The 103,159-nt window shown below is 41.0% G+C and overlaps 3 protein-coding genes across 6 annotated transcripts; 1 reads left to right on the top strand and 2 right to left on the bottom strand.

The window, feature by feature from the left end:
- Positions 1 to 226: 226 nt before the first annotated feature.
- On the bottom strand, positions 227 to 45,964 carry UEVLD (UEV and lactate/malate dehyrogenase domains). 3 transcript variants are annotated; one of them, XM_026512239.4, is made up of 12 exons: positions 45,822 to 45,963; positions 39,274 to 39,358; positions 36,021 to 36,086; positions 30,356 to 30,519; positions 26,730 to 26,865; positions 25,887 to 26,005; positions 21,709 to 21,811; positions 13,202 to 13,372; positions 12,037 to 12,210; positions 6,128 to 6,191; positions 4,217 to 4,340; positions 227 to 2,983 (listed from the first exon to the last, which is right to left on the bottom strand). In XM_026512239.4, the coding sequence occupies exons 1-12, from the start codon at positions 45,867 to 45,869 to the stop codon at positions 2,816 to 2,818; spliced, it is 1,422 nt and encodes a 473-aa protein (XP_026368024.2). In that variant the 5' UTR covers positions 45,870 to 45,963; the 3' UTR covers positions 227 to 2,815. The 3 variants fall into 3 exon arrangements, with proteins under 3 accessions (XP_026368024.2, XP_057173584.1, XP_026368028.2); XM_057317601.1 differs by lacking the exon at positions 39,274 to 39,358 and having other exon boundaries at positions 45,822 to 45,949; XM_026512243.4 differs by lacking the exons at positions 227 to 2,983; positions 4,217 to 4,340; positions 6,128 to 6,191; positions 12,037 to 12,210 and having other exon boundaries at positions 13,213 to 13,346; positions 45,822 to 45,964.
- Positions 45,965 to 45,977: 13 nt separating this feature from the next.
- Positions 45,978 to 59,988, top strand: MISFA (mitochondrial sheath formation associated). The gene is made up of 5 exons (XM_026512244.4): positions 45,978 to 46,189; positions 55,019 to 55,236; positions 55,646 to 55,738; positions 57,461 to 57,498; positions 58,128 to 59,988. Exons 2-3 carry the CDS (start codon positions 55,168 to 55,170, stop codon positions 55,736 to 55,738), a joined length of 162 nt encoding a protein of 53 aa, XP_026368029.1. The 5' UTR covers positions 45,978 to 46,189; positions 55,019 to 55,167; the 3' UTR covers positions 57,461 to 57,498; positions 58,128 to 59,988.
- SPTY2D1 (SPT2 chromatin protein domain containing 1) lies at positions 59,965 to 81,053 on the bottom strand. 2 transcript variants are annotated; one of them, XM_048217769.2, is made up of 6 exons: positions 80,917 to 81,053; positions 70,026 to 70,140; positions 67,672 to 69,267; positions 66,067 to 66,238; positions 64,300 to 64,377; positions 59,965 to 63,183 (listed from the first exon to the last, which is right to left on the bottom strand). In XM_048217769.2, the coding sequence occupies exons 3-6, from the start codon at positions 69,188 to 69,190 to the stop codon at positions 63,090 to 63,092; spliced, it is 1,863 nt and encodes a 620-aa protein (XP_048073726.1). In that variant the 5' UTR covers positions 69,191 to 69,267; positions 70,026 to 70,140; positions 80,917 to 81,053; the 3' UTR covers positions 59,965 to 63,089. The 2 variants fall into 2 exon arrangements, with proteins under 2 accessions (XP_048073726.1, XP_026368022.2); XM_026512237.4 differs by lacking the exon at positions 80,917 to 81,053 and adding an exon at positions 80,404 to 80,735.
- Between the last annotated feature and the right edge of the window lie 22,106 nt (positions 81,054 to 103,159).

The raw sequence follows: 103,159 nt of genomic DNA on the forward strand, positions 1-103,159 counted from the left end.
TTATCAATTGGGAGAGTGCAGGTAATATATTGCTTAAAAAGTTTTCTTGCTAAAAGAAATTTTTAAAAGCTTGAAAACAACAGAAGCCAGTCTTTTAATTTTGCACTTAAGCCACTTAAAATGAAATAAATATCCTGGGTACGGTGTGAATTACATGAAAGAAACTTTCTCCTCAAATCTGAATAAATTTCTTTCCACTCTCAATAAATTAGGCATCTTCTAGTGATTTTTAAAGTCAAAATTTATTTTACTCATTGTTCTTGATACTTAAGGAAAGCTAAAACATAAGTGGGAAAATCAAATATTTATCTCTGCACTACAAAATCAAAGCATTTTAATCGAAGCCCCACTAAAAATCATAACAAGGAGAGACACTGCATGATTTTGGAAAAATGAAAGAGTGAAAGTTAAAAGAAGAACCGTGAATGGCAAATACCACCAAATCATAGTGAGGTAGTGGTGGTACTGCTTCTTAACTTACATATGGAACCTACATGATAATAGTCAACACTTAAGGAAATAACTGAATTATGTCTATATGGTGGGCTTCTGCAGGGCAAGGACTGTTCCTCAACTCTGAATCTCAAATTCTCACACAGTATTTGGAGTAACAGTAGATGCTCAGTAAGTATTTGTTGTATTGCATTCATTAACCTTCATTTATAATTAATATAGTGAACTGGTAATTCATCTATTACACAGTGTCTTGCACTTAGGTTATTATTCAAGAGCATATCAGAAATTAGATAGTAGAAATATCTAATTTCTAATTAGATGACAGATATTAGAGAAGGCTAGTTTAAAAAATACAAGAAAAGGTTCGTTCAGTTTTACTTCCCTATTTCATGCAACAGGACAGTGAGGATGCATTGTTAAGAGTAACACCAAAATAATCTACCCACGTAGTGAACTTACACAGAACTAATGCTTATCCCTTCAAACGTCCAAGCTTTTTAGCCCAGGTAATTCTCATGGGGAATCTTTCCAAATGTATTAAATACTTTCTACTTTCTTAACCATGGGACACAGTATAATTTCACTTTATGATTTAAGCTCATTATAAGCATCCATTATTATACCAAATCAGCATTAGTTTCACTGTTTCTAACTAGGATGTGTCTGCCCTTAAAAACCACCTGGCCTCTATCACTCTGATCAGGTTTGGATTTGCCTGTTATGTGCTTTCAAAGCACCTGGGACTTCTTCGCAGTACTTCCTAGACTTGCAATTGTCCATTTGTTTGTGAGATTGGATTACGATGTCTCCCATACTAGATTGTACGGACCATGAGGGCTGTGCCTAGTCCCAGCTGGCCCACCACTGTATCTGCAGTGCCCAGTATAGTGCCTGGTCTACTGTAGGCTTCCAGTCAGTACCCTGTGAATGAATGAATAAAAAAAAAAACACCTATCTCAGTGCATACTCCTCTTTGCTATTTGCTGAGGGCAAGTCTGGGAAGTCAGGGTATCCATCTTTCAAAAAACTATGTTGGGATAACAAAGTGAGCCCCTACGTGAGAATAGAAGTAATCCTTCCGTAGTGTACAGAACCCCAGCCTTACGGTCTTACGCTCACTATTTTGGCTGCTAGGCTTTTTCTTCTGCTGCTTAGAAAAAGGAAGAGGCTGTGTGGTAAGTGCCCCTGGGCTGTAACACCTGGCACTAAACCTCAATCTTCTCTATAAAATGATAGAACCTACCGCAGTGGATGATTTTCAGGATTCAATAAAATAATAAAGTGCACGTCACCTGCCTGAAACAGAAGTGTCAGTGTTCGCTGTTACTACTAATTGTGTGTCACATCTGTCATAATATGCTGTCTTTCACATACGAAGATACTGTTATTGACCCATAAGGCAGACGTACTCTGAATCATTTCTTCAGGAGTGGTTAAAGGATTTGCTCACAACAGCCAGTCCATCCAAACTCTTCCCCTTAAGACCAACAGTTTTTATGAAAGCCTCATATTTTAGCTTTCAAGTAAATTGCTTGGCTTTTTTTTCATAATCTAGTTCCACTAAAAATATACCTTTCTCTATGGTACTAATAGTAGAGTGGGCTTTTGAGATGTTGGAGATCTATTATATAACCCAAGAAGGGGTTATAAAAAATTTTAGAAAGGACAGTCCCACTGGAAATTTAACTACACTTTTTCTTCAAATATTAAAAAATTTCACTTTCCCTTTTACTACTTGAAAGTGCACGTAAAATTCTTTTTTTATTTTTTTATTTTATTTTATTTTTTTTATTTTTATTTTTTATTTTTTTATTTTTTTATTTTTATTTTTTATTTTTATTTTGGTAGATAATTAACTTGAAGAGGGAAAACAAAATGCTTTCCCATTACTACCAATTACATTTTAAAGAGGAAACAATACCTTAGGCTGGGGAATCTTTTGAAAGTGCACCTAGCACAGTTTCTGTAAATTAATACTGGGCCTTCAGCTTATCGTGTTTATTATAACCGTCAAGGAGTCCTTTTCTTTTAAAAATATATTACTTTCAAAATATTCCCAAAGTGCTGAATGTGCTTTTAGTTGAAGACTCAATAAATTTAAATGATATATTATAGATGGGTGTCTACTTCTGCTGGAGGTTTAAAGAACAGTTTAGACAGCTCAAGAGCAATAAGGAAACTTAGATCTTTTCCCCCTCCTTCTCTAACTTCCTAAGGATTCAAATTACAAAGCTAACCAGAAACCGTCTACCTTAACCAAGCAGTTTGTAAGGGTAAGTAATAAGATACAGAAATTCTCAACCCTATGTATGTTGGCAAAATTACATGACCCTTCCTTTCCAGTAACTGCACTTTAAAATCAAAGTTTTAACTGTTGTTGGAGACCATGGATTGATGATGCACTGCTCTGGAGTTTCTCGGTCACTGTATCTTCCCTCACTGTACTTTGGATGACTTCAGATACGCCACTGGTTCCAATGATGCATGGCAAACTTAAAAACACTTCGCTGTTTATATCATAATATCCCTGAAATGAAAAAAAAAAGGGATTATCATAGAGCTAAATCACTGCAAAAAATTAATATAAATATGGATACTTCCTTGATTTTCTTTTTCTTTTTTTTTTTTAAAGATTTTATTTTATTCGACAGAGATAGAGACAGCCAGCGAGAGAGGGAGCACAAGCAGGGGGAGTGGGAGAGGAAGAAGCAGGCTCATAGTGGAAGAGCCTGATGTGGGGCTCGATCCCAGAACGCCGGGATCACGCCCTGAGCCGAAGGCAGACGCTTAACCGCTGTGCCACCCAGGCGCCCCGTCAGTGATTTTCTAGTTGTTATAAACAGATACGAGTTGAGCTGTTTAAAAAATTGTGTTCATTTAATTTCTAAACAAATGATTGTTTCAGAAAATGTGTGCGAGAGAGGCACACGGTCAGAGACAGCCGCCTGGTGGGGAGGTGAGCCATCCCGCTGCCACATGGGGAGCGGGCTGGGGGCTCAGAGAAGATGGTCAGAGTGCACTCCCTGGGGAGGGGCCCACTCACATACAGTAACTGTTTTACGTTTTCCTTTCCATGTTTTTTTTTTTTAAAGATTTTATTTATTTATTCGACAGAGATAGAGACAGCCAGCGAGAGAGGGAACACAAGCAGGGGGAGTGGGAGAGGAAGAAGCAGGCTCCCAGCGGAGGAGCCTGATGTGGGGCTCGATCCCGTAACGCCGGGATCACGCCCTGAGCCAAAGGCTGACTCTTAACCGCTGTGCCACCCAGGCGCCCCACCTTTCCATGTTTTATTTCCCTCCTGATAGTCCGAAGTTTTCAGGAAAATGTGGTTAAGCATTTGTGCCTCGTCTCAGCTGTGCTTTAGGGACTCTATGCTTGCGACCAAGCGGGAAAGGACAAAGTGAACTGGAGAAGCAGACGGACGACCAGCTAAGACGAGCTGGCGTGTCAGTCTGGGGTGACGTGACTGGCTGAGGTGGTAAACGACAACCAGAAGAACTTTATGGAACACACAAATATTTCTTGAGGCTTCCCAAAAATTACGTGGGGGGGGGGGGAAGGGCAACCTAGAAGAAGTCCAGACTTCCCATAACCAAGCAGGACAGGGTTTAGACCGAACTGTCCCCTCCCGTGTGTTACTCTAAAAACGAGGGTTACTGAAGACACCTGAGGCACAGTCGGAGCAGCACTTTTTCTGGATTCATATGAATAATTTAAAAGTTTAAAAACATGATGACAGTATGAAAACAGCAATTACCTTTGCTAAAATTGATACAGAATGTACTTTCTTTTTATCGTTTACAATACTGTCAACCAGGTCAGCTACTGATAGTCCAACAGACCAGGATCTTTGACCTTTGACCCGTAACAGTTCCATGGCTCTAGGTTACCAAGAAATAAAAAAAAAAATAAATCTCAGAACATTCACAAAGTATGCATATTCTGTTTTACACCGTTTTTTAAAATTCAGAAATAGGTGTTATTTAAAGCAGTTGTTAGGAAAGCCTACGGATAATCTAATGACTAAACTTTTCTTAAAATGTCAGGCAGGTAGTTCACAGAGAAAATACAAATGGCTTAATAACATAAAAAGAAGCTCACCTCTACTAATATTGAAATATGAGTTAAAACAATACACCAGTGTTGCCTATCAAAATTGGCAAATTTAAAAAGACTGATACCTACTTTTGGAGAAGCTACAGAGAAACAGGCATTCCCATATCTGCTGTGGAAAGTGGAATAATCTTTCAGGAGGAAGATTGAGCAACATCTGATCTAGAAATTCCTCCTCGGGGATTTTATTCCACTGCAATACGCTCAAGTATGCAAATATATATGTATGTTTGCCTTGTGTGAGACAGCAAAAATTCTGGAAACAGTACTACATAGCTGTATAGCTCCAGAGAGGAATGGGGTAGACTCATGTACAACATGGAGAAATGTCCAAGATTCATTATTAAGGAAACAAAGTAAGTTGTGAGGTAATATCAACAGTACACATCTATTATTATACAAATAATAAAAATAATGATAATGTTTGTACAGGCATTGGGAAAATGTTTGGACGTGTGGACACTAAGCTGTTAACAGTAGTTGTCTCCGGAGAGTTGGATTACCCCCAGCTTTTCACTTTCTACTTTATAGATCTCTTCAGTATATGAAGTTTTATAACAGCATACATTCTCTTTGTAAATAATAAAAATGATATAAATTAAATAAACATGTTTGAATTTCTTTTATAATTTCTTCCTCATAAATGCAGGATTATGTAGGGAATCAGATTAGAATGGATTATATAACACTCCACTCTTCTCAGTAAGAGAATATTCTTTCCAGTTGTTATAGGCTAACAGGCTAAAGCTGAAGGTTTAAACAGCTAAGTCTCCACCGAACTGCAGAAATGTATGGTATGTGATGGTGAGACAACAGACGACATAAAAATTCATGGTGCCCGGAGAACAAGCTGTAGGGCACGGACCTTGGAAGGTGTCTGACTAAAGGCAAAAGACATAGGACCTACGCATTACACTTTATTTTTGCCTGAACTTATAATATGGCTTATCCATTCATATTAGATTAGTTTGCAAATTTATTTATGTATGACCAATAAATACATGTTATTTTTTTAAGATGTATTTATTTTAGAGAGAGAGAGGGAGAGAGAGTACGAGTTGGGGGAGGGGGAGAGGGAGGGAGAGAATCTCAAGCAGGCTCCCTGCTGAGCACGGAGCCCAGCATGGGGCTCGATCTCAGGGCCCTAAGATCACGACCTGAGCTGGAACCATGAGTTGGACGCTCAACTGAGCCACCCAGGCACCCCTGTATTAATTTTAAGTGATATGGACAAATTCTTTCTACATTAAGAAAATTCTTAATATCCTCGTTGACCCATCGGAGCAGGAAATCCAGGACTACAAATAAGAAACCTGTCCTACCCTTTACATGTCCATTGTGTATCTGATTTAAAGTTTGCAAAGCACTCTGGGTCTTCTTTCAAGTAAGAAATCAAAGACCAGAAAGCACTGATCTCTTGTACTTTGGACCTGTCCATACTAGCTAGTTTTGTGTGCAGAAGCCTGGTAAGGGCATGCTGTGTAAACAGTTGTTCTGGTAGCATGAAAGTACATGACTTTCAACTGGGTAAATGGAAATCGACACTCAGTGTTACCTGTTGGACAACTGCACCTGAGAGTTAGGACTCATTACTTCTTCTTGGCCACCCCATGTGGGCACTAAAAATTAAAGGAAAAATTAATTATTTGTTGCCAACCACTCCCTTAGGATTAAGATGTGATAAATGATCATTTGCAGTCAAGGATATCTGTATTAAACTTTAAACACTTTTCCCCTTTCTAGAAACAGTTTTCCACTGATGGCACTGGGTATGTTGTGCCAACTGCCTGGGAGTTGCAATCCCCCCAAAAACATGATCCCCAGAGCCTACCTGCAGCCTCCTTCCCTGTGCTCTCTCACCACATGAGTTCTACCAGGGCCATTTTACTGTCCAGGGAGAAAGCTTTCTTTTCTCAGCAGCAAGCACTTGGCATTTGCTCCACTGGGAAACAGACGGAGATTACTTTCTTTCACCAGGTGAGGAATAATGTGCTCACCTATTTTGGCTAGATTTCCACAGCTGTTAGAGAGGCAGGGACCTGTTTGCTAAGAGGATTTTTGGTTGCCATTTCGTCTCATTACATCATTTACAAAAACAGTTCAAAAATTCAAAGCTGTGCACATGAACTTGATATTCACACCACATTTAATATAAATAGAAATTGCCAGAAACATTTTGAAACCCTTCTAATGTTCATCCATTTCTCATCTGTGTAAAGACATTGTTTAATACAGATCTGTATTGGGTAGGCAAAACAAAAATATATTTGGATATATAAGACTATTTATGTTTAAGATATAAGTCTTTTTAAAAAAATATTTATTTTAGAGAGAGAAGGAGTGAGTGAGAGTGCAGGGGGGCCGGCACAGAGGGAGAGGGAGAGAGAGAATCTCAAGCAGACTCCCGGCTGAGCATGGAGCCTGACATGGGGCTCCATCTCATGACCCTGAGATCATGACCTGAGCCAAAATCAAGAGTCGGACGCTTAACCAACTGAGCCACCCAGGCGCCCCAAGATAGAAGTCTTCTAAACCGCATTCAAAATTAGGCCATTTAGTGATGGGTCAGCAACAAAGGACACCATATGTATCCAGATATCTCTTCCTCAAACTGATGATAAGCTTGCAGGGGACAGGAACCATGTGTTCTTTTGTGTCCTCTCACACATATTTTTACTATGGTAAAGAATACAGGAGATAATGCAGAACTGATGTCATGCACAATCCAAAATTATTATCAACAAAGAGGAAAGCATTCTTGCAACAGTTAAATTGAAAAACATGAAAAAAATTTAAAAGCTCTTATGTTAAGGGGCATGATCTCAGGGTCATGAGCTTGAGCCCCACGTCTAGCTCCATGCTCAGTGGGAAGTCTGCTGCTCTCCTTTTTCCGCTCCCTCTGCCCCTTCCCCCACTTGCATGCACGCATGCACGCTCTCTCTCTCTTTCAAATAAATAATCTTTAAAAGCTTTTAAGTAGGAAAAAAACAAAAAACAAAACCAAAAATTGTTTTATGAACAATATAAATATATGTGGACAGATTAAGAGATTTTAAAAATGTATTTTACTTGGACAGAATGGTTATATATGAATTTTTTTCTAAAAAATTTCTGCACGTTATTGGTATATTCACAATAGATAGAAAATTGGGGGAAATGACTGCTAAACGAAATACAGCATTTACAGACCTTGGAAGAATGAATAAAAGGGGCAAGGGAGGAATGAGAAGACTCAGAAAGGGGCACAAAAATCTGGAAGTTAATTACGAGTCTGTCTGTGTGTGTCTGTGTGTGTGTGTGTGTGTGTGTGTGTGCGCGTGTGTGTATCCCATTCATTCTTTCCTGAGTCTTGACCTCCAAGTGCCATGAGGAAAGATTAGAGAGAGGGAGAAAGCTGTACTATGTTCAACTTTGCTTGTGACACGGTCAGTAGAATTTTCAATTAAGTTTAGATGGACTTATTTTTTTTTTTGTTCATTTACTGCCTAGCCCTTCAAACTTCCTAAATATATGTCCGGCCTATTTTAGGGAGCCCTTTCAAATACTGCAACTAATCAGTCCTAATCTTCCTGGCTCCACTCCTCAAAAACAGCAATCCTCTGGCCCCCAAAATTTTAATGAACGATGACCATGGGGAAACTCTTTTCCATTGTATACAACACTTACCCGTGTGTAAGACCGATGCCCAAAGCAGATGACCTAATAGTCTGTTCTGGGATCTAACCCTTGGATTTCTAAACCATCATTTGAAGGAGTTATCTGCAGTGTACATATGATGTTAATATCATAGCTGAAAACAGCAGCTCCAAAGCATATGTTCTGCTATCTAATTTGGGGGGGGGGCATAATACAAATGACCTTTGGTCACAACAGGATAGTATCAGCATCATTTCAAAACACATTTACTGAGGCCATTCCAAGGTCAAGGAGCTTGCAGTTTGGTGGGATAAACAGACAGGTAAATATGCAATCATTATGTTTTTTTCTTAGATTTTATTTATTTGTCAGAGAGAGAGAGAGAGGGAGAGCACAAGCAGGGGAGAGGCAGGGGAAGAAGAAGCAGGCTTCCTGCTGAGCAGGGAGCCCAAAGTAGGACTCAATCCGAGGACCCTGGGATCATGATCCGAGCCGAAGGCAGGAACTTAACTGACTGAGCCACCCAGGCATCCCCATAAATATGCAATTCTAACAGTGTGATAATGGTTATGATAGAGGCATGAACTTAATGAACCTGGTGAATTAGAAAAGGCTTCCTGGGAGAGGCGGCACTCAAGCCCAGTCTTGAAGGGTAAGCAGGAGTTAGCCAAGTGAATGAATGTTCAGGGAAAGGAAGAATCAGGTGCAAAAGCAAGGAGGCCTGAGAGTGAATGAATCATTCAGAAACTGCAAGCTGGCAGGATAGCGGAAGAGGAAGCTGGCTATGCAACACGTTTAATACATATAGTAGGCTTTCAATGAAAAGTAATTATAATTGATATTACTGTGGTAATGTCACATATGCAAAAATATAACCAGTTGATGTTTACACATGGAACCAGCAGAGGGAGCCCCTGTCCATTACTGGCTTCAGGGCCAAGGTAAGTTACACCTATCTTGGATGTAAGCATCTCTGAAACATAGTACAAGACAGGATAAAGAGCGATCTGGTGGTGGTGTCTAGAGGGGACACAGGGAGATGGGTTGGGGAGAACATCAGTAGCTTCAGTGGTATCGGTAATGTTCTTAATTGACTATAGATTCATGAATGTTTGTTCTATTATGCTTCAAAACATACGTTATACATTATATGTATTCTTTTATGCAGGTCAAATAGTACATATTACATTTAAGTGATCCCAATTCACATGTACCTATATCCGTCTACTTCTAGTTCCCATGTAAGAGCTCAAGACAGAATTACCATATCCTTTCCCCGTGTTTTTATTCTACTTCCCGTGGCCCTCTCTCACAGCAAGTCAATGCTGCCTTCCCATTAGAGTTATTTCCTGTGTTAGATCGAAGCTTCGTAAAGACATGGTCGGGTTCTTATACATCTATACAGCTCCAACGGCAGTCAGCACAGTGCCCGAGGCTTATTTATCAATTTCACTATCCTTTATTTTCTCTTTACAGTTTGGATATTAATATAACCATATTGTGAAATGTTTTTATTCGTTCAAAAATTGTAACTTATATAGGGGGACTGGTTAATAAATGTTGATATATCCAGTAGGTTTAAAAGGATGAGTGAGATCTATATATGTTATTATGCAATTATTTCCACATGATATCAGTAAGTAAAGGCAAGGTGCAGAATGATGTATGTACTGGCTACCTAGGAAATATTTCATATATGTGCTTATTCATGCACAGCATTGTCAGAAGATTACACAAGAGACTGGTAACTGTGACGGAATCTAGGGAGAAAAACTGGGTATCAGGCACAGAACGGAGACTTATTTTTTACTGCACATATCTTTTTGTACGATTTAATTTTTTGCAATGTGAATGTACGACTTTTTCAACTAAGAGAACAGCTTAAAAATTAACTCTTTCAATAAGGAGAAGGTATACAGGGGTGCCTGGGTGGCTCAGCCATTAACCGTCTGCCTTCGGCTAAGGTCATGATCCCAGCGTTCTGGGATCGAGCCCTGCATCGGGCTTCCTGCTCAGTGGGAAGCCTGCTTCTCCCTCTCCCACCCCCCCTGCTTGTGTTCCCTCTCTCACTGCCTCCCTGTCAAATAAATAAATAAAATCTTAAAAAAAAGGAGAAGGTATACACACAAAATATTCAAGTTGGACCAGAATAAACAGTTTAACAGAAGAATAAGCATCATGTTTACTGGTTATATGGTTAATTACCATACAGTTAGCAACAGCTTTTAGCTCAGAGGGGTGAAGGAATCACTGTGGAGTGATGTGATCAGGAAAAGCTTCACAGTGTAAGGGGTGCTTGACCTAGACCTCAAAGGATGAAATTCAAATATGCTGAGAGAGAGGGAGAAGGGCAAAGCTCCCTGTGGCTGAAGCAAAGCGGTGGGGTAGGGCTGGGAGGCACAACACCTGGGTTTTAGCCCTTCTTTGACCCAAAAAACTATAGGTTCTTGGGCAGATCGCTCTTACCATCTCCATATCATTGCTGGCTCCCTATAACAAAATGTAATTGATCCCCTGAGTCCCCTCCAGCTCTCAAATAATATTACTACCTCCTTAATTATAATGGGGAAGGAAGTTTAGGGCTGTATTTTGGGACTTCTGGAATGCCAAGCAAAGGAATTTAATAGTTTGGTCAGAGGAAGTCAGTGAAGGTTTTTGAAAAGAGGAATATGATTTAGGAAGATGGGCTTCATACAAGAAAGCACATAGTGAAGGTCTGGCTAACATCAGTATTAATTTGGTGTCATGTAGGGTAGACAAGAGGGGAAACACCAAACTAATTGGGAGAGCTGCAAGAATCAGAGAAGCAGGAGATCAGCGTGGACTAGAACTCAAATCGTACTAGTGAGTAAGATATGGGGTCTCGGGTGTGTCTGCAGCCCTCGGCATGCATCACTCTAATACACGTGCTCCACGTTCTTGTTTGCGACCCTCTTCCAGGGTCCTGTTGCCCAGCGTCTAGCATCAGGGAGCACTGTGGGCCCGAGAAGTCATCCCGCGCAATCACAAAACCAGGTTTTGTAAAGGTTTATTCTACAGCCTGGCTCCTTCTAGCACTGATTTTTTAGGTAGCCAGTACTAATTTATACAGATTTAAATACCGTTATATTTTACTAAAATTTTCTTAAAAATTATACAAATACTAAATATCCATAATGACAAAATTAGAAAATACTGACAAATACCCATTTTTAAAAGTTTCCTTTAACCCAGATACAAGCACTGTTAATACTGCCTTTGCCTGCTTCTGATTTCCCGTTCCGAGAGTATCTTGCCCACTCTGCTCTCTATTCAAACCCTATTCATTCTCCCAACGTCCAGTTCAATGATGTCCTATACAGAATGTGGTAGGAAGAGAGCAAGTGGGCTGGTGAAAGGGTCATAAGAATAAACAAAGAGGGAAAACTGTGTTTAAAAAGGTGAGAAACAGACAGGAAGTATGGCCCTAGGGAGAAAGTCTGAACTTCGGAAACGTGAGCAAGATGGACGTGTGGGAAGAGGAAGAGTTCTGTAAATGCGTTAAGGTTTATTTAAAACGTGGCTCTCTAGAGAATTAAACTTTCAAATTAATCCTGGACTCCGGAATTCAATTAACAAATATAAAAGTAAGGGCTCTTGCCTAATCTTAAACTTACGGAAAAGTAAAGAAATGAGAATGCCACACTTGCCGAGTCTCTTCACGCTACAGGGCCTGTTACGTACCAGGCACGTGAGTGTGAAACGAAAGCCGAGTAAGCTCAACTATTCCGGAATCTCCACATGTATCTGAATGGCGCGGCCACTGGTGACTCACGTGATCAATGTGACTAATAAACATGTACTTCTTACCTTTGTCTTCTCCCTGCTCACCAATAACCCACACTTGTTTTCCTGACGTCCGTGCCTTCAAGACAGTTGTAATAATATATTGTAATCTCTGTGAATCCAGATTACATCCAATGCCGATCACTCGATTTACAGGAAACGCGCTCAGTTTCCATGTCACATACGTCATGATTTCCACTAAATATCGCACACAGGGTGAACATACGAAGATTTTAAAAAATATACTTCTAGCCTTAGTTCATAAACAAAATACTTATTATCTTAATAAGTATAACAGAGTGTCTATACATTCTTCCCAGGTTCTAGATGCACCATGAGGCAAACTGTATTTTTAATGTATATTAAAAACACTAACCAGGCTTCAGCATGATTTTACAGAACTTTGGTGTTAAATATAAATTGAGAGTGGAAAATAGATATTTTCCTAGTTAAGTTAGAAAGGTACAAACTGGGAACAGAAAACCAGAAAATAATAATAGTTTTGCATTGATCAAGCTCTCTTTTATATCTTTAGATGAATTTCTATTTTTACATCAATGACCACATACCACCACTATTGCAGTACAACGTTATGAACAAAAACCACTACTTTTTTCTGCCATGCCAAAAGGATGTCTGGAATTAGAGACCAGTGTCCCTCAACCAATTATTATAGGAAGACATATAAAATGCATACCCTTAGACTAGGAACATCAAGAAACTCTGCTCACCAATTTGAGTCCGATACCACCTAATTCTTTGAAAATATTTCTTTTTTAAGTGAAACAGTTCCAAAACCAATTTGCAATATACGAAAAGTTAACAACGCACACTGCTATGCTCACTAATATTTTACGACACTCTAAAGTTAACAGAAGATCTTTCACATGAGCCACTGTATTCTTCTCTTGGGTGTTAAAGCATTTTCTCACCGAGGGAGACATGGCTAAAAACCTGGAACAGAATGATAGCGATATTACATAAAAAATTGTAAGCTGTAATCTTCTAGTTCATGCCAGTCATAAGAAGTGGCTGGTTGACAGGACATGGAAGTACTATATTGTTCAGTATAAGAGCAATTTGGTTGGCCTAGCTGTTCCTTTATAATCTAGTTTTATGACCTTTATCAGTAATGGCAATTCTATTGATACACTGAGCTGTCTGATTAATTTAAGACAAAACCTTTTACCTGGTTGAGATGCAACGAGCAGGACACCATGTTGACTATAATGTCCCAGAGCGGGGACAAGGGCTCTGAACATATCCACATTGCTTTGTACCACATCCAGGTAGGACTGAGAACTACCCAAAGAGTTGACCGTGAAGATCACCACCTTGGAATGAGCAGAGGCAGACAAATCTAATGAATAAAAAGAAACAGTCTGAGCTCGAGGTCTAGGTTTTTTTTTAATTTTTTTTTAAAGATTTTTATTTATTTATTCAACAGAGATAGAGACAGCAGTGAGAGAGGGAACACAGTCAGGGGGAGTGGGAGAGGAAGAAGCAGGCTCATAGCGGAGGATGATGTGGGGCTCGATCTCATAACGCCAGGATCACGCCCTGAGCCGAAGGCAGACGCTTAACCGCTGTGCCACCCAGGTGCCCCTCGAGGTCTAGGTTTTAATCAAGTTCTTGTTCTTGTTCTTCTTTTTGTTTTCTACAAATGGAGAGCTTTCAGGCATATTTGTCTCCAGATCAATCGTATACCCACAGAAACATACAAAAGGCTGAGGTTTGCTTCCAGAAAGATGATTAAGAGCAAGAGTGTATCTCCAGGGGGGAAAGAGAGCAGTAAAGATAAAGAAAATAAAGTACAGGACCCAGAACCAATAAACAAGGACTTCGTTTTTTCTGTAATGCACAACTTTCCTAGGAAAAATAAGTCATATGCTGTAGGCAAAATGAACCTATAATCAATTGCATCACTGATTTTTAAACTGTGAGTTTAGGAGTCCTAGAGTTCCTTGAAGGTGACTCAGGGGCCACGTGGAAGGACTGGGAATGAGTGGAAAGAAGGCATAGCTCCATGCTCTTTACTCGGACCTCTCTCAGCAGAGTAGCTCTGCTTGCATCTGTTTTACTTACTAAGGATTCTACTCCAAAGAGGAAAAAAAGTGGTTGGAAAATCTTTAAATCAAGATAAAATGTCTTGGCTCATTTTTTACAGACTTTTCCTTATACTGAAGCCCAGTATTCTCGGTTTTAGGTTCTTTTTTCCATGGGACCTACAGGGAAGCAACTGTTAGGACTTAGGAAACGCTGTTCTCTGGAGTTCACTCCTCTGATTCTGAAGCACACATGTGCTGTTTTACAGCTCCAGTACTCCCTATTACACAATGTGTTTGATAGTTCAGTGCGTGTTGAAACAGTGGCCAGACTTTATCAGCAGCACAGACAACAGAAAAACAACACAGCAGATGGCAGTAGTCCAGTCAACACTTACAAAGTAATATTAGCATCCCAAGGAGACAACGAGGAGATGGCAGGGTTTATATTCTTAATTAGGCCTCTAAGGCCATCTCTCTAAACAAGTTTCAGAAGGAAGCACCTGGGCAATGTGTCCTCTGGGAAATGCACTTTCCAAGTTTAGCTCATATTTTGACACAGTTATGGGGAGAGCAGGCCCTGGATTTTAATTATGATTTTTCATGAGTCCTCTTAAATAATTCCTGTGTTCTAGTGGTCAGAGTAGATACCTGGTCATGAGTCAAAACCTCAAGAATTGGAAGGTATATAGCTAACACTTCCAGACCACTTCTATATGCCAAGTACTATTCTGAGAGCTTTCCATATAGTTACTCATGGAATCTAATCTACAGCACACTATGGGGTCACGCCAACCCCCACTGTACAGAGGAGGAAGCTGAGGCATGGATAAGTTAGTAACCTGCTCAGTCACGGAGCTAGTAAGCAGCAGAGCCGGAATTCAAGCCCGGCTGCAGAGGGCTGTCAAGCACTATGTTATATTTAGAAACGGAGCCTAAAACCTCATGAGGATGAGGGAAGTGATGTTTAGAGAGATTAGGTGATTTGTCCACATCACCAAGTATCAGTGAAGAATCCATGACCTTACAGTGATCCAAGCTATCTTGCCAGGATCATCTCATTTCTTAGCCCCCTTCAACTTTCTCTACTTTGAATGCTACAAGTGCCCTCACCCTCAAGGTTGCCTCAGGAGTAAATAGGGTCGTAGTTGTCTGATATGATTGCAAAAGTACAAGGAAGGATTCCAACTCCATAAGATTTCCCAAGCTCCCAAGCCTTCTACTCTCTTCCTTTGAGCCTAGGAAGCTAGTATTTCTTATACTTCCCTATGTAAACCTTTGGCTTAAGTTGAAATGGTCCCTGTTCTACCCCAGCATATTTCTCTCACTTTCCTGATATGGGCTTTACTCAGATTCTTTCTATCTGGAATGTTTCTCACTGTGCTCACCATGTTAGATAGGTATCTGTTCAACTGTCTACTACATTAAGCCTGTTATGAGCTCTATGACAGTGAGGATTGTTGGTGTCTTACTCAGCTGTCCACCTCCAAGATCTGGTCACTTAGCAAGAGCTGCATTCTCCCCCACCCCCCACCGTGGCCATCCAAATCTCCCTTATCCTGGCAGATCTGGCACATTCCTCAACCCTACTTAGCTGAAGGTAGTATCTCTCTCTACTCAACTCCAACAGCAGTGCCCACTATTGATACCATTCTCTTGGCAATTAATCACATATTGCCTCATTACTCTCTTGTTGTCATGAATTGTAGTCACTATAGTCCGAAGCAGCTTGAAGTTACACGGAAAGATACACATATTACTGTTTACAGTATCTTGCATGATATCTTTACAGTATCTTACAGTATCATACCTTTCCCTCTAACTTCAAGCTGCTTCTGACTAAGCAGAGAGTCTTCCATTCCTATCAATCCCCTGCAGCAGTTCTTAAATGCTAGGCCGAGTACTCAGGAATAACTTGGAAAGTGTAACAAAATTACACATTATCCCATGTTCTGAAGATGTATTTAAATACATAAAGGGAACTACCGCTCAGGAATGCCACTCCCCAGGTGATTCTTATGCACAACTAGGTTTGGTAAATACTGTCTCAAGGCAACTAAATTCTTTGCACCAGGTAGGCACTCAGAATATTTTTCTTGGACTCTTCCTTCTCAGGTCTTCTCTTAGAAGTTGATGATTTTACAGAAGACCCCAAACAGTCAAAGCAATCTTGAAAAAGAACAAAGCGGGGAGGTATTACAATCCCAGATTTCAAGATATACTACAAAGCTGTAGTAATCAAAAAGCAGAGTATGGCACGTATACAAAAGTAGACACATAGATCAATGGAATAGAAGAGAGTCTAGAAATAAACCCGTGTTTTTATGGCCAATTAATCTATGACAAAGGGGCAAGAAAATATGATGGGAAAAAGATAGTCTCTTCAACAACGGTGTTGGGAGAACTGGACAGCTACGTGCAAAAGAATGAAACTGGACCTTTTTCTTATGCCATACACAAAAATAAACTCGAAATGGATTAAGGACCTAAATGTGAAGATACTAAACCATAAAATTCCTAGAAGAAAACATAAACAGTAATTTCTTTGACATCAGCCATGGAAACATTTTTCTAGATATGTTATCTCTGGCAAGGGAAACAAAAGCAAAATTAACTATTGAGACTACGCCAAATAAAAAGTTTCTGCACAGCTAAGAAAACCATCAACAAAGCAAAAAGGCAGCCTATTGAATGGGAGAATATATTTGTAAATGATATATCTGATAAAGGGTTAATATCCAAAATATATAAAGAACTTGTGCAACTCAACATCAAAAAACCAAACAATCCAATTAAAAATGGGCAGAGGATGAGAACAGACATTTTTCCAAAGAAGACATACAGATGGCCAACAGACACATGAACAGATGCTCAACATCATTAATCATCAGGGAAATGCAAATTAAAACCACAATGAGATATTGCTTTACACCTGTCAGAATGGCTAAAATTAAAAAGACGAGAAATAACAAGTGCTGGCAAGGATGTGGGGAAAAAGGAACCCTTGTGCACTGCTGGTGGGAATGCAAGGTGCAGCCACTGTGGAAAACAGTATGGAGTTTCCTCCAAAGAATTAACAATAAACTTACCATATGATCTAGTAATTCCACTACTAGATATTTACCCAAAGAAAAAGAACACACTAATTAAAAGATCTATTCACCCCATATTTATTGCAGCATCATTTACAAAAGTCAAGATACGGAAGCAACTCAAGTGTCCATCAATAAATAAATGGATAAGGAAGATGTGGTATCTATCTATCTATCTATCTATCTACCTACCTACCTACCTACCTACCTACAGTGGAATATTACTCAGCCATAAAAAAGAATGAAATCTTGCCATGTGGAACAACATGGATGGACCTAGAGGGTATAATGCAAATTGAAGTAAGTCAGAGAAAGACAAACACCACATGATTTCACTCATGTGGAATTTTTTTTTTTTTAAGATTTTATTTATTTATTTGACAGAGATAGAGACAGCCAGTGAGAGAGGGAACACAAGCAGGGGGAGTGGGAGAGGAAGAAGCAGGCTCATAGCGGAGGAGCCTGATGTGGGGCTCGATCCCACAATGCCAGGATAACGCCCTGAGCCGAAGACAGACGCTTAACCACTGTACCACCCAGGCGCCCCCACTCACGTGGAATTTAAGAAACAGAACAAATGAAAAGAAAAAAAAAAAAGAAGAGAGACAAACAAAAAACCAGACTCTTAACTATAGAGAATAGACAGTTGCCAGAGGAGAGGTGGGTGGGCGCACAGGTGAAACAGGCGAAGGGGGCTAACAGTAAGCTTATCCTGATGAGCACGGAGAAATGTACAGAACTGTTGAACCATTATATTGTACATCTGAAGCTAATATGACACTGTATGTTAATTATACGTGAATAAAAAATAAAATTAAGTTAAAAAAAGAAGTTGGTGATTTAACGGGGGGGGAAGATTTTACAGTTATAAAGAGAATTAGGAAGAACTTTAAGCATGATTATGTAAAGATATGACACAAATTACAAGGTTAAGGATCATAATAAAAGTTCATTCAATAATAATTAATTCAATAAGCCTACACTAAGGTTCCCTTTATGTTACAGGTAATTATACCAGGCCCTAAGAACACAAAGCGAATGACGTACTGTCCTTGCCTCAGATATAATACAGTAGGGCTCAAGGGTTAGAATGGAGGGCTTCAGAATGAGATTGCCTGATCCAAATCCTAACTTCACCACTTACTTATTAGCATAGTGATAAGTTTCCTCCTGGGTCAGGGGCCAATCACCATGTGGACTCCCAGGATACAAACCCCTTACCTCTATCCCATATGCACAGGTAGCCCAGAAAAACTACATTCTTTCTGCCAAGCCACTGGTTCCCAAACCATTGGCCTTAGACCAGTGGCTGCTTATAGTTATACTAGTGGTCATCAATCCAGTATCAAGCATGTCAAAAGACCCAGCAAATAATAATTCATGCTCTGATATACTATTGTTCTCGGATTATGAGGATGATGTTGTGATAAAGGAAATACACATTCATTTTGAATCATTGCTGAATTATTTTATTCAAAACGATTGGAAAATTAGGCAATCAAATAATAATGTCCAAATGCTGGGGAGACCTCACTGAATTATTCTAGCTAGTTTATCAGTGTGAATATACTGGAGGCAGTACAAGTATTTTCATTTCTCTGGCACAGTGCTAAAGCATTCTAACTATAATAAAAATTACATAAAAATATTTAGTTCTTTTCAAATTATTCTTCACTGTGATGCAAAATTCTAGAAATGACGATGACCCTTGATTTAGAAACTGAGTTAAGATGATAGCTATTAAAAATCTTCCTATGTTGTGGGGGGAGGGAGGGCACCACCAAAGAATGACATCCCAGTAGCTTTAGGCATTATTTCAGTCAATGACAAAAGGGATATTTTTGTCTGATGAATAGAGGTGGACTTTTTTTTTTTTTAATGTTTAACAAGAATACCCATATTAAAAGATAAGGTAGGGAATCACTGCTTAGTTCAAGTGAGTGCCTTTAACGATTAGTGCCACAGTGATCTGGGTTTTGGAGCTGTATAAACAACACTGAGGCTTTCTAAAATTTACCGTAGGTAGCAAACTAAGGCCATGAGCTGAGTATGTTATGCCATATCTCTATCTTTAGAGAGGATTGTCTTTTTAATTTATAAATTTTTATTTTTTTAAAGATTTTCTTTATTTATTTGAGAGAGTGACAGAGAGAGAGCACGAGCAGGGGGAGCGGCAGGCAGAGGGAGAGGGAGAAGCAGGCTCCCCACTGAGCAGGGAGCCCGATGTGGGGCTCGATCCCAGGACCCTGAGATCATGACCTGAGCTGAAGGCAGATGCTTAACCGACTAAGCCACCCAGGTGCCCCTGAAGCAACTACTCTTGATAATTCCTTTGTATTTCTCCAGATTTAGTCTATGCATACACAAGCGTAACTGTGGCCGTATGTGTTTGTATATTTGCACGCTCATCTGTATATATGGATATCCCTCCCCAAAATGATTTCTTTTAAAGATTTTATTTATTTTTTTGAGAGAGAGCCAGAGAGCACAAGCATGTGAGCCGCAGGCAGAGGGAGAAGCAGACTCCCCGCTGAGCAGGGAGCCCAATGTAGGGCTCCATCACAGGACCCCACGATCATGACCTGAGCTGAAGGCAGACGCTTAACCCACTAAGCCACCCAGGTGCCCCCCCCCCAAATGTTTTAATAGCTACTTTGAAAAAGTCCAAGCGGAGCCAAAGCATAACTCTAGGATGGTCAGTTGTAGTCATCAATGCCTGTCATGATGGAGTATTACTCAAATTTCCGAAACTATTGACCTTAATTTCCCCAAATTACTAATGCACTTCTCCGTATTATGGAATATATTCATGAGATGTTCGTTAACATTATATTTAATATTCTTCATGCAATGGTAATTAAATTCAGTCTTATCAGGAACATATAACCAAATTAACAAGGGGAACATGAAAGCTGCCCCAAGGTGGTGTGGACTCATTCAATATTCTCCACTTGGTGGCAAGCACCACACACTATACATCTACTCCAAGGATTCTATTCTTTTAATTATATGAAACAATAGTTATTGATGGTTAATGAGTTACATAGGAAGAAACAATTTCTTCAGGTCCTAAAAGGCCTCACGACCTCTAGGGTCCATGTAGTAAAGTCTCCTAAAGTGATTTGGAAGAGCTAAAGGGTCCCTAAAGAACTTCAGTACTTGGAAATGACAGGCACAAGAGAATATCCAGCTCCCCCAAGGATCCTCTACATGAGGCCTACTAAAGGATCATTAAAGCAAATACTGTACTCTTTCCAGACAAGGAAAATGAACTCATTGAATCCTACAGGGATCCAGAGGCTTACTTTAACTATTACACCCAATTTTTACAACCTGCAGGTATAATTTCAATTTTTCTGACCCACTGTTGTTCTTAGTAAATTTAGGCTTGTGACACCATTTTGATTTGGGGGGGGGGGGATATGGTCAAGGAATATAGAGGACCTAAGTAAGGAAAGCCAAACAATTATAACATATTACAACCTGACTTTAGCTATAACCTGGCCTTCCAATTCTTTTGATCATGCATCTCTAGTAATAAAATATTTTTAAGCCCTCATCCCCAAATATGGTATTTACCTACGAATATGTCTGTACTAATACATTATGTACATTATAAAATATATGCAAAATTTTAAATTAAAAAGATGAGATTAAAAACTACTTTCCTAACATTTAAACTTTTATTTACTAATGATAAGAAATCCTTCTGTTCTTATCAAAACTTATTTTAACAATATATTTTTAATGAAAGCGATATACATTTTTTGTAAAAATCTTAACATTCTGCCATATACCAAGAGGTAGGTATTATTCCCACTTTATAGATGATAAAACTAAGCTTTGAGAGGTTTTATAACCTCACAAATGCCAGAGCTATAATGTGGCAGAACTGGGATTCAACCCCCTATCTGACTCTAAAACCAGTGCTCTTAACCAATGTATTATGAGAATGGAAGCAATCAAAGAAAACACATTTATACTACAGTGTAAGTCAAAGAGAGAATAAATCCTTCTGACCAATCAGAATATTCTCTGCTCATTTGACCTTTGTTAATGGAATCAATTACAATCTCTGTATGACTTTGGGGAAGTCACTTTATTTATTTGAATCTTAGTTTCCCAACTTGGACTAGATGATCTTTAATGTGCTTTTTAGCATTAAAATTCCATGACTCAAGGCAGAGCACAGAGGATTTTGGGGGTAGTGAAAGATACTGTCATGGTATGTATGTCATAAGGACATGGTATGTATGTCATAAGGACATAATACACGTCCTTATGGCTTTGTCCACACCCACAGAATGTACAACACCAAGAGTGAACCATAATATAAACTATGGATTTTGGATGATAGTGATGTGTCAGGGTAGGTTCATCAACTGTGACACTCTGGTGGGGAATGTTGATAGTGGGAGAGGCTGTCCACATGCAGGGAACCTTCTGCTCAAAGTTGTTGTGAACTTAAAACTGTTCTAAAAAAAAGTGCATTAAAAAAACTCTAGGACTCAAATACAAGAACAAATGAGGCAAACGTCTTTTAAGCAGAATGGCCAGACCTTTGCTGATCTCCACATTAGGCAGGCTAAAGATGTCAAGGTCCATCACCCCTCCTTTCGTCTCTTCTGAGAGATCCAAGAGGACCAGTCTGTCTGCAATGCCCTGTACAGTACAATAAGAAAAAGAACATAGAGCGTTACGCAAACACAGCCAGTTACTCAATTTAATTTCATTTAGAAATTTAGAAGTGAAGTTAAAGGGGAATGCACAAGCCTCACGTGTTTTCTTTCTTTTTTTTTTTTTTTAAAGATTTTATTTATTTATTTGATAGAGAGAGAGGCAGCGAGAGAGGCAACACAAGCAGGGGGAGTGGGAGAGGGAGAAGCAGGCTTCCCGCTGAGCAGGGAGCCCAATGCGGGGCTCGATCCCAGATCACTGGGATCATGACTTGAGCCGAAGGCAGACTCTTAATGACTGAGCCACCCAGGCGCCCCCTCCCCCCATGTGCTGTCTTATGAAGGAAAAGTAACACCGTAGCAATAAAAGGACATGCAAGCAAGAAATTACTGTGAACCTGAGTAATGTGATCCTTTAGGCTTGACTGAAAATTGGGGTCTAGCAGGACTTAACTCAGAAGTCACAGACTGCAGATTTCCTTTGATGGGACAATCAGTAATAAGGATGAGTTGGGGTACTCAATACATTTGCTGTTGTTCTTGAGTTTACGTTTTCATTTTGATGTCATAATTTCCATTCTAAAAGTACTTAGAGTGATTTTGCTCTATTTTAGTGACTCATTTCTAGCATGGAAGTCAATACCAACGTCAAGTTTCTCTTTTAAAAAAAGGATAATAGGGGCACCTGGGTGGCTCAGTGGGTTAAGCGTCTGCCTTTGGCCCAGGTCATGCTCTCAGAGTCCTGGGAAGGAGCCTGCTTCTCCCTCTCCCTCTGCCCCTCTGCCTCCCCCTGCTTGTGCTCTCTCTCTCTCACTCCTGCTCTCTCTCTTGCTCCTGCTCTCTCTCGCTTGTGCTCTCCCTCTAATAAAATCTTTTTTATTTAAAGATTTTATTTATTAATTTGACAGAGAGAGAGACAGCGAGAGAGGGAACACAAGCAGGGGGAGTGGGAGAGGAAGAAGCAGGCTCCTAGCGGAGGAGCCTGATGTGGGGCTCGATCCCACAACGCTGGGATCATGCCCTGAGCTGAAGGCAGACGCTTGACGACTGTGCCACCCAGGCACCCCTCAAATAAAATCTTTAAAAGAAAAAAATCAAAAAGGACAACAGCCATAAATCTAAAATAAAATCCTATTATCATGTAGAACCCTCCCCAGAGATCTCATGGAAAACACTCCGCATGCCTATAGGTGGCTGCTGGGGTGCCGTGGTCGGCTAACTGTAAACGACAGCATAGAAACTCCTCGAAGTCTGGTTACCTTTGTGGAAGGTCTTTTTCTAAAGTGGTAAGCAGTGTGAGGATCTTTCCTATATTAGAGTGCAGAGGCAAGAGTACCCAGGGATCTGCCAGATCATCAGCAGAAAGTACAAAAGAAAACAACCCAGCTACACTACTTATTAGCCCTGTGACGCTGGGCAAGTCACTGAACTTGGCCTTACTTCATGGGGTTATGAGGATTAATATGTGACCCAGAGCTGGCAGAGGGAAGTCCTCTCTACATTGTACCTATTAATTTTATTATTGTCAACTACACTCAAAAGAGAAATGCAAAGAAAACTATGAGTTACCGTTTTTATTTATGAGACACACAAAGATCCAAAGGTTAAACAACAGTAGTGTGGGAAAACAGGCATTCTTACACACTGTGGGTATGAGAATAAACTGGTACAACTGATATGGGGGACAATTTGACAAGTTCTATCAAAATTTAAAAACACAGTAATTTCTTTAATCCACTTACTTCATTTATAGAAATTATCCTACAAGTTCATTAGTACATGTGTAACATGATACAATGTGTATACAGAGATTCAAAAGACTCAAAATGACCTACATGTCCATCCGTAAGGACAGCAGCAATAATCAGGCTGTGTAACACAGTGGTTTAAGGCGGAACTTCCCAAGCTTTAAGGGATCACCATTTAATAGATCAGTACAGCACACGGAACACCGGGGGTTGTGTTAAAATGCATATTTGCTTCCATAGGTCTGGGGTAGGGCCTTAGACAATGCAATTTTAGTAAGATCTCAGATATTGCTGAGCAGTAGCTCGGCCACACGCTGAGCAGTAAAGATTTAGAAGACGGGCTCTGTAAACAGACTGCCTCACTTCAAATCCTGCCTCCATTTATTAACAGTGTGACTTTGGGCAAGTTGCATAACCTCCCTCTGCCTTGATTTCTTCACCTGTAAAATGGCTGTAATGACAGTACCTAATATATAGGGTTAGGTAAAATTTAGTAAAACTTAGTCAAGTCGTTTAGCTGAGTTCCTGGCACCCAGTACGCATTCAGCAAAGGTTAGTTACTGCTGCTACCACCACCATTACTACTGACATCATATTTGATATTTTGTATCTTGTATCAACATATTAATGTTTACAAAGAAAAATGGAAAAAAATTTCCATTTAGACAGTTTACAGACAAAAGAATAGTCATAGTGAGGCTCTTGGGACTTCTTGTACTTAACCAAAACTAAACAAAATTGATAAAACTCAGTACTGGTAGGGATATCAAAAATCAGATTGATGTGCGATTAGCAGCATAAATTAATGCTGCCTTTCTGAAGCACAATCTAGCAATATGTAATACGTACCATAAAGACCATTCATGCCCTCTGATTCACCAGTACTGGTTTTTTTTAAGATTTTATTAGAGAGAGAGAGCGCGAGCGCACAAGCAGAGGGAGTGGCAGAGGGATAGGGAGAAGCAGGCTCCACCCTGAGCAGGGAGCCCAATGCAGGGCTTGATCCCAGGACCCTGAGATCATGGCCTGAGCCGAAGGCAGACGCTTCACTGACTGAGCCACCCAGGTGCCCCACACTAGTACTCTTTTTGAGATTATGTACACCTAAAAGAAAATTCAGAGGAGAAAATAAGCAACTTGTAAAGCAGTGTTTATGGAAGCATTCTGTTTAGTAACAAAGGAACTGAAAACAATTCAAATTCCCATTAAGAGCGCCTAGTGTATTCAGATGGAGGGTGGAGGAAATGAAATGAAGTCAGAAGTTAGCATATGTTGCTCTGTGCAGCCAGCTCTTAAAATTTTCTAGCTCCCTGGATACAATCTAATTATTTACTAAAGTACAACCTATCTCTAAGACACGTGAGTCTGAAATAAAAAGGGAAGAATTTAGATGACAATCAAAAAAAGATTTTTTTTAAGATTTTATTTATTTATTTGAGAGACAGCGAGAAAGAGAGAGAGAGAGAGCATGAGCAGGGTGAGTGGCAAAGGGAGAAGCGCACTCCCCGCTGAGCAGGGAGACCGATTAGGGGCTCGATGCTGGGACACCAGGATCATGACCTGAGCCTAAGGCAGACACTTAACTGAATGAGCCACCCAGGTGCCTGACAAACAATCCAATTTTCATAGAGAAGAAAAAACAAAATGCCAGCTACCAAATAAACAGAGAGGGACAGCTATTCTACTCTGGGCTACATCCCTGAAAAGACACAGACATGCTGTTACCATAATACTGGGACACTGGAAGGTCTTTTGAACCTCTCTGGAAGGGAATTTAAGCCTTTCTGAAAAATAATATATATACAAAAGATCTAGTAAAAAGGACCAATGGAAAAATAAACAAATTTCAAACAAGTGTAAAATATCAATTTAGAAACTATGATTCTAAGAGAAAGTAGAGTAATTACAAAAGAAAAGGCAATCTTTAAGAAAAAAATGTTAATTCTAGAAGGAGCTAAAATTAAGTATTATATTAAATTTAAGAGCTTAATTAAAGCGGCATGACTCAGAAAACACAAAGGAATTGGTGACTAAGTCAGATGAATGCCGCGTTGAGGTTTCCCTCGGAACAGGATGATGAGCCCATTGTTCAAATCACTTCTTTAAAGCCTAGTCCGTGACTAAGTACTAATTAAGAAGCAATATCCCTGATGAGAGCTTTCAGCTTTTTTTTTTCCTACTAAATACATTTTAAGGCAAAATGAGGTTTTCCGACATGACAAAATGAAACCATTATTTCTTGTATGTTAAACACAAAGTGCCTAAAAGTGTAGCAATATGATAGACAGATTTATAACCATGATGCTTACATACCTTTGCTGAGATTGCTAATGTGCAGGCAATACCCAGTTCCCCACCTCCAACCACAGTTATTTTATTCACTGTTTTATGCTCGTGATTTACCCAGTTCTTTGAATTTATGTCTGAGACACCTAGAAATAAAAGTGGATTATCATGAGAATTTTGAAGTAATATAAAAAATCTCTTTTAGCCTCTTAAAAAAATACACCAACCTTCAGTAACTTGGTCAGAAAACATGGTGCTAGTCCATAAGCGGCATTCAAAAATATGTGAACAAGTGAAATGCAAGACAGACAGGAATCCCAGTAAATATTCTACTAAATAGACACTACCCCTTTAAAAATAAAGTATCTTTCTAAACATTTAAAAAATATTATATGAGACTAAAAAATCGGATTTCCATAATTCTGAAAACATCCTGATTCTTACCTCTCTGGTCTATAATGCAAAAATGTTTAACGCCTTACTGAATTTTAGAAGCATGGATATTTTGCTTTATCCTCAATGAGAAACACTGAGAATCATGAATTTTCTGATCTAAAATATTGAATGAGGCAAAAACCACATAAACATATCATGAAAAAGGTTTGGGATCATCATATCAAGTAATTTTGAACAAAACATAAATTATTTTATCTGTCTGTATAAGAGTAATATTTTACATTTTAAGAAGCCACATTTATCGGAACCGCATGGTAACACTTACCCTACAATAGATGTACAGGAATTTTTGATTCAACGCAGATACGTACAGATACATGACTATATTTACTTACAGAGATCCGGTAGCAGAGAGTAAAGGATATTAGTGAGAAATTATAAATTCATAACTCCCTGATGATTAAAAATACAAACCTTCAGTGATTTTTGCAATATAGGCTAGCAAGTCCACCTGCCGTGCCTCATCAGATGATGGTAGAGAATACAAGGGAAGTTCCTCTTGAAACTTGGCGATCATCTCTTTAATTAGTCCAACAATGACAGATTTAGGCTGCAGAATACAAATGGAAAAGTTCTGCAAAAATTTTCCTAAAGAATACTACCTTGTTAACCTATACATTGTTATCAAGTTAACCAAAAGAAAGTTTTGCATTATGCTCTTAGGTTTTGAAAACTACCACACAAATTGCATTATACTTTTTTTTTTAAGATTTCATTTATTTATTTGAGAGAGAGCGTGAGCGAGAGAGGGCACGAGCGGGGCAGAGGGAGAGGGAGAAGCAGACTCCCTGCTAAGCAGGGAGCCGATGTGGGGCTTGATCCCAGGACCTTGAGATTATGACCTGAGCCAAAGGCAGACACTTAACCAACTGAACCACCCAGGCGCCCCCAAATTACATAATACTTTTAACTGAGAAATTACTTAATTCTTTTAACTGAAAATTAGAGAAATGCTAATCCACATCTCCAAAAGATGGGAAAATAACATGAATGTGCTTATAGCAAAGTACCTACGTTCAGGAACTGTGTATCTTTTTTTGATTTTTTAATTTTGAAATAGTTGCAGACTTATAGAAAAGTTGCAAAAATAAGTGCAAAGCATTTTCATATACTCTTTACCCAGCTCACTCAAATGTTAACATTTTAGCACATATATTTTCTCAGTCTCCTTCCCTCTCTATACTTTTCTGAACCAATTGAGAATAAATTGCAAATCTAATACCTTTTCACCTCTAAATACTTTAGTGTATATCTTCTAAAAGAAAAAACAAAACAGGGGCGCCTGGGTGGCTCAGTCGGTTGAGCATCTGACTCTTGGTTTCCGCTCAGGTCCTGATCTCAGGGTCATAAGATCAAGCCCTGCACTGGGCTCCACACTTGGCATAGAGTCTGCTTGAGAGTCTCTATGTCCCTCTGCCTCTGCCCCTCCTCCTGCTTCACGTGTGCATGCACTCTCTCTCTGTCTCTTTCTCAAAATAAATAAATAAAATCTGTAAAAAAACAAAAACAAAAACAAAAAAAACCCAAAACAAAAAATGGACAATCTCCTATATAAGCATTATCACATTATAAAGGTAACACTGATAAAATATTATCTAATCCAGTACTGTTTCTTTTCTTAACCGACCTTAGTGAAATCCACATAACCTCTCTGAGCTTCAGTGTTATCAGCAATATAATATGAATAATAAATCCCAAGTGGCTGTTATGAGAAACAAATGCATGCAAACTATATGCTGTGAGTATAAAATATATATTATTATTATTAAAAATATTTAGTAGTTAGCTTATTTTAAAAAGTGCTTAATTTCTCAGAGTCTGAGTTTCACTATTTATAATAATTAAGACAGTGAAGTTATTAGGATCAAAAACTCAAGCACTTTTAAAGACCAAGCAGACAATAACGTGATGTATAAAGTTGTCAAGTATGAGAAAATTTAGGGAGATGGTTATTGTGGCAAATTGGAAAGAGTATACATATAGGCATTCAAATTCATATTAAGAACAAAACAAAGCAAAAGCACTTTCCTGTTCAACAAAATTCTGTAGGTCTAACACAGCACATTGAATCTGTTGGGGTAAACGTCTGCAATCCTTGGCCTAGACAGCCTCTAGATTTCTTCCAGCTCCAAAATTCTATGTAATTCTACGACATAATTACAATTCCAACTGCATGAGCAACTTAAAGTTACTGTAGTACTTTTAAATAGGGAAAATTTAAATAATGTAATGTCTTCTTAAGACCAGTTCTAGTTTAAAATTTTAGCTTACAATAAAGAGGCTCCGAATAATAAAATGAAATCAATACTGTTTGAACTGAAATCCAGCACAACCTCAACTAGCCTATATCTATCTGAGTATTTACCATACAAACAAAATATGAAAAGAGATACCGATGAAAACCAGAAAAAGGAAACAGGAAATATGAATTCCCACAACAGGGCACAAATGTCAAAATACTGTTTGAGGATAGCTAAAAAAAAAAGGAAGGGGTAAATATGGATGGAGATAAACAGACAATTCAAAAAAGGAGCATACATGATCGATTGATATATGAAAAAGATTTCAATTTCTCAAATAGTCAAAAAACTAAACATTAAGATATCATTTTTGTCCCTCCAAATGACAAATTTTTATTATGCCCTGTTTATCACATTTAACTGGCAATCTTATTTATTAAAATCACCAAATAATGCAAATGACATACAAATTCATAAAGTAAAAGGTCAATGTCCCTCCATCTAACCTCCACTACCAACGGCCTGGTGTGCATCCCTTCTTTTTGTATTTCTTTTTTTCTTCTTTTAAAGGTTTTATATATATGAAAAATACAGAAAAACGTAAAGACAAAGTAAAACATGTCCATAATTGCACACCATTTGATGGGATGTATATAAAATAAAAAGTTGTAATCCTAACACCATCCTTCACTCCAACTTCACTTGACTCTTGACATATCCCTGTTCTCATTCAGGGGTTTCCGGTCCTCCTGTCCTACAACTTCCTGGATACACAGAAATATATTCTAAATTATCCTTTCATAAAAATCTTAATTACTTACAAAAATGAGAACATACTCTACATCCTTCTAAGTAAATATATAAAGACAAGCAAAGGTTTGTTTTGCTTTAATGATAGTACCTTCTGTTAGAACGAGGGCACTGCAGAACAGGGATTCTACACTGATTTCAAGTGATGGTAGACATACATTTTGTCTGGCTTTTGGAGGCCAATTTGGCAATATATAAAATAGCCTTCAAAGTATTTATAAACTTTGATCCAACAATTCCATTCCTAGAGATTTATCATTAGGAAATTATTAAAGATTTATAAATATGTATACATTTATGTTAACATATATTTATCTTTAAGGATGCTCTTCATTAAATTTCTAACAGACCAATTTGTAAATAAATCATGCCAATATTTTTATGCAAGATCATCAGGCAACCAATTAAAGACCACGTATTTTGAAAATATTGTTTAAAATGAGAAGTGCTCAATATAATGGCATATGAAAAATACAGAAAACAAAATTGCATGTGAGAACTTACAAAACAAATAAATTAGCTACATATATCATCATGAAGAAATTTTTAAAACTTAATGCTCAGTTAAAACAAAACATGCAATGGAAGATTTTATACAGTATGATTCAATTTACATACAGGTCAAAAACAGGCAAAACTACAAATAAATACATGTATTACATAAAAATCTTTAAGAAGGAGGGACTAGGAAATAATGTCGAACATCTTGCTACTAACTTTTCATGTGCTTTATCAACAAAGTACTGAGCAACTACCAGAAGAGAGTGCGCAAGTAAGAGTGGCCCCAGACCTGGAGAGAGCACTTCATGCACGCTGCTGTCTGTCACTGGGGTTCGGGAACTTGGGGACTCCAGGGAGCTCAATTTCAAAATACTTTTAAAGTCCATATGAGGAATACCATTGAAAGAAAATTCAGTAACTTATTTGTGCCATTAGGATAAATACTCAGAAAAATAAAAACTTTTAAAAGAAAATCCAAACTGATCTTACATGGCTCCAGTTTTGAAGATAGGGCAAGTATATTCGGCCTTGAGCATCCACATGTTTTCCCACTGAGATTCCCATATTTGCAGTTGGCTTTAAGAAGCAAATGGGGGGAGCAAAAGGGTGGGAATCCAAAATCCACAAACGAATTGGTATATTATATGTATTACCTATTTGAGACAAAATAAACACATTTTCAAACAATGACGAAGCATACACATTATATTTACCGTACAGCTCGGTGGCATTTTAAGGCGTATGGTCAAGTGTATGTATGTATATAAAGGATTTCCACAAATCAAGGCCTACTTCTCCATTTTCATGTTCCCATTAAAGCACCAGCATAACACTTGAAGAACTTTAATTAAGACAACGACCAGCTTGTCCAATTCAATAACTATTTACAGGGCCTACTGTGCCAGGAATTTGGGATACAGCAACTTCTCTATGTAACCTTCTTTGCTCCATTCAAGCAGAGCTCTTTGACCCTTTCTTGAAGGGTAGTGGACATTTCTATTTTTACACTTATTCTGCATTGAAGTTATTTGCCTACAGGTCTGTGTTTCCTTTCACAATGTCAATTTCCAGAGGATTATGTATTATTCATTTCTATATCCCCTGCACCAAGTAAAGTGCCTAACACACTGGCTGACAATAAAGGTTTCTTATATAAATAAGAGTGAGCAAATGAATAAACAAATGACAAATGAGTGAATCCACAAAGATGAATTTGATACATTTGATACTGACCCTCAAGTTGCTCATTAAGTGCAAACAAGCTGGGTTACACACACAGAACTTGGAGCTGAAAATAACCTTAACAGTTACCTCGTCCACTTAAATTTCAGTGTACTGAGAGATGGGAACTCGAGTGCATGCACTTCCAGTGTTAACCACGTACATGCATCATGCCTACCGAGAGCAAAAATCTCTGACGGCCCTGGATGCCAGGAAGCCCAAAGCTAAACCTAATGAAAGTGTAAAAACTAAACTTAAACGAGAAATCTGATCGATTACCTTAGCTGTTCTATTGTATCTCCTGATAGTCACTCCTGCTTTCATAATCTTAGTGCATGTCTTTCACTGTATTTATGAACGTGGCTGCCCAGGAGCAAGAATGCCCGGGTTCGAATCCTAGTTTCCCCCATGACTAGCTATATGATTTTAGGCAAGTTCCTTAACTTCTCTGTGCCTCAATTCCTTCCTCCATAAAATGGAAATAATAATAGCTCCTACCCCATAGGGTTGTTGTGAGGATGGAATTAGTTAAGGCATGTAAAATTCTTAGAATGACATATGACATGGTAAGCATCATGAAGGGTTGGCAATTTTTGCAATTTACCTCAAACCCATTTTGGAAATAGGCCAAGTCTAAATTTAAAAAAAAGTTTTATTTTCCCCTGCATTCCTTTTCTTACTAAGGAAATCTTCCTCCCACTGAAAGCTACTTTTCTCATCTTGCTTCCTCCTCTAGTGATACGAGGATACTCAGCCCTGTCTGCACATTAGAGGCACTTAAGGAACTTGGAAACATACCAGTATCCAGGCCACTCCCCCAAAGTTTCTGATTCAATGGGATGGGGTGTGGATAACATTTTTTAAAAGCTTCCCGTGTAATTCTAAAGTGCAGGTAGGGCTGAAAATCAGTACATTATAGAAATGTCCTAATACTTGTATTTCAGTAGTTCTCAGAACCACACTCCTCTTCTACTTTTGTCTAAGTCTTAACAACAATTTTTTAAATTGAGATATATAACATATTAGTTTCACTGTATAACGTAATGACTTGATATCTGTATATATTGCAAAATGATCACTACAGTAAGTCTAGTTAACATTCGTCACCATAGCGTCTAAGTATTTACAGTTTGTGTATAGACATAGCAACTGATCCATAGATAATTCTGTGATTATAAAGTCATGTGATCACAGCACCACAAAGTGACCAACAGGTACTGAGACACACCATCAAATTCCTCCAGAAGTAGTTAAACTCTGTCAAATGTTATATACTCTCCGGAGGAGTGTTTTTCCAATTGTGGTTATGACAGGTCACAGAATTAATTTAGTGGGCTGCAAGCAGTATCTTAAAATGGAATTGAAAAGAAAATAGAATATACGACAGGTGGTACAGTGTTTCATTTATACATGTATGTAGCATGTTAGCTATGTATATAAAAGTCTTTCTTATTGTGCGTCACAATCAAAACATTTGAAAGCCACTGTTCTAGGCCATGCAAATTTTTTTGTTTCGTAATATAGTTGGAGTCGTAGGCCAAATCCTGATGCTGCCACTTTCTGTGTTGACCACTACATATTAAAGAAAAGGAAAGAAATGTCTACTGATTGTATCTTCCTAATTGACCAAGGATCTGCTGCCTCCCTTAACGTCCTGCCCCAGCAGCGTCCATGCACATTAATAGCCCATGCTTGGCAAAGCAACTGGTGAGCCTGATTCCCGTGTCTAACTGGTAAGATTCACTACTGTTGTTCTGTTCTCTTCTTCCTTCCTTCTTTCCCATTCTTTTCTGTCAGCAAATGCCCTGCCTCCTACCCTGCCCATTTAGCTTTCAGTAATTCACCACCGAAGAGTCAGAACTCCTGGTAGAGTCCTCAGATCTGAAGTAACTGTATCATAAAAATATAATTTAAGTTAGCTGTAAATAAAGTTCAGATGGGTATCATCTTATTAAGATGAATACACATCTCTAAAGAATGAGTGGATGAAGAAAAAGAGTCATCACAACCCTGACACTATCTCAGAGATAAGAAATAATCTAGAAAATGTCTGCAGGTTTACCTAAGGAAATATCAATGGAAGATTCATCGGGGGAATAGGACTGGGTGGGAAGCTCGTTACAAGCTTAACCTCATCCTTTCTCAATTGTTTAAATTTTTTTAGCATGAGTATGTATTATTATACTAATAAAACTAGGAGGGGCGCCTGGATGGCTCAGTCAGTTAAGTGCTTTCAGCTCAGGTTATGATCTCAGGATCCTCGGATTGAGCCCCGGGTCTGCCTCTCTGCTCAGAGGGGAGTCTGCTTCTCCCTCTGTGTACCCGCTCTGTCTCAAACAAATAAAATCTTTAAAAAAACAAGAACAAAAACAAAACTAGGAACTGAAAGAAATATAGGCAGACAAATAATCATAGTCAACATTAAACATCTATTATGTGCCAGGCATTACGCCAAGAGCTTTACTTATAGTAATTCATTTAATCCTCATAGTTCTAGAGTGAGGCTCTATTATTGTACCATTTTACAAATGACAAAGATAATACATTGTGACCTTCTGATCAGCAGGAAATAACTAGTGTGCATCACACTGAGTTGATATAATTCTACTCAAAAGCAAAGAAAAAAAAGAGTGTACTGCAAAAATAAAAGTACTACAGGTACCATTACTACTTTGGAAGACTCAATGTAAGAATCAATGAATTAACTCCTTGGCTCCCAGAGATGCAGAATGCCAATGAGGGGCATCATACCAATGATATTAAAATAAGTTTTATGCCCTCTTGTTACTTCCCCACACTGTCCTTGAAACTGAAATGCTACTAAGTAGTGATTCATTTAAATTCATGAGCGCCTCTGCTAATATATTATTACCCTTGACATCACTGGGGTGGGTAAGAATTGGGAACAAAATCAATCAACCAGTCAATCATTGGGGTGGGCAATAATTCTGTCTCTCTCTCTCTTTCTAGCATTTAACCATAATAAATGCAGAACACAAGTAATGGGAAACAGGTCTGAGTAAGGTTCTCTAGGCAGCCAGAAAAGAGTCTAAGAGCTTGGCAGGAGAGGAGCAAGGAGGGGGAAAAAATCAATTCTGCAATTTCTGCAGAGCTCACTGCTATCTACTCTCATCTCCAACCACATTCCTGTGTATAAAAACCACACTGAATTCCTATGCATTTCCTGTGCCAAAGGAGGTGTCATGGTGGGACGAGAACAGAAGCAGAATAAAACATGAGTGCACCCCGGGTGATGAGCCATCGTGGAGGGGAAGAAATTAAGAAGGGTTTGTAACAGTCTAGGGACTACTGTAATGAAGCACCTACTTTGAAAAAAGTCCCCCAAAATACAGCTGCTTGGTGTCCTTTGAGCAGTGTATTCCCACAGTACAGAGCTGAATCTCTTGTAAAGGAGCAAACTCCACTGTTCTCTCCCCATTTGTTTTCAGATCCTCCTCAGCCCTTTCTTCAGGGCACCTCCTCTCTCATGTGCCCAGCAAATTCATTTATTAGTCAGTAATCAAATAAACAAACTCAACCATTCAATAAATATTTAGCAAGCATTTTCTATAAACACAGCACTGTGTATTAGTGATTTTGGATAATATCCCTCCTGGGATTATTTGCATTTTAAATGAGGAATAAATGTTTAGTTGTGGAATTTCAGGCACCCCTTCAGAGAAATATATTAGAACCAATGCTTCACTGGTGTTCTTTACATCATACTACATAAGCAATCACCTATGATACCTATCTGAAAGACTAGTCCTGTTGAACCCTGATAGAAGTAGGTCTGGACAAATAGGAAGAGTTCACTACAGGGGAGCTAGTGATTTTTTGTTTTTTTGGGCAAACACTTAATTATTTTAGCCTGTCAGGCCACCTGAAAATATGTTGCTTTCTTTGAGCTCTAATGGCCCCAAATTTCCTACTGGAGTTTCAAGTTATGGCCTGATACTGCTGTGTGGTCTTAGGTAAGTTACTTGACTAGGCCAAGATTCAGTTTCAGCCACAGAATGGGGACATCATACAGACGGAAAGGGAGAGTAACAAAACATTGATATAATGGAGAAAAAGGTGTGATCCTTGCATTTTGCTGTGGAAAGCAACGAGAACTCTCCATAAGAGCAGGCCTATGTCTGTGTAGGGGCCCAGGGCAGGCTGCCCAAGATGGGCCACTCTGGCATAAAGACTATTTTGAGTTAAAAGTAATCGAAACCCAGCAGATGCAGGAAAAGCTCTCTGCCTCCCTCTCAAATGCCTACATTTACACTGGAAAGAAGAGTCTATAGGAAGAAGAGAGCTCTTAACAGAGATTGCCCTTTACCAAGAAAACTTATCTGCCTAAGAGGGCAACCTTTGTTTTTCCAAGCATCTCCTTTCCCTTCTTGCTAAGGATCTTTCTCCCTTTTGTGTCCACAGGCCCCTCCCCTCTCCTTAGCTCATATGAGCTTCATATTGGCTCAGGGTCTTTGGAATCTCATGTCTGTGTGCATCCCTCATACGTATGTCTATTAAGTTTGAATTTCTCCTTTGTGTCGGTCTCATGTCAATTTGATTCTAAGTTCACCTCAAAGGACCACAAGGCAGAGGAAGGTCTTCCTCCCCAACATCTGTCTTACCTTCCTCTGTACACTGGCACCTAGGAGAGTAGTGGGCACGTAGTTGACACTCAGTTAGTATTTGTTGAACTGAATTGAATCTGTTGATATTAATCCAGGCCACAGCCTAGAGGGACAGCATTCTGCTATACGGAACAGCATTCTGCTATACGGAACAGCATTCTGCTATACGGAACAGCAATCTGCTATACCCAATAAGGTTCTGATTAGAAAATAAATACTTTAGAAATGTTATGGAACTACATAAATATAAGTTCTTGTTTAATTGCTCTTTTACAAAATTCCCACATTTTCTCCAGCACCACACTTACCCTGATACATCACGGGAACAGTGCCAGTGAAATTCAGCAGGTCTTTCTGGGAACTATCTTTAAACACTGCAAGAAAAAAAGCCCCAAAATATGCACTTAAAAGTAGAAAACAACAGCATTAAAGTTTGTGCTGCACATACACACGTACAGAAGCACACATAATTTCTAAGTTCATCACCTAGGAATCTATAAATATGTTGACAAGGGGGAATTACAAGGTACTGTTTTCTTAGAAAGGCAAGCGGGCAGCTGAAAACACGCAGGGCTTGATATAGAAAGGTTCTAGGCCTACTTTCCCACTCAGACACATGCAACTTTCGACTACTTCAATCTCTTTGACCCTCAGTTTCATCGTCTACAAAACAAGGAGAGTAGGACTGCATTATAAAGTTGTCATAAGGATCAAACGAGATAATGTGAAAACACATCTAAGAAGTTTAGGATTATAAAATGTGGGGACATTATCAAATAATTGTAATGTGTAACAAATCAGTTATAATCACTTTCAGATACCAGACTATAACTTTATAATCAGAAAAAAAGAATGTTAGCTTTATTTTTTAAAGTTACCCTTCCGGAAGATCACTAATTATCTTCCTCAGTTTCTCTAACTGCATTATTCTCAACCTTTTTTACACCTTCATGTCCCTGAGACTTCGACTTACCCATCAATGACTGTATACAGTGGTGGAGATACAGAGGTGGAGAATTAATGCCCTCATCTCTGAATTGAATACAGAAAACACTACCTCCAGTTTTAAATTACCCAACTGTCTAGGAAGGTAATCCTCTTAGTACCTCAGTAACTATCCTATTTAGGCAGCGGGAGGAAAAATTCTAAATAAATTTTATGACCTATATTAGAAAGGGAAAAGAGGACACCAGGCTGACAGAAGATGCAAGACCAAGAGGGTGCATAAGCACAAATGTTTACCTTGAATTATATAAGTGAAAGGTAACAGTGGGTAAAAGGATCATTCCATGGTAAAAACTAAAACGGAAAAGAGCAGTGGAAGAGGGACTGTTATTCAGGAACACAGAATAACCTAGAAACGTGGTAGAGGAGCTGCAGGTGTAAATATACATTGTCTAATCAAATGATTCAAAAATCCGAAATAGAAGTGATTATGACACATCTTCAATAACAAAATGGACATTAACAATATTAATCCTACAGCTTGAGAGTTCAATGGCATCATGGGTCATTTTCTCTGAAGAGAAGAAATGAGAATAAGAATTAACTGGTATAATGACGTTTTAAGTCTATATGATGAAGAAAGACATTGAAAAGAACAAGCCGTATGCGAACAGAGGGCAAGACAGACATATGTACAAACCCGACTCCAACCCTAACTTCCCGTGTACTTGAACAAGTTATTTAAACTCTTTGAGCCTCAGGTTCTTTCTCGGAAAAATGAAGATGATAACACTTACCTCACAGCTTTGGTTGTAAAAAATATGTAAGATAATGCAGATAAAACATTTGGAAACATATCAGGCATTCAATAAATAGTAGCTGTGATATCCCCCATCCCAGGCACTTATGCAGCACCAAATCATGGGGTGCTAATCAAGAGAGGCCAGCCACAGATGGGCTAGAATTTAATAATTTCTTCTACATGTGACAGTGGCTATTCCTAAGAAATACTTCAATTACTCCTCGAGTTTTCTAATATATAAATAAATATTAATTAGACACACTTCTTAACACAATGAATTCAAATATAAAACATACCCATGTAGAACAAAGAAGTTTTTCAAAACTGTGTGTTTTGACTAATTTGTGGGTCCTAAAATCAATTTAGTGAGTCTCAATCAGCATTTGTTTTTAAATGAAGTGGAATGGAATAGAAAATGCCAGAGTGTACACAGTATTTCAGTTGTGTGTCTATGGAGTCACGATATAAAATGTATCTCCAAGGGGCACGAAGGTGGCTCAGTGAGCTAAGCATCTGCCTTCAGCTGAGGTCATGATCCCAAGGTCTTGGGATCGAGTCCCACATCAGGCTCTGTGCTTGGCAGGGAGTTTGCTTCTCCCTCTACCCCTCCCTGCTGCTTGTGCTCTCTCTCTCTCTCATGCTCTCTTTCAAATAAATAAATAAAATCTTTTAAAAAAATGTATCTCCAAGTATGGGTTGTGCTCAGAAATTTTAGAAGATACTGAAGTAAAATTGTTCTTAGGTAACTATAAGCGAACAAGATAACTAAAGCTTTGTTATTAATAATTCAGAATCAACCATATGGTAGGCAGAATAATGGCCTCCAAAGATGCCCAATATCCTAATCCTTGGAACCTGTGAATATGTTAACTTATTTGGCAAAGAGACGTTTTAGATGCAATTAAGTTAAGGACCCTGGGATGGGGAAATTATCCTATATTATTGGAGTGAGCCTAATCTAATCACATTGGTCCTTAAAAACAAAGATTTGGCTACAGAAGAATGGTCAGAGAGGTGCAACATTGCTCACTTTGAAGATGGGGGAAAGAGATCAAGAGCTAAAGAATGTGGGTCAGCGTTAGAAACCAAGAAAGGCAAGGAGGGGCGCCAGGCTGGCTCAGTCAGCAGAGCGTGCAACTCTTGGTCTCAGTGTCATGAGTTCGAGCCCCACCTTGTATGTAGAGATTACAAAAAGAAATAAACTTAAAAAAAATAAAAATAATAAAAAAGACAAGGAAACAGATCTCTGCCGGAGTCTCCAGAAAGGAGTTGAGACCTGTCAACACTTTGATTTTAGCCCAAACATGTGCTGTACTTCTAGCCTACAGAACTCTAAGACAGTAACCTTGAGTTTTTTTAAGCTACTAAATTTGTGCTGGTTGGTTGTTGTTGTTTACTTTTTATCTTATTTACTTATTTATTTATACTCAAGTATAATTAACACACAGCGTTCTATTAGTTTCAGATGTACACTACCATGATTCAGTAATTCTATACATGTGTCAGTGCTTGTCAAGGTAAGTGTGCTCTTAATCCCCTTCCTCTCTTTCGCACACCCATCCCACCAACACCCCTCTGGCAACCAACAGTTTGTTCTCTGTATTTAAGCCCGTAAGTTTTTGCTAATTTGTTCTGGCAGTAATAGAAAACTAATACAATATGTTGTATTAACTTAAATTTCCTCCAAAACCACAGGTTGCAGAGTACTGTTCAAAATCAAGGGATAGAAAAGAGAAGTGAGAAGTTATAATTTTGTAGCTCTCTGTGAATAATTAACAATTTAATGTAGCTAAAACTAGGGTTATGGTTCTTACCATAGGTGTCCATAGAATATCTGAAATGTGGGAACAACATGTTTACATTCTTTAGTTCTTCCACAGTTAGATCTCTGAACTTGTACTGAAAAGAGAAAAATGAGAACGGAGTAAGAAGAAAGCTGTAGGCAGCAGAACAATTACAATTAACCTTTAACAGAACACTACGTGCTAGGCCCTGGGCTCTGAGTTTTATGAACATGAATAGTATGTGATTTAATCCTTTTAATAAGGACCCCATGAAGTAGATAATAGGGCTGAAAACTGCTCTACTCCACAGAGGATGAAAATGAAAGCTCGAGAATCAAAATGACTTGCTGAGTTAGGTAGCAAGTGAAGAAGTAAAGCCAGAGCTCAAACTCTGGACCTGGGCCTTTCACCACTGAATCAAACGGCCTCCCAATACATCCCGAAGGCTTAAGAAGTAGGGCAGGAGCACCCACGTCACCAGTGTTCAAGATCCAAGCCTCATTCTTGAATACCTCATTCACCTGAGACACCTTGAATTTCCCTCCCAACCCTCCTGGTACTTCATCCTGGGTTTCAAAGGAAGAACAGACAGCATTCGAGGGTTTGTCGTCAAGGTGAGTGAACTGCCTCCTCATTCATCCAGATATACTCCCAGAAATGCTACCTTGGCAACATCATTTAACTTCTTTAAACTTATTTCCTCATTTACAAAGAAAAATAATACCTACCTCCTAGACCTCTGCTGGGGATTCAATGAAGGAAAAAAATGTTAAGAATTTTTTCTTGGGGTGCCTGGGTGGCTCAGTCAGTTAAGGGTCTGCCTTTGACTCTGGGAAACAAACTGAGGGCTTCAGAGGGGAAGGGGGTGGGGGAATGGGATAGGCCGGTGATGGGTATTAAGGAGGGCACGTCTTACATCGGAAACCGGGGATGTACTGTATGGTGACTAACATAATATAATAAAAAATCATTAAAAAAAAAAAAAAAAAGGAGGGCACGTATTGCATGGTGCACTGGGTGTTATACGCAAGTAATGAATCATGGAACATTACATCAAAAACTAGGGATGTACTATATGGTGACTAACATAACATAATAAAAAATTATTATAAAAAAATAAAGTGGAGATCCAGTTTAAAAAAAAAAGGGTCTGCCTTTGGCTTAGGTCATGATCTCAGGATCCTGGGATTGAGCCTCGCATGGGGTTCCCTGCTCAGTGGGGTGTCTACTTCTCTCTCTTCCTCTGTCCCTCCCCCTGCTCATGCTCGCTCTCTAAATAAATCTTAAAAAAAAAAAAAAAGAATCTTTTCTCAATCTGAAAATGAATTTGAAAAAACAATTGCATTTGCAATAGTATCAAAAAGGAAAAAACCACTTAGGAATAAATTGAACAACAAGATGTAAAACTTAGTGTAAAAACTATAAAACTTTGTTGAAAGAAATTAACGTACATCTAAATAAAAGAAAGCCATCCCTTGTTAATAGATCAGAAGACTTACAATTAAGATGGCAATATCCCCAACAGATTCAGTAATCAACAATCCTTATCAAAATCCCAACTGGCTTTTTTTTTTATTTTCAAAAATTTACAAACTGATCTTAAAATTCATATGGAAATGGAAGAGACCTAGAACAGCCTAAAACAATCTTGTAAAAGGACACAAAAGTTGGAGGATTCATACTATAGTCAAAAGACAGGCTAGGGGCGCCTAGGTGGCTCAGCTGGTTGAGCGTCCCACTCTTGGTTTCAGCTCAGGTCGTGATCTCATGGGTCGAGGGGTCGAGCGCCACGTCAGGCTCCATGCTCAGCAGATTCTCTCCCTCTGTCCCCCCCACTCACCCTCTTTCTCTCTCTCTCGCTTTCTCAAATAGATAAACCTTAAAAAAAAAAAAGGCCATAGTAAAAAAGACAATAACAAGTATGGGAGAGGATATGGAGAAATCAGAACCCCTGTATACATAAACCACCGCTGGTGAGAAAATGGTGCACCTGCTTTGGAAAAGTCTGGCAGTTCTTCAAAAGACTAAGCATAGAGCTACTGTCTGACCCAGGAATTTCACTCTGAGGTATATAACCAAGAAAAGTGGAAACATATGTCCATACAAAATACGTGTGCACTATTGTTCAAAGCAGCATTATTCATAAAAGCCAACAAAACAAGCCAAATGTCCATTAACTGATGAATGGATAAATAAAATGTGATATATCCATAAAATGGAATATTCAGCCATAAAAAAGAATAAAGAGCTGGTACGTACTACAACATGGATGAACCTTGAAAACATTACGCTAAGTGAAAGAAACCAGACACAAAAGGCCACATATTGTATGATTTGTATAGGAAATATCCAGAATAGGCAAATCCATGAAGCAGAAAGTAAATTAGTGGGTGCCTCGGGTTACAGGAGATTGAGAGGAAATGGGGAATAACTGCAAATAGATTCTATTCCCTCTCTCTAAGCCTTAAGCTTTTCATTTGCAAACAAGATACAGCTCCACTACCTACCAACTTCAACAGGTATGTATGAGGACCTTACGATTAACACACAGAAAAGTGAGATATTAAACAAAAACATATATAATAGTAAATACAGACAAGAAATGAAGAATCCACATAAAGCATATCTAAGTTAGAGAAAGGCCTCCAGGAACAGCTGTCTACAATCAACAGTAGAATCTAGAATGGTACAGAAAATTAGAGGGAAGGGAGATCATTTTAAGATGGGAAAGAATTTGGCAGAGAAAAAGCCTATGATTATGGGGCTCCTGGATGGCTCAGTGGTTAAGCATCTGCCTTTGGCCCAGGGTCTGATCCCAGGGCCCTGGGATCAAGCCCCGCATTGGGCTCCCTGCTCTGCTGGGAGCCTGCTTCTTCCTCTCCCACTCCCCCTGCTTGTGTTCCCTCTCTCGCTGGCTGTCTCTCTCTCTGTCAAATAAATAAATTAAAAAATCTTAAAAAAAAAAAGAAGAAGAAGAAGAAGAAGAAGAAGAAAAAGCCTATGATTATTAACAACTTGAGGGCAGGAATCATCTTGTACTCATCTCTGTATCTCCCCACAGCACGTAGCACAGGATATGCCTCTGATAAATGTAGGCTGACCGGACGGGAATTAGCAAAGAGGCAGACTCATATGAGTAGAGTGGATACAGAAAGAAATTATGATTCACAGGACTCGGCATCAAAACTAAGAATTGATCAGTATTAACGACAGGGTGAAATTAGGCCCAGATTCAGTGTAAACAAAAGTGGATGAAATCATCCCACAAATATATGAAGGCTGCACTGTTGTCACCTGGAATATTTATCATGAATGAGAACAAGTTTTGTTTTGTTTTCTACTTAAAAATTATAAGTTGTTTTTTCCAACTTTAATGTCCTGTGAGAATGTGATTAATGGCTACATAGGGATATACACCAGAATTGATTTAATTGCGAAACCGCTATAAAAGTTTGTCAAAAGAGGGCAAAAGCACTCTCCCTTAGGACTGGAATACCCAAATGTCACTAGTCAAATATGTGATTTACCTTTTTGACACCTAAAAAAAAAGACCCATTTTATCCTTCCTGAAAAAAATATTCACATCATTTTCACCATATATGAAACAGAATATCTTCTTAGTATAATATTAAGGCATATATTCCCTTACTGTTCCAATACCTCCTAAGCAAAGTCTACATAACATTCTCTAAGGAAATGTGCCTCAGACTATGCCACGTACTTAAAGGCTATAGGCATGTCACGAAAGAGGAAAAGAGGCCTGTGAGATTCTAAAACTAAAGTGATTATATCTTCACAAAAGTTAGTAACACTGGGGTGCCTGGGTGGCCCAGTCTGTTAAGCCTCCGACTCTTGATCTCAGCTTAGCGCTTGATCTCAGGGTTGTGAATTCCAGCTTCACGTTGGGCTCCATGCTGGGCATGGAGCCTACTTAAAAAAAAAAAGTCAGTAACACTGAAAAATTGAGAAGTTACTAAAATTTTAACTTTATCTGCTATGTTATATTCATTTAGTAGACTTATATTTAGGAAGAGTGTGTAAGAGTACTCTTATATGTCATAAGCTTAAATGTAGGACACATTGAGGAATACTTTGTGGCATCATTTCATTAGAAAACCGTTAACTGGAAAACATCTTACAGATCAAGTCCAATCTTACCATTCTGTGAATGAGCAAATCTAGGTTAAGCTACCTGTCCAAGGTAATTCAACTAGTGATACGGGAATCACATACTTCCGAAATAGGAATGAGGGAACTAGATAAGTTTTTTAAACTTAATATTTATGTTTTTAAAATATTTACTCATTTGAGAGAGAGAGAGTGTGCACATGTGCATATGCAAGCGAGAGGGGGAGGTAGGAACAGAGGGAGAGGGAGAGAGAGAGACTCCCAAGGAGACTCCCCACTGAGCATGAAGGCTGAGTATGGAGCATGGTATGGGTCTCAATCCCACAATCCTGAGATCATGACCTGAGCTGAAATCAAGAGTTGAACGCTTAACCAAGGCATCCAGGTGCCCCTAAACTTGATATTTAATACAAACTGAAGAATATATACATATGTGTATATAAACACACACGCACACAAACATATACACTCATTCTGCAGAAGAAACACCCACGCACCAACCTGCTCACATATGATAAAGAACAGTAATATCTAACAAAACTTTCTGCCACGATGGAAAAGATCGATCTAATATGGTGGCCACAATCCACATGTAGCTATTGACAATTGAAATATGGCTGGTGTGACTGAGAAACTCAATTTTTAATTCTACCGAATTCTGACAAATACCAAAATCTGACACTTGTGGCTACTGGATACTATATTAGACAGAGCAGACCCTCCAATACCATTACATCTGTCTGAGTGCTCCTCTCACCCATTTAACTGCCTCCCTTGAACATATATTTACATTCCTCTGCTTTCATCTTCTGGTTTTATCACACATGGGTGTGTATCCCTAAACAACAATCAATTGTTTAGTTTTTGTTTAATTTTAATTTTGTTGGCTTTATCAAACTGAATTTTGCATGTAATTTCCAATTTTTTCCACTCAATATGTTTCTAAGATTCATTTGTATTGTTGCATGTCGCAGCTCATTTTCATTGCCACATAGTAATGTTTCCCATTGTGTGAATATACAACAAATTATCCTTCCTTCTGTTAATGCACATTTGGGTTGTTTCTAATTTTTAGTCCTAGAGAATTCTGCAAATGTCTGTTGCTTCATATACTATGAATTCTATGAATTCTCTATAGTATCTACCTAGATGTAGAAGGGATATAAATCACACATAATCAAATTAAAAGGCCAAATTGTTTTCCAAAATGGTTAAATAACCATTGAACCACCAGCAGTGTTTAAAATTCCCATTCATCCGCATCCTCCAAATCATTTCGAATTATCTCAATTTATGCTAATTTACTGAGGGAAAAATTATGAAGTTCTATTTCTACTCTCAACTTTAACAGTTCTTCCCACCAAACAATACGTCATGCTCCCCTCATTAAAAAACTTGCTAGAGAGGTTCTGCGGAGACACAAAGGGTGTAGTCCTAAGCATGATACTTCTCTTCCTACAAAATTTATACCTGTCGCAGTAGATAAAATCATTCAGATCAATTAAATAAACACTTTGTCATGAGGCTTCATAACCTCGCACAGATGTGCAAATTGCCCCAACTAAGGCAAATCCAAAAAAATGACATGTATGTATGGTTTCTGCATGGAGAAGTCTTAAGGAAGCATTAAGAATCATTTAACTAGAAAGCTGGTGAAACGGGGGTTGCCTCAGAGTATACACTGATGGGAAATCAGAGCCTGGACCAAGAGCCTGGACTAACCTGGAAACTGGTTCTAGTCATGCCCCAGAAATGTAGGTTAGAGTTCTGGGTCAGTCCTCCGGCTCCACCTTTCAAACATTAAGAGGATCTCTTCCGGGATCTTCAAGTCCTGTTCTCATTCCTATATCTACTCAGGTCTTTCATTCACCGCACCGTTATTTAGCACCCCCGGTGTGGTCAGGCACAGTGCTAGGGAAGGGGATATAACAGCACCGTCTCTGCGGTCAGAGCACACCGAGTGAGTAAATAAATAATTGTAAATAAATAGTTACTCCACGATGTGATAATCCAGACTTCTGAAAGCACGCAGAGCGAAGGGCGTGATTCCGTCTTGCAGGGAGTGACATCTGAGTTGAGTCTCAGAAACAAGAGATTGCAAGTCAAGAAAAAAGGGGCAGGCCATTTCAGCAGAGAGAAAGGCGTGGTTAAAGGGACAGGGGAGTGCGGGGGAGCTGTCTGAGAACCTGAGACGCTGGTGGCGTGAGAAAGTCTCCCTCCGGGTGGAGGCCACGGGCCTCGGAGTCGTGGGCGGAGCTACAGCGCCCGCCCGGGGACTGAAGGCTCGGGAGGGAGAGACCCGCAGCCTCCCGGGAGCCACTCCCCGCAACCGGCTTCAGGCTAGCCCGCCTCCGCTCCAAACCCGGGGACGAGGCGGGGAAACGCCTCGACGAGGCAGCCCGACCCCGACACCCCGGAGCCCCAGACCCGGCCCGGCGGGCTGCCCGCACCTTGCCCAGTAGCCGTCTGAGACCCTCGCAGTCGAACTCCATCTCCATCCACGTCCCGGAGCCAGGTTCTGCGGCTCCAGCCCGGGGACCTCCTTCCGTGGCCACCGCTAGACGGTGGCCGCCGAGGTCCAAGCCTCCCGAGCAGTCCAACGCCACGCCCCTTCCCAGGCTCGAAAGTTCGCCGGCGTCCAACGCCCAGGCTCCGCGGCCGCTCCGCCCGGGAGTCGGACCAGCGCCCCAGCGTGGACCCTGAGCGCGGTGGGAAAGGCGTTAGCGCCCCGGGGCCACGACCCGGCTTGCTGGAAGGAAACTTGGGGACATCTGTAAGGAGAGGAATAGGAAGGACCCGAGGAGAAGCAGTAAAGGAGGTAGAATTAACTCGCGCTGTTTTGGAAGAGAGTTTCTAGAAGGGTGTGTTAAATTCAGCAGAGTATCGAGAAAGATCAAGACCAAAAATTATAGTTAGATTTAGGAAGGAAGAGGTAACGTAACTTTAAAAGCAAATTTTCAGGGAGCTAGAAAGGGAAAATGGAGTCAGGAGGAGCATTGTCGAAAAACTGGGAGATTGTGAGGGTTGGTGCCGCATGCGGGGAGGGGTTGCCTTTTTTTTTTTTTTTTTTTCCAGAAGGGGCGCCATAACTGTTGGTGGCAGAGAGAGAAAAAGCTAGGTCAGAAAAAGAGTTTGGGAACAAGATAGGAGGTAGATTGGTGGCTAAAGTCATCCATATAGAGAAGACGAAGAGATGCAATTTGCTGCCTTTGTCTGGTCTCCTTGACTTGTGATTTACTTACTACTTGCTTTATCCCTGATTTGAGCCACTGGGCTTAAAAAGTTGCAGAAGATGGATATTTTAACTGTCAGGAGGTTGGGTAAGCAGGATGGTGATTGTATTTGCAGGGAGAGCCAGAGGCAGGAATGCTGTGACTCAATTAGGCAAAGAAAATAAAGGCTGGAAAGAGTATTCATTCAACAAACTTCTGTTGAGCGTTGACTATTTGCTGGATCTTTTTCCAGGTCTGAGGATACAGCAGTGAACAAAATAGACAAAAATATCGGTTGTCCTAAGGCGGTCATTCTTTTATTAGCAGGAGAGCAAAACAATACATATAATAAATAAGTAAATTAGATCATATGCTGAAAGGTAGTTAAGTGTTGTAGGGCATAAATTTTTAAAAGGCAAGGTAAGGTGATCAAGGTAGGTCTCCTTGAGAGGTGAGAGAGTGAGTGTTCTATATTAGAGGGCATTCAAAGCAAAATCCTAAGACAGTGTGAGCTCAGAACAACAAGACAGCCAGTGTGGCTGGAGTAGAGTAAGTAAGAGGTGAGGAAACAGAAGTAGGCTAAGTCAGAGAAATAAAAGGGAAGCCACAGATAGTTTAGGGCAATGATTCGTCCAGTGTGGCCCCCAGACTCGCAGCCTCAACATCACCTGGAACTTGTGAGAAATACAGATTCGAAGACCCCATCCCCAGACTTACAGAATTAGAAACTCTGGGGGAGGGGTGGTTCAAGCGATCATTTTTGACGAAACTGGTGATTCTAATGCATGGTGAAGTCTGAGAATCACTGCGGGGCCTTTGTAGACATTTGTGACTCTGGCTTGTCAGTGACCTCCAGCCGGAAGAGCATCAGGAACACACCCACACTTAAACAACTTGGCTTGATTACTCTTTGCAGTGAGGGAGCAGATACTGTGGAGAACTTTTGGGACTGCTCAGTATGGGAGTGTGAGAAAGACCTACTATAGGATTGGGCTTTGGGTGACTTGGGGGAGGATTTAATGAAGTGAATCTTCACTTTGGATTGGGTGCTAACAGAAAGCAGAGACAGTTCCGTGATTGCATATCTCAATAAATATCTATACAATGGGCAAACTGAAGCAAGGATAAAGCAGTAATTGGTAAAGAAGAAGCAGTCACTCATATTAAGCAGAGAGAAGAGGATGTTTGGTATTTCATGGGCGGTGCAGCGACCTTGGTTTGTCTCTGCTTAGACAAAATTATGAAGTGGACTTATTTGGTCTCATTTTATCATGGTCTGAATGACCCTGTCTGATGTTTGTGTTCTGTGAGATTGTTTTATCCAACAGGAGAATAACATAGCATAGCCTTGAGTGCCGGGTCGACTTCTAACAACACAGACACCTTACTGGCTGGGTCAGACCAGTTCCCAGATTTTGGGGGCTGCTTTTTTTTCCCCTTAGGCTCTTACTCTGAGAGAAAGAGGAAAAGCCACTGGAGGGTTTTTAACAGAGAAGTGATGTGATGAGTCTTAGAATAGATCTGACTACTGCCTTGTGAAGAGACTGTAGGTGGGGCAAGAGAGGAAGCCAGGAGAGAAGGTAGGAGGGGAGAAGATGGAAAGATAAGAGGTCTCTAAGAGCACCTCAGGCAGATGTAAAAAAACCTAGGAAACAGTGGGACTTCCGGGGCCTCTAAGGTCTAACACACCCTGTCAGAAATCCAGTAATCAAGGGAAAGATACCATGTTAGAAATGAGGCCTGAGCAAAGTTCTTCAGTCTTTGATGAAAGAATCGTTTATGAAAGACACCTTCCATCCAAACAGTTCAGTCTCTTCTGGTTTAGTCACTATGAATGACTTATAGGCACTGGGGACACTTTATGCCTCTGCATGCGTGTGTGTAGCCATCACTTCCTGTGTGGAAGGTACATTGCTAAGAGTTTTATGTGCTTTATCATAGTTAATCTTCTCAGAACCCTATGACCTAGATAGAATTACCTCAATCCTACTGGTGAGGAAACTGAGGTTTAGGGTTGTATTACCTCTTTCCTTGTTTCTGAGATCCTGTTGAGTAAGAGATGTATGTACAAAGTTGTGGGAGAGAAAAGCTTACAAAATTAAATATAAATGCCAATTTTAACACATCTATTTGAAAAGAGCTAAAATGTGAAAAAGTATGTACCTTAAAATAGAGGATATATGGTATAATTGGCTCCATTTTACAGATAGGGAAACCAAGACTCAGAAAGGTTAAATTATTGCAGAAGGTGGTGTCAGAGACCATGTTCCTTATCTGTGCATTTTGCTGCCTCCCTGTGTGCGAAGTTGTGATGAAATTTTGTGATTAATAATCTCCAGGAAGCTGGAATTCTGTGCCTATTGGTACTTAGTCGTAAGAGGAAGATCGTGTAGTACAAACACTGGCTGACTTTGGTATGACCTCCACCCCCACCCCGCACATCCAGAAATTGGCACTATTACATCCTGTAATCTAACCAGGCTGAAACATTCGCTTTTCCCCAAGCACATAGTGTCTTCCGTGCTTCGTGCCTTAATGTCCTGCCTGGGATATTTTATTATACTGAACTACTTCCATCTCTTCCCCTCTTTCTGTCCCCAAAGACCATAAGGTCCTGACAGATAGCTGTCACATCTCATTTATTTCTGTATTCCCAGTACCTAGCATGCTTGAATTTATGCATGTCTTCATTCTTCACATATTCGGTAAGTTTGCTGAATGAATGGTGTGGGGTGACCAAAGCCATAGGGAGAAAATGATCTAGTGTACTAGTTCTCAGCCTTATTAGAGTTTCAGACTTTAAAAAAAATCTGTTGGAAGATACAGACCTGTTCCAGAAGAATGTACATGCCAACATATGCAGTCCATTTTGTGTCCAATTTCAGGAATGTTCAGGGATTCCACTGAAGCCCATCCTCGCACCCTGGTTTAAGAAACTCAACTGTAGGGGCGCCTGGGTGGCGCAGTGGTTAAGCTTCTGCCTTTGGCTCAGGGCGTGATCCCAGCGTTCTGGGATCGAGCCCCACATCAGGCTCCTCCGCTGGGAGCCTGCTTCTTCCTCTCCCACTCCCGCTGCTTGTGTTCCCTCTCTCACTGGCTGTCTCTCTCTGTCAAATAAATAAATAAAATCTTAAAAAAAAAAAAAGAAACTCAACTGTAGTCAGTGCGAGCATAATCTGCTAACCTTTGGGCAAAGTAATCCTACATACCTTTGACTCTATAACCCTACTTTTGGAAATTTGTCTTACTGAAATAAAAGTGCCCAAGACACAGGTACAAAGATGTTAATTATATTAAAAGAAAAAAAGAGATCCCCAAAGTAAGAAATGGGAAAGGTGTATATTCTGCATCTTTGCTTGCAGCTTGAAAAAAGTCACAAGAATGGCTTGTTTAAAATAAGATTTTTTTTTCTTGGTGCTCTGCTTTTGATCTCTGTTTACACTCTTTGCTTTCATAATTACTGGTCCTATCAGACATATTGTTCAGGGATGAAACCCTGGTATTCCAAATATTAGACACATGTATCCTTATCGTTTACTTCTCTTTCCCCCCATTTTTTTTTATTGTGGTGAAACACACCTAACGTCCAATTTACCATCATAACCATTTTTAAGTATACAGTTCACTGGTATTCAATACATTCAAAATGTTGCCCAGTCATCCCTACCACCCATCTCCGTAATGCTTTTCATCTTCTAAAATTGAAACTTTATATACATTAAATAATATCTTCCTACTCTTCCCTCTCCCCGGCCCCTGGCAACTCACCATTCTGTTTTCTGTCTCTCTGATTTTGACGTCTCTAAGTACCTCACCAATGGAATAGAATAGATAGCCCAGAAATAAATACTTGCATACATGGTCAAATGATTTTTGACAAGAGTGCCAAGACCATTCAATGGGGGAAAGGCCAGTCTTTACAACAAATGGTGCTGGGAAAACTGGACATCCATACGCAAGAATGAATTGGACTCTTATCTAACACCATATACAAAAATTAACTCAAAATGGATCAAAGACCTAAATGTAACACCTAAAACAATACAACTTTTAGAAGAAAACATAGGAAGAAAGTTCATGACATTGGACTTGGCAGTGGATATGACACCAAGGCATAGGCAACAAGAGAAAAAAATAAGTAAATTAGACCTCATGAAAATTTTAAAAATGGGCACATCAAAAACCAGTATCCTTTACTTAGATATATGGAGCCTGTGTTGTTTGTTGACTGACTGCCTGTGCTGCGTCTCAGGCGCTCCTGCCACAGACATCCTTTGTCTTTTGAAGGACATCCTTTGTCCTTATGAAATGAAATTATAATCTTTCTTTTCTTCTACCAGTTCCTTTTTTGGAAGGGTTTTATATAGCCTCTCCATTTTCACGCTCTGTCTGAACTGGCACACCCTTTTTGTCATCTTGCGGCTTTCCTGGTTAACAAGTAAAAACCTGGCGATACTCCGTAGAAATTGTCCAAGAAATTTTAACAATCACAGCATTGTTTATGGTGGTAAAAAAAATGGAAGGAGACCTAAATGCACATTGTGCCATTTATGAAGTCATTGTCCTTTAGCTTCAAATCCACCAGTCACTGCTCGCTCTGCTGGAATAGACCTGGACCTTGTAAACCCTTTTTCCTCGCTAGTGGGCATGATGTTGAATTTTATCAATAGAGGCCTTGGGGAGAGCTACTGTAAGAGGAAGAAACTTCTCTTCCTGGTTCCAGTGTGCCTTTGTTCTCCATGTTCTGCTATGTGGCTGCCAGTGGCATGTGGGGGCTATCCGGTGGTGCTCACCCCCGTTGAGTTTCAGTGGCCTCTCTAGGGACTGTTCTCCATTGAGTTTCAATGGCGTCCCTGCCACTGAACAGTTTGCCTTGAGTTCTAGCACCAGCACCCCACGGGGTAGCTTCCTGGTATAATCTGCTGGCAGATTCCCAGCAAGGATCAGTAAACCTCCCAGAACCCCTCTGGAGACTTCCTGGCAAATTTCACCAGCATCTGGTGATTCTCTAATTGTCAGGTCTGGCCTGCAACTGATTAGATTTCTCTACCTTCCAGTCGGTGATGGCCTTGTTCTTCAACAAGTTTTGGATCTCAGCTCTGGAGGGGAGGGAGTCTTACAAGTTTGTTTCTCCCTTGGGTGCTTTGCCTCAGCCTTAGAGATGGTCGCTGCTCCCTATGCTATTTCTGTATAGGTAGAGCTTTCTACCTTTTCCCTAGTTAATCTCTTGTTCCTAGTTAATAATTCTCTTTATTAAACTTTCTCTGTTGAAATCACTGTGTGGTTTCCATCTCTTGACTGATCTATTCATCGTTAGGAGAAAGAGGAAATAAATGTGGACTGTTATGCAGAAATTAAAAAATATAAGTTAGATTCCTGCTTCTGCCTAGGAAGGATCAACTGCTACAGGAGTTGCCTTCTCTCCATAAACAAATAGAAAATGGCGCAAAATATATGAAAGAATTGTTGTCAGATCTTGCACAAGAAGCAGCACAAGCCTATGAACTTTGAGAGACAGGAAATAAAGGAGATGAGCCTTACAGTTGCCCCAGCCTACTGCCTGGAAGACGTTTTCAGACTGCAGCACAATGGGGTTACTCAAACCAAGATTAGTCTTGCTGAGTTGTAAAGAAAGCTAGCAGAGTACAAAGGAGGCCAGAGTGCCAGGAATTTGCAGGATGGGGTCCTGGAAAAGAAGGTCCCACAGAGAGAGCGCCCTGGAGATCTCCATAGGGGTCCATGTGAGTCTTTGGCTGAATTTGTCTGTGCATATGAAAACTCCATGAGGCCGAGATAAGAACCACCTACAAACAGCAGGCCAAACGCTTCTTGGAGCTCCGAAAAGGGCTAAGAGTTGCGGGAAATTCCACAGATTTGGAAGACTGAACACAGTAGGCATCAGAGAGAGTGCCCGGTGGGCATCAGAAGGGTCATAGCTCCGTAATGGGGATAATTATCCTCAGAGTAAAAGCTGCTCTTGGCCCACCTTAACAGATCTTAAAACAAGCCTTGGAAGAATCAGACTGATCCCAGACACCCTGGAAGAAAACCCACATTACTGAAAGGAATATAACCAAGTCCAGCAGACAGCCTTGTAGAATTCACCATGTGAAACATCCGACCAAAAGTTACCAGGCTTTCAAAGAAGTAGGAAAATATCGCCCATAGCAAAAAGAAAAATCAACCATCAAAACAACTCCAGAAATGACAGAGATGGTAGATTTGCAGATGGAGTCCTTAAAATGTTTTTTATCAGTCTTACAAAAATGCTCAAGGATGCAAAGGGACACAAGAACATGATGGAAAAAAATGAAATAATTTTTTCAAAGACAAATTGAGCTTGAAGAGATGAAAAATACAACATCAAATGAAAAATACCCTGGATGGGATTCACGGAAGATTAGACATTATATGGGAAAGATGAGTGAACTTGAAAAAGAAAGCAATGGAAACTATCCAAAATGAAACACAAAGAGAGACAAAGACGCAAAAATGAGCAGAGCCACCAGCAGGCTGTGGGACATGTTCACACTGGTTACTGGTCTCACACGTAATGGAGGTCACAGAGGAGGACAGGGAGGCAGAAAATATATTTGAAGAAGTATTAGCCAGATATTTTCCCAATTTGATGAAAACCATAAACCCACAGTTTGAAGAAGCTCACTGAACTCGAAAGAGAAGAAACATGCAGAAAATTACAGAGTCATAGCGAAGTAAAATTGCCGAGAACTAGTGATAAAGGTTTTTTTTTTTAAGCAGCACTTACCATATGATTCAAATACCCCTGCTGGGATTTACCCTAGAGAAACTAAAACTTAAGTTCACACAAAAAACTGTACCCAAAGATTTATGATAATCCAAACTCTACTCATCATAACCCAAGCTGGAAACAACCCAGATGTTCTTTAAGAGGTGAATTGATAAACTGCAGTATTCATGCAGTGGACCATCTGTTCATTCAATAAAACAAGACAAACTACTGTACAACGTGGGGGACTCTTACAAGCATTATGTTAAGTGCAAGAAGCTTATTCAGCCTATAACTCTTTATTTGAAGTTCTGGAAAATGCAAAAGCAGATAAATGGTTTCCAAGGCACAAGGAGTTCAAGGGAGGAGACTTATTGCAAAGGGGCACAGGGAACTTTTTGAGATGATCGAAATTTTTTCTCTCCTGATTGTGGTGGTAGTTACGAGATTGACACATTTTTCAAAACTCATCAACTGCACACTAAAAAGGAGTGAATTTTATCATATGTGACGTATACCTCAATAAAGCTTACTATTAAAAAAAAAAAAGGAATGTGTTTAGATTTTTTTTATCCATTGACCCAGGAGGATGTCCATGATGTATAGTTGTTAACAGGAGAAAAGCAAGGTGCATAAGTAGCGTAGGTAGTATGATCACCTTTAATAAAGTAACACTGAAAAGAAATCCTCTCTATCCCTCCGTATGTGTATTGATGTTCACAAGCTCATGGAGGATTCTTTGGCAGAAGGGTACACACCAGGCTTGGGTACATCATGGGGACGGGAACTGAGGGGAAAAAGAGGGGAGATTGTTTAATTTTTCTTATATGTTTTACCATGGGCATCTGTTATTTTCATCATTAAAATGTTATGAAAATAAAGGGGATATCAAAATAACACATAGGGACGTGTGTCTGTAGAAAGAATTCTGGTGGAGAGAAGCGTCCATTGTGACAATACAGGGAGGTCAAAGGGATGAGGATGAGGTCATTAGACTTGACAAAAAGGAGATCTTTGGTAACCTCTGAGAGCATCTAAGTAGTGGCGTGGGGGCCAGAAGTCAGAATGTGATATATGGAAGAAAGGTAGAGATTGGGAAGAAAGGCTTTGAGTGTGAGAAACAGGTTAGGAAGGGAGCCGCAGCGCCAGTTGGAGGTTTCTGTGAAGAAAGGACTTCCTTGTGGCTTCTTGAAGGCCAAGAGAGGAGAACCAGCAGAGAGTTACTGACCAAAGGTAGTGAAGAATGGTATAAAATGGTGGTGACAGAGCCCTGGAGATGATGAGGGAATCGCAGGGACAGAAATAAGAGGTGTCTCACTTCTGGAATTCACTTTATCCCATTCACAGCTGTTGGAGACCTAGGAACACACCCTTCCCGATCCCTGTCTATTGTCCAAGGAGCCCAGCTTCCTAACGGGTAGCTAGGCCCTGAGTCTTGGCCCTGGTCTGGAGCATCAGCTGTGTGACCCAGTGCAAGTCACTTAGGCTCTCTATGCTTCAGTCATCTCCTTAGTAAATGGGCTTGACAATAGTACCTACTTCATATTGTTGCTGTGAGAGAGTGCATACAAAAAGCTTAGTTTGCTGCTCAGCTACTGGTCTGGGGGCAGTCTCTGGTATGTTGTGATCTGGGCCATGTGACCAATGATGTCACAATGCCATACTAGACTCCCAACTTCTCCACTAGGGCATTGAGGATCCTTTGGAGCCAAGGACTGGAATTGACATGCAAGACCTCTACCAACTGAGGGTTTCATGAGCACACTCCTTTGCCAAGATCTTGGTGAATAGTCTTCACTGTGCAATTGTGTCTTTGACATTGTTTTACTTGTTATCATGATCGTGCTTGGCTGGATGCTTTTTGTTGGACTTGCATGTTACTTGGGCACGTTTCCGGAGTTCACGGTAAGTAATGACCCTGCCTGTGAATCCTTGGCAGTAGTCAGTCCTGACTCCCCCTCCCAGCTGGGATTTCTGACCAAACGGGAAGGATAGTTGAGGTCTCACCACTAATTAGAGGTCAAGATGCAATGGGAACAAAGTTAGTTTCTCAGGCTACTTCTCATCCCTTTGGGATATCTTTACGTTCCACCTGCCCCTTGGGTACATAATATCACTTATCTCAAGGCATTATGCAATTTATAAGGGATCTGCTGGAGACGGGTTCAGGCCAAGTACATGAGTGGTCGCTGGTAGGGAAGGGAATGTGGGCATTGGCAGGACCTCCCAACAGCCCTTCCAGTCACACCGAGGCAGTTACCTACCAGACCAACAAGTAGAACCACTGCTGCCTTTAAATTTCTTTCTGACTCAGCCTCCAACCCTGAAGTGGAAAGAGAAGTGGCCTGTTCAGGAAAACAAGACACGACTGAGGAGCCGGACTGTGGATGAAGACCCGCAGCTCTGAGTGAGTGGTCAGGTCTGCTGGACTCAACTCTTCCCTTTCCAGCGAATGTGGCAACACCCTGAAATCTCAGTGGAGAGTTTATTTTCCCCTGGGAAACAATTCGCTGTCAAAGGGGAAGTGGTTTGAGGTATGCTATGGGGAAAGAAGACTGCAAGCCCTGCTTTGGGCAGCAGGCCAAGGTTCCAAGATTGGTTAAGCGCATCTCCTAGGGATTCTTTGCAAAGACTGTTCCTGTCTATTAACTTCTTTTCTCACAAACTACAAGAAGTTGCATGAGTATTTTCAGTGCCCCTTTTGGCAGCTCCCAAGACTGGAGTTACCGTGAATGAGTTTAGGCCCTAACTTTGCTCCTCCCTAGCTGTGTGACCTTGGGAAAATTGAGCCTCTCTAAACCTTTCTTCATCTGCCCAGTGGAGATAGCTCAGTATCTCACTATTTTTGTGAGGATTGCATTTGGGAATTCATGGCAAACGTTTGATGCAAAGCACTTACTAAACGCTAACTTAACAACTAAGCAAAATAATGAGCTGGTCAACAAAGATTTGCCAGTGACAGCCACTTCAACGGTTTACCCGAGGCCATACAGACCAACTCGTTTGGGATGCGGGCATAGGTCTCTGGACTTAATAGCCTCTTGCACTCATTCCACCAGACCAGCCTGCCTCTAGGAAACAGGAATACAATATCCTGTTACAAGCATCTCCTGGGGTTCTCACATCCCACTCCCTTTCGTTCAGACCTGTTTTTTCAAAGATGTTCCCACTGTTAAAGAAACTTAAATTCTTTGTAATAATCCAATTACAGGAGCAGGTTTTCTGGGAAGCATCAAGTCCCAGCCCCAGGGATACTAAGAGCAGGACAATGAGGGTTCTTTTTTTTTTTTTTTCTCCACCCGCCTCAGAATGTCAGTGTGAGTATTGACCCAACTCAGACCTTTGTGGGGGTGGGGATGTGGATGGAGGCACCAGGGACTGCTTAGCTGAGCTCCCCGATCCTGACCAGACCACTGAAACTCTTCTACGCCTCGGGTTCCCCAGCTGTAAGATGAGCCTAACAGCCCATCTTCCTTCTCTTCCCTTTCCAGGAGGCACCCCCTGCATAATGGGGGTTTAACTGTGGTGTTTCACAAAATGCCAGATTTTTCTTTTTCACATAGTCTAGCAATAGTATATAAAGTAATTGCCCACAGCATGCCTAGCCAATCCTCCCAATTAATCCAGAGTAGTTTTTGTTTTGTTTTTTTTCTGCATGGCAATGCTTTTTGCATCTGATTGCATGAAACCAATAGTTAATATTTGGACAGGTGATGAGTTAATAAAGATGTGACGCCAGCTAGATCCTAACCTAGCGAGCAGGGCCCTTCTAGTAAGGGTTCTTTGGCCCCTAAACACCAGGCATCCTGGCCAACTGTCCCATAGCTACTCACTCTAACTGGTCCCCCCAAGGTCACAGGAGCTGATGTCACAATTGGTGTCTGAGCTCTGCCCCCCAAAATGGCCATGGTGAGGCATTGCCATTCAGGCTAGACCACAAAGCTCTCCAGCCAGGAGCTATCATGCTGGGCGATCCACCATCTGGCCTTGAATAAAGACGGCCCAGTTCCCAGGACTCGGGGAATAGAACACCACACCTTTCAGAACCACCCATTTTCCCCAGCACACACCACCAGCTGAGCAAGACGCCCCACGATGATTGTTGTCTTATGGTTGCTTCTCATTGCAGGAACCATGTGGAAGGGATATAAGTATCCCCCAGGAGGGGTAAGTGTGCTTTCAACTTTGTTCTCTATTCCTACTTTGAAATGTATTCCCCCAAATCAACGAGCTAAGCAGCGAAATGCAACTCTAGTAACTTTAGACACAATCGTGGTTGTGGCTTAGGTGCTTCTATTATCATTCACTGAGCGTTCCCTCTGTCTCTCATGTCTTTCTTTTATACATATTTTCCTAAGAGTCTTTAGTCTTACATTCTTCAGTTTCAAGAACCTGGAGGCGTAGAGGTAAAGATGTCTCAGGCCCAGAGTCAGAGCTGTCTGACACGGGTGACCCCGTCTTGTGCTCAGGGGGCCATTTTGTGTGCTTAGGCTTCAGTACCAGTTCTTAAATCAGTTCACACCCAAGTCTTCCTCCTCGAGCAAACGGTGGTCGATAAAGTGGTTCTGGTGCTAGAGAGCTCTCTTCCTGTTAGACCTTGGATGTTTGTCCTTTTTTGGCCTCTTGTCACCTCCCACATGGCTACTACGCCCTTCTGGCAACTGGGATCAGAGGCATTAAGAGACAGAATTGGACAAAACTACTTCTGCCTGTCCTCAGCGAGGAGGTCAGTGCCTTATCCCCACACTCTAGCAAACACGAGGTAAGGCCCACCTGACATACTTTTTTCCCCCCAGACCCCGGTGGAAATAAGCAAAGATGATCCTGGTGAAGTAATGCAGCTCTGAAGCTCACCTGACCGGCTGTACAGCTCCTTTTGTTGGTTTCGCATAAAGTAATTGCACATTATTTTGTCACGTTTTATGTAAAAAGTTACCGCACTTTTTAAGATGAAGACTTGGTATTCTGTTAGCTCGAAACAGGGAGCTATGGGGAGGTGGGGATGTAGTTGGGGTAGATGAATGGGATTGGGTCCCCTGTGTTTCAGGCTCCAAGACTGGCATTAAGACTAAGATACCTCGTTCAATTTGCCCCCTATTCTGTATCCTTAAGGCTAGAAATTCTCTAAAGCTCCTTAGACCTAGTTCCCAAGTATAGCCTTTTTCCTGCATCCAGGGTCCAGGGTCGAAAAAATGTTACAGAAAAGGTTGTTGCAGCAACTTCAAGCCTGTCCTTTGGGGATACTTCTCTGTGGCCTTTTCACAGCTATTATCAAAAACCTAAGGCTTACACTGTGTGGGGAAAGGACTGAATTTAGTATTGGGTGCTAAATCGTACATTATTTTAATCCTTACGATAGCGTTCTGGGTTAGCCACTGGCCTCATTTAACAAAATGGCAAAAAACGAAGTTGAGAGATTCAAGGATCTTACCAGCCTCACAGCTCTGGGTTGCAGAGTCAAGATTAAGATCTAGACCTTCTCCTTGGCATGTTTTTACGTGCCAAGGAAGAGCCAAACAAGAGCCTGGAATATCCAAGATCTTGGCTGTCTCTTGGCTCAAGTGTCTCCCTCACTTGGATAGCCAAGAAGGTGCCTGATGATTCTTTTAGCCGCGACTGCTGCCCATACAGGGCAGCACGCACAGAAACAAAAGCCAACTGCTCAGTCCTCAAATAGGATGCAGTGTGAGTGTGAGACCAAGGATGGAAACCTCAGTATAAGACCCATACAGTTGTTCTGGGTGTTTGAGCCCTAGGGTATTCCTCATAAGCCCTCTAGAGGTGGTTTGGAATTTTCTGACCCTGAGAGGGGATTGGGGCGGGGCGGGGGGAACCTAACAAGAGCAAGTACTTTTGAAACAAACTGTATGCAACTTTTCCCATTCTGTGGCTGCCTGGGGATGACTGATAGTTCCATTGTTCAGAAGTGCATCCTTACCACCGAAGTAATCTTTTGGTTATGCAGGTAACATTTTGTTGATGAGTATTTGGTACATGTTTGCTAAACTATTTTTAAGTGGCCCTGTGCAGTGAATGGATTGCCCTTTCTTACTTTTTATGGAAAGAAAAGTGAACTCAAAATCCATAAGCAACACTGTGTAACCCTGACTCTAGGATAGTAGCGTCTCTTACAATACTGCTTATGTGACCGAGACTCAACCCATCCCATCGAGTTAAGTGCCTACATTCTCTGGCTGCATGCCTGTGCCCACTTGCCTCCTATATATTCCAAAAGACTCATCTCAGTTATTTCAGGCTCTTTTTATTATAGGGGATCAGAACCTGCTCATTTTCTTGACAAGAAGAACTATATACCCGGTTCTTCTTCCCTCCAGTTTCCTGAGTATACCTCCAAATGATTCTCCTAACTTGGGTGTCTAGTAGCAGACCAGCTCTCTTAAGCTGGTGAGGGGTGGGGAGAGGGTCAGCTGTGGAGACTTGAGCAGACATGAATGTGTCAGAGAGAATGAACAGAGATTGTGTGTGTGTGTGTGTGTGTGTGTGTGTGTGTAAGGAGGCAAACTCCATCTCAAGTGTGATGAGTCTACTGGGGGTTCTAGCTGGGAAAATGTTCAGGGCAATGAAAGAAGGAATATCTGAGTTTTGGTAAATAAAGGCAAACCAGTGAAAATATCAATAAAATATTTTTAATGCCTACAATTTCTTTAATACATAAATTGCAAAACTTTCACCTGTATATGCAAAAGTAGATTCTCTTGCAGGTCGACAGCACCAGAAAACAAGCTAAGCTATGTAAATGTTTTCTTTTTTAAAACTTGATTTGTCCATTATGTAAAAGACATGATGGATTTAATAACTCCAAAGAAACCTATATCTCACTCTTAATCATACACTAAACACCTGAATATTTATTTTATCACATCCACTCACAAAATAAATAGTAGTCTAATATATTCAGCACATTGAAAATAAACCAACCAGTCTCTCTTCATATATTTATTCTCTTTCCAAACATGTTTTGGTCTCCTGCTATATCTCAGAAATGTACTAATAGCTGCTTTTAAGTTACAAAATACAAAACAGTAATTTCTTGGAGAAAATCTTGGGGTAACATTAAAAAAATGAAATTTCGAGTTCCCATAGACTTTCTTTTTTGTTAACAGTCTTTGAACCCTCTCATGGCACACATGTAAGGCTGTCTGTGACATGTGGTACCCTGGCCTCCAAATGGACATAATTGCATTTATAGTTTAGAGAAAATACAAAGACAAGTTCTGAAAGTAGCCTTAAAAGAAAGTGCCCCTTGCTTTGACATAGCAACATCAAAAGCAAGTGGGACTGTGCAATCAGAGCCATATGAGTTTTATGAAAACTACTTTCCTTTCACATCATCTGTTAGAGAATGCCACACCCATGATCATGTAACATTACAATCGTGAAATAACATTACTACATTCGTGAATTAACATTACCCAATAAAAGGCACATCTTCAGATATTGAATTAATAAAATCTGAAAACCAAAATGGTAGAGGATACGTTAAAAACCAAGCACTTAATTTGTAAACCTTGAAAAAATATAACAGCTTATTCCAGTTTCTTCAAAGATCTGTGGGCTTTTAGTAAGAGTGGTCAGGAACTGCAGAACAAAATGGAAGACAGGATTTGGAAACAAGGCCAAGACGAATTTAAAAGACTTTCTCAGGACTTTCTTTTTAATTGAGCCCCAGAAGTGCCCTTTTATAATGTTGATGCCGAAGAATAATAACATCTGGAGAAGAAATGCACTCAACAGTGACACACGCGTAAGGACACAACCTGACTCTTCAAGTTCTCGAACTTTTATCTAGCACATTGGTGCCTTTATGTACAAATAACTGCACATTGAGTAAAGTGCTAGTAAACTTTAAGCCACGAGAAATCTTTCGGCTATGATAAGCACTTGATTGTAATAGATTTCAGAGAGTCTGAATATTGAAAAAATATATCCAAGAAAAAAACTTTTTTGGGGGGAGCATAAAGTGACAGCAAAGGAAATAATGTTCCAAAGCTGTTTCTTTACATGGAACATCACACTACCCTTAAATCAATTTCACTAAAGGTACTGGAGATGGGGGAGAGGCAGTCGATAGGATTTTCTGCCAGTGTAACAGTTCTATGTGGACCATCGGAAAGGCATTATTCCTAGTGATGGAGACAACTTTCATAGGATTCAGCTTCAAAGTTAAATCCTTGCACTTCTGCAATTTGAAACTCAACTCAAAATGAGTCAGAGTCTTAAGGGCCTAAGTCACATGGTTGTCCCATTAAGGGAGGCTGACAACAGTAATCTATATTCCCAAACTTGAAGAATAAAGAAAGCTTTATGGATAAAAAGGAATACATGAAAGCAACTTTTGGAACCGTTTTACAAGCTTATGTCCCACTGCCCCCAACCCTCCACATTTAGAATCAAGGACAAATGTGCTCTAGCACCATCATATCTCATTTTCTGTTGCTGACTTTCCTTGAGACCTGGCTTCTCTCCAGCCACAATCTACGTCAGCCTGATTGGAATTGCCTGGATTTGAGGCTTAAGAGCTATCAAGTCTAAAAATAGGACTTGAAAAAAAGTGAGAATGAAGTAAGTTCCCCAGCCCAGTAAAACACTAGTAACTGGGAACATCCTCTTCTACCTGGGAAAAAAATCTCTTCACAGTGCATAGTTTGAAATAAAAGTGCAATATGGGCAAAAAGAGAAGGTGGTGCTCTTGATATACATGAATTTAGTTTTTGGTTTTTGCCATTAATTGCTAAAGAATTTAAGATAAAATGCAGTCAATATCAAGGGGTACAGGGGCACCTTTTTCCAAAATATTTTTATAAGGAGGGAAGAGAGGAAAGAGGGGAGTCTCACATGTCACTTCCTCAGTTTTTAAACTATTACTCTTCCAAATCTAATGTTTGAATAAAATAAGCATTCTTCCTCAATATAAAAATGAACTTTTTAGATAAAAATCAATCAGCACAGTGACCTTGTCTATTTTATACTAAAGCCAACATAACAGTAAATCTGAAAGGAAAACTTGGAAACAAATATTTTTAAATTAAATGGCATAACTTGTATTTTAACTTGAAAAAATTTTTTTGTTAATTGCCTTATCACCTAAATTAGTGAATAAGAATGCTCAGCATCCAATCCACGAATAATGCAGAATACAATATAATTTATTCTACTTTTTACTTCAAAGTCACAGAGATGACATCCATACGATAATTATAAAGCCTACTCTACATTTTCAAGTTCTCAATCCAAACATATAGATTAGGACAGGTCACTTTATTGCTGGCAACATTCATGGAAGGGCCAGGTTCCTCATTAAAAGACAAAGTAAGTGTGACTGGGAGCCGGGCCGTGCCCTACTCACACATCAGCAGAATGATGAAGTCACGAGGCAATCCTTTTTTTTTTTTTTCCTTTCCCAAGTAGCAAAGGAACAACGTAAGATTGGCTGACTGGTGAGCGGCCCCACGTTAGAGTGCATAGCTCATCAGGATCAAGGCTGGCACCTGTGAACAGTTAACTTCCTAAGAGCACTCAACTGCGCATTCTATCATCTGCATTACAGATTTAACCCTGGAAAGTATCTGAAAATACTTTATGCTCCAATGACAGCCTGCAAATGACAGTATGCATTCCTTCTCCTTGAGTACCCAAGTATAAATCTAAAATCGTAAAGGGGCTTCTTCATTCTGAAGGCAGGGCCTCCTTGCAGCAGAGTGTCTCCAGAATTTCACAAAAATAAATACAAGCAGCAGCTAACGCTTCTTCAGCTTCTTGGCCTTTCGACGCTTCATTTCTTCTTCTTCACGTCTCATTTCCTCTAAGTCCTCCTGCATACCTAGTCTTAAGCTGTCAAAAAAAAAAAAAAAAAAAAGTCAAGATACATGAAATTACCACTTTTAAAAATTAGAAGCGAAATTTAAACTGGGAGCTCTTATGGAATGTGCTGATGCATTAAAAATGCCTCAAGGCTCTACCACTGAAAACAAACTAGCAGGTGTATTTTTTAGTAGGAGCCCCTGCCACTGACTCCACTTATGGTAGAAAAAAAGACCTCACATAAAACCTCAACACTTTTAAAATACCTTAATATTCTCAGTAAAGTAGTAATATATAAATTACTTATCATAACAGCTTTTAAAAATAAAATTTATTCAATAAATAAAAAAACATTCTATTTTCATCCTTTCCCACCACTTTGATATTTTATGTAGTTACAGGAAGGGAAGGCAAGAGGGAGAAAGGCTTAATATTCTGGGTCGAGAATGAATTATTTTACCAAGTTAACACTATAAACAAAGTAATCACTTGTTAACCAACCCAAGAAATTATCATTAGTTTATTATCAGGTAGTCAAACAGGAATCAGAATTCATATCCCTCCTTAGGTCCCTAAGGCCAGTAATGGTATACGTTAGCAAGACTGAGATGTGTCTGATCTAGAAAGGGAATTAAAGATGGGGAAGCATCTGCAAGGTTAAGCATCTGCCTTCGGCTCAGGTCGTGACGCCAGGGTCCTAGCATCGAGCCTGGCATCAGGCTCCTGCTCATTGGAGAGTCTATTTCCCCCTCTGCCTCTGCTCTTGCTCTCTCTCTCTCTCAAATAAATGAAGTCTTTAAAAAAAGAAAAAGAAAAAAAAAAAGACAAGAACACACTGCAATGGGATCAGAGGAGGCTTCCAGCACTTACTGTGTGCCTATATGGGTGAGGCACTGCACTGGGCACTTGGACACATTATTGTAATACAGTACCTCGATAAGTAAAAACAGTAAATACTCATTTTACAAACAGGAAGACAGATTTAGAAAGGCTAAGGAATTTGTCTGAAGCCCCACAGCAAGTAAGTAGGATTGGAATTCAGAACTGTGTGGCCCAAAGCCCCTGCTCCCACTGGTGCATGCAACTGAAGCAGGAACAGGAATGCTCAGGACAGTTCCGCACAAATGTGCCAAGTTTTGTGCTTACCTCTTTGCTTCTTCCTTCTGCTGCTCTTTCCAACTACTCTCCATGTAACGTAAGGCATAGTCACTTTCATCTTTGTATCTGATAAGAGGAAATCAACGCTGTTAAAAAAGCCCGAATTCCGTTTTTTAAAGGAGCTGCATCCTCCTGTTTAAAAAATCAGTATCTTTATAATGAAAACAAAAACACACTTAGAATTACTCTTTCTTGCTTGGCAAGGAGTGAGGGGGGCAGAGGATGGGTAGAGGGTAGTTTCTGAGGTAAAGATAAATGAGTCCTTCCTACTCCCTGAAGGCAACTATTCCTGAATTTAATGTTGCTGAAGATACCAATCCAACAACGTTTACCTCTTTCATCTCTAGTTACAGGATGGTTTATATTAAAATCCTGAAAGTACAATATACATGAAAATCATTTTGTACACATTAATCTCATTTGAGCTTCATGAGAAAGGGAAGGACTTTAGAGCAGAGACTGAAGGGGCTCCTGGGTCGCTCAGTCAGTTAAGCAGCTGCCTTCACTCAGGTCATGATCCCAGGGTCCTGGGATTGAGCCCCACATCGGAGTCCCCGCTCAACGGAAAGCCTGTTTCTCCCTCTCCCTCTGCCTGCCGCTCCCCTATTACCCGATTGTGCTCTCTCTCTGTCAAATAAATAGAAATCTAAAAAAAAAAGGAAAGAACGAACAAACGAACAAATGGAGACTGAAGCAGGCAGATTAATGGCTTGACAAGAACATGTTAACTAGCTAATGACATTACTAATATTAGAGATTTAAATCCGATTTTTATTCCAGTTCTTTTTACTACTAAATATCTTTTTTAAAAAAACACCTTAGGGTTGCTTTCTAATTTCTTACTTTGATGGCTTTAAAGGAGACGTCAAATGCTGACGGATAGACACTGAGATAAGTCCCTTCTGTTTTGCACACATACTACCTCATTTAATCCCTCCAGACGTCATTCTGCCCCCTAAAGATTTATTTGAGAGAGAGACAGAGTGAGCAGAGGGAGGAGCAGAGAGAGCATCTCAAGCAGACTCCACACCAAGCACAGAGCCTGACGTGGGGCTGGATCTCACGACCCTGTGATCACGACCTGAGCTGAAACCAAGAGTCGGACGCTCAACTAACTTTGCCCCCCAGATGCCCCCTTCCAGATGTCATTCTAAAAATAATTTACTCAAGATTATCCAGCTAGTAAGTGGTGGAACTTCCATTCAAATCCTGATCTTTCCTCTATACCAGGGCTTCTCAAACTTTAATGTGCACATGAATCACCTGGGAGCCTTATAAAGGTGATTTAGATTTGGAAGCTATGAAGTGGGGCCTGAGAGCTGCATTTCTAATGCTGTTGTCAGGTGATGTCACTGCTGTTGGTCCCATACTGACCGCTGTCCAGCAACCACACTTTTGAGCAGCAAAGCTTTTACATCAATGAAAAGCAGATGTCAGATCAGACCAGCTTTTAACATAGCTCTGTGGATGGCTGAGTTCAAAGCCAGTCTAGTTCTCCAACACTAAACTGCTTCACTCTCATTAAATACACATCTTACAAAGACAGTTTAAAAAGGCACTTTTTGGCATGCAACTACACAAAAAATTCTGACTTAATTCTTAAATGTTAAGCGCCAAAAGAGTAAATCTAAATGATCACCCAGTGGTTCCTAATAAAGAATTGTATTCAATGCCTCTATTAATGTTTATTTTTCCCCCATAACATGAGTCATTCAAAATAAGTGTATCATTTATCTAGATCTTCTTTAGTCTTACTTTTTTCGGTCATAGCCAAAGATTTCTCGAATGTGCTTGGATATTTCTTCCTGAGGTTCTCCTTCATCTTCAATAAAATCTTCCATTTCAGAGTCATACTCATCATCCTCTTCCTCCTCTTCATAGTCTCGCTGCCTTTTGTAACCACCAGGGAAGGGAGGCCTTTGAGGAACTAAGAATAGAAAAGCCATTATTTACTCCGAGTATTAAAACTAAAAAGTTCTATATAAACTGAGATTTTGAGAACTCATTAAGACAGTACCCTCCACAACCAGAGCCAGCATGCTGGCCCATAGCATGCAGTCATTACCACAACATCCCTGCTGCTTCACGTTGTTTATAAGTGGCTTACTAGAAGCATCTGTTACATTTTCTAGCCTAGTGGTTCCCTTCTTCTGGATTTAAAAGACTGGTAAAATTTCAAAAAAAAAAAAAAAATTACAAATAGCTTACAGTACCACTAACTTTTAGTTTGGCCAAGAAAAGACATTAAAGGTAACAACTACCATCTATTATCACCATAATTTAGGTACATTTTTTAGAAGTCCAACAAAGTATGAAAGATTCCCAGATTTATGGATAAACTGTTCAAAATGAGTAAGGCTAACTTTAAAAAAACTCACTACATTATCCTTACTTTGTCATTTTGCCAAAAGACAGATTAACGCTTTGCAAGAGACAGACTCTGATCAATAGGCCAGCATCTGGGAACAACTGCTTTCTAGTCTTTGATTAGAGATCCTCCTTTTGTTGTTCTCGAGTTGTTGTTAATATGCATGGCTTGTCTCCTTAGGGCACAGTTGCTTTCTCAACTTCTGCACTGCTGCCATTTTGGGCCAGATGATTTTCTGTCGTGAGCAGACTGTCCTGCACATTGTAGGGTAACGGCAGCACCTCTGGCCTCTGTCTAACAGACACCAGTAGCATCCCCTGCCCCCGGTCGCGTCAGTCAAAAACGTCTCCGGACACTGCCAAATGTTCACTGGGCATCAGAATCATCCTTGGTTGAAAACCAACGTTCTAGCTGACTTAGGAAGTTTAAAACACGGGATCTCATGTTTTGTTTCTTTTTATGTTCTCCATGGCACCCAACAAGTACTTTAACAAATGCTTATTCCCATGAAGAAAAGCAGAAACACAAGGGCAATCAAAAACAGTTCCTGGTAGATCATGGGTACTTAACAAGTATCTGATGGATAAATAATGCACCAAAAGGCTTCAACCGTACAAATATCCTCCAACTTTTGAAGATGGGTCTCTCTAGTCCTCATGAAAAGGGAAAGATGAATTAACTCATTGAACCATATAAGGCATATACACTCACCCTGTCTTGTGAATCACATAGCCAAGTTTATTGCACTTGGAGATGTTACGGGGTGAACACAGACGGCCCTAGATAACTCTCTTTCTAAAGCCTTTTCCAAGTTATGATCACTCAAGGGACTCTCAGACACAAAGAGAGACAAAGCATCAGGATTTTACCAACACAGGGTACATTAAAGGGCACACAGAAGGGTTCACAGGGCTTCTGCTTATAAAAAACAAAGTATTCTTTCCAATTTCCTAGTAACAAATAAATATTCTTAAGGTAAGGGACAATTTTACCTTGGGCAGATCTGTAGCCGGATAAGGAAGGCTTCATTCCATTCATCTGTCCATTGCTGGATCGGCTAATTATATTCTTGGAAGAAATTGTTTCTGAGACAACAGTACACTTGGGCTTTAGGGGGAGACTGGAACTACTCACTGGTCGCCCGGGGCCCAAGCTGCTCACCGGTCTTCCGGGCCCTGAACTGACAGTCCGTCCAGCTGGAACTGAGCCACTTACTGATTGCCCAGGGCCACTAACTGGCCGCCCAGGGCCACTGATTGGCCGCCCAGGACCACTGACTGGTCGCCCAGGGCCACTGACTGGTCGCCCAGGGCCACTGACTGGCCTCCCAGGGGGGCCAGAGCCACTCACTGGTCGTCGAAGGTCATGTGGACTGCTCACAGGCCGCCCAGGGCCACCAGAGCTGCCCATAGCTCTCCCAGAACCACCTGAGCCACTGCTGGGTCGCCCAGGGCCACTTGAGCTGCTTGCAGGGTGCCCAGGGCCACCTGAACCACTGAGTGTCCGTCCGGAGAGACTGAAGTCACTGGCTGGCCTCTTGGTCCCACTGACCGATCGCTCAGGTCCTAAGCTGGAGCTGCCGTTCTGGCGCCTGGGCACTGGGCCAGAACTAACTGTAGGCCGAGCAGTCCCTGTGCTGGGCCGGCCAGGAGCTGAGCTGGAGCTGTTGCCTGGCTGCCTGACACCTGGACTCTTAGCTTTACTGGGTGGGGTAACCATAGGCCCAGGCCTGGAATGGCTAGGATGGGGAGGAGACTTTTTGGCTTTGTGCTCAGTGGCAGATTTCTGAGTCCCTTTAGCGGAAGTCTTTGGGACACTTGGTGAATAGGTGCTGGAGTGGGGCTTTCCGGCCCCATTGAAGACAGGTCTGTCATGGCCCTCACGAAGTAAGGGTTGAGAGCAATTGACAGATCCTGCTTTGGTCCTCTCTCCTGGCATGGATTTGGATGAAGACACGCCTAAGTGTTTCTCATTGGCTGTGCTGGGTCTGGATTTCTTCTCAGCATGAGGAAGGGGAGTACCCCTGGAAGAAGGATGCTTGCTAAGTTTTGTGCCCACGCTTTCCTTCTGAGACGGTGCCTTTTTGGTTGGAGGTAGTCTTGCATCTGTCTCAGGTCTCTTTTTCCTCTGCTTTCGTTCAAGGAATTCTCGCTCCCTAAGTTCTTCTGCAGTCATAGGCCGCTCTTCTGTTTTCTTCACTACCTTGATCTCCACTGGTTCATACTGCTTTTTCTCAGCCAACCTGAGTAGATCAGTGAAGTTCATGAGCGGTGGGGCACTTTTAAGGGGGACCTTTGGTTTGCTTTCAACTTTGGGAGGTTCTTGCTCTTCCTCATACTCCTGCTCTGACTCTGCTTGATTGTATTCTAAGAATTCATCTTCTTCTTCCATCTCATACTCTTGTTCTGTTCCCTGGCTAGTGTGGCTTTCCACTGCCTGCCTCTTCTTTGACTTTTCCTCAACGGGAATCCCGTTGTAACCATGGAAATTATCCTTTGTCCTTTTGGCCATAGCTCTTGCTTTCTTGTCATGTTTCAGCTCAATTCGCTTTTTCACTAGTTCTTCTTTTCTCCTTTTCTCCTCTAATGCTAAAAGGGACAAAATAAGAAAGTATTTCAAGGTCTGGAGGTCTCAAGTATTTCATCTGAAATCAGTAGGTGGCCAAAACACAAGTAACATTCAAGTTACAGTTTGAAGACATCTAGGAATGAAATGAGGAAGTCCTTTGAACAAGTATCTGTTGAGTCATCTTTACATAATGAGTGGGTCACATATGGGTCTTTCAATATGACAAAGCAAGTGAGAGACTGCACTTTTAGCTTTAAATATAGAAAATAATTCATACCCAATAAATACACCAAGTTAAAGAAACAGTAGGACCCACTTCATAGTCATTATTAATTATGAACAAATGAATACTTACATGTACTAAATCAGTTTCCTTATCATTTGCCTGAGGTAAAACTACTGCTTGAGTTACTGGTCTTCAAAAACTGTTCCTATTTTAATCTTTAAGATAGCATTCTTGATAATAATTTAAAAAATTAAAATATAAAATATGTAGAAGCAGATTCAGAATGAAGGTCAAAGAATGGAGTTCCTATTGGGACCTAGTATGGCCAAGTAGAAGATATGGTCACTATCCCCAAAAGCTCTAAAAAGGAAACAAAAGATAATCGCCAAATAATCAGCATAAGAACATATGTAATCCTCTAAACACAACTGATTCAGACACATACACAAACCCCTTAGCCTATTATGTTACTACAAGCATCCACTAGTTAAGTACAAACTAGTTCTGAAGGTGGAAGACTTTAAAATTGAGAATAAGGCCATAAATACATACCTTTTTGCCTGAGCTCCTCTTCTTTTCTTCTGAGAAAAGCCTGAACGGCTGCAGATTGGACACCCTTGACTTTCGGGTCTTTTTTGGGAGGCCCCACGGCCAAACTATACCTTTTCTAAAAAGAAGAGGAGTGAAAGTTAACAATCAATTCAACTTTAAAAATGTATTTGCTATTAGGTGTAAGGCACTGTGCCAAGCAATCGAGAGGTTTAAATATTGACTGAAAAACTGATTCTGAATAATTAAGAGATCATGTAACCCACATGAAGGCTTAGCTATAAAATTTTGGTCTAAATAGGATTACGTATGACTGTTTTTAGGTACAGAATTTCTTTGTAACATCCTAAATAATTCAGAGCAATACTATTTTCAGGTTATTTTCCCAAAAAGGTACCTGGACTGGGGGACTTTTAAAAAGAAATCACCACTTAGAACAGATTGTTTAAAAATTTTTTTTTCTTTTAAAGATTTTATTTATCTGAGAGAGAGAGAGCAAGCACAAGCGGGGGCGGGGCAGAGGGAGAGAGAGAGAAGCGAACCCCAGGCTGAGCAAGGAGCTTGGGCGGGGCGGTGATCATGACCTGAGCCTGAGCCGAAGGCAGATGCTTAACTGACTGAGCCACCCAGGGACCCCTGGATTGTCTTAAAATTCTGATAAAAAAAAAAAAATCAACCTTCTTTAGAACTAAGCATTTCAAAGTCTAACTTTTCAAACAAACAGAAAAAACTACTCATAAATGTTTTCTCTCCTGAGTACCTTATTCCAGATTATTTTCTAGTAGAGACTCACAACTACACAGGTTATTTTGCTTATAACATGAAACACTGAGATTTTACTTTGACCCTAGGCAAAGCTGGTGGCAAACCACAGCTAAAAGCATTTCAAAGAACTCCAAGCAGCAAGAAGTGCCCAATTCTCTATAACCTTTAACCATGGCTCTTATGTTCATTCAATATTAATCTGCCACACAAACCATTTAGAAAGGTTTCCGTATCACCCAAAAAGTACTGACACTGTTCTGGCACAGATGGTATTTCTCTGGGCTTTTATTTTTATGTAATGACATTGGGAAATGGCTAAAACTATGTGAATGTTAATTTGAAGTATGATAGGAAAAATATTTCCATTTTATAAGTATCTATCACTAGAGAAGTATGATAAACAGAATAACTCACGCCAGGATGATTCAGCTCTAGGACCACTGCACATTAAATATATGGGTAGGAAATAAGTTTTTAAATGCCCTCCCTTATTCATCAGATGACATTCTTACCTACTGGACCTGTTGTGCTAGTTAAAAAGGAAACACTAACCTCTGAGCACAAAATGAACTCCTTAAGAACCAAAAAACTGTTTCCCAAAATGTGCATAAAATTCCTAGAGGAAAGCCAAAGGATCCATGCTTACTATGCGGCTGACAAATAACAGGCACCCTGAAACAAGCTGGAAGTTCCAGCTAGTTATTCACCAACGCAGTAGCTGGCCGCGGAAGCAGGCCCTAATCCAACCTGAAAATCCTGCATGATAGTGATGCTGCAAGCCGACACATCCCTGACCCAAATCCCAAAAGACGGCATCCAGATTCCTTTCCCAGTCACTTTAGTTGAGTCACAGTAAGATCCAGTAGTAAGTCCCTATCTTTGTAAATTTACTAGTAGGCCCTTTCCATTGTGGACTGGGGCCCCATTTTTAAAGGAGAAAAGCAGAGGAAAAGGAACACTTAGAGAAAGAGAATACTGCTTTACCTAACTAGCTATATAAAATTGTCCTGGTTTACAAGAATCTCAAACATAGGCCTTATCTACAAGAAGTTCACCCTTTCTTAATGGAAGAGCACCATGAATATGATTCAAGTTGCAGAAGACATATATAGACTCATAAGGAGACACATATACTCACTTCACCCTACCCCATTAGGTAGATCTGTAAGAGGAAAGTTGGATTTTTGTGGCCAGGACTTAAAGTTTTCCTGTGTCTGCAACTACCTAGTCCATAGATTCACCTGCCAAATCAAAGCTTACACAAGGTTTCCCCGCACAAAATACCAATATGCATGTTAGTGTTGCCTTAAACAGCAGTGGTTCGTTACCTTGATATTACAGCGATGAGCACTTCCTAATTTGACTTCAGGACAGATATCTTTCTTCCTAATCTGGGACTTCAAGAGATAGGTAATGGGATAGGACTAGCTGAAAAGCTACTCACGACTAAATACAGGCACCCAAGTGGAAAACAACGGTGTCAATGGGGCACTGTTGACTAAGCTTCAGTCATTTGAATAACATCCTCATAATTTTTGCCCTTTTAGTATGCCACCTGTATTATTATTCACTAATTTTAAGAAAAGAGACCTAACACCATGACTTATTGTTATAGTTTTACTTCAAACAATATCCATGAAATTATTGGTTTGAAAGGCTACATTTTCCCAAATCATATTAAAATATAACCATTTATATATATATATGTATATATATATGTATATATACATACATATGTGTGTGTGTGTGTATATATATATAAAACCATGAGAACTGAAAGTATTTATGTACCATCTAAAATCACAATACAGAGCTATATGCACTGACTTTGGGAAACACCAAAAAGGAACATAAAAATACAAGAAGGCAGAACACAAAGAAGCAGCAAAGGAGGTGGTATTCAGGATCTCAGATTCACCCAGAAAAGAATTCCAAAGATTACCTTTAGCTTTTTTCAAAATATCCACCTATTTCCATCCATTCACACTGTCAATTTTAAATTCAGCTTTTTTGTTCTAATACCTCTAATCCTCAAGGGTACTTATTAAGCTGGCTTTACATTTAACCTAATAACTCTGCAGTACTTTTTGTCCTGTCCTATGATGTAGAAGGGATTCAATAAATCTATAAAAAGTCTTATTTCATAGGTCTGCTAGGAAACAAGAAGGGCAAGGTCCTAACTTGATGAGGTTTAATCTTATTCACTGACATGAGCTGAGTCATAATTAATAGTTTCTGACATCCTTTGTAGCTTGATGCACTCAAAAGCAGATACCAGGAAAATACTGAAACATTCTCTTTAAAACATTCTCTTAGGCAAAGTTTAGGTCTAAACCTAGAAATCTGGGGTTAAAAAAAGGGGGGCTGGGTCTTTACAGATGATTTTCTTAACAGTTGTACTGAGATATAATTCACATACCATAAAATCTACCCATTTAATGTGCACAATTCATTGGTTTTTAGTATATTCAGAGAGTTGTACAACCATCATCACTATTGGATTCTAGAACATTTACATGACCCCAAAAAAGAAATGTCTTACCTTTCAGCAGTCATTCCCCACTTCCTCTTGCCCCTCTGCCCCTGGCAACCACTAACCTACTTTCTGTTTCTGCAAATTTGCCAATTCTGGACATTTCATATAAATGAAATCATGTACCCAGGGTACCATTATATAGTGATATGCATCACAATATAGGTCAAATTTACAGGCCACAGACAAATGGTTATATATATGAGTGCTTATGTTGTATATGTAAGATTTTTCAGTTTTGAAAACCCTTATTGTTAATTTTCACTTGACTCTACTATTAAGTTTGAAAACAGATGCCTTCAAAGGCCAAGAAAATATCTTTGGGAGAATGCTCCGTAAGCTGGTTCCTAACATCCTTGAATTGAGAAATTATAATTATCTCTCTGGCTTAACTAAAATTAAGAAACGATTAGTTTCTATGACCATTAAATGTTTCAGCAACAGTATCATTTTAATTATTTTGGAGTAAAAACAGAATACACCCAGAACTTTATTTTTATTTTATTTTATACCTAGAACTTTAAAATGACAATTATGTAATACCTAAGTAAATTTAAATTTAAATGGTGATAATGTAATTTTACTGCTGTCAGTGTTGACTTTTCTAATAATTTTTTTTGCCCAAATAAAAACTTTGAAAGAAAAAAATGAAATCATACAATATACCGCTTCCATGGTCAATTTTATGTGTCAACTTGGCTAGGATACAGTGCCCAGTTATTTAGTCCAACACTAATCTAGGTGTTGCTATAAAGGTATTTTGCAGGGAAGGTTAACATCTACTATAAGTTAACTTTAGGTAAAGCAGTTTACCCTCCATAATGTGGGTGGTACCATCTAATCAGTTGAAGGTCTTAAGAGCAAAAACTGTGTCTCTCAGAGAAGAAGGTATTTGCCCTACAAATTTCAGACTTGCCAGCCTCCACAATTACATGAATCAATTTCCTAAAATAAATCCTACTGGTTCTGTTTCTCTGGAGAGCCCTGACTGATACAGTGGCCTTTTGTATCTTGGTACTTTCACTTAGTACAACGTTCTCAAGGTTCATGTTGTATCATGTATCAGTACTTCATTTCTTTTTATGGCCAAATATTTTACTGTGCTGATGTACCACATTTTATCCATTCACAAGTTGATGGGTATTTGTTTTTACTTCTTGGCTATTATAAATAATGCTGCCGTGAACACGTGTGTACAGGGCTTTTTGTGTGAGCCTCATTTCTCTTGGGTATATCAGTATAGATCTTTCTAACATTGAGCTAGCCAGACCTTTCAAAAAGGGAGACTCTGGTATCAAAAGATTTAAGATTCATTGTAATAGAATGTATTAGATAATCTCCTAGCCCCACAGGGGTAGCCCAGCAGAGAACCATGTTTGAAAAAGCCTCAGGCTGGGATTACATTATATTCTATTTAATAAAGCAAAACTATCTGGCACTTTCTCCTGCATCAGATGGTCACATTTAGCTCTAGCAGCAGCACATCAAGATGCACCCACCAATCCTGAATCGGATTCAAGGCACCAGGCTGCTTCATTGTTTGAGCTTCATGAAAAGCAGCTGGACAAGAGTTTCTTTTATCCTAAGTGTATCCATTTTATTATACTGCAAGCCAACTCAGTCATTCTGCTGGACCCCAATGAATGATCCACAGCAGTGAAGCTTATGCCATTTAAATACAGTATCAGAGATTTTGCCAAGATTTGTACTTCTGAAGCCAACAGACCTAAAAAACATTAACTCACTTTAAGACATATGTGTTCCTTGCATGGAAATTATACTGCCATGGTCAGATTAAGAAAATAAGGAGTTCTCTGTCTGGGAACGTGTGTTAACCAAATACATTATGTTGGAATCAACAGTCAATCCCTTCTTAAAAGCTGTTCTTTACTCAGGAGATAACATATTGTTGTAATAGTAGAAAACACTAAATTTCCCTTTTTTTTTTAAAGATTTTATTTATTTATTTGACAGAGAGAGAGAGACAGCGAGAGAGGGAACACAAGCAGGGGGAGTGGGAGAGGGAGAAGCAGGCTTCCCACAGAGCAGGAAGCCCAATGCGGGGCTCGATCCCAGGACTCTGAGATCATGACCTGAGCCGAAGGCAGCTGCTTAACGACTGAGCCACGCAGGTGCCCCCAAAACATAAATTTCATGATGGCTTCACATATACTAGAAATTTATTATTGGTTAGAATTAGGAGTTAGGAATGTTCAAAGAATACATCCTTGAGTTTAATAATCACTACACAATTTCTAAAATGTTCTCAAAACATCACAGGGAATAAATGCAGGCCTGGAAAACAAATGGTTTGCATTAGGCTTGGTTAGCTGGGTGGCAAAGAGGGTAAAAATGAAACAAAAAGCACGTTGTTCAGGATAGCTATATGATCAAATGTAAAATTTACTATTACTGTGTCCATAAAAATATACCTGATTATAGAATGTAATATCAGATCGGTACCTCAGAGTCTCTAGTCCAACCTCTATGTTAGATGTGGCCCCCAAAGCACAAACGTACATTTACTGGTTGTCACTCACAGAGTTTGTAACAGAGTGTGAATTAGAATCTAGGCCTCCTGTTTCAGGTCCAAAAGTATTCCCACTACGACATGTCTCACTTCTAACTTAACCCCAACACTTTCATCCAGCTCTAACCACACTCTTAAATGCCCTTCCCTAATTTCCATCTGCCTCTTGGATGGTGCCATGACCTCAAACAGGCCCACCACTTAATTTTCTATCTTCCCTCACCCTCAGACTATTTCCGTTAACCCTGCTGGCACTCTCCCAAACAGGCTGGAACTCTCCCTCTACCCACCAGTTTCCAAATTCTGTTGGTTTGCCCTTTAAATTTCTCTCCCATCAGACTTGAGAAGAGCCATAAAAAAACCAAGAGTTATTGTCTCAAGCTATAATTAGGCTGGAGTTGAGGGTAGGAAGCTGGATGGGTTTAGGCTTTACAGATGACAACCTTTCTCACATCATGATTAAGAGCAAGAACTCTGGAGCCAGTTGGCAAATTCTCTGCTCTGCCATTAGCAGCACTGTCACTTATTAGCTGTGTGACTTTAGGCAAGCTTCTTCATCTCTTTGGGCCTCAGTTTCCTCATCTGTAAAACAACCTTCCTTATACGGCCATTATAGTGATTAATTAATATACACAAAGTGCTTAGAATAGTGCATGGCACCGAGTAAGCATTATAAATGTTAACTGTTGTTAATATCATTAGTATTCAGAAAGAGATTCTCCTAGGTAGTGATGGGGAAGAGAAATAACAGAATCTCTCTGAGGGCAGATTTTCTAAAATATCTTCTCCCTAAAACACTGGTTAAGAAGTACTGCTCTAGGGGCGCCTGGGTGGCACAGCGGTTAAGCGTCTGCCTTCGGCTCAGGGCGTGATCCCGGCGTTATGGGATCGAGCCCCACATCAGGCTCCTCTGCTATGAGCCTGCTTCTTCCTCTCCCACTCCCCCTGCTTATGTTCCCTCTCTCGCTGGCTGTCTCTATCTCTGTCAAATAAATAAATAAAATCTTTAAAAAAAAAAAAAAAAAGAAGTACTGCTCTAGGCTAGCAATCCAAAGCTACTTCAGGCACTGCCAAAGTCATCTTCAGATGCAAGCATGGGCGCAATCCCATTGTAATTGATTATAGACCAAAAGCTGCAAAGTGAGTGCCTGCAGAAACAATTCCGTTGACCCATAATGTTCTTTAAAGGGAAATAGGGCACCTGGGTGGCTCAGTCGGATAAGTGTCTGCCTTCAGCTCAGTTCATGATCCTGGAGTCCTGGGATCAAGCCCCACATGGGGCTCCCTGCTCAGTGGAGAGATTGCTTCTCCCTCTACTCCTCCTTCTGCTCGTGCTCTCTCTCATATGCTTTCTCTCTCTCTCAAATAAATGAATAAAATCTTAAAAAAAAAAAAAGAACTATAACTACAACACATGGTAGGCTTCTTTTGAATACACAGAGCATGGCACTTATCATTTTATATCCAGACTACTTCAAGAACTTACATTACCTACCTGGCCCTGAAGACATCTGAATTTGCCACCCCAGTTAAAGTCCCCCAGCTCCTTTTTCAGTACCTATATGCTTTTTTTTTTTTTTTTTTGCGGGGTGGGGGGGAGAAAAAGAGAGAGAGACAGTGGAAGGGAGGGAGGAGGGGAGAGGGGCAGAGGGAGAGAATCTTAAGTAGGCTCCATGCCCAGCACAAAGCCTGATGTGGGGCTCAGTCCCAGGACCCTGAGATCATAACTTGAGCTGAAATCAAGAGTCAAACGCTTAACCGACTGAGCCACCCCGGTGCTCCTCAGTACCTATATCCTTATCCTCAAGGGGCTTTCGCTCCCAAATCCTTATGTTTAGTACCACATGAAGGTTTCTTCTTTACGTTTTGGTTTGAGGGTCACACCAGAACTTCAGTATCTTGTCTGGGATGATTTTCAGAATACTGCTGTGAGAAAGACCGCATCGCTTGTCTCATGCACTACAAGCCTCAACTATAGTTACTTGCAACCTACAAGAATCCATATTCCAAGCTCTACCATTCTATCAAAACAAGAAACTTTGTTTTTGCTAGAGGAACCAGGGAGAAAAAATTTAAGTTGCGGTTACCAAAAACATTTTTTCTCCTTTAAATTTAAACAGAGCTTGAGACAATAACTGGTTACATCACCTTGATCAGCTGTTTTTTAAATTCAGTTTTCCACTGGGAAATGATAGCATGCCTAATATTGCTAGGCGTGATGCAATACTTCCTTTGTTTTAACTAACACATTATAAAGATAACTATTTTTCCTGGAAAGAGCAAGCCTGCATTATAGAAATGTTCCTCGCTTCTCAAACCAGATACAACAGATATCTCTTAAAAATGACACCCTGGGAAGAGTTCATAGTGGCTGTCCAGGTGTTTTATATGTTAGCCTCCCTTGAGCTAATCAGTCCTAGTCATCATATGTCCTTTCTGTAGCAAAGGTCTGACACAGGCACTCTGAAGACTGAAATCTGAACATCAGCTGGAAGGTGGGGAAGAAGAGGACTAAAGGGAAATAAGAACCAAGCACCAGAGAGGGAAGGAGTTATAGCTGTCAATTACCGCAAAGCCTCTGTGGTTCTCAGACCATCAATCAATCAATAAAGCTTGTGTCACACATGGGTGTGTGTGTGTGTGTGTGTGTGTGTGACTTGAAATGTTGTTCCTTGACTTGGATGATGGTTTACAAGGTACTATGCAATAACCTATTATATTGTACAATATATATTTCACATTTGATGGTGTGCTTTCAGAGGCTTTACTTTGAGCTGATAAAGTAACAAAATAATTAGATGAACCAACTGAAAGCAAGATCATGGATTAAATCTAACTACTATCTTGTTCTGTTCCTCAATAGTTTCTTTTCTGATATCTTTCATCTGATGTAAAAAGATAAGGATTATAATGGTAACTAAATCAAACTTCTAGCCTTACTAGCTTTTTGTGGGCGTTGGGGGCTGGGCAGGGGAAAGCATGCTTTGATAAAATACATGCCTATATTCATCTATTAAATTTTACCAATTTACCTTTTTTGCTTCCAATCTTTGTTATTTCAATCATAGATAAGCTGATAGATAATGTACATATTCTGAAATACACAGAGAATCTCCTTTTCTACCAGCAGCTATTGGTTTTTAGAATAAGAAATGACTAACTTGGTTCTGATTCTTCTACAGAATATTACTGGACATCAAAGCTAGTATTATCTATTTTTTGACCTCCACTGAAATTCAGGAAGATCTAGAATAAAATATGGACCTAATTATGCAAAGATGAATGCTTACCAGCTCCAATATTGACTTGTCTAGGAAATTTACAGTACTTGCAGAAAGTGAATTCTGTCGTTCAACCCGCAGATCTTATGACTCATGGCTTAGGGGAATGATTATTCAGAGTACTTGGGATGGGAGATGAATATAGGAGAATTTAATAAATATTCAACTGACAGGTATCAGCTTTATTTACCAGTTATTTTACTATCTTCAGATCAATATTTTCAGAAGGGTAAAAAAATGGGCCAGGTTCAGAAGAAAAGCAAAGGAGTGGGAAAAACAAACAAAACAAAACCACTGCAAATACACAAAAATCTAAGAAATGCAGAACGCACAGTGAGAGCTCAATAAATTCCAGTTGAATTGACTTTAACAGAGAGCTGTTTGAGCTCTACACCTCACTGCTCAAACCGCAGGTATCACAATGCAATTTGTCGGTTTACAGCTGTGCTGTGGGTACCATCTGAGGATCCAGAAATGATTAGTTTATGCAAAACAGCTACAACCCCACAAACCAGGCACTCTCCACGACTTCAGCAAGTAGATGTTAAAAGTCTTACACCGTTCTGCGAATATTAGCGAATTGGCAAATATTACCGAGCAAATGGGACCTAGATTTCAAACAAAGACAAATCTGGAAGGCCACAAATGGAAGGTGAAGCTAGCTCACTCATTCTGTTGGCCAAGGACTTCGTGGAATCCGCTCAACTTCTCTTCCCAATACAAAAGGTATTATTAACCCTTTGGGAGGTTATAATTTAATCATCTCGTTGGCTGGGTGGGTGGGGCCACAAGTCAAAAAACTTATTCGAGAAATCACACAATGTTTAACCCCATCTTACGCGGGAAATCAGCCAAAAAGCTATCAGGCCAAGTCCCTAAAACCCCTGAAACTCCCCAACATACATGCTTCATTCCCAACCTCTGAGCTTAAGTTTACGCCGAAGCCAGAAAAACTACTAGCGCTAGAGTCCACCATGTACCAGGTACGGTTTCACTCACCAGCTTTCACGCAACTCTAAAAACCCGAACTGCAAAGTCCATGTTGCAGGGGTGACTAAGCCAGCGAAACTCACTCTCCGGAAGGCTTCCGCCTCGCACCCCAAGCTCCTTTTCACACTGAGTCCCCAGCAGTGCATGCCCAAGAAAAGAAAATAAGGAGTCCAGGTCTTTCCCCTCCCGGAGAGGACAGGCGCCTGCCTGGAAGTTCCACGGGCCACAAATTCCAAACTTGAAGATCAGGGTCTCCTACAGTAGCGCCCAGCTGGTACTTACCGGCACGTTGTTGACACCCTGTCCTTTGGAAGCTATCAGGAGAATTTCCCTGAAATCCATGTTGGCTGAGGCGGAGACACTGGGCCAGGCTCTCGGAAAGAAGTGAAAGTACGCCTTACCGAGGCGCCCAGCGACAGCCAAGTGAACTGCCTGGCCCACCCCTCTCCCACCCCTCCTTAGCACGACCACTTCCGGCGCCTTCCAATGCCGTCTGCCCGCCCCTTTTCCTCTTGCGGCCTATATCCTTTCAGGTCCGGCGCTCCGCTCGCGAATCCCTGGCGTAACTTCCGCTTTCAGGCTCCAGACACGTAGAAACGTGGTACGTGGCTGCTGGCGTTAGCTCGGAGGGGCGGGACTAGGCCCTTCACCGACCAAGGAGACGCGGCCTAGTAAAATGAGGGGTGTGGCTAAAGGAAAGATCGGCTGCCCTGGGGGCCGGGGCGCGCGACCTGACAGTCTCGGTGTTCCTTGTGAGCTCTGAGTAGGGTGAGCGGGTGGGGGGCGGTTACCTACCAGGCCTGGGTTAGCAGGGTGTCACGGGTGGGCGCTCAGGTCCGAAACGGCGGGGTCCCAACAGCTGAACCGACAGGTCTCGAGCAGGGGGTTTCAGTTACCGGTTTCTAGGCGCTCGTGAAGTTGCGCAGGCGCACACGGCACCGACTAGTCCTCAGTCTTGGATACACATTACTCATCACGTCCTGGCGCATGGTGTGTGCTCACCTCCTACACAGATGCATGCAAGTCATGTATAGAGGCGCAGGCTTAGTGCTTTTGCTTCATCTAGATAATAAGCTCCACGTAGTGGATGAAGGAAGGAATTCTTTACATACGGACCCAGTCTAGACATACTTGGCGCACTTACGAAACACATATATGCCCCATGTTCATATTAATTGGGAGTCCAGTCTTGGGTTCCTTTTAAGAGTATCTGGGCCCTGTAAAGTCGTCTCGTTCAGTAAAATACACTAATTAGACAGACCTGGGGTGGGAATAAGCCACGATTGGCTGCTAAGTCATTGGATCTTTTCAGTGTGATGGAAATGTTCCCAAACTGGATGGTGGTGATGACTGTGCTGTTAATTTACTAAAAGTCGTTGTACACTTAGAACAGGTGGATTTTACATCATGTAAATTATATCTAAGTAAAGTTGTTTAAAAGTATTAGGCAAAGCTGCTTGGTCTTACTGTTTACAACTGAAGTTTTAATGCTGAGCTGTGGCCCTGACTACATTTCTCCATTTAAGGTTGTACAAACAACAGACCCAGATGAAGTCTTAGTCTGATGGCAGACCTGGAATTCTCAACCTTCCTTTTCCCTCTGAGGAGCCCTGCATAGCATACAGCTCACCTATGCTATACATCCCTTTCAAAGACATGCCCACCTACTTGAAGTAGTTTTCACTTGCTGGAGACCAACTCTACAAATATGTCTCCATCATGATTGTAGATTATGTAGAAGCTTGAGTGTAATGTGCTGAAAAAGCTAGCAGATCTCAAGGGCCGCAACTGTAGAAAATTAGAACTAAGATTCTTGGATTTTCTTCAAGTGATTCCCTCTACTCAGCAGGTAGAGTCATCTTTCAGTGTTTTCTGATTGTTCGTAGGATAAAGACCAAAATCTTAATCCTAACAGTAGCTTGTGGGACTGCCGTGATTTGCCCTGGCTCACTTCTGTAGCCTCATCAGCTCTACTTTTTCATTCCCTTATTTGTGCCAAGCACTCTTCGACTCCAGGTCCTTTCCCCCTTTCTCCCCTCTGCGTGGTCTACTCCTTCTAAACTTTGCTGGGCCAGCTCTAACTCATCCTTCAACACCATAAGCCTTTGGTGAGTGGTTATCTGGGTTTAAGCCTCAGTTCTGTTGATTCCTAGCTATTGAATGACCTTAGTCAGGGCTTGACCTCTCTGTGCATCAGTTTAATCTATAAAATTAAAATAACAATGATAGGATTGCTGTAAAATAATTCAAGTAAGGACTATAGTACGGGGCTGTTATGGGCTGAGTTGTGTGCCCCCCAAATTCATATGAAGTCCTAATTCCCAGGACCTCAAAGTGTGACCATATTTGGAGAGAGGATCTTTAAAAAGATAATTAAGTTAGAATGAGGTCATTAGAGTGGACCCCAATCCAATATGATGGGTGTCCTTATTAAGAAGAGGAAATATCGGGGCGCCTGGGTGGCACAGCGGTTAAGCGTCTGCCTTCGGCTCAGGGCGTGATCCCGGCGTTATGGGATCGAGCCCCACATCAGGCTCCTCCGCTATGAGCCTGCTTCTTCCTCTCCCACTCCCCCTGCTTGTGTTCCCTCTCTCGCTGGCTGTCTCTATCTCTGTCGAATAAAATAAATAAAAATCTTTAAAAAAAAAAAAAGAAGAGGAAATATCAATGCAGACAGGTACAGAGGAAGACCTTGTGAAGACACAGGGAGAAGATGGCTATAAGTCAAGGAGAAAGGCCTCAGAAGAAACCAACCCTGCTTGTGCCTTGATCTCAGACCTCTGGCCTCCAAAATTGTTAGAAAATAGATTTCTGTTGTTTAAGCCACTCAGTCTGTGGTACTTTGTTACAGTAGCCCCAGCAATCTAATACACTGGCATATGCCGAGTATTCAATAAGTGTCAGGTATTATTTCTCAAGGAAGCACTTTCTGAACTAGTCAGGACTGCTCTTGTGAATTCTTACAGCTCCCAGTGTTTTCCTTTATGGAATCTTTCACAGTTTGTAATTACATATTTGTGTTTTTTGTTTCTAACTCCTTGGTTATCTCATGCTAGATTGTAAGGTCTATGAGAACGGGGACCGTGCCTGTATTACCCACTACTGTTCCCATCACCAGCACAGTTCCCTGCTCATGTACATAAAACATGATGCATATTTGAAAGTTAAGAGAGTAGATCTTAAAAGTTCTCATCACAAGAAAAAAATTTCGTAACTATGGTGACAGATGTTCAACTAGACTTACTGTGGTCATTTCACAATATATACCAATATTGAATCGTGATGTTGTACACCTGAAACTAATGTTATATGTGAATTACACCTCAATAAATAAAGAAGACCTACCATCAAAAAACCTCCACATTTGAGGACCAAATTAATGAATCTTCAAATGAAAAGCCTTCAATATTCAATATCATAATAGCTAACATATATTGAGCCCTTACTATATGCTAAGTGCCTGACCTGGGTATCATCTGATTTAATCACAATTGCCTATAGTAAGGCACTTCTTGTTACTATTTTGTAGATGAAAAAAACTGGACTAATATACAATTAGTTAATGGGAAGCTAAGACTATCTGTGAGACATTAGCCACCATGCTAGATCACCTCTTTATATTTCAATTAATCCATTTGAACTGGTGTAAATATATACATGTGAAATCATAATCTAAGAGAGCTTAGATGGGGTAACTATAGTTACTCAAAATCGCCAAGAACAACAGCTGCAGGTGGGTGTGAAGTAAGGAATGAGACGGAAGGCACCATTTTCCTGTACCCAAATAAAAGAAAATGTATTATCATTGAATTCAGCAAATATTTCCTGAGGAACTACTGTGTGCCCAGCCCTACATACAATACAAAGAAAGGAAAGACCCAGCCCTTGCCCAGTCAGGGCCTTCATTCTTAGATGAACACAAGGAACAATGGTGTATTAACCGCGGTAGGGTACAAAGTACTGGGGATAGGATTGACAGATTTAGCAATAAAACAAGATGCCCAGTTGAATTTGAATTTCAGGTAAACAAAAACCACTAGAAACAAGCATTGTTAATCTGAAATTCAAATTTAACTGAGTGTCCTGTGTTTTACCCAGCAACCGGAGAAGTGATGGAATTCCAGTTAGAACAGGAGCAAAGACAAGCACATAAAAAGATTCAGAGAACAAGCCGTGGATGTATTTAGAAGAAAATAAAGTCAGGAACAAAGGTAGGAAATAAGGTCAGAAAAGTAGGTGGAGCCATATTGGGAAGGTCTTGAGAGCCAGGAGGGAAGGGGGAAGAGGAGGTAATAAAAGACCAGGTAGAAAGGCAGGCAGAGAACCAAAGGAGTAGAGGGTAGTGTTCTCGGAAGCAACAGAGAAGACTTGCCAAGGAGAAGGGGACAAGCTAATAGGTCTAGGCTTCACATGTCAGATGCTGCGAGGAGGTTCAGTAGGAACAGGACCGTGAAGGTCAACTGAGTTGAATATAGGAAAATTAAAATCATGAGGAGTTACCCTCTTGACCCATCAGATTAACAAACTTCAAAAAGTTTGAAAATAAGCAATGTTGGTGAGGGTCGGGGAAATAAGACACTGTGGTGGGAATATAGGAACCTCTTTGAAGGCAATCTGACAAACTAAAGAATTAATATAATATGCTAAAGACCCATGCTATGTGTTTATTGCACACCAGGTGCTCTTCTAAGCAGTTTTTGTATATTAACTCATCCAGTTTTCACAGCAACCCTAGGACAGAGGTACTGTGACAGATGGGGAAACTGTGGCACAGAGTGGCTAAGGGACCTATCCAGGTTCACCCAATTAGTAAGTGGCAGAGCCAGCACTTGGCTCCAGGCTGTGTTCTATTACATTATACTGGCCTTCTCAGTCAAAAGTCTAAAACACAACTACTCTAACACAGAAATTCCCTTTCTAGGAATATGTTCTACCAGAATATTCACACGTGTGTGCAAAGACCATTGAACAGAGTTATTCATTGCATGGTTTGAAATACAACCCGAACGTCCATTAGTAGTAGACTAAATACATATTGGTACAACCTTAGAATGGAAAACTATGCAGCTGTTACAAAGAATGAGGCAGATCTATCTGTCTGCCTGTTTCTGAGGTATACGGTTATCAATCAATATCAATCTCTGAGATATATAGTTCGGTGAAAAAAGCAAGATGCAGAACAATGTGTGCTAGTAAGGGGGTTAGAAATGAATATAGATGTACATATACACACACCTATAATTGTACATAGAAAGATTATCTTCGAACAGATGGGTGCTGAGAGGATCTAGAAAACAGCTGTCTCTGGAAGAAAGAACTCAGACACAAGTGGGAGGGAGGGAGGCTTTTTCACCTCCTTCCCTTTGGTGCCGTTTGAATGTTTTTCCTTGTGTCTGCCCTGCCTTTTCAAAACAAACCCAAGTTTTTTAGGTTTTAAAAAAGGGATCATGGCAGCCAGTGGTTTTGTAGCACTCCGCACTTAATAAAGTGCACCCACTTGCATGTTGTTGTTTTTTCATTTTTTTAAATTTAAATTCAATTAGTCGACCTATAGTACCTCATTAGCTTCAGATGTAGCGTTGAACAATGTATCATTGCGTATAACTCCCAGTGCTCCTCACATCACGTGCCCTCCTTCATGCCCATCACCCAGTTACCCCAGGGGCACCTGCATCTCAATGTTCATAGCAGCAATGTCCACAATAGCCAAACTGCAGAAAGAGCCGAGATGCCCATCCACAGATGAATGGATAAAGATGTGGTACGTATATTCATACACACGTGCGTGCACACACACACACACACACACACACACACACGCACAGTGGAATATTACTCAGCCATCAGAAAGGATGAATACTTAACATTTACATCGACATGGCTGGGACTGGAGGGGGTTACGCTGAACGAAATAAGTCAATCAGAGAAAGACCATTATCCTATGGTTTCACTCATATGTGGAATAGAAGGAACAGCACATGTATGTTTTTTGTTGTTTTTTTAAATCCTCAAACATCTTTGAGGAAAGCCTTATTTATTCTTTTTGGAGAGTTGTTTTACAGACAGGAGATACTCCTATCAGAGACGTCCTTCTGGAATGGAGTGTGGACCAGCAGAGCTGCTGCAGTGGCGCTTTTGTGATCCTTAGTGAGAGACAGAGGCCTGGGCAGGGCAGGCCTGTGGGGTTAGCTGTCTCAGCAGGCAGAGCTCCCCCAGTAATGAAGTAACCCCAACCCGACTTTTATAAGCAGTTTCAGTAATGTGACTGGCGGGGGCGGGGCACGGGGGGGGGGGGGAGAAAAGAGCAACTAGGGGTTAATGGGGTGGAGGAAGGACAGGTGGCCATGGTCTTTAAAGGCATTTGGTGAAGAAAAGGAGAGAGACATGCATAATGAGGCTGGAGGGTAGGGGCTCTTGGGAGAAAGGCAAACTCGGAGAGATTATGTGACCAGTTAATAATGGAATGAGCTGGGTCTTTGCCAATCACAGGTCTAGGCTTTTATCTTAGCTCTGCCACGGGAAAACCATGCCTTTTAGGCAAGTTACTTTTTTTGTTATTAATGTAGGTATTGCACAGTATTTGAATACAAGTCTTGATGTAAAAAAATTGCATGCAATATGAATAGCATAAAAGCCCCCATCAGCCCTACTCAGTTTCATTTCTCTTACCAAGGAAAGTACGGTACCAGATTGCTGTGGGCTCTTCTGAGATGCTTTTTCCCCCTGCACAATTATGCGTAAGGTACAATATATATGTAATACACATACATAGGGTACAATATATATAATATCTATATAGCAATACAAATCTACCATATGTATATTTGGAAGTACAATTTGGTTTATGGAAATGAGATCATTGTATGGACGTGTATATATATGTACATATGTACATGTAATTTTTTTCAGTTTACAATATGTCTTAGAGCTCTTTGCAGATCAGTACACATTGAAGTACTTTATTTTTCATAGCTGCTGCATCATATTCCATAGTTTATATTTAGCATAGCTTATTTAACCACACTACTGTTAATGAGTTATAAGGCTGCTTATAAGTTTTTACCAACATGAACAATGCTGCAATGAATATCCTTGTACATGCTTTTATGTGCAAATATTCCTCATGTTTTTCTATGTTAGATATTTAGATACCTAGAAATTGGATTGCTGGGTGAAGGGCATGTATGCACAATTAAAATTTTGATGGCTACTACCTAATTGATCTGAAAATAGCTCTAAGACGTCAAATCCTCCAAAAGGTGCGTGCTTACTTAGATTTCCACCAACAATATATTGGAGCCCACTTTTCTCTATATATCAGCTCTGGACACTCTCAAACTTAAATTTTTGCCAATTCAATGAGTGAAAAATAACTCGTTTTATTTTTCCTATCCTCAATCACTAGCCAGGATCCTTTCATATGCTAATTGCTAATCTGTTGTTCTTTTTCTTCTGGAAATCGTTCACATCTGCAATGGATAGTTCAATTATTTCACTGGCATCTGCCCCTTTCCCTCAGCCATTGTAGAGCAAAAATTCCATCTGGGTGGGACAGACCCCATTCCCAGGTCTACTGAGTGCCGTAATCTAATCCGTATACTCTCACCCCGATTTTCCATGTGATTAGATTAAAAGCCCTGTGGATCCAGAGCTAAATCAAGCAGAAACATGTATTCCTCAAGTAGAGTAGGCACAATGCCTAAGGCCCACAATCTTTTTAAGACTTAAAAAAATGTCTTAATTTTTTCTAGAATCAAAAGAAAAAAGAACTTTTAGGTTAAAGAAGATGCTATACTATATGTTATGGACTGAATTGTGCCCCCCCCCCCAAATTTGTATGTTGAAATCCTAACCCCCAGTGTAATACAGTGTGACTGTATTTGGAGATAATTAAGGGAGGTAATTAAGGTTCAACGAGGTCATGAGAGTGAGTCCCTACTCCCATAGGTGTCCAAAGGGATACCAAAAAGTTCTCTCTCTCCACAGCCACACGGAAGAACAGCTATGCGAGTGGGGACCCAGCAAGAAGGCGGCCATCTGAGAGCTGGGAAGAGAGGTCTTACCAGATGCTAACCCTGACAGCACTTTGATCCCTAGGTGTCTTTTCATTTCGTCAATACTTCCCTTTGCTGCGCAGAAGCTTTTTATTTTGATGCAATCCCACTTATTTTTGCTAGTATTGCCTTTTGGTATCAAATACAAAAAATCATTGCCAAGACCGATGCCAAGGAACTTACCCCCTATTTTTCTTCTAGGAGTTTTAGCGTTTCAGGTTTTACGTTCAAGTCTTCAACGCATTTTGAGTGAATTATTGTGTATGGTGTAAGCTATCGCCCAGCTTCATTCTTTTACATGTGGCGGTCCAGTTTTCACAGCGCCGTTTATTGAAAAGACTGTCCTTTCTGCATTTGTATGTTGTTGGCTCCTCTGCTGAAAACGGATTGACCATACAGAATTGTGGGTTTATTTCTGGTCTGCAGTGTGTTCCACTGATCTATGAGCCTGCTTTTATGCCCGTGCCATACCACAGCTTTGTGGTATCGTTTGAACTTGGCAGGGGGGGGGGGTCTTACCTGGCACTAACCCTCACGGCGCTCTGATCTTGATCTCCAGAACTGTGAGAAAATAAATTTCTGTTGTTGAAGCCACCCAGGCTTCAGTGTTTTGTTATGGCAGCCTAAACTGACTAATACAATACAAAGTATTGTTTATTCATTTTTATCACTAGTACAGTCGTATTTAAAATAATTTTTTTTTAATGGTGGAAGGGGTCCATGAAGGCAAAAGTGTTTAGGGTCCATGAAAGTCATAATTTGCCCTGGAGTCAGGCCCTGGTGTTCTCTTGGTGCAGGCCTTTAAGGCATGACAAGGAAAGAAGATTGCTCCAGAGGGTTAGGTGTGCTCATCTGAGGCCTGGCCTGGCTGCAGCCACTTTGCTATTACAAGGGAAGCTGACACGCTGAAGAGAGGAGGATAAAGGTCACTGAAAATGCAGTCAGAGCTCTGGCCCCTCATGCCTAAAAACTTAAGAAAAAAAATTCAGAGGGGCACCTGGGTGGCTCAGAGGGTTAAGCGTCAACTCTTGGTTTCAGCTCAGGTCATGATCTCATGGGTCGTGACACTGAGCCCCGCATCAGGCTCCCCCCCACCCTCAGCTCATCGGGGAGTTGGCTTGAGATTCTCTCCTTCTGCCCCTCCTCTCCTCTCTCTCTCAAAAAATAAAAGTTAAATAAAAAACTTATTTTTAAATTTTTATTTATTTTTAAAGATTTTATTTATTAGAGAGAGAGAGAACAGACTGAGAGAGAGGGAGTACGAACTGGGGGGAGGGGCAGAGGGAGAGGGAGAAGCAGGCTTCTGGCTGAGCAAGGAGCCCGATGCGGGGCTCCATCCCAGGACCCTGGGATCATGACCTGAGTTGAAGGCAGACGCTAACCAACTGAGCCACCCAGGCACCCCAATACTTTTTTTAAAAAGATTTTATTTATCCATTTAAGATAAAGCGAGAGAGAGAGAGAGAGAGAGAGAGACAGAGAGCGAGCACGTGCACAAGCAGGGGGAGGGGCTAAGGGAGAAACAGGCGATGTGAGGCTGGGTCCTAGAACCCTGGGATCATGACCTAAGCCGAAGACAGGTGTTTAACCAACTGAGCCACCCGGGCACCCCTAAAAAACTTATTTTTAATAAAAGTAGTCTTTTATCCCACCCCTTTCCATACCTCCTGGTGGCAAACCCCTCTCAACTCTTCTGGACGCCTCCATAGCATTCAACTTTCATGTGTCTTAATATCTTTATAATTGCTGTGGGGTTTTTTTTACTCTAATAATAATAATAGGAACTGACACATGTACAGCACTTGATAAATGGTAGCTTTAATGTTGGAAATCATCAAAGCAACCCAGTGAGGAGAATACTCTTCTTATTCTCCCGATGAGGAAACAGTCGCACCAGAGAGGATGTTCATTCCACGAGATTTCACACCTTGTTAGTGGCTGGAACCAGGATTCAAAGCCAGAGCCAAGGTCTTAACCACAGAGACTTATCTAACACCTGCCACCATAATTTTGAAAACTGCTGGGTTGGAATGTAGCAGGGTAGAACTTGCTGAGAATAAAGGAGGTAGGGCGTGGTGACCATGGCGACCCAGATTCAGCAGGAGGCCTTGGAATAGGGTTGCCTGATTACCCAACACCTAGTTAAATTTGGATTTCAGATAAATCGTGCATCATTTTTTAGTATAAGTATGTACCAGCCAAAAAGTTATTTGTCGTATATATGAAATTCATATTTAACTAGAGGTCCTGCATTTTTATTTGCTAAACCAGAATCCTGGGAACCCAGGGCATGATTCCAACAGGGAGGTAAGCCCCAGGGAGGAGCCGGCAATTAGAGCATCTGTGAGGGCCTGTGGTGAATCCAACCCCTGTCACTAGGCGGCAGTAGAGGACTGGGCAGGGCAGGGGGAGGGCCTGGGGGTGGGTGGACTGCAGGCCCAGGGAAGGGCCTTGGGAATGCTGTGCACCTTAAATCAAACCACAAAAGAAGGGACAGACAGTTCACAGAAAAAGAACAGCTTACACATGACTAACAAACATGAAAAGAAGTTCAAGCCCATTCCTAATTAAATGAATAAACCTAAAATAAATTGAGATATTTTCTACTTCTCAAATTGGCAAAAATAAAAATATCAGTAAAAGGATTACGAACACTCAGTGTTGTGAAGGTGTGAGGACAGTGTGAGGAGACTGGTGCGTCATCTTTGGATTAATATCAAAACTAAAAATGCATGCGGCCTTTAACCAGTGATTTAACTCTTGGGGGTTTATCAAACAGATTTGCTCATGTGAAGATATTCATTGTTGAACTAACCAAAACCAAAACAAACAAAAGGCCCAAATGTCCACCCAAAGGGAACTGACGAACAGGCAATAACGTATCCAGGTGGTGGAGTACTGGGCCGCCATTTAATGACCGCTGTACGTCTGCTGGGGTATAAATCTGCTGGTGAAATGTGTGTACGTGTTGATGAGGAAAGAATTCCAGGATATTTTGCCAGGTGGATAAAGCAAGATGCAGACCGTTATATGTAGTTTTTTCCAATTTGTGTGTAATAGAGGAGGGATGAGACCTATTTATAAATTCATTGAACATGTTTGAGAGGATATCCGAGAAACCATCCACAGTGGTTCTCCTTGGGGAGGGAGGCAAGGGGTCCAGGATGGGAAGGAAAGTTACTGTGCACCGGGCAGGTTTACTTTATTATTATTGTTGTTGTTGTTGTTATTGTTTTAACCACAAGCAGGTATTACCTTAGAAATTTAAAATAAAAAAGAAGTTTGAAAATACAAAGAATGTCAAAGTCAGACCAAGAAGTAGAAGGAAATGTGTCCAAAAAGTAAGATGGGAAAAGAAACGGGTCCTGTCCCTGAGTTTGGAGTGAATCATCAAGGTCGTAGCAAGCTGCCTGGAAAAGCTGCCCTTGGTTTTCAGGATGCCTGGCCTGGCCTCTCTTGGTGTGAGCTGGGCAAATGCTCACTGTCTCGGGACTCAGGGAGCTGCCATGGGTGCACCCCGCCCACTGGCCCGTTCTGGGGCAGCTGGAGAGTAAGAGGACATTCATACACACTGAAGGTGAGCAAGGCCAGTCCAGGGCGGGGCCTGAAACCTCTTTTCACCTGGGTACTTTGCTTCAATTAACACAGCCTTGCACATTACTTTTTAAATTTCACGAAGAGCTTGTGGTCAGCTTAGCCACTCAGGCTAGAAGATAAACGGTAGCCAGAAGAGAAAGGCAGAGGAACCTGAAAAATGGCAGTGCTAACAGAAGCTTAAGTCCAGGAGATAGAATTTAGAATGGGAACAGTGGTTCTCAAAGTGTGTGCTCCAGACAGGGCCCTAAACATGGAAAAACATGGACTCCATCTCCGACCACATACGTGATTAAGAAATAAAAAGGTACGGGGGCGCCTGGGTGGCTCAGTCCTTAAGTGTCTGCCTTCGGCTCAGGGCGTGATCCTGGCGTTCTGGGATCGAGCCCCACGTCAGGCTCCTCCGCTATGAGCCTGCTTCTTCCTCTCCCACTCCCCCTGCTTGTGTTCCCTCTCTCGCTGGCTGTCTCTGTCTCTGTCAAATAAATAAATAAATCTTAAAAAAAAAAAAAAGAAATAAAAAGGTACGGAAGTCCAGCAAAGTTCTGAATATTCCCACTGTGATGACTTTGTGTGTGTTTTTTTTTTTAAGATTTTATTTCTTCATTTGGCAGAGAGAGACAGCCAGCGAGAGAGGGAACAGGAGCAGGGGGAGCAGGAGAGGAAGAAGCAGGCTCCCAGCGGATCACGCCCTGAGCCGAAGGCAGATTAACGACTGCGCCCCCCAGGCGCCCCCACTGTGATGACTTTGATCTTTTAAATACCAAACATAAAATTCTTTTCTCCTGTTTCTGCCTCCCTTATGTGTTGACACTCTGAACATGTGCTTAAGTCTCTCTACGGGAGAATTCATCACAGTCTGCAGACTACCAGTGTCAAAATGTTCTGGCTTTTCCATGGCTCCTTCAGTGCTACTAACAGGAAGCTGTAGAGGTAGGTCCAGGAAACGGAATTTTAGCCAGATGAAGAAATAATAGTAACAATAAATATGGTAAGGAGCCAGTGTCCACTTTGGCTCCCATGACTTTTGCCTCCTGATATTCACACCCTTTGTAGTTCCCTCCCGCATTGTCCCCGGGGGCAGCATATGGCAGAAGTGAAGCTCCCTCGCTTCTGAGATGGAGTTATAAATGATTTAGGCTTCCATCTGGGGTGTCCGCTTTCCCTCTCTTTCTTGGATCTGTCACTCTGGGGAAGCAAACTTCTATGTTGTGAGCAGCCCTATGGAGAGGCCTACGTGCCAAGGCTTGGGAAGCCCCTGTCCGGCTAAGAACTGAAGCTTGCCAGCAACTGGGTAAGAGGTTGGAAGCGGACTCTTCAGCTCCATTCAAGTCTGTGATGACTGTTGTCTCGGGCCACCAGCTGACATCTTGCCTAGAACCTCAGGAGAGACCCTGACCCGGGCTCATCTCTGCTAAAGCCACTTCTGGGTTCCTGATCCCTGGAAACTGAGATGATGAATGTGTGTTTTTTTTTAAGCTGCGAGGTTTAGGGATAATTGGTTAAGCAGAAACAAGTAACTAATATAAGTACCATTTATTGAAAGCTTACAGTGTATCATGTTCCCCTCCGAGTGTTCAACAGGCGTTATTCCACATGAATTTCTCAACTTATTGGTGAGATAGGAATTATCAACCCCATTTTGCAGGGGAAGAAACTATAAAGTTCAACACAAAAGCTGAAAACCACTATTGTGCATATAAAGCTTAGAATACCCAAAATGTTGAGTGAAAATATTACCAACCTGTTACTTTAACCATAAAATATATATATTTTTTTTACTAGGTCCGTGCTTTGGTATAATTATCAGAAAAGATAATTTTATATTTCTTTCCAAAAAATGCACTCCCAAGTGTACTCAGAGGAGCTGAATTAAGCATAATGTTTCCACTTCAATTTTGGAGAATTCCTGCCAAATCCAGCATTTTAAAAATTTTGGCACAATTAACACGAAGACAGCCTTTCTGACAATTAATTGGTTCTAAAGTAGGTTCCCTTTTTTGTGAGTTTGTTTACTTATTTGTGTCAATAAAATCATGCCATCAGCACAAACGACAAAAAGGAAAAAGAAACATTATACATTACATGTATTCTCACAGTGGTTAGTTGACTTGCTAAGCCCGGACTGGAACCTCGGCCTCTGAACGCCTAGATTGGGGCCATTCCTATCGCTGGCGGTTTTCTCTCTACTTTGTGAGATCCTGTACCCTTCCCATACATTCCAGTCATACCTGCAAGGTGGAGCTGGCTTGCAGGTCCTGAAGGCACCTGGGATGTCAGTTTAGAGTGCATCAGCTGTGCTGTGTGACTTTACCACTGGGAGGAGAGAGGGGAAGCTCTGCTTAAGGAGCCGAATATTATCTAACCCCCTTCCCCCAGCTTCCTCCTCCAACTGTGCTCGTTTCTGCTGTTCTGGGAAGCAGCAGTAGAGAGAGTATGGATTTTTAGAACCATCTAGACCTGATATCAAATCCTGGCTCTGCCAGCTACTTGCTGTGTGATCCTGAAGGCACCTGGGATGTCAGTTTAGAGTGCATCAGCTGTGCTGTGTGACTTTACCACTGGGAGGAGAGAGGGAAAGCTCTGCTTAAGGAGCTGAATATTATCTAACCCCCTTCCCCCAGCTTCCTCCTCCAACTGTGCTCTGGGAAGCAGCAGTAGAGAGAGTATGGATTTTTAGAACCATCTAGACCTGATATCAAATCCTGGCTCTGCCAGCTACTTGCTGTGTGATCTTAGCCTAGCAACTTTGCCTCTCTGTACCTGAGCTCCTTATTTTCATTCATTTGTTCATTCATTCATTCATTCATTCATTCAATCACATGTTTATTTAAAAATATTTATTGAGAGCTTACTAGGCATAGAATTACGTGGTGAACAAAACAAAGTCCCTTATCTCCAGGAGCTTTCATTCTAGCAGATGTGGAGGGTTGTTGGGGAGACAGACAATAAACAGGAAAACTAATAAATAATGTTACACGGGGCTGGTAGTAGGTGTCGTGAAGACAAGAAAAGAGCGGACAGTGATAGAGTGAAGAGGGGTGCCACTTATCTGTAAAAAGAGATGGGAATTCCTACTTCACAGGGCTCATCTAAAGATTACATAAGATGTAACTTATGAAGTGCTTGGCACTGTACCTGAGACAGAGGATTAACGATGGTTAACAATTGAGTCCTGTTATGTAATAGACACTGTTCCAAGTAGTATAGATATTTTAACTCAGGTAATCACCTCATTTCACAGATGAGCTGAGGCACAGGTAGGTCGTATTACTTGCGTAAGGTCAGTTAGTTAACAGATGGTAGAATTGGAACATGAACCCTAACATTCTGACCGCAGAGCCTATGTTTTTAGTTGATTTGCTAAATATTAGTGGCTCCCTCTGCCTTTCATAACTTGATTTATGGAAGATGGAGGGACCCAGAGTGGGGCACATTCAAATTTGTTGCAGGTGGGGGGAGGGACAGATAGAGGCCAGGTGGGACCAAGGGCAGCGTGTGAAGCAAAAGCTAGGACATCTGGAAGGTGAGTAACCATGTAACCTGGGGATGCAACTAGATGATAGGTGAGATAGGAAAGATAATTTTAGATTTAGTTTGAGGATAATGGAGTACTGAAATACTGGATGAAGAGGATGTCTTCATTTAGCTTAGGTTCCTCTAACGAAAGACCGTAGGCTGGGTCACTTAAACAATAGACATTTCTTTCCTCACAGCTCTGGAGGCTGCAAGTCTGAGATCAGGTGCCAGCACGGTTGGGTTCTGGTGAGTACCCTCCTCCTGGCTTGCAGACTGTTGTCTTCTAGGTGTGTCCTCACCATGGCAGAGAGAGAGAGAGTGAGCAAGCTCTCTGGGGTCTCTTCTTATGAGGGCACTAATCCCATCTTGAGAGCCTTACCCTCATGACCTCATCTAACCCTAATTACCCCATCTCCAAATAAAGGCCCCATCTCCAAATACCAGCACACTGGGGGTTAGGGCTTCAGTATATGAATTTGGAGAGGGACACGATTCAGCCCATAGCAGAGGGGATGGACAGGACCTACGGAACTTATTGCCAGAATCCAAATCCACAAAGCTTTCGTGGGCAGGAATCTAACAGAGATTAAACGTAATAGGAAAAATGCCAATCCCTGAATTTGATCCAAAAAGTTGTGAAGTCAAGGGATGGAAGAAAATATTTTGGATTTAGACAACTACAAGCTCAGCCCAAGCAGCTGGGACAATGTGGTCACCAAAAGAACTGACACTTCTCCTCTAGTCAGATGCAGTCATTCTTGGGACAACATTATACTTGGGCACCCCTACAATGCAGTCCTAAGGTGCCCTTTTGTATGGGGTCTCCCTACCCCACTTATCTCAAAACACACCCTTCCATCTGCAACCCTCTGCCTCTGCTGATTTCTTTCTTTCTTTTTTTTTTAATGATTTATTTATTTGAGAGAGAGAGGGTGGGGGGAGGGGCAGAGGGAGAGAGAATCCCAAGGAGACTCCACACTGAACATGGAGCCCGACATGGGGGTTGAAGATAAAGTGACCCTGAGATCATGACCTGAGCCAAAACCAAGAGTCAGATGCTCAACCGACTGAGCCACCTAGGCGCCCCTTCCCCAGGTATTTTCAAATAGACCGTCAGCTTATTATTTGTGGACTTTCTGAAGTATCGATGTATTACTTTTTAATGGACCATATGGTACATGAAATGCCACAATACACAAGGCCTTTGTATAGGTAATAGACAGCAGGAATTAAAATTTAAGAAAAATACACGAAATAACAATTGAAGATGGAGAAAACTAAAATTGAGAACAAGCATAGGTTTATTTTATTTTAGTGGTACTTTCAGGCCAGCTCACAGAACATTAAAGAACCACTGAGGTCCTGCAGGAACACTGTTTGAGAACCACGATTTTACAGTACAGTCATCTCCATTCTTGTCGACCACTGCCTCATTAACATTGGCCTTTCTCCCTCTGGCCACAATATCCAGTCCTTCCACTTCTCCCTCTTCACCATTTCTAGTTCTCCTCCCTCCACAGGGCCTCTGCAGGCTATATGGCAGGTAGACTCAGACAGTCACTCATTTATTCAGCAAGTCATTAGGAGAACCTACTACGTGCCAGACTCTGCGTTAAACACTGGTGATAAAATGACCAGAACCAGGCATGGGCTCATCTCTTATGGGGCTTCTAAGGCAATCGGGGGAAGACAATCAAATCCAATTCATTACGACCCACATCCAGGAAAGAGCAAATTGATACAGGCACCAAAGGGGCAAATATCAAATGTAGTGGTCGTGGTGCTTCCAACAAACGAGCTGGGTCACCTTTATTAGCAAAGTTATGTAAGTCAAGAAAGTCATAGGGAGATAATTTTCACAAGTGGTTGGGTGACTTCAATGTCTTATGATAAACATAGTACACAACCTTAAGTAAACAACCCGGTTTCACAACACAAACACAGTAACAAAAGTAGTTTCCTGTAAATATACTTATAGTCTCAAGGTTGTTAGCAATCCCTGAAACTATTAAAACCAACCTGTCCTATTATAAGGAAGTAGTTTGATATTCTTAATCAACAAACTTACAAACTTTATAATGAAGGATATAAACAAATACAGATTTAACACAGATTTTATGGTAACTTATACGTGAATTTTCTCTGTTTATTATTCAAGATGCAAGGCCAGTTGATACTTTATCTCCAAGCACCCGTGTCAACAGTCTTATTCAAGATTCCTCAATAATTGGGGAACAAGGCTTGTGACCTCTAGCTTCAGATATAACTTCTGGCCAAACCCAATTAAATAATTTCGGAGGGTTAATAATTACCTGCTTCCTTTTTTGTGCGGTAGCTCAAGTCCCTTAGTCTCTCTGAGCCTCAAGTTCCCCATCTGTAAAATTGAACAACAATTGAGCCTATATCATAGAGGTATCGTGAGAATTAAAAAAGAAAATACAGGTACAGCACTCGGTGCTGTGCCTGGCATACAGCCAACACAAGAAAACATTTGTTGTTATTAATCCTAAAAACAGAGCTTCCAGGAAATTCATTGATACAGAAATGTGATCTTTATGTCATGCTTCAGTAAAGAATTTACATGTTTATTTACGAGATGAACTAATGTTCTTTATAACCGTCACAAAAGCTGAAACTCTTTTTGGCAATTTATCTGGAGAACAATTTGTGAATCACAAGTACAATAATTCCCTTTGGTCTAATCATCCTACTTCTAAGATTGTTTCCTAAGAAAAGAAAGATGTAGGCAAAGATTATATGGAATATGTTCATTGCAGCATTATTTATAATAGCAAATCAATGTACATATTCAACAATATGGGAAAATTAAATGTGGTGAATTTAGATCTTAAAACCTGAAACATGCACGTAAAGCAATAGGAAGGAAATATACCAAAACATTCAACTGTAATTCTCTCCAGACTGTGGCATGCTGGGCGATTCCTATTCTATTATTCATACTTGTCCGTATTTTCCAAATTTTTCATAATGAACATGTGTTACTTTTGCAAGCAGAAAGGTTCTTTTTAATAGCCTCATAGACAATTTCTTCCCCCTAAACTTTGTAAAACACCACACTGGGATGGCAGAATCCTGAAGTGGGAAAGAACTACAGAAAACTCATCTGTCCACCCCCTACTGCCACTCCTCCAGTTTGGATCTTTCCCAGCTTCCTCCTGGATGACTGCAACAGCTTCCCAATTGTTCTCCTTGTCCCTAGTACTGACTGTGCCATCCCACTCCCATACCGGTTGCTGTCAAAATGAACTTTCTACAGTGAAAATCTGCTTGTTTGCCCCATCTGCAAAGCCTCCTGGCTCCCCATGGACTTGTTCATCAATTTTTTTAAAAAAATCTTTTCCAACTGAGTGATTATATATATTTAATTTAAATCCAATTAATTAACATATAATGTATTATTTGTTTCAGGGATACAGGTCTGTGATTCATCAGTCTTATATAATACGCAGTGCTCATTAAAACACATACCCTCCCCAATGTCCATCACCCAGTTACCCCATCCCTCTACCTCCCTCCCCTCCAGCAACCCTCAGTTTGTTTCCTATGATTAAGAGTCTCTTATGGTTTGTCTCCCTCTCTGTTTTCTTCTTGTTTCCTTTGGTCATCAGTTTGAAACTCCTTAGCCTTGCAGGCTCACCACAACCCAGTGCCCAAAGCACACCTCCTCCCGCTTCGTGTCCCACCACTAGCCCTGCTACCCTATGCTCCGGACATACCTACTCGCACTCTGCCCCACTTTCAAGTCTGTGCACACGTCCACACTGGTCTGCCTGGTAAACCTGTCCGATGCCCCCGGTCCTGAGAAGCCTCTCTCCAGACATGTGCCATTGCAGGCAGCGCTGGCTACCCTTCGGCTACCATTCCTTTGGTGCCCCTTTCATCACAAGTCCCTGTGGCTATTTATTGACTTGTACCAGTACAAAGGTTCTCAAACTTCCGTCTGCATCCGAATCCTTTGGGGGGCTTGTTAAAACACAGATGCCGGACACCCGCCCTAAAGCAATCGAGGCAGAACGCCTGGGCAAAGTTACCCAAGGGACCCGGATGCACTCCGAAGTTTGCGAAGGCTGAGAAGTTCCACTTGTCTTCAGAAGAGACCGCGCCTACGTCATTCCAGGCAGACACACGCCCACTCTGCGAGGAAGGTGAGTATCTATACGGGGCGCTCATTTCTGCGCTGGCGCATTCACGTGTGGGTGCCTTCTGCACTTTTCTCATGAAACGCCCACCAAAGACACTCTGAGGGAGCTACTGGCTTCCACAAAGGAAATTGAGACTCAGATTCAGTCGTGTACCCAAGAGAAAGTGGCTGTGCTGGGACTCCCACCAGGAGCTGTGGGCCTCTGTGAGAGCCAGGGCCTGCTCTGTGTGCCTCCTTCTCCATAGGGCCCCATGCCTGCTGCTGGCCTCGAGGAAATGGGGGAAATCAAGGTCCTACGACCCTTTACGCTAGGTTGAAGTCTACTGACAGCATTGGCCTCCATTCTGAGATTATGTTTTTTGTTTTTAGGGTTAAAATGTTTTTTCCTTTATAAAGTGATGGTGATGGCGGTTGATTGCTTTTCTCTTTTTAGTCCTTACGTAGCAAAATAAAAAATTGCTGGGGCGCCTCGGTGGCTCAGTTAGTTAAGCGACTGCCTTCAGCTCAGGTCTTGATGGGGGTGGGGGTGGGGGGGTCCCTGCTCTGCGGGAAGTCTGCTTCTCCCTCTCTGCCCCTCCCCCGCTCATGTTCTCTCTCTCTCTCTCTCTCTCTCTCTCTCTCTCCCTCTCTCAAATAAAATCTTGAAAAAAATTGGCAACCCCTGTTCACTGTCCTTTTTTCTTAAATTAGACTTGTTCTGGAAATCTTAAAACGTGGTACTGCTAATTTTAAAGCAAGTGTCTTTCTATAGTGTGAGCCTGTCTCCTTGGTCATCCTGCAGCAAGTGGAGATCACTCATAGCCCTTCTCTGCACCATGGAGTTTGGGATATTGTTGTGGAGTGTGTGTGTGTGTGTGTGTGTGTGTGTGTGTGGTGGTAACGAAGAAGAATGAGCCAATTTTTCAAGGATGGGAGAACTGCTCAACATCCCCTCTTGATTGCTGCCCTCCCTCCCCTTCTGAGCCTGGCTAAGTGGGGAGCCATTACAGACGGGGGCAGGGAGAGGGGTCTGGTCACAATTCCAGCTGTTTCTCCTTTGCAGTTTAAGCCCTGTTGTAATACTGGAGTACATCATGCTCCCAGAGCACTCTCTTCTCTGGATGGGAGGCAGGAAGCTGACCTGGAATAGGAAAGGACTTGGAGAGGACTGAGGTAACACATATAATTTTCCTGGCCCCGCGAAGGGTGCCTCACCCTCACTGTCCCATCAGGCAGGAATCTCCTGGAGAAGGTCCAGCCCTGCCTAATTTTCTGGTCTTGGGAAATCTGAGGAGAGGAGACAGGACGGAGGTGGGACGCGGAGGCCATGGTCGTTGCGTTGACCATTCCCACTACTCTGTGAGGTCCATGAGGACAGGGAAGGTGTGTTTGCTTCATATCTGTGTCCTAGATACAGCCTGGTCCATTATAAATGGTTAATAAATACCAGCTACACGAATGAATGGTTGTATCTTAGTGGGGTAACTAGAAGAAGGGTTTTGGCAGGGGCCATCACACATCTGGGAAGATTGGGTCTTCCAATCTTGTTACCCCAAGACTGGTCTTCAGGCACTGGTGTAAAGGAGATAATCACTCATGCAGGGTCCTGGGGCTTGATGAGTGGGATCATCTAGGGTTTTTTTTCCCCTCTTGCTCAAACCCCAGATAGTTCTCCTTTCTTGATTCTACTTCCTCATATTAACATCCCAACATTGAGGAAGGAACAACTCAAAAGCACAACCCAAAGGGTTTAGGGTTTGGTGGAAAGGGAAGATGGAGTGGGACTGAGGTTGGTGAGACAGCCAAACTTGAGTGACCCCCACTTGAGGATTGAGTAAAACACTTGGACTTCACAGGGCCAGGGACCCTAGAAGCTTGGGCATTAGAGGTCATCTAATCCCACACACCCCACTGAAATCAGGGAACCCTTCTGAGGCATCTCTGGTATTGAACCTTGTTAGGAGACCTCTAGTTTTGTAGCTTTACAGTCAAAGAAATCTACTTAGGTCTCAAGGCCTCACGATACCCTTGTCAATAGACAAAGGAAAAGAAAGAGGAGTAAAAACCCAGGTGTGTCCGGCTCCAAAGCCCAGAAGTCGACCAAAGAGCCCAGAATGTCCTTAGGGACGCTGACCCACATACTATCTCAAGGGAGCATTAAATTTAGCCCTGAGTATCTGGAAAGAGGAGTCCTGCTAAAATCTTTGTCTTTTTCTTAAAGGCTCCAGTAGCAGACCCTGTATCTTGGGTTACGTCAGGCGTTCCAGAGCTCACCTGCGAGGCCCACGTGGGCTCCAGCATGACAGAAGCATTCTGGAATGGATGTCTTCAGAGAATGGGTGATACTCAGATTTTGTATTCCTAGGCTGACTCCTGTAAGCAGAGAGAGACCTGTAGGAATGTGCTGGGTTGGGGTGGGGGGAGCTGAACCTCATACAAAGCATGAGCCGATGGAGTCCACAGTCAGGAATGGAGATGGGTCATTGTCTTCTGTCTTTAAACTTCTGACCTACCACAATAGGGAAGCAGAACCACCATCTGTCATCTGTTCTGGAAGGAGGCAACCAAACACAGAGACCGCAGATCATCTGTGTAAGCATATACTTCTCTGGGTGTGTCTGTCTCTTTCCTTGTGAGTGTACTCGGCCCTGGGTATATTTGGATACAGCCAGATATATCTATTCATCTGTGTGTTTGTTTCCTTTCTGGTTCTCCTTTTTTCCCCCTCCCTCTTAAATATCAGATCCCCCAGGACTTGGTCTGGCCCCTCTTCTCTATTCCCTCAAGACCTTTCCCTGGTTAATTTCATCCACATAGCCTTCAGTATGGCTATGAATTCCAAATCTATATCCCTGTCTTCACCTTGGCCCTGAGCCCCAGATTTGTATCCAGGTCCTCCCAAACACTGCAATTTGGCTGACACACATTCAGCTTGCCCCTAAGAACTCACCAACTCCCCCACATTATTATCAGAATATCTGAACTTGCCACGCCCTCTTGAACACTTGAACACGCCCTCTTCACTAATGTCTGATTTTCCTCCCTAGATTTACAGGTAGGGCAGGGGTGGGATGGGATGTGGTGGGATGGCTCTGAGAGTTGGTTAAAAGTGTTCTGGGGGCCCAGAACAAACATGGAGAAGTTAGCTGGGATCCAGCAAAGGGGTAAGGAATAAGGTAAACAATTGTCTACGGCCATACTACCCTGAACGTGCCCGATCTTGTCTGATCTCACAAGAATAAGGTAAACAATTTAGAGCTGGATTACAATGCCAAGTGGAGCAAACTAGATGAGAACAAAGCATCCTGTGGCAAAACCATGCGGGTCAGAGATGGAGGAGCTACTGGGTTAGTTGAAGCCCACAGGAGAAAGTGAGGCTAGCCCAGAATGATGGTTGATCATCATTTCTATGCCTTATCCACGTATCTGGTGCAAGAGATCTGGGAACAATCAGAGAAGCCAGGGAACAGAAGACACCGAACTTACTGTCATCTATAGATCAAGTCCAAGCTCCTTAGCCAGAACATTCAGATCCCCTCTGACCTGGATCACACTTGCTTCTACAGGTTCACTCTTTTCACCTTCCACCTTACGCCAGTACTACAGGCATTTCCCTGAATTCAGCGGGTCTCTTGTGCTCTTATGTGCAAACGCGGTTCCGTCTGCCTAGAACATTATTTCCATTGGTGTTTACTCAGTAAAGACCAACTCATCCCTTTGGAATTAGCCC

Source organism: Ursus arctos, unplaced genomic scaffold (genome assembly GCF_023065955.2).
Source record: "Ursus arctos isolate Adak ecotype North America unplaced genomic scaffold, UrsArc2.0 scaffold_23, whole genome shotgun sequence".
NCBI lineage: Eukaryota > Metazoa > Chordata > Mammalia > Carnivora > Ursidae > Ursus > Ursus arctos.

What these genes read in the sequence shown, in the direction of transcription:
- UEVLD (XM_026512239.4), bottom strand. Translation starts at nt 45,869, where the DNA reads ATGGAGATGGAGTTCGACTGCGAGGGTCTCAGACGGCTACTGGGCAAG. An exon ending in TGTTCCCGTGATGTATCAGG is followed by an intron (nt 30,520 to 36,020) that starts GTAAGTGTGGTG and finishes TGTCTCAAATAG; the next exon opens with GTAATACATATAATATACCA. An exon ending in GCTCGTTGCATCTCAACCAG is followed by an intron (nt 12,211 to 13,201) that starts GTAAAAGGTTTT and finishes TGCGATATTTAG; the next exon opens with TGGAAATCATGACGTATGTG.
- MISFA (XM_026512244.4), top strand. Translation starts at nt 55,168, where the DNA reads ATGATCGTGCTTGGCTGGATGCTTTTTGTTGGACTTGCATGTTACTTG. An exon ending in GCACGTTTCCGGAGTTCACG is followed by an intron (nt 55,237 to 55,645) that starts GTAAGTAATGAC and finishes TTTCTGACTCAG; the next exon opens with CCTCCAACCCTGAAGTGGAA.
- SPTY2D1 (XM_026512237.4), bottom strand. Translation starts at nt 80,463, where the DNA reads ATGGATTTCAGGGAAATTCTCCTGATAGCTTCCAAAGGACAGGGTGTC. An exon ending in AGAGGAGCTCAGGCAAAAAG is followed by an intron (nt 69,268 to 70,025) that starts GTATGTATTTAT and finishes TGTCCCTTTTAG; the next exon opens with CATTAGAGGAGAAAAGGAGA. An exon ending in TTTGGCTATGACCGAAAAAA is followed by an intron (nt 64,378 to 66,066) that starts GTAAGACTAAAG and finishes TCCTCTTATCAG; the next exon opens with ATACAAAGATGAAAGTGACT.